This window comes from Chroicocephalus ridibundus, chromosome 3 (genome assembly GCF_963924245.1).
Source record: "Chroicocephalus ridibundus chromosome 3, bChrRid1.1, whole genome shotgun sequence".
Classification (NCBI taxonomy): domain Eukaryota; kingdom Metazoa; phylum Chordata; class Aves; order Charadriiformes; family Laridae; genus Chroicocephalus; species Chroicocephalus ridibundus.
The window spans coordinates 72,452,417-72,588,953 of NC_086286.1; the positions used below are offsets into that span (position 1 = coordinate 72,452,417).

The 136,537-nt window shown below is 42.4% G+C and overlaps 3 protein-coding genes and 1 long non-coding RNA gene across 9 annotated transcripts; all 4 read right to left on the reverse strand.

Moving 5' to 3' along the window:
* Positions 1–19,282: 19,282 nt before the first annotated feature.
* LOC134513263 (uncharacterized) lies at positions 19,283–20,931 on the reverse strand. The gene is made up of 3 exons (XR_010070362.1): positions 20,792–20,931; positions 20,596–20,630; positions 19,283–19,617 (listed from the first exon to the last, which is right to left on the reverse strand). It is a non-coding gene; the product is annotated as an uncharacterized LOC134513263 (long non-coding RNA).
* Positions 20,932–22,137: 1,206 nt separating this feature from the next.
* SMPDL3A (sphingomyelin phosphodiesterase acid like 3A) lies at positions 22,138–37,327 on the reverse strand. Of its 2 annotated transcripts, XM_063329692.1 has the most exons (8): positions 37,042–37,327; positions 35,289–35,502; positions 33,608–33,752; positions 30,496–30,592; positions 29,037–29,215; positions 27,681–27,861; positions 25,620–25,744; positions 22,146–24,432 (listed from the first exon to the last, which is right to left on the reverse strand). In XM_063329692.1, the coding sequence occupies exons 1-8, from the start codon at positions 37,145–37,147 to the stop codon at positions 24,121–24,123; spliced, it is 1,359 nt and encodes a 452-aa protein (XP_063185762.1). In that variant the 5' UTR covers positions 37,148–37,327; the 3' UTR covers positions 22,146–24,120. The 2 variants fall into 2 exon arrangements, with proteins under 2 accessions (XP_063185763.1, XP_063185762.1); XM_063329693.1 differs by lacking the exons at positions 35,289–35,502; positions 37,042–37,327 and adding an exon at positions 34,379–34,482 and having other exon boundaries at positions 22,138–24,432.
* Positions 37,328–39,825: 2,498 nt separating this feature from the next.
* Positions 39,826–43,089, reverse strand: FABP7 (fatty acid binding protein 7). Its single transcript, XM_063329694.1, has 4 exons — positions 42,917–43,089; positions 42,455–42,627; positions 41,703–41,804; positions 39,826–40,189 (listed from the first exon to the last, which is right to left on the reverse strand). Exons 1-4 carry the CDS (start codon positions 43,059–43,061, stop codon positions 40,139–40,141), a joined length of 471 nt encoding a protein of 156 aa, XP_063185764.1. The 5' UTR covers positions 43,062–43,089; the 3' UTR covers positions 39,826–40,138.
* A 13,326-nt stretch (positions 43,090–56,415) lies between these two features.
* PKIB (cAMP-dependent protein kinase inhibitor beta) lies at positions 56,416–115,911 on the reverse strand. Of its 5 annotated transcripts, none has more exons than XM_063331076.1 (3): positions 115,757–115,911; positions 61,546–61,720; positions 56,416–57,289 (listed from the first exon to the last, which is right to left on the reverse strand). In XM_063331076.1, exons 2-3 carry the CDS (start codon positions 61,691–61,693, stop codon positions 57,204–57,206), a joined length of 234 nt encoding a protein of 77 aa, XP_063187146.1. In that variant the 5' UTR covers positions 61,694–61,720; positions 115,757–115,911; the 3' UTR covers positions 56,416–57,203. The 5 variants fall into 5 exon arrangements, with proteins under 5 accessions (XP_063187146.1, XP_063187149.1, XP_063187147.1 ...); XM_063331079.1 differs by lacking the exon at positions 115,757–115,911 and adding an exon at positions 115,573–115,702; XM_063331077.1 differs by lacking the exon at positions 115,757–115,911 and adding an exon at positions 115,174–115,311.
* Between the last annotated feature and the right edge of the window lie 20,626 nt (positions 115,912–136,537).

Below are 136,537 nucleotides of genomic sequence, written 5' to 3' on the forward strand. Positions count from 1 at the left end.
ACCCATGGGCAGGTGAGAGGAAAGCTGGATCTCCCTAGTCACATAGATGTGCTGGGTACAAGGAGGGAAATGCCATAAAATATTTGGCTTTGGCTGTTATATTTACTGCTACTTTATTCATACAGCTATTTCAGTATTCAAATACCTAAGGACTGATTGTATGACTGACTACACCAATTATTCTGCATCTCAAAAATCCGGCAACACGCCCACAAAATAGAAGACTACAAAGACAGCAGTTTGATGAACTTTTAAGCATGTTTTGATCACTAGCATAAGACCATTTCCTCTTTATACTCTAAGAGACTAAATAGACAACACAGTGGCACTTTTACATGCCTTAAAGAATGCTACTATTATGTGAATTATATATTCCTGTTAATAAAAACACCTCCAAATAACAGTTCTTGCCTATTTTATGTAGGGCTGTAAGTTTACTGAAAGGATACAGCACGCAAACTCTCGAAGAAATATCTGGGAGCATCAGTGGAGCATATGTCCTGGCTAAAGAAAGAAAGGTTCAGAGGAGCTTTTGTGCTCTCTCACGAACGGCCAGAAGTCACTCTGTGTCAGTCCAGCATCCTCTCCGAAGCTGATTACTCTAAATTATGTGAGGGGCCAAGCAGCTGATGTTCACCCTTTTTTTAAAGGTCCTTCCTCAGCAAAATGCTGATCCTTCAATATTTCAGACAAAAATATTGTGCAAAAGAAACTACGTACAGCTTAAGTCATTCTTAAGGCCAATTTCCCCACCACACGTCACAACGTGAAAAAAACAGAGGCTAAGTACAGTACAATTCTGGGTAAGAGCCATTGCTGATAATGTAATCCACTTGCATGGTAAGTACCTCCAAGTGCAGTTATGTCAATATATGTCAAAACTATGCTACAAATACATGCATATGCAGACAGCGTATCAGAGAGGCATGGCAGATCGGTGGTAACCTGTCAGCAAAGACAGGTTCAATTGTTTGCTCAACAGAGATTTGCCATGTTCCCATTTGTGCTCTTCAGTTCCTCATCTCTAAAATTAAACTGACTGTATTTTTTTTACATCACAGAGATGTGCGAGGACCTTAGAAACAATATTAATAGTATTGAAATATCTTCAATACTTTGATTTGGGGCGGGGGGGTTAATTGAAATTGTTTTTCCACAAGGAATGCTGCTGTTTAAGTATAAAGATGCACCAATTTTCAACATGCTTACAGTATTTTGATTAGTAGGATTGTGTTTTCTTGCCCTTGATTCCATCAGCATGATTTTTACATGACACAACTGTAATTTTTCTCCATACATTGCATTTCCGTAAGTAATTTTATGAAGTCAGAGACAAATAGTTTGAGAAGGCCGTCTGCTTTCATTTGCATCATTCTCCATGTGCTCTGTGCTCTGAAGTATATATTATGTTTAGCAGCTGCTTAAATACTAATCCCAGGACTGAATTATCTCTGTCACTATAAAGGAGGATAAGAACCCTTTTTATTATGAAACATTCTACCTGTTGCAATACAGGAGAGAGGCAGACATACATAAGGCAGGTGATGACCTTCCATTATTGTTCATTCAAAGGTTTAGGGAGTTATTTTCATATTTAAAGAAAATGCATGTGCAAAGTGACTGTATCAGAGTACTGAAATAAGCAAGATCTCTGAGCGACATTTTAAAGAATGGAGTATTACCTAAGAAAACTCAGACAAAAGCTTCAAAGAGACTATGCAGCACTTATCCATTGTTGAAAACGGGTTTAAGAAAATGCCGAGTGGAGCATTCTCAGCCACGAAACAGTACTTAGGTTGAAAAAGCTAGGAAATAAAGTTAATACATTGAAGAAAATTTATACAATATATTGATTTTCAGATTACAAGAAACTGACTATAACCCCTACATTACAACAATATTGAAAATAAATATAAAGCACTTACTGTTTCTAAAGTCAGTTAAAAGTCGTCTATGGGACTGGCAAAAATACAGTTTATTTCAGTGGGGTTTTATAAGAAAACTTTCTCTGAGAAGGCTATGCCTCTTAATTTTTGATTAAAGACATAGTCACAGCAATCTACATCTTCTTAACATCCAGGGTGGATTAGTACTCCTCATTGTACTGCCTAATGCACATGCTGAGATTAAAAAGAGCTTCAGCTGATTTAAATCCCAGCAATCTCTTTTAATGGTACTAGCCCCCAAGAACATGACCCCCTAGCACTCTGCTCTCTAGCATGACTCCAAAGCGAACAAAGAAGCCAGCTGGCCTTCTGTGGTACAGGGCTGAGCTATCTGGTGAGCTTTCTCATCAGGTGGTCCGAGAGCTCCTTGTTGGAAGAAGTGTTCATCACACTGGCAGAACTAGAGGCTGTATTCGCAAAAGGATTTAAGATCATAAATTCCTCTTCAGGTCCTTAAGTCATTGGACTTAAGCACCACTGGCATTCAGAGCCGTGACTAACGCTAGGCCCAAGCTCCTCACAAACAGGTTTTCCTATAACGCTTTGGGTGGACTCCTTGGGGTGGTCGCTGTAAAACAACCTCACCTCAACTGGTATCTCTAAAAGAAATGCGCCATATTAAGATTGTCCTTAGTATTGACTATGCTTACTACAGGATGGTCCTTACTGTCCTAAATAACTTAACCCTGCTCTTTCCTTTTTAAACAAAGAGGAGGGGGAGGGTTGTAGCACTAGTAAAATGCTCTGGACCTTACAGCAGCAGGCCTGTGAAATGCCAACAGCACGGTACCACCTGTGGCGCACACCCCTGAGCTGTACAGGAGTCCTAGCCCAGCTGTCCCGTCCCCGCAGCGAGTTGCATCCCATGGGCCTGGTGACCAGCTCAGACAGCACCGGCCTCCACACCAGATGGGGTGGAGGGCAGAGTGGGGTTCTCCCTCATGCCTACCACTGCAAGGGCTGCAGTGCTCCTCTGCGATGGGGATCTTCCCACCCACCCAACTAGGGCGTCAGCTCTGGGTGAGGCTCTCATGGACCTTCCCATGGAGGTTGCATCTGCAGGCCTCCAGAGTTTGGGATGTGGAGAGAAGGCAGGATAAGAAACTCAAACCCCAAGTGGAGAAAGAAAGGTGGCGGCTGCTGACAGAAAGCCTGGAGAGGTGGCATGAAGGGAAGGCGATGGCTGGATGGGGAGCGTCTTCTGGAGGCCAGGCCAAAAGAAATGATGTTGTGAGGGAAAAGATAGCAGACACAGGTGCAGGAGGAACAAACCAAGTGCAAGGGAAAACTTGAAAGATCAAAGCTCTAAGGTGAGTACAGGAAACATTTTCACGAAAAACAGCTGAGAGGGAAGCGGATCATGGAGAAGGATACTACAGACTTGAACCATAATCTGCTCAGACACAAGGTTTCATGGGCTTTTGAGAAAATGGAAAAGGAAAAGGAAAAGGAAAAGGAAAAGGTATAAAAAGACCAAGTCCAGTATAAAAAGACAAGATACAGACACCTGAAGTGAGTTAATCAGCAGGTCAGAGTTGATGAGCTTTAGCAAGAGACTTCTTGTGGAAAAACAGCTTCAGAGATCTCAAGAAATCCTTGATCAGCTGATGGATGAAAGAATTAGGGAATCAAAGGAAGAATAATGAAGTTTTATGGCCAAATTTAGAGCAAAAAAGAGAGAGGAAGAGAAAAAGACATAGAAGTATGTTGCTAAATATAGCTGAGAGGAAATTTCAGCAAGCCCCAGAAATGCTGGCCAAAACTATTAAACAGAAAGTAAAACACATCAAGGAAATTAACTGTTTGAAAGAGAGAAACCACCGCTCTCAAAGACAAAACTTGATGATGATGAAAAAGGTCGACTACAGGAAATAAAAGAAGCAATCAGAAGAAGAGATCAGAGAAGCGATTTAGTGTTAAGAGATAAGGAGTCTGTTGCAGAAAAGCCAGGAAAAATACCCAGAGCATCTTATGGCCTGACACAAAAAATGATAGAACTGATGAATAGCTTAGCAAATGACTAGATGGCTTCAGATGCCTCTTACGGTGCAGATATTTTTAAGACTTAAAGGTTTCAGCCATTTTTGCGCCCAAAAGATAGCATGCATTTTATTCTTTTTGTGATTTGGCAAGAGCTCTGGGTTGTATCGCGCTAAAATGGTTTAATTTTAACCTCGCTGTATCCAATGAATGTGCCAATCACCACCTGAGCCACTTCAGTTCTGGCAGCCCACTCTACCTGCCTGTTGTTCTGATGTTCTTCAGTGGCACGACACTTGGGCATGTGAGCATCTACATGCCATACCTTTACACCAATGTTCTCTACCTAGATAGCAACGTCTTGCCGCGGTGCAGCAGCACAGGTGAGTCTACTTCGGCACTGCCAGTTGGTCCATTGCCATTGCTGTAGCCCCCTCCACAGGGCATTTGCCACCATCCAAGAGTCAGTAGAAAGAATAATGGCCACTTTTCTCATTCAGCAAACCCTAGGGCCAGATGGATGGCTTTCACTTCTACAGACTGACTTGATTCGCCTTTCCCTTCAGTGGCATTATTTTTTTCAATATGTTTAATTTTCATTCCGAAAAGTTGAATCACCGTATCATTCACAGCATGCTAGATATAAAATACAGCTTTTAGGTTTTGAGAATAAATAAATTCCTGTGGTATGGGACCTTAAATAATTAAGAATAAATACTTTGGAGATGGGGAATTCTGTGCATTTCACTGAGTAAAATGTACTCCAGTTCCCCAATTCAAAGGCTCCAACATAGATATATTTGCTTGAACTCTTTTTTTAATCTATATTTATGTTGTTGAATATACCATTAGTCAATAGCCTAGGACAAGCAGAAGCGTCATCTGAAAAAGTAAAGAAATTTCTTTCCTGGGAAAGGAAGGGTGAAACGAAGTTAGTGGTATTAGGCTCTACAGGTTTGTAAGGAAGAGCAGCTGAAGATCCCAAAGAGCTGGCAGTTTCAGCTGATGTCAACTACAAAAGTAAAAAGTGATGAATGGGAAATAGACCAAATTTGAGGGCAAGCATGGATCTGAATGTCATCAGAGATCTTTGGGGGCTTCTGCCTCGTGAAACCAAGACTGGCTTTTTCCAAGCACATGGTTCAAAAATAATGTCTCCTTTTTAGGGAAGCAAAAATCTCAGCAAAGCAGAGAAATTTAGCAACTGATAGAGCCTTGCCCTTTCACAGCCACTGCTGGAACATCATTAAATTAGACTTATTTAAGAGCCTGTATGAAATCTCCTAGCTTCAAGCTGCAATTCAACAAGTCAAAAGTACTTCATGCTGGAAAAGAAAGTAAAACTGTATTTTGCCGATATAAATCAACTACGATTTGAAAACTTGTTCCTGACAGATATTCAAAGAGATTGTAGAAGTGAGATAACCTGTCTAAGAACCCTACGGCTGGAAACATGCCTGCTCCCAGCAGAAGTCAGGAATCTAATTTGTAAATCATAACAGCAGGATATTTGCACACTTAGAAATCAACAGTATTTTCTACACTCCTTTAGAATACACTGTAGTCATCTCCTGGGACTTTTTTTAATCTTTCCTTCTTTCAGTTGGAATCAGAAAGGATAATAGTGATCATAGAATAATAGCATGGTTAAAGTTGGAAGGGACCTTAAAGACCAGCTACTTCTAACTCCCCTGCCATGATGATTCTGATTGCTATGTGCCGAGTCTCTAGCGAGGCACGGGCAACGGACTTGTTTGCTGCTTGCCACCCACTTAGCCTGTGATACAGAAACTCTCTCCAGCTCAGTAAGGAACACTCTAATACTATCCAATTCATAGTATTTCATGATAAGTGCAGCATTATTACCAACCTCTCTATTCCAAAGAAAAGATGATGTTACCTCTTTTTGACCTCAGTAGGTAGCCAAGAATATGGGGTCTTGTAAGTTATTTCAAATGGAGGTAAACAGCCAGAGTCCACCATATCTTAGATACAAATTAGCTTATTACAAAGAGTGTTCAAAGTCACCTTTCCTGAATGCAAGAGAAATGAAACAGCAAGGGCAGGTTTCTCAGCACACAGGTCAACTCCCCTTTCTGAACAACACTTAGACCAAAAATTCTCGCTCCATTTTCACCCATGCCTGTTTCTAATTGCCTCTTGTAGACTTTTCTCTCAGCTATTTCAGTCTGAAAACCACCACATAGCAAAACCCATTCGTGCTGTGTCTTTATTTTAGATGGAAGCTGTTTTCATTTCATCTCTCTGAATACCTAGAAGCATAAACATTTCTTACCTTTATCCCTCACAAAGACCTATTGTTAAACCCAGAAGCTTTTTAATGACATTTAGCCAACTAGAACAACACCTTGGTTTTGAATTCTTAGCAACAGCTACAAACTTCTCATTGCTGCGAACAGCAGCCGTATACTGCCCTGTGTCCCAACATTTATCTTCAGCAAAAGGGCAGATAAAGATAAATTATCCTGGTCTTTGGAGATAAAGAAACAGCAGCATAATAGTTCTCATATGTTTGAGTGCTTCAGCTTCACGGTGGTGTGGTGATAAAAAGGAATTGACTCAGAGCGGCCACAGGCAGACAGCACAACCGGACAAGGCGGGTGCAGGAGGAAGGCGAGCTCAGTGGCAGTGCTGTCTTTGGAAACCCTGTCAATGGGTAAATGTCATAAAATATACAACAGTATTGATTCATGCTTGGCCAAACCTTGGAACATGATATTACTTGTCTTTCATGCTGCATCGCTGGAATACTGTTTTCTTTGTTCTGTAATAAAAGCAAACAAACAACTAAAACCACCTTTCCTAATTAGGCTTATCTGAGAAGGGAACCCGCTGTTCCTTCTAGTTTTGAACTACTATGGGCAGACATCTGTCTAGATGTCTGTGAGTATGTCTGCAGGGTGTGTGACTATCTTGAACCCTTGATCTTGAAGTGAACTCTGCACAGATTCACCTGTAGAGATGGTCGTGATATACTCAATGCCAAAACATAAACTAGCTCCTGGTTGTTTTGGATGTTCTGACAAATGCTGCAAATCTTCAGTTCAGGCTTGGCACAGTCAATCCACATACTTGGAAACAGAACGTTTTCAAAATCACCATTTGAAAACATTCACTTCCAATAGCCAACAAACAAGCTATGTATTTTTGTTGTGTTTTTCTTTAACCAAGATATGGAGTATTTACAAAAATATTTTGAAATATAAAATAAAATCCATGAGGGATTTTGAAGCAATGTTTATAATTGATTTGGATAAGCTCAGCTTTTAGGATTACTTTCTGCTTCTTTTTAAAATAACTGGATTATCTGAAGGATGAAGAAATCTTTGACCTATATATTCTAGTTACTGTCTGTCTTTCTTCCATTTACTTGTCTTTAAAGCATATTAAGACAAGCTAACCCATATAAATGTCTTGCGGGATATAAGATCCAATTTTAGTCATGCAAAAAGTACCTGTGTACCAAAGGAAGACAGATGGACAGATTCTTATTTTAGCACACATTGCATGTCAGAAGCAAACTAGTGGAAAGCAGGACTTAAATTTCTCTCTGTCTCAGATACTTACAATCACAGAATTATCCCAGAAAATTATAATGAAATAAGAAAGAGACAAAATAAAATAAACAAACAAACAAACAAAACCCTTCATGCTCCTTATACTGATACTTCTCGTATCAGTGTTGGTTACAATGCTCATTAAAGTTATGAACTTAACGTATTATCAAGGAGAAAGGACAGACCAGAATGTGGCAGCTTAATTTATCAGTGAATTCCACTTCCTGTAGGGAGGATGTGACAGGCAGAGGAGAGAGTAACACATGGGGAAATTGTTCTTTACTAGGAAGGAAATCAGATGGATGTTGTGTAGGTCAATACTATTCAAGTACTGGTCCAAAGATGTGAAGTGATAATCCTTTTGCAACCAAGGACCACAGCTAGCTCGGACGACCTCTCCCAAAAGTCTAAGGAAATCTGAGTCTCTTGACTGTGCATCACACCGTCTTGCCCTTGCATGGGACTGACGCCCAGTGGCATGCAGGCACAGACCCTCAGCAGAGATGGTGCCCTGCCTGTCCACAGTGCTGGTGAAGCCATCTTAAAGTGCTGGTGAGGTAGCCTCCTGCATCTGCAAACACAATAGATCTTTTTCTTCATTCTCCTGCATCTAGCTTCCATCACCTTTATGCTCCTTCTTTCTTTGATTAATGCATTGATTTAGATAGCATACCCATCCTCTCTCGCAGCCACGTGAAATGTCCAGCATGTTCAATGCTAAATGACCCAGATAGATGGAAGAATTTCTGACTGGCCTAGAGAGTGCTGAGCTTTACCATTAACTCGAACTTTTTTTCCACTTGTCATCCTCTGACATATTTCACCAAGAAGCCACTATCGTTATGAGCACCGGAAAAAAAATGTGCAAAATAGAAAGACAGCACGCGCGCACTCCTTTAGTGCTCTTTGATTTCTCTTCCTCCAAATGAATTAAATACCCCTGTTCCCCACTTCTGAAACAAATATATTGAATTTGGAGAGAAAACAGACAACAGTAATATTCATTTTAGGAATAAAGTCTCAATACTATTTTCTTAACCATAGTTTCCTGAAGAGACACAGGCATTTCCAAACTGGGACAGGGGAGGGCACTAAAGAGTTACACATGGATCTGAAAGCTGAAGAAATTCTTTGTCCGACATGTAAATTGGCTCTAAAATTATTTCAGGCTCATCATGTATACTTCTTGGATGAAAAAGAAGCTTTGATACAGCCTATTTTAGCTGATTGAACCGCGTCCTTAATCTTTGGGAAAAGCTGCTGAAGCCAAGCCTTGCTTTTGTGTTTTATCATCTTTCAGCCAAGTAAGGAAAAATACATCCTTGTCAAGCGTTTTCTGAGAGCATCTTAGTCTCTGAGAGAAGTAGAGACATGGTGTGAATCAGACTAGTATGTTTAGGCATTAGTTTTATTTGTCTCTAGTTCAGTCAAACTAAGTTTTAGTGTAAAAAACACGATTCTAAGGTCCATGCTCTAACTGGGCTAATGCCACTAAAGAACTGACACATTTGGGTAATGGATTGCAACCCTCATTGCACTTCTAAGAAATCTGCTGCAAGGTTAGCTGCAAATTTACTACACTTGCTCAGACTTGACTCCTTATGGGAAGCAACGATTCATCTTTAAGTGCAAAGGGAGTGTGTTTTGTCAACAGAAATGAACAACACACATCTCTTTACATAATTAATTACCATCAAGCTCACAGTAGCGTAAGAAGCTGAGACAATTCTTCCCATTTTCTGCCTGTCAGAGTGTACTATCACAACTGAGAAGATGCACTGAGGTCTTTCTTTGTAAAAGCACATTTGAATGAAGACTCTGTTTTAATTATAGCAACTTATTTTTCCTAAGCAGGGGATAATTCTGTAACCAGTGGTAACATTTGTAATGATGCAGGCTATAATCAGATCTCATGCATTAGTAGAAAAATTTATCGCTGCAGAGAACAGGAAGGCTTTATGAATAGATGTTCAATGAATGTACAAAGTTCTGTATTTCTCTGGAGACCTTTTACACTGTCTTTCATACCACAACATGTAATAGAGATGGAGTAAACCTACATGTGTTGGTCAATCACAGGACAGTTATGAGGCAATGGTATGCAGTGCCTATTAGTTCTAGGACACATGAGAAAAAACAATTCTAACGGAGATGGAGAGGTCTGAATGTCCCTTTTTACAGGCCACTGATACAGTTCTGGCCCACCGTCCTGGTCAGCCCTGATCAAAAAGATGAGATGAAAGTGGAGCAGGTCAAAGGAAGGCTATCAAGGAGCCTTGAAACACTTGAGCTGCTGAATGTCTTGTATGCAATGAACACATATATACTCCATCTGTGGGCCTGATCCTGATGTGCATCCAACTCTTCTCCACATTGTAGTTTTCTCTAAAAGGAAACCCATGTGCACAGGCTAGGCAAGAACCACATTAAATGGTGCTTCAGGCAGAGGCTGGCTTTTCGGATGTCTCCAAGAGAAGACCTCCTATAAATACAATAGTGGCTAAATACTAGAAGAGGGAAAGACTAATTTAACTTACGTGACAATGTTCTCACAAAAACATATGATAAAAGATGGATGATAAAGAAAATGGGGCTGCAAATTAGAAGACAGCTTCTGATAATTCTCAGAGGTGTGCAGCACGAGATCTCAATTCCCAAATAACTATTTACATCGTCACTGTCACTAGCGCAACTGCATGAAAGCAACAATGGATACTCAAGGGTAGACAGGGTTCCTCCTAGCCACCCAGATGACATCTTCCTTGTTGATATTTTAGAAGGAACATCACATGAAGCAAAAATGGAGGTAGGGAACAAAGTGAGGCATGGAGGAACATGCCTGCCCGGAGAGTCCTAGAAGACCCCAGCTCGTGCAAAGGTGTGGTGGAACAGAGTCCAGCAGCACAAGCCTTCCAACAGCTCACTGCCCCGTGGCCAAGCTCTGCTCTGGTTTCCAGAGGAGTACAAGGTTGCTCCCTGCCTTCATGATAGAGACAGACAAATCCCCTAATTGCTCACGAAATTTGTTTCTCTCCATGATCGCAGTTTCTCATGACAACCGTGTTTCTCCATAGGGACGCTACGCCTCGCTGACAAGAGATGGATGTTTGTGAGTGCAGAAATTTCACAGGAGCTGGACCTGCCCCCAGCAGATGGGAATGGTCCGGGTGCTCATGGTTGTCCAAAGTATATACAAAGACTTCGCTTTCCCCATTCCATTTTTTCACTTTTGAAAGAAGCAACAACCAAGACCCATTGCAAAGAGAGAAATTAAACTTCTTTTGAACTTCAAAACAGAACAACCAACCTATCACTTTCTCTTGAGATAATATCAGGAGCCTGCAAAAACAAGGACGAGAGCTGTGCGTATGTACCCATCTGTGGGTGGAACACAAAAACTGGAATCACGAACGCAGACCGTGTGTCTTAACAATAATTTCGTTGGAAGGGATGTGGCTGCTGTGTTACTGTCTCGACATAGACTCCCTAAATCTTTTGTCAGGACATCGCCACGAAAAACAGGAAGGAGGGAAGGGCTCTGGATGCTTGGCCATCCCGGGAGCTGCAGCAGGGTGTGGGGAGACAGACACAGGGGCTGTGGGTTATTTCCCCACGGGGCTATGCGGCCCTGGCCCACGCCTTCTGATTAAACACCCCAGCGTTTGTGCTCCCTGGCTTGCTGGGGGGGGGAGGGAGAGATCCGCACACGTGCGGCGGGTTTGCTCCCTTCATTACCATGCAGACAATATTTGGCTGTTCTCAAGAAAAGCCTGGGATCCCGGCTCTTTTTCCCAGGCTTTCTTCTTCTCCATGAAAAGGGGAAAAAAAAAAAAAAAAAACAACGAGGAGCCTGTTCGGCTCCGTCTGGCCGAGCCGTGGGCTGACGGTGATGTCATGTCGAGCCCGGCGGTGACTGGCTGTAGCCAAACTGGTCATGCCCCGTCCAGGCATGGCGCGGCCACCGGCCACCTCACACCTCAGCCCCCGCCGCCGCACAAAGGCTGCGAGGAAAAAAGCAGGCGGGGGGGGGGGCATCCGAGGGTGAACAAAGCGCCAGCCAAGCATGAAGCTGAAGGGGGTCTCCCCCTGGGCGGCAGGGAGATGGCTCCCAGCCCTCCTCGCGCCAGTGCCGCTTCCTGGCTCAGGCAGGGGAGCCCGTCCGGGGCTGTGGAGAGGATGATGCTGATTATTATTAGCTGGTGGAACCAGGTTTTATGAAATTGGGGCTGGCGGGGAAAGTAGGCGCAGAAGAAAGAAAATTACGTTCGTTTTGTTTGGCGGGGTGCAAGGCCAGATCTCGGCTGATGTACATCAGCACAGCCTCATTGCCTCCAGTGATTTATTTATTTATTCAAATAAACATCAGCACAAAAGGTGGTCCACGATGTCAAATAACCAAAGGCAGTTTACCTCTACAGCTGTTGCACCGTTCCTTGTTTGACGATTAGTAAGCTACATGTCTACTAACGTGTATTTAAATGAAATGTTTAGGCAGTGGGTTTAAATCTAGTTTGCCCTTTTTTTGTCATCACACTTCATTTTGCCTATAAAGTATTCATTATTCTCAAAGTAAAAAAAAAAAATACTTAGTCAATCCTTTGGTGATTGCTTATTATCAACTTTTCAGTTTTAATTTTGAAAATGAGTTTCATTCTTATAACCAGAGATAAGTTACCACAGAAACACAGTAATTCTCAGGCTTGCTGTGTGATCTCACCAGACGCCTGACATAGAAAGGTCTTATTAAATATTTGAGGTTCCTTCACAGTACAAGGTAGTAAATACAGGATTTGTGTTTGTTAACTAATTTGTTAACTAGCTTTACATTTTCGGTCTTCCTTCTGCCTTCACTCAGCCCATCAAAGACTGACTCCTGGGGTGACACATCCAAACACTTTGTTGCTCACAAGAGTTACAGCCTCTTGACAGACCCAGGGGGGATGAAAAGCAATGGAAGCTTGCAGCTTGTTTTCAGAGGGGCAAGACACTGAAAGCACATAACCAGATTTTTCCAAGAAAATATTAAACCTTAAGTGAAAGGGGAGGAGGAAGAATGGCAAGGATTAAGCACTCCATGTTATCTGAAATATCTCTCACCTTAAAACTGGATCAGCTTCCGAACTACCAGTCAACTTACCTTTCAGATGCAACTTCCCAAGATGTGGTATCATTTAAACTGGCATAATGGGTGTCTGACAGCATGCAGTTTCATCCTTTTAAACGCCTTCCAGAGTCTTGAGTTTGAAACATGCTGTATTTAAATTCAGCCTAATTAAAGTTTGGAAATTAATTCATTAGTTGTTAATTACAATGGAAATAAGTGCCCAGATACTTGATCTGCATGCCTTTATACTCGTTAAAACATAAAGTCAAAGTACAAATAAACAGTAAAGCCCTACTAAGTAAACCCATGTTTATCACCCAGCAACAGAAATACTCATTAAAAAAGAGACTTCCCCTCAAGTTTTTCATCAGCCTTTTAAAGTGTTTCCAAATACATTTGTAATCGTCTTTCTATTACAGGACACTTCCCAAGAGTATGCAGGTGCTGCCTACTTCTGCAGCTCAATGACACAAAGTGCATGCACATACAGTGTAATGAACATTTTCATTCGGGAGATCAGAAGTTGCCTTCTGGGCAGTTCCGTCTCTCATTTCCAGGTATTGGCACCTGAAGATTGACACATAAAAAAAGAGGAAGCCAAAACTGAGATATTACAGCAAACCCATGCATGCACTAGTACATTCAGGGTCTGCCTCTCTTTACCTTGGTATATCTCATACCTGCACCCACACACGTTTATGACAGCAGGAAATGTATCCAGTAGAGGGACTACAATTGTACTAGTAAAATCAGAAATTGGAAGTGCTTGGAAAATGGAAAGATTTTCCCCAATAAAAGGTAAAACTAAAAATAAAATAGCTGGAGAATTCCATGAGCCTGCCACTGTATGCTTTTACACAAAATGGAGCTGGAGAGAGGAATGTTTGTGGTTGATTTGTTATTGAAAGGAAATTTTAAAATCATAACCTAGAAAACTGGAAAGTCTTCCCCCAAGCCATTTACTTTTCTAATTAATTTGCCTTCATCATTAGACTTTTTTCTTTTCCTGTAACAACAAGCTATGTTACAAGGCCTCTCCCTTTTTGTTCATGGTACTTTTAATTTCAGGGCTTTGCTCTTCATTACTGCTAGCTTGCAAAGACTACAATTAGCACAAGGTGCTGCCTGTAGCCCTGTGCTGTTAGGATTCTCAAGAAGATTTAGCAACTCACAGTTCAACTTGATTTTACCTTACTGCTGGTAATTCTTTGCCAAAACCACCTTCCAGTCATGAAATCTGAAAACCTAACAGCAACTTCTCCAAGGCTTGAATCTCTAGTCCTGTTCTGGGGGTTATCCAAAGCAACGGTATCTCTTGTATTTCTTCTACCACCCACAGTTTTTCACTGGGTCCTCTATTTACAAAGTCAAGAATTGCTTGAGCTATAATTTTTAACATCTAAACACTCAAGCAACATACAGAAAACGTGTCCAGAGAGGAGGAAGATGAGGCCTGTGAGCTGCCACTTTATTACCGTGCTTACAATTGTCTCCTGTATTGTAACAATATTTCCTATGCAAAAACTACCCAGTTTTGATTCTGTTAGTGACTGAAGAGCAGCAGAACAAACAGAAGATCTCAAGAACACATTACGTTCAAAGAAACCGCAAAAAACTTAAATAGGGCACTATGCCACTTGTGAATTCTGGTTTGCTCTGGTAAAATTTGTAAACAATGTTAAAAAAAAAAAAAAAGAGAAAAAAGTAAAACCTTCATAGGCCTCCAGAGGAAAAAGAAGGCATCTATCTGTACTTACACGAATATGTGTTCGGTTGTTTTTGACAACAATGTTTTCTGTTGCCACGAAATAAACATTTCCAGTTCCAGAGAGGAAACCTTCACACTTCAGAAAGGCAGAAGGAAGAAGAGGCTTTTCATTCTGCTGCGAGATGCTGGGTTTTGTACTTGTTTTGTGTGTGGGGACCCAAGCTTTCATGCTGATGGGGAAGTAAAATAGTTCTTTATGGAGTATTTTATAAAGGACTATCAATCATTCCAGTATGAGTCTCAAGCAGAAGGGGAGCAAAGGAGAGGTCATGCACAAAAAAGGTTGTGTTTCACGCCACGCAACGAAAGGAGATTTGACTGTGGGAAAGGAGATTCACATTCACGCAGACCCTGAACTTGGCCTTACAGAGCAGATAAGTGCTGATTGTGCCTGCAGTGTCCTCTCGCTGAGGTCCACCACCTATAAAATAAATCCTGTAATGAAAGCAGATCACCTCATAATGCAGTCCTGGAAGGGGTTGATTCATCTAATATCTCTTGCTTACAAATGTACTGCGGGGTTACCACAGTTCAGGCAGCCTCATTAAAAGCAGTGCAAAACACGCAGAGCCTGAATGGAGATGAAATAAAAGCCCTATAGATGGCTGTTACGCATAATCCATTTGTTACTATGCTTCAGGCAAACAAAGGAGCACATTGTTTATAGAGCTGCTTTCTGCCAGCAGCAGGACAAATTCTTAGATGATTCTAGTGAATATTTTACAACATTCAACATAACGAAGAGTGTGCCTTCTTCATAACGCTAGTAATTCATAACCGGGAGAGGGACTGAAGGCAGAATAGAGCAAGCGAGAGTAAAACAGTGAGATCAGGTAATTAGTAACAGCTGTACAGGGAAACTGAAATTCTTACTGATTCTGAGCACCCGGAGCCCTGCAATGGAAAAGAGAAGGAATTTTTTCATCATTTTACATGCATTGCATATAGTATATATAAAGTTTAGAATCTATTCCCTAACCACTAAATTCAAGTCGTTCATAATTTTGCATACCAGTGGGTGACAAAGTCTCACTAAGTTTGGATAGACAAAAATTAGAGGACATTCTTGAAACAAAAGTTGGCCAGACGCTGAAAACCACAATGACAGGCACTGAATGAAGCAATGAATTTAACAAGTATAGGACCTGTCTAGTTACAGAAAGAAAGTTTAAAATACAATCGCTAGTTCTAGTTCTACATTTGGCATATAAGCGAAGGCTTTTTTTTCACCCTAACAAATGAATGGAAAACATAGTTTGCGGTCTATGTGTCATTTGCTTTCTCACACCCTGGGTTAAATGATGTAGGTGCAGACTTCACAGTGACCTCACTGGAGTTGCACCAAATTCTAAGCATGCCAACCTAGGTGTTAACCTAGCCAATTAGCGCCACTTAATTCACATTTTTCACCACACCTTGCTTTCTTTTCCAGGAACTATGTCTTCAAGAGTACACTCTCATCGCTCATACATGTGAACAAAACAAGATTCCTGAAGCTGGATTTCTAAAAAGACACTAAACAATCCTCATGCTGGCATAAGTGGAGAGGCGGTTTTTATGCCTAAACAAAGACAATGTGTGGAGATTATTCTTCAAGCTGAACATGCAATACACTGCACGGAGATAAACCTTTGGCAATTTAAGGATAGGACACTGATCTGTCACCCTGCTTACAGTCATACAAAGTATTAGAAAAATTTATCACTTGAAAACAAACTTAAGAAGAGGGGGTTCAGAGACATAGCCCAAAAAAACCTATCATGAGGTTTTGTTTAGCAGCGGTATAATAGCAGTCATCTAACTGCAGCTGAAGCAAGAGATTTTCACCTCCCCTGGTGATGATATGACTTACCCCAGCTCAGAGGCGAAGGGGCAGGGTCTCTCTCAAATAGCCTTAGCCCTCCTTTGGGAGGGAAAGGAAGGCAAAGAGACCCTGAATGTGGTGAGGGGCCTCAAAAGGGAATCAACATATCTGCAAAGGAAACGACACACTATGAGGCCCTGGCTGTTAATACCATCTTTGTCCCATGAAGAGAAGTGGCGGCAAAACACAGCCTGGTGTAAAGATGTGAAGACAGCACTGGGGCAGATATGCAAATGGCTGTGGGAAAACATCCCCTCGGAGGCATTGAGAAGCACTGACATGTTTTCACATAAATCATTAGGTAAGACAGGATCCTATTTTCCATCCAAACGGCACTCCAGAAGACAGGGGGAGCTGAGGGCCACCCCTCTTCCATGCACAACCACCCGCTTTTGCCTCTACCCAGCTGATCACACAGCAATTGCTCTTCTGTATAATTATGTGAAAATAGAAAATACAATTAGGGTTTAGAAATACTTTGTGTTCTAAGATGTTTATTGTTTGTGTATCTCGGGTAAATACTGACAATCAGGATACAGGAAGAGCTACATTCGGATTTCCTAAATACTAATTTTTCTGGACTCTTAAGTTCCAAAAATTATTTGAGGCGCTGTTTGTGTCATAGGCAGCTAATAAATTCCAGAATACAGATGCTGGTGGGCTGGATTTCTGCTGCAGCTGGGAGGTCTTGCGGACTAAGTGAGTAAGAAAATGCAGTGAATGGGAACTTTTTGACTGTTTTGATGGGTCAAAGCTTAATTGCTGGCATATTCTGAATGATGGACTCCACTGCAAACTTGATTTGAACTGATGCTACGCAAAACCCACCAAGTAATAGCTGACATTTAGCAAATAAAGAAAAGAGGAAATATGATTTGGTGATGGGAAAAACATTGGGTCTTAGAGGGGTAACTTAAAAATCCTGAGTAGAGAGAAGGGCTGAGGAGAGGGGTGGTGGCCACCCAGCGAGATGCTGAGAGCAGGGACCTTGCGTTACTGCAAAGTGCTGAGGTACCTACTGAGCAACCAGCAGGTCTCCAGCACCAGCGCCCACACCCAATGGAAAACCACCTGGATGCGTGCCCTAATGAGCCCACTAAACCTGATCTGCTCTCCCCTGCTGCTCTGCCAGCCTCCAATCCACTCCACAGGCAAACTCCCAGCTCCCGCTCCTCCTTCCCAGGATGGGACCGAAGAGAAAACTCCCATCTCCTGGTTAATATGAATACCTTCATCCAGCTCTAGAGCCTCACGCAGCCACACACACTACAAATAACACACTCCGCTTCCTTCGTGGGTCACTCTCAGCAGAGTGCTTCACCCATACAAGAGTTTTAGCAAGAGTTTTCAGCAGAAAATTCCCAGAATCGCATTGGATGGGACTGGGGGCTGGGGGCAATATAAGTGATTAATGGGTTCGCTGCAGAACAAAACCTCCTCAGCTCTGTCACGAGATAGTTGCTATGGTTTTTTCATACTGCTTAGCAGAAATTTGCTTTGGGCGCAGGGGGATTGAAGGAGGGGAGAAACACAAAAAATACTATAGAAAAATCCTCCATTGTACACTGGCAATTATTCTGAGCGAAATCCTGTGCCTGTCTAGAATTTCAAGCTCTGTATAAATACTTTCAATTAGATTTAAAAAAAAACAAACCCTAACCAAAAACCAAACGAGGAGACTTTGTTAAGAACGGACAGCTTGAAACATGTCTTGTTAGCTATCAACAAAGTCTGTTAGAAATGTTGGAAGGTTTCAGCTAGGTTGATGTAAAAACAACATCAAATATCCCCTCCTGTGAGACTAAGTTAAACGTTCTTTGCAGTGACTCAATTAAGGCTAGGTAAAATGCACGCTTCATTGCAATCAGCTGCAACAACACCAGAATCTTTTAGCGGGATATTTTACCAAAGTCTCAAGTTTCAACTGGTTTAAAAATGCTTTGTGGCAGATGGCAGTTTTCGTAGGTGTAAAATATTCTAATATATGGGACAAGTTCCGCCTGAAACGTCCAACAAAATAGGAATGAGAAGTTGGCCAGGGAAGGCTTTTCGAAGTGGCTAAAAAGAGATGCTTCCCCATTTTATAAGGCATAAAAAAGCCAGAGCATCATGCAAGAGTTATAAGGTACCCAACCCATCTGGAAGAGTCTTTCTGCATGTTATTTTCAGCGACACAACTACAGGCTTTTATCACCACCCCCACTTGAAGGAGGATCCTGCTAGACTGAACGCTGTAGATCTTGGGTTCTGTGCTTATATAAGAGCCTAGAGAAATCCTTCAGCATCCTTTAGCAGCCTCAGTCATTTTTAAATTGTCTTGTAAACTCCAAAATCCGCAAGATGTAGAGTGCCCCACCTCCCTAGAAACACCGTATAAGGGTTGCCCATCTATAGTCAACAAACATCAAACCAGAAGACCTGTGAGCACAATTCCTTTGGGTTTGTATGCTTAAGTCTGTCAGCATGCATTTTCGTGCCATAAATCAACTCTATACAGGCAAACATCCAGGGTAGCTTGGAAGGGGAAGCAGGATAGCTGCGTTATCACATCACTCTAGGCTGCAGGGGGAACTATTCCAGGAAAAGCAGTATACTGATACAGCTACTCTACTACTGGGACCTCAGTCTGCTTGTTCAGTTCCAGGTGGGACTGCATTTTGTCACGCAGAAATATCCGTTGGGTATTTTTGAAAACCCTTTCCTGAATCTCAAGTAGGATTATTCGTTACTTTATTAATTAATTCATCGCTTCACTAATTTCACTGCTCCAAAGTCAGTTTTTACCAGCTGATCATCTGGCCCACACGAACCGTCAAAAATCATTGATTATATACGACAATAAAAGCTGCTGCAGTGTATCCACTGGCATGTACTGTGCTGGACAGGCAAGGCGTCAAACTTTATAGCATGTGGGAGAGGTTCTTGAGAATTGCTTAACAGTTTTCAGTGGAAAATGCTGTGTCAATACCAGATTTTTTTATATAAATGTAACAGTTCCAATGAAAATTTTAATTTAGAAAGTTGTTCAGTTCCAGGGTAGAAGGAGAAAGCATAGTCAGACAGACGCAGAGCAAGTGCTTGAGGGGGAAGGTGGCAGGCTCAGGTGCAAAGCCCCACTTTGCATATCTCCCTGCCTAAAACCTCAACAAGGTCTTGGTTTTATTCCAGTGGGAAATATCGAAATCTCAGGATGCTTTTCAGGATGGGAAAAAGTTTTTTTGCCCAGCTGCACATTTGAAACTTCTCCAGCTTAGTTATTGCTGATGCCCGAGTGGTTGCTTTAAAATCCAACAAAGAGTTTATACAAGAACAAAGCATCAAATTTTCTTACCCGGTGCAAGCTGGAAGACATGATGGAGGAACATTTCAGTCATCAGCTGTAACACATTTGACAGGTAGATTCAGATCACAACTTGATACAAATGCAGGTAATAGAGGCAATTTTACAGTCTTTCAATATAGCTCTACCACTGACGGCAACATAAGTTGCACTTGAAAAGCTCTAATTTGGCCACATCTGTAAGCACATCTGTGCTCTTTACACTGCTTCACTAAGTGTCCATGGCAGGGGTTTGCCTGGAAGTGTTTCCATTGGTTTTGCTTTCTACATTTTTGATTTTAAGTGATTCCCTTGTTACGATTTCAGTCATCCATGTTCCATCTGCATATTCCATCCTACTTAAGACCATTCTCCTGATACCTTTCACAGGTATGGTGTTCAGAGGCACACTGGCCTTTGCCATTCCCACAACCTTCAGAAACTAATTAAGCGTAACCATTAAGATGGTTAACATTTTGATTATTTTTTATCTCAGTGTTTTCTTTGAATTTCTGCAGCTGTGATATTTCACACACTGTATGAAAACAACATTCATTTTACACTAGGTTCTTTGCAGACCAGCAAATAACAAAACTGGTAGAATTCCTAGGTAGGATGTTCCTCCAGCAGAACAAGAAAGCTGGGGCTGACAGATGACAGTGGTAAGCAGATAAAAGCTAGTCTTCAGCTTTTGGAAAATAAGGAAGGAAAGCAACTGATCTAGTTTAAACAGTTACAGCAGTCCCTTTCTTCATTGGCGTTGTCATAGGCCCTCTTGACTGGGCATGAGAGGGACTTCCAAAAGGTTTTATTGTTAGACCGATGTGACAACTCACCCTCTTGAGATTCCTGTTTCCACAGGGGGAACTTACAAGACAGTGTTAAACTAGATCCTTATCCTTGAAGATGCTATGTGCTCATCATTTGTCCACACAGGAAATGGACCACAAGGGACTACATGTACTTGGTCACTTATTTCTGTCTTTAGACAACTTAAGTTCATCACTTCAATTTTACTAACAATATGTTCACTCACCACCCATCTCCTCCAGTCATTTCAATTTCTTCAGGCTGGCAAGTGAAAAACAATAGAAGTGATGAGATCACATCAAGACACTACTGAATGCCCCAATCTAAAGCAATTAACGGTGGCCTCTGGATGCACATTCGCTTTAGTTCGCATCAGGAGCACACCTTTGAACAAACAGAGTTTAATGATCATCCCCACTTACTGTGCTTCTGTTCATGTCGCAGAGTGCTCTTGAAGAGTGCTCTTTCAGATGCAAGGCAGTTGGGCAGCTGCACTTCAAGGGTACATCTAATGTCCTCCAACTGCTAATGAAATGTGCAGCAGTCTCATCAACTCCTCAGCACCAACTCTCCTGTTAAAGAAGGCACTCCTATTAGGCTGCAATATCTGCACAGTACATAAGCTCAGACAGTTAACTCCAGGAGAGAATTAAAGCACAAAAACTAACTGGAAGGAGACACCAGCCTGCTTAGGGATAGATCTTTGGTGTCGCATCCCTTTCCTGCTGGCTAGCTGAGCTGGATTCTGAGGATCCCTTCCCCTAGGCTCCAGTTCTTCCCTGGACGTGGGCTGAGACCTCACCTACCACAGGGTTCAGGATCCATCAAGTGACATGGCTTCTAGAAGCCAGCAACCATTTAATACCCAAAGAAAATGTGCTACATGGCAGAACTGCTACAAAGAAGTAGCAGTACTTCCTTCAAAAACTACTCACCTTCGAAAACTAGAAGTTAAATCCTACACTATTTTGAGAAATGACACTTCATCTTTACATGCCTCAAGTTTAATTGTAGATAAATGCAAAGCTTTTTACTCCACTAGGTGGTGTAATTTGTCTTTCTGTCCAATGTGGCCTTACTAATATTCCCCCTAATCTTTCATTCAAGATGGGGCCACAAAATACCGTATGAAAAGCAAAACTGAAATCTTGTCTACAGGAGTCAGCAACTTTATCAGGTCATGCCTCTTTGGCTTTATCTATGATTCCTCAAAAAAGCTTCTGTCAGGAAATAATTAACCTTTGTAACATTCCTAGATCCATGAAGGAATAAAGTAGAAATCTGAAAAAAAGTATCATGGTCATCTTCTATTTCCCCTTACACCCAGGTGCCATCTAAGCTGTTCATGTGATTTATCTCATGTTTTTTACAGCGTAACATTCCTAGAAGCTCTCTCCTCAGTTTATGTCTGAGTTACAATATGACGCAGTCAAACATATTCCTGGGTCTTTCTTGGCCAGTTATGCTCACGCTTGCACGAGTACAGTTACACACAGGAGAAGGAGAGAATGCTAACTTATATAACAGGGTGTACCTTGGAGGATATACCCTGGCTAAACGTAACCCTGGTGGATATATCCCTCTGGCTGAGACAAAAACAACCTCCTTGGCTGATGTCATCCAACTCTTGACTTCAACTGAAGACCAGATTACAAAACAGTATGTCTGGATCATAGCTTGCTATTTAGACATTTGGAGGCATTTATTTGTTCATACTCACTAAATAACATCTACAGACACACACACACAAAGGAAATCTAGGAAGCAAGACGCCCAACAGCCCACCACAGCATGCCACTCTTTCTAGAGTTCTGTAGCTATTAATCTGCCACGTGGTTCAGCTCTCCCTGAAGTTCATCAATAAAGAAGTACTTAATGGAAGAATACAACTAGGTAATTTTTATAGTGTTTCCAGCATGTCTTGTAGGTATTAAGCTTCAACAGAAGTCACAGGACTCACAGAAGCCAACCAGTAGGAGAAGAGAGACAGTTGTTCAAAGTACATGACTGAACTGAACAAAACCCATCTGGCAAATTGGAGGAAGCTCAGCTGTCCTATCAGCTGCAGTTGCCCTTATGCTATCCACCCACAGCTTTGCTTGCTTGCCCTTGGAGAACAGATACTGGTAACAGAGGCATTTTTTCATGAACAAACCCACGTGAAATGCAACCAAGAAACACATCCAACACAGAGGGAATCATCAGCTTTCAACATTGAAACTTTCCAGTACTTCCTCACAGTCACAGTCTGTACAGAACCCGCCTTAATTCAGATACATTCGAGATCAGCCTGAGCAGATAGCTCTAAAGAGTTTACATGCCCACCATACCCTCTCCAAGCACAGCATTTAAAATACAGGACTGCCTACTGTGCATTATTAATGGCATTTCTAAACATTAGTGCCACTGGAGGATTTGTTTCTGAATGCAAATTTAACAAACCAACCATTTCCTCCATGGATGATTGATGCATGACAAATCTGAGGTATCTGCGTCAACACTTGTGAATACTACACACTTAGAAAACTTGTCCGGAAATATTCTGCTAAATATTTTAAGCTTGGGTGCAAAAAAACCCAGAAAGTTCCTCAATAGCTACAGTAAAGGCTTTAATCTCATGAAAATAAACAGTTAGCAATTGGATGTGTGTCATAATCACTTCTACAGCTTCAGTTACTCTGGAATAATATTATCTAGAGTAGAGCCTGTATGGTATTATATTGACCAAAGGTTCCAAAAGTATAGCTGTTGATGTGACAGAAAAATGGGTAAAGGTCCTTCTTTGTTATACACACTGGATAAATGGCCTTCTTTATATTATCATCATCGTGTGCACACATTAAATCACAAGAAGTGGTCTGTGCAATTGTAAATTCATACATGTGATAATCTTCGCATTAAGTACTAGACTGCTCTATGAAAAAAGAAACCTGAGAAACACCAAGACAAGTGCACATTTACCTGTGATGCACAGAGAATGCATATGCTATGCCTAATTAGTGACGTTCATCAATTTAAACCTGATTCATAGTCTGCTGCAAAATCTCCTATGGGGAGACTTCTTGACAGCAGTACCAATGCACATAGCTCTATCATAAGAAAAAAGCTCTTTGTGCTGGGCAAACACACACATTCTGAAAAAAATGCATTAAATATTTACAGGATGGAGGTTTGTGTTCCATTAAGTCACTTTGATGCTGTGGTTAGAATATGCCCCTAAACAGAGGTGGATTTAAGGGGTTAAGAAGGAAAATAAAACTTGGCAGAGGGAGATACCCAATACTGGCATTGCATCAACAACATAACTGCACTCCAGCCTCAGCAAATGCCAGTTTTGCAGATTTCAGTTCGCAAATTGTGACAGCAGATGGTTGAAACCTGCCCCCATACAAATCCCATGCCTGAAATGGCATTGCCTACGTTTACACATCCTGAGAAAGGAGACTTGGATTTCCAAAGAACTGAGTGAGTAAATTCTATTCTCACATACTGGATGCCTGTTACAGAGGGTACAGGACACTTGAAACAACACCAAAGTATCTGGCCACTATTACATAGCCAATAAACTTTTATTTAGATGTGGAAGGAAAACATGCTTACAGGAAGAAAGATCTAGGGAGATTTACTGCTCCCCTGAAATTCAGAGAAGTCCCATAGGCTCCCTGTCAGCATGTCAGTGCTTCAGCGAAAGGATGAGCAGGTTCTTTAAATCACACGCTAAAGTCAGTATCAGCATAAATTGCATGGAGACTTATCTCCATGCTGCTTCCCGACTGATACAATCTGTGTATGAGGAGTAATCCAAATATTGGATTGCACATACTTGGCAGGTCTTGCACCCCTCTTCACAGACAATGGTTTTGTCATAACTCACAATGAAGTTACTGTAATACTGCTCAAACAGTGTGCTGTGTGGCACAGACAACTGCTTGGCCATTTCATATAGGCTTTCTGGCTTCAAGTCTTCAATGCCGTAAGCTTTAGTAAAGATGTATTCTAATTTCCAGTTCGATTCATTTTTCATGTTGGCATCTCTGAGGTCCAAGTAAAACTGCCAAAGATCCTACAGTTAAAAAAAAAGAAAAGGAAAGAAAAGAAAAAATAGGCACGGCTGTATTGCTTTCTTTCCTGCTTCATTAAGTCTCTAGAGTGATATATTGATTAGGAAGCTGTCACTCCTCATTATTCACAACTGAACAGAAGGTCACGTCCCACCCCAAGAGCTGGGCTTACACCCAAAGCTGGTACTTGCAGTGCAGTAATGGTGGGGGGATGGGGAGGAGAAGAAAAAGGAGCCACAAAAGGCAGCAGTGGCAGTGTTAAAGGTCTTTCCTGTCCAAATTCTAAACCAAACTCCACTATGCTCATGTCTGCTTTAGAAGTGAGGCTAAAGGGTGGGAATCAGAAGTTTCTTTTCTAAGGGCACTGCTTGAGGGGCAGAATGGACAGAAAAAGAACGGCCCAGGGAGAATTTAAGGGAAAGGGAGAGATGGAGATGCAGGACAATCTGCAGGAAATCTGCACAAGAAAGGACCAGCCTGTATTAGCACAGGGCTCCAGAGAGAAACCCCAGTCCCAGTCAAGCTGCAGGATGCATTGTCACTGAACTCAGCAGGGTCAAGATTTTACCCTGAATTACAGAGAGAATATCTGAGTCATTCGGAGTCAAAATAATTATACAGGATTCACTTTATCTTCAAAAAAATCACATGAGACTACAGAATACAAGTGTTCTACTTTTTTCCTTCTAAATTTATCTATCATTTCATATTAAACATATAAAGTCTATACAGGAGGGTGCATGATTACAAAAGACATCACATGGTTACAAGTGCTTTTCTTTATCTGCTCTTCTACACCCTTTAGAAGCATTTAATGGACTGCATCCCAAAGCTCAGGCTATCACCAGCAAAAAACATTGGTATGTAGACAAGCCCAGGATTTAGGTGAACCTTTTTCACTGTTGCAGAGCTCCCTGCAAACAGTTTTAGTATTCTGCCCAGAAAATTTCTGTCTTTGATTCTACATTGTAAGAATATTCCATAGAGAACAGGAAGTACTGGGTAGTCCTACAGGCACAGAAAGACTGACTAAGTTCTCTTTCAGATTTCCTTTCCTTTGCCCAGGAAGAAAAATAAGAGTAAGCACCAAAGTTCTACCAATAGCCATAATAATACAAAGGCTGACATCTCACCTTTTTAATGACACTACATTTAAAGTCTTAAACAATGCTTTAAAATCTTTACTTACCAGCAAGCTATAATCAAGAAGATCATATTGATACAATCTGACACTGGGGTTATTGGATTCCATTTGCCATACATTCTTCACTGGGGTTACAGCAGGTGCCACAAACAAGGAATTTACTGGGTTTTCTGCAGGAAACAGTGAGGAAAGTTTCCTTTCAATCATTTATTTCTCAAACAAATGTTTTTGTAGAGAACCAACGAAGCAAGAACCAGAGTGACTGGCTTAGGTAGGTTAGTATTGTTTTCCCTGGATTAACCGTAGCACTGTGAACCCTATTTTGGGTAAACCGAAATCTATGTAAAATACCACAGTACGCATCTCAGTGTGTACCGGTTAAATTTGTCTATATCAGAGGCTTCACACCAATTCAACTGCCTGTGCAAAATGGTCTTGCCTATATGTAAGGTCTCTGTATTTTGCCTATTTCTACAGAAATATTTCTAAACTTTTCGTTGCTGTCTCCATGCTGTATTTTACATATTGCTTTATGCATTTTTTTGTTTTATGTATTTATGGTGTTATTCGAAACACTAGGGTATCATCACCTGATCCTGACTTTACTCATCTACACTAGCCCAGCACACAGTATGTGAACACCAATCTTTACAGCAACTGAAACACGAGGACGTACATGGGTTTTAATTATACAGAATATGCAGATAAGTACATTGAGAGGTTTTCTGTGGAACAAAAAAAAAGCCCTAACTATTCCTTTCTCTGACAACATCACAGCAGTGAAATCACAAGGTCAGTCTCCACATATGAGCAGAAGCTTTGAAAGCTTGGAAATCAACAGATTCTTCTGGAGAAGATAAAACTGAGCTCTGTATCTCAGTACACTCATGTTGGCTACAGTATTACATTTATCTTGAATTCTCTGGAATTTTGTCAAGAGCAAAATGGCATAAATAGAAGACAGTCTAAAACTGTACAGAAAAACACAAGCTGTATTTAGCTACATGCAATTTCACTGTTTAAATTTTGTCAAAAGATGCAAAATTATTAAAATAATTTGGAAGCAGTTACTTGCACATGCAAACTGTAATGATAAGGCACCAAGATCAGTCTGTCCTCCATGAAATTTGCAGTAGAGGTGATGATTTCATGCACAAATAGGATAAGGTATAAAACTATGTAGGTATAAGACTGCTTTGAAAACCATTTTAAAAAAATATAAAAAGCCAGGTCTTTCACTAGGGCTGGATTCCTTTTTACTGGAGATTAATTCCATGATAATGCCATGTAAAATGGTAAATGATTTAGAATACTGTTGCCCCAGTCAGCATTTTGGGCATTGCTTTTACGAGTTCATATAGAACATAGATAAAGAGCCAATTAATATTTCAGTATTTTACATAAACCAAAGCAACGAACCTCTCACTGGTCTATGGTACAGACATAAATATTTAACGAGTTACTTGTTAGATATCTTCTGTTAGAGATGATAGAGTTCTCCACACAGCCATGCCCATGCTTAAAACTAAGGGATTTCAAAGCAATAAACAAAATTTTCAAACCTGGGTGCTTTTCTTGAAGGGAAATTAGCTGATCTAAGAGATGCAACAGGCAGAGACTTTCTTTCCCCTGCCTCCTGCTTACCCTTATCTTAATTAACTTTGAAGCAGCAGGGAACTCAGCAGAGAGGCACAGTAATGATGCAGGAAACACAAGAACACAGAGCATGTCTAGCTGGCCTGAGAACATTCCCTTTGACACATTACACAATAGCAACTGGCTAGTATAATTTGCCTGTGTCACTGAGAGAGCGGAGAGGAAAGACTAGAAATTCTTGTCTAGGCATAAGCATTCCTTAAAAAAAAATAGGAAGCTTGGGGAGTCTCTTCTGACTTCAACAACAAAAATACAGTCCGCTTTGCGAGATTCTTTGGAAAAAAATTGGGAGTGCGTGAGGCTTGAACTCTTGTATATAAATAACAGTATTTCCCAATTTCCTTTTTCAATTATTTATTAACAGAGGTTGGCTAGTAAGAACATGCAAGAACGTATTAATTTGCTTTTAATCAAGAAGAAAAAGATGAAGGATTCAACAAGCATCATTACCTTCTTCATCCAGGAGGACCATGATACTATCTCTATGTGTATGTCCAAAAAACTGACCCGCAATAACACTACTGTATTTGCGGAATATCTTTACCAGTCTCTCATTGTAATGCTCCCTGATAGCTGTAGTATTCCTTGCATATGGCAAGTATCCTATTGGAACATGTCCTATTATATATACCTAAGGAATTAGATATAGAAAGCACAATTAGTACCTTCATTTGAAATTTATACTTTGAGCTGTAACTTAGAAATGGTTACCACAATTTCATAATAATGTTGTCTTAGAAATGGCATTCTGAAAGCTATAAATCGTGGCAGTTTGGTTATACAAAATGCTAACAGTAAGAACGTTTAAATTCATAGTGAAAGAAATTGATTTTTTTTTTTTAGTGAATTCAGTATATTCTTGCGAAAAAAGTTCTAATAATTCTGTGTGTAATTTTAGGCCAAAGGAAAATTTGATCAATTATTTAAAATTAAAAAATAAAGTTACTAGGGCAAGACTTATGATTTGGCATCTCAAGGGGATAGTAAGAAAAACTTATGTCAGAATATTGCAGAGCCTGCATGGTCAGAAAGTCAACAAAAACATGGAAGAACAGGTTAAAACCCCTCAGTCTGAGGCTGAGACTCAGTTCCAACTGCACACACCAACTGATATGCTGCAGGGTTTTATGAGGAAGGGAACTCTCTCTTGTCTCCCGACTGTAATATAATATTTTTTAAATTACAATACCATGGCAAAATGTAAACGTTTCAAGTTAAACACTTTTTCTGGTCAAATGATGATCCAATCCCCACACCAATCAATCAAACACGAGACAACAATTTATAACCTCACTTCAAAACCTGAGTATTATAAGACAATTTATTATAACACTCAAATCATACCACTTGCTGCAGCTTAGCTAAGTTTTGTCATTGACAATCTCCTTTCAAATGTCTATTTTTGATACTTGTAATTACATAAAAATGTAAATGAAATATACTAGGTTTTGTCTCAGGCCAAGGGTGAACATTTTAAAATTAAAGGCTATGCGTAAAAAGAGTCATAAACAAAAGTGAAAGCCTTAAGTATTCTCATCCTGGCTTCTACAGTATTTTATATAGTAGGAAAGAGAAGGTATTTTACTGTATAATTTGAGAAACTGCATTCAACTTTTATTAATTGTTGTAGTATAACACGCATATTCAAGGAAGAATTATTTAAAAAAATGAAATTTTGATTTTGCAGTATATTTGGCAGCATTAATATTCTTTTAGAATCATGTTTATATTTTCATTATCTCTACTTCTTACTATTTTATTTTTCTTTTCAAAGTTTAAACAATGGGTTCTGTTCACAGCCCCTACCTTTTCCTTCTTTTGTGAAGAGGCTTCTAGTATTCCCTCCAGCCAGGCAAACTGGTTGGCTGGGTCAGTGATATTCACAGTTACACTGTTGGGGCTGTAATATAAATTTGTGTTCAGACTGATTATCCTGAGTGGTTGAGAGCTATCACTGGATTCAAACAGCTGTGTGTAGAAGCCACCTGTGAAAATAAGACCAACATCATCTGAAAAATGAAAGGCTTAAAAGCACAACTTTAGAATGAAAGTACAGCACTGAAAAAATACCCAGCCTTATTCTTCCTAATAAAATAGAACATGGCATGTTTATTCAAGCCACGCATCACCTTATCACAACAGAACATCTTAAGAATCTGTTTTTAGCAACATTTTAGTAGGAGAAGTTGACACTGAATTTTTTATATATTCTTGCCTGTAATTGTCTTTGTGTTTAGTTGACAGTTTTCAGGTGCAATTATCCAACTGACAAGCAAGAAGTGCCCTGTAACCTTCCTTCCACACTGAGAGATGCAGTAATTGTTAAAAAGTACACATTTCTTGAAATACTGCAAATACTCAGTTCCTCCAGGAAGAACTGTTTGAGTTTAGTAGCCTTGTACTTTGAAAGTCATTTAACTTCAGACTGGAATATGATGAAAAGTAAAGACTACGTTTTTCAATCCAAGCTCCTAAAACTCTCCATGGCCTACATACCTTCTTCAATGGGTGCAATTTCATTGTTCATGGACTTCAACGGAGCCACAGCAATAGAGTTATAAACATATATCTTAACTTAAGGTCTGCCCCTTTGAGTTTTATTTTTCCTGTTAGAGTTTCTACTTCTACTCTTACACAGAGTTCTTTCTCATTCAGGACATGAAAACACAAATTCAAATTAAACTTTCGAATACCTAATGTGTGAGTGAATTGGAAATTGGGTTGAACTTTTTTCTGTTCTTCGCTAAAAGGAAAAAACATAATTAGGATATCAATATTCTCCCAGTTTAGTAAGCTAGACACAAATATGATGCAATTAACAGTATAATCACCAAGACTATGTTTTATTATAACTCAAATATGTGCCTATTCAATATGCTCTTAAATACATATAGTATCAAAACAGAAATAACATTTCACCAATTTTTTTACAACCATATTTAAGTCTTCTTGTGCATCATACGCCTTTATCTAAAAAGTATTATGAGGTCTTGAAGGCAATAAGATATTTCACATGCATTGGTACAAAGCCAATGTACTGTACATTTTACGAGAAGTGATAATTATTGCATCAGAAGTGAATAAATGTACCCTGAAGATAAGCAGTGCTATTCAAAAAGACAAGTAACTTCTTCCAGGAGAAGCATTATAGGTAATCTATTGTGCTGATCCAACCTATGAGACTTAGCTAAACAAACAGGACAAATCTATAAAAACATTAGTTCTCTAAGCCCTAACTTTATAATGCATTACTGGCATATTTTACCTTTTCTGAAGGTATTGATTGCTTCATCCGTTAGCCAGGGTTTCCAGAAATCTGCTACAGCATTGTAAACTTCACTGGTAGTTACAGGAAGCTGATCCTGTGAGAAAGCAGAACCTGCCTAAGTCTTGGCATTCAGACACACACACACACACAAAAAAAAAATCACTAAATTATCCCACCTAACCTCTCGCATAACACCTAAGTGTATCCATTCACTACCAGGAGGAACTCAAGAAAGTTAAAAAAAACCAGCTTCTGAACATCCAGTATTGCTGATCAGGAACAAACATCTGAACTTAGTCAGAACTGACTGCAGGGCCTTGTTAATGCATGGATAAACTAATGCCAGAAATATGTCAAGCCTTAGGAGCACAGCAGAGTGGAAAACCATACATTCTGCAAAATTAATAAATACATAAACTGAAGATTGAAATAAAGTCTCTTGAAGGAAAGAATTGAAAAAAGCTTCTTTTATAGAAGGTGAATTTTTCAAGCAACTTGGGGTTCATAGCAGCTCTCCAAAAGTCCACTAGGGCCCTAAGAAACATTCTGGTGAAATTCACATATATTTCCATGTTATCCTGTAGTTCTAGAAAAACAGAGAAGAAAAATGTTGTCAATGTGTTCTCCCACCGGCTCCAATTAGGACTGTAGCACTCTTCAGCCTGAGACAGGCAATGCCCAAGTGCCACAGCCTGGTAAGAGCCACGCTCTCATCTAACCCTGACAGGAAGATCCCAGCCTGTCCTTGCCTTTCCTAAAATATCTGCTTGGATTCTTGGTGCTAGAAGAAAAAACCAGAGGTCAAAAAATAGGAACAGTATTACAGTGCATGTTTTCTTAAACATAAAATCTGACCTTTCTAAGCTTTTTGAAACTAAACCCATGTTATTAGAGGCTTAGGCACTAAGTCTGTGTCTAGGAGTAGGGCAATCAGAAGTCTGTTCAGACATTTGCTGCTTGCAGTGCACAGATACTAGTTATTAAGAAAGCTTTGAGCCATACCAGTTCAGCCAGAGCTAACAGTCACTAACAGACACAGCAAAATCTGATCTCAGATAAGAGGTCATGTTATGGACTGAAGGTGGTTTGGACTCCGGCAAGTCAGTGCTCTGTGAACTTGTGGATTAGACAGCAGTCCGGGAATTTGTTTTAAGGAAGCGCAAGGATGTGAAACAAATAAGACTATGCAGAAAGACCAAGGTCACAATATACGATCTGAAAGGTACCCCAATGCTTGATTAACCTGAGTAGTATTTTTAATAGGCTCTGCAAGAAAAATCATCCAAGGTCATTAAATTGTTAAGACGAACAAGTCAGAACACAATAAAGAGGAATAAAATTCCTCGGTGCATGGTGAGCGCGCAGCTTTCACACTTGCTCTCAAACAGCCTGCAGTGTGTGGCTTGCTTCACATCGCTTCCAGTCTACAGGATGTTTGCCAAGCATGTCCATACGAAAAACAGAAATGTCATCAACAGCCAAAAAAAAAAAAAAAGTCCAGCAACCTGAAATGACCCCAAAGTAGGGCGTTTCTGATCCCATGGTCTTTTTCAAACACTAACAGGAAAGTATGTCAAGTTCTGCCCATTGGTGAAGCCTGCCATTTCAAAGCAAAGTATCACAGAAACACTCCTGCGTGGTTTTGTGCAGAGAGAACTACAACAGTTATTCCAATCAGCAGCCTGCTTCAAAATACTGTTTGGTGCCCATCTGCCCCTCCTGACCATCTTTTTTCTACCTTCAGATTTAATTCCACAAACAAAACTCATATTTGTTGGAAAAGTCACTACATTCTTTGTCTACAAGATTATTGCACACAGTTTTTTCCTTCTATATCAAAGGAGACTGCTGAATGACAACAATTCTCTGTTAGGACCTTTTAAAAAACAAAACAAAATGAAAGCAAAACATCAAGTGAGACTTCAGTTAAGGTGTTATTTACCAAAGTACTTTACCAGTGGTTTCTGGCAAACCAACCTGGCCCCTGTCGGTGCATAAGACAAGCTGAAGCTATGCTACCAGAGTAAGAATGCAAGAGACTGAAGTCCCAGGTTTGTTTGCGCACTCACATTTCCAAGATGTGTTTAGCTCTTATTTTGCCTCTCACATTTCCCTTTCCCCTCTCTGAGCACCTCTGTTACTCCCTGATTTGGGAATCACTAACTCCAGCAATGATTCAGGCAATGATACAATCACCTGCTACACTAAGATATATCCTGATAGGCCTAATGAATAACACAGAATGCTGAAATAAAATTCTTTGGGGCGGGGTGAAGGGGTGTTACTGAATTCCCATCAGATATTTCAAACAAAATATTTCAGTTGACCTCCTCCACATCCCTTCCGATCCCCTCAGATCCAATGACAGAATTTGCTTCTCAGTGCTGTGTGCTGCCATATCAACCCACAATATGCTTTAAAGGACACATGAAGCAACTGTTTACTTTTGAACTATGCCAAGAACAATATTCGCAGAACGCTGAAAGTAAAAAAGAACTGTCCTCAGCTGCAATGGTGCACACATGCAGTAAATCATCAATGCGGATATTTCTAAGTGTCCAATAAGGAAAGAAAACAAGAAGACATATTTTTAATAATAGTGGCAAAACTGCAGGAACATTACAAAAATTCTGCCGTTAGTCTCACAAAAAAAAAATAATCCAGTGATGTCAGTAGACAGATTTCCTGTAGGCCTTTCAGTAGGCCTTGAATCTTACCACAGGCTCACAGATCCATTAAGGATGTCATTTCTCTTGGATTACGGTATTGTGCACACAAGCATGACTTACACAGCAAGAAAAAAACTAAATGTGTATTAACTATGATGAGATCTGGTGATTCTAAGCCATGAAGAATGATTAGCAGTAAATTTGCATGACCTCAGATTTTACCTGGTATCACCATGTATTTGGGAAACTTAACATAGAGAGATGTACTTTCTGTTCTTGACTGGAAGTATTTATAATTTTAAATGCTAATTGGAGAATTGTAGAATACTGTCTCCAGTATAACAGTTACGCAAATTTAACTCTTATTTTTCACGCCTCCTTTCTAAGGGGTTAGGAACACACTCAATATGATACATCAAGAAATTTCTAACTTGTTTTACCTGTGGCCAGTAGTCATGATTGCCCAAGGCTGGGAAAACCTGAAGATCTGGAAAGAAATTACGAATTGTAGAACTCATATTGCCAATGATGCTAATGACCAACTTTGTGGAGAGTTCTTTTACAGGAACATGAGGAGGGCTATCTCTGAAAAGGGAAAAGGCTTTATTAACAAAGGTTTATTAGCAACGTCAGAAATGGCAAAAAATTCTGCAAACTTATCTACGTTCTAGCATGTAATATTGCTACAGACTCTTTAATTAAAATCACAGAATTGCCTGAAAGGCTCTCTGCAAAGGATTTTTTTTAAAAAAACCAAACAAGTAGACTAATGTTTATGCTATGATTCGCATTTATCATAACTAAGATTTCTTAGAAATTAAATTAATTCAACTCCATCATTTTGAGCTACTGTACAGTTTGGCTTATATATCTTCCATCATATGCACAACTTCATAAGTTTATTTGTGCTCTTTTCACATCCTGCTGGAAATGAAATACAATAAGGTAATGAAATAAATTAATCACTTGTCTTTACATATTTGTATTTATTAACACCCTTCCCCCAGCAAAATTGAGTGACATAACTTCTATAACCTTTCCAGCAAAAAAGACCCCATCGTTGATAAACAAACTAGTTCTCACAAACACTCAAGGATACTAATCTCTTTAATAAATTATCCATTGATGTATAACGTAAAAAATTACGTGATGGTAGAATGGAAAATTTTGCTATGGCAAAATGGTAAATGAATGCTATCTTTTATGAATACCTAGAAAGTAACAGGACATGGTACTATCGGGCTACTCATATGCCTCCCTTTCACACTTCTTTCTCCAGTCACACTGCTAAGGCACACAAAGCCTCTCAGATAACACCTGTGTGAGAGAGAGAGTATTATTATGCCCATTTTCTAATACGGAAGATCGTATTAGATACAGAAAAGGTAAACATTTTACTCAACAGGGGACTACACACATCCAAAATGCTGCAATGAGGGACTGTGAAACAACCACGCCTTCTTCAGAAGCACACGCAGCTATGAGTGATAGTAACGAAGAGAGCAACAGCATCCACGACATTCTCCTCCTCCAGCTAGCCCCTGATCTAGAATTCATACAGGTACTGAACCTCAATGGTAACTTTATACACTTTTAAAAAAAATACATAAACTATAGTATTGCTTGATTGTAGTTACCGCTTACAGAACGAAATCAAATATAATTAAAGGATATCTTCTAAAAAGGGATGCGCTTTAAATTTAATGACCTTAAGACCTACAAAATCCAATACCTCCCATAATAATACATTCCAGTCCGTTATTCCTCTGACCTTTCTTTTTGTTTTTTCCACTTCCCACCCTCCCCGCACCATTTCTATTAACTTACACTAATACAGTCATGTGGTAAATGTCCCAATGAACAGTCCAGAAATTAACAGAGATCAAAATCTCTTCCTGAGACCTTAGATTCAGTCTTCCACTGAAGACCGAATCTTCCACTTCCACTTCTTAGACTCAGTCTTCCACTTATTAGCCATTCAGACAACTAAAGAGACTATTTAAAAGTAGCGTTTGTGATACTAAACTCAGATCTGTTGGTGCAAATATAAATTTGTGAACTACTGCACTATATGGTTATCCAGCTGTTAAAAGCTTTAACTGCAGTGACTTGAACACTTACCCCGTCCAAATCATGAATGAAACCTGCTGTTTTGAATCCTTCATGAATGCAAATGCTGACAAAATAAGCTGATATGGAGAATCACACAAAAAGTCTCCAAAAGGGCCTGGGTTGGAGGCATTAGCTCCTTTGGAAGAAGAGCAAACTTTGGTGCGATCAGGGGTAACATGGTAAGTCGGATCTAAATGTAGGTCAGATACATGCCAGAACTGCCCTGTTTTCAGAAAACAAAGATTAAAGAAAATGGCGTTATTTGCATTTGAACTGGATACACATGGGTAATGCCAGGTTTGCTCCAGTTTGTCTACTGCTGTTCCTCTTTCAAGTTTTGAACAGGAGAATAAATTTAACAAATTGTTGATTAGCCCGTCTGGTAAGTGTGGGTGAGCTCTGCATTCCTGACAAGTCCTTCACATAGTCTGCTTAGAAAAACTGAAAACAGAAGCAGAGTCATAGGTTTAAGCTATTCAACAAGAAAAAAAAAAGTCTGGTAGGGACTGGAAAATCAGCTCCATTTCATTAATAACAATCTGGAAACTGGGGAGTAGAGGAGGTGACAGAAGGACTTCTCCACTCCACCTGAAATGAGAGGGAGCTGCATTTTAATTATTTTTCACGACCTTCCCTGGCTGGAAGCTAGATCACAGACTAGAAAGAAAGGCAAGAAACAGCACGTGCAAAAATTTCAAAGCTCCTCTTCTCCCCAGCAGCCACAGTAGCAAAGAGACTGGGCTTCTCACCAGAGATGTGTGTCAGCCTCACCTACTCGCTACTTTCCAGGCTGACACATTCCCAGCCAGTGCTACTTCGCACCACGTGGAGAAAGGAACTGAGAACTATAGGAATACGGTGAACAAGACAAATTAAGCTTGTATGAGGCCACCAGACTTCAAGTTTCATGTAAAATACCAGTAGTTTATTTTCTGTCGGTTTCAGAGCACTTGGGAAAGGCACTCATGTATCTGGGGCAGTGGTTGTGAAACCGGGACAGATATAAATTGATCTTTCCCAAGGTCACATGCTCACTCTGTGGCAGAGCAGGCACCATGTGACAGGGCTTCGTGGAGATTTATTTCAGGAAGCAAAGATAAACAGTGATCTTCGGAATCTGCAAAACTGTGACCCCTACCACGAGGAGACAGAGAAACGCCGGTATGACGCTGCTTCGTGTTCGGTCTGAGGGACCTGTGACTCGCAGGGACCCAGAATCCTGTGGAAACCATTTTGGGAGCGCTCACCTGCGCGGGGTACCGCACGGCGGATCAGGCCAGGCGGAGTGTGCGTGTGTTTGCTGACAGTGCGGACACCAAATTTCATGTTTGCAGTGCGCGCCTGGGGACACCGCGCCAAGGCAGGGCCGAGCCCACCCCACCGGCCGCCCTCGGGCCGCCAGCCTGCCCTGCCGGGCTACACACAAACCCCATGTAACTCCCCAGCACCGGAGGAGCCGTGTATTTGCTTATCGAAACGTCAGATGAAGTTGAGGCCGGTCGGGGCAGGGAACACCACGGCAGCAGCGACAAGGGGCGGGAACCAGAGCTACCCCCCGCCGTCGGGCCCCGCGCTGGCACCACGGAGGGGCGGCTGTCCCGCTCGGTGTCCCCCCCAGCCCCAGGCCGGGCCTCCCTCTGCCGGGGAGGCACCGCGCGCCGCGGCGGCCGCCCCTCACCCGCCTCCCACGGCCGGGCCCCCGCCCGCCCTCACCCTGCGCGGGGGCGGCCCCGCTCAGCCGCTGCCCTCCGTTCGGACTCACCCACAGCGGCGCGGGGCTGCGGGCCGGCCGGCGCCGCCTCCAGCGCCGAGCAGAGCAGCGCCAGGCCGAGGGCCAAGCGGCCGGCGCCTTCCCCCCGCAGCTCCATGTTGGCCCTACCGGGGAAGCGCCCTGCCGGCTGACCCGGCTGCTCGTGTGACCGCCCCGGCGCGGAGGAAACGGGCAAGCCCGGAGTGGCTTGTGCAAGCCACCGGCCCTTCGTTGCCTGCCCAGGCCTGCCGGAAGCCGCCAGCCCGCCCCGCCCGCACGACCGGGGGCCAAAAGCCGACTCGGGACGGGGCGCCCTGTGAGGGGGGTGGTTGCTGTCGCCTCAGCCGGCCGTGCCGGGGTGACCTTCATGAGGTGCCAGCCCCGGGACGGCACTGAGGACCTCGTCGGAGCCAGCCTGGCCCCGGGCAGGGCTTAAATTCAGGGCACCGGCAGGTTTGTAGGCGGCCTCGAAGGAAGGTGAGGCGGGAAAGCGGGAGTCCCTTCCCGGCTCGGCCGGTGGCCTGTGGCGCCCGGCCCTTGCAGCCCTGTGCCGAGCCGAGCCATGGCGACTGCCCTGGGTACGGCCTGGCTCTGTCGGACGCCTCAGGGGAGCCTCGAGCATCTTTTGGAAGGAAGGTTTCTCACAGTATACATGTAAAAAATGGATCCTGGTTACTTGACACGCTTTAAAATGAAAAAAAAAAAAAACAACCCCAACCTGTGCTGTCAAGCACACCTTTAGCATGGCTTGAGGAAAATGCTGAGGTGTGTTGTAAATACACCACACTCCATTGCTAAGGCTTCACGGTAGGGGAGCTGCTGTTTATTGCTGAAGTCGGAGTAGTTTCTGTTGAGGAAGAGTTCTCGGTGTCTGTTTTACAATCAGACCAGAATAATGATGTCCTGGATCCCATGGCTGCCCCCAGATGCCCTGCTGCTGCCTGTGCTCTTCCATTCACATCTGCTTTCCAGGGCTTTGCAAAGCTGTTTTGACAGCAGCTGGAGGTCCTGCGTGCCGGTATTTCCCTCTAATTTTTCCACTTCTCTGAGCAGTGCCACAGGCACTTCGCACGTACCACTTAATTTTTTCTCTCCCTTATTTAATTTGACATTAATGTTGTTCATCTTTAGAACAGCAAAATATTTCACCAATAAACTTCATGATGGTTTCACGTGACTTACAAAACAATGTGTGCAGGGAATTTTTTTAACTCATGACCCCACAAATCGCTTATCATGAAGATGAATGCCAGTACTGGGGACCCAAGTCTGTTTTCCCCAGCGACAAAAGAAAAGCAGCTGCTCCCACCTTTCTGGGAAGGGCTGGCTGGGAAGGACAGTCATGTGGTGAGTGCAGCCACAGGCAGGCAAACAGGCAGCAAGGGAGGGGAGACAGATGAAAGCTGTATTAGGTACTGAAGCTGATTAAATAAGCTAGTAAAACTGAAGGGCAGAAGATGCTGTTTAAAGATAACTTGCAGTGTAGCAGCTGAAGCAGCCCAAAACAGAGACTGTAGCTCCCCATACCTCTGGAACAAGTTCTATTTTTAATTTCTCTGGAGCAAAGTTAGCTCCTCAATTTTGAAAGCGATCAATCTCCATCAAATAGTGGTTCATAATTAAGACTCCTAGTGTTCCACACAAGAAAACAGACTTGGATGTTCCTTTCAGGCAGCTGCTTTGTGAAAAAGTAAAGCTAACAACATTAAATTTTGTACTTGTGTTGGTTAGGTGCCACAATTGTGTCTGAACTTTTGTCAGATAAGTGAGATGATCTATGCACATTATCCTAGCTACACAGGGAAGCAGAAAGCTGCTTCCCGTGATACCACCTAGCAGATCTGAAGGATGGCAGTTTTAGGCCCCAGGGAGCTGGGCAGGACACCCCCTCCTGCACAGCCCTCTGCATCCACGCACCCCAGAGTACTGACCAGACAAATGCCACAGCTCAGCTCTGCCTTTCGTTAGAAAGCTTTGTTGGTATCTACACCTCCCTGGGGTCCACTAAGTCAGTGTGTCAGAAAACATGGATGTTCCAAACAATCTCCTCCCTGCTGCCAGCAACCTGTTTCGATTTTCCTAATACTCTGAAGTGTAGGGCAGTTTTTCCCACCCTGGTCTTTTAGGGAATATTCTTCAGGAATAAGGTTTTAAGGTTTTAATTTCTCTCTTTTAAGCAGCATTTTATTTTAAATTGCTCACAGTGCAAATTGTTATCTCCTGTGCATATTAGCTGTGAAACTACAGCTCAGGGCTGGGAATCTCAGGAGGTTTGTCTTGTACTGTTTTCCCTTTGTTTTCCTCCCACCCCTGTGCAGACTGATGAAAGATAAACTTTATTCTTTAGGTTCCCCCAGTCCTGCCATTTGTCATGTTGGTCCTTGTGAAACATTTCAATCTTTTGTGTATTAGCAAAAAAGCCCACTGAAACAAATGAAAAACTCCCATAACTATTAAAACCAAAACTACAGGATCCCCCTGACATCAAAGGCTGTCTATCTATGGGCCTTAGCATGCACTGGATAACAAGTTCCCAGTGAAGAGAGGAGCTGAAACTGGCTTGAGCCTCTCACTTCTCTGCCCACATATATAAAGACAGGGGCTTTAGATTTATTTCTCCAGCAAGAAGCAGCGACTGAAGCAGAGTGAGGGCAATGTTTTGTTTCCCATGTAGTCTACATCACAGAGAAAGGCTGCTGTGTACCACATGCTTGTCTGCTGTTTAACTCAGAAAAGGGAACATCTGACCGCTCCCTCCAGAACACTGGAATATTAGCTGATTAAATGCAAAAGGAGCACAGGTTTAAAAAACTTTTTAATTTCTGTTTGATCTGCATTCCAAAACAATTCAAATGTGTTCCATTTACTGTAAAAAAAGAGAGGCAAGTGTTTCAGAAATTTAATGCCAAGTTTAACCTGATTCACTATACAGCACAAGCTTGCCAGTTTTATGGCATAAGTTTTTTTTAAAAAAAAACCACCCTGCCCCCCCCCCCAAACTCTTTATTAACCTTTCATGCCAGAAATGTGCATTTTAGCTATGTTCGATTATGGACGGTACATTAATCCATCCAGCAGAAGTAACATCTGGACAGAGGTCAGGTAAACTCTACGCTTTCTCATAGTGGCGAACAGCAACCACATCACCAAAGGTGAGAGTCTGCAAGTCCAAGGAAAAGACAGACATGTTAGATGCTGGACCATTTTCTGTAATGACTTAACACATATTCAGAAGTCCATGCTAGAGCAAGGTTGTTCTACATTATGTAATTTATAGAAAAAACAAGTTGGTCTCGATTTTTAAATGAACAAGCGGCAAAACCTCGAAGTTATGGATCCCATAATAAACACAACTTTCTCCTTGCTACTTTCAAACCCAAGAAGCACATAATGCACATGTACAAGGCAACTAAAGTGAGACTAGAAATGACTATTTAATTTTTCTAATTTTGTGAGTGCAATTTCTTAAATACAGCATCGTTTTAATACAGATTTAACACTTATTTTCCCAAAGCTGATCACATTGCAAAATGTGCAGTCTAAAAATCCAAGTCCTCTATACACATAATTCTATACTATTATGCATAGGCATGTACTTAAGGAGAACCTTGTATTAAAATAAATGCAATTCTGTGACTTATGTGGCTAGAGCTACCAAGTATTTTCGTTTCTGCAGTCGTGCAGAACACTAACCACAGTATGTGAGCTTTGGAGGTATTTCCTGAAGTGGAACAGGGCATCTTGCCACATTCAAATTTCCAAAGGAAAAGGTTTTCTGTATAGATGTGTAGCTGTTTCCAAAAAGCAAAGCATGTATTTTCCCTCAAATTGCTCATTACATTGTGTTGTTCTGACAGTATGCTTTAAGGCTTTAATTATTTGGAAGTCTCCATCCATACAGATACTCTCCAAAGTATTTAGAAAACTAGCTAACTGGTTTTCTCCAACAGCCAAGTCACATAGATTAGTCAGCTGAAGAGGGTTTTTTTTTTTAAATTTACATCTCTGGGCCAAAATTAAGCACAAGAAGTGCCACCCTGGACATAAGATATAGTAATTTACACCTTTTATTCACCCCATACTTCTGTGCCTGAAAAGTCAGGACAGGAATGTGAATTTAAAGCAAGACTTTTCTTCACACAATTGTTTATCACATTTTTTCAACAAGATAGAAGGAATAAACCATTTATTATTAAATATGAAAATGCTATTACCTCCTGCAATATTGTAATTTTATTTTCCTAGGAAACCACTTGTTCTGTGTAATTAAATATTATTTATGCATGTGTATTTAAAACGAGTTTTTAAAGAAATCTAAATTAGCACTGGCAACAGATCATTGCCGATATAATCAAGAAGTTTGTATCTTTTCCAGTTCACTGGGACCTTTTTTTTTTTTTTTGCTTGGGCATTTCCACAAAGTCTAAAAAGAACATATACACTCTGGAAATCCACAGGTTGGGCCGCCTAAAACCACTAGCAATTTTTCAGTTGTCAGTAAAATAAGACATAAAATAAAACAAAATAAATATTTGAAAAATCTCCACTACCTTTCTCCACCAATTATTTTAAGGGTTTGTGTATAAATAACACTATCTGTTCATAAAGCTCGAGGAGATAAATGTGAGGAGTGTTAGCGGTGTATGTGAATGCTCAGTGAGCTTCATACTTACCATTACCATTTTGCCATCCTTGATTTCTCTCACAAAGTTTGTCTCTTTGCCGTCCCACTTCTGTACGTGCACTAGCTTGTCTCCATCCAGGGTCACAACTGACTGGGAGATACCAAGAAACACAAAGACAGTCATTTATTGGGGCTGTTTGGGATTCTGCTCACACATTCAGCATGCACTATTCTATTGAATTCTCTTCAATAGATGGATGTGGATGTAGAATGATAAAGTAGTCCCAGTCATTTTAAAGCCAAGCCCATGAATCATCCTCATTTTAAGCATGAACTCCATACAATTCTTGTTTGTGTCAAAGGATGAAAAAAGTTGTTTTCTGTGAGTTCCAGGCTCACAAGAACCGCTGTTTCAGATGTGCGCTGGGATAACGTTTATCATAAGCCCCCAAAGTCGCAGGGAAGAAGGCGTTTCCCCATTTCGACTGGAAAAGGTTATGCCAAATGATACTTGGATTGAAAGAAAAACGGGCAAACACAATTCTTGGACACAGGAAGGCAGACAGACAGGGGGCTGGCGACATAACGCACAGCTTCAGACAAGACATGGCGTAAGCGGGGGCAAGTAAGATGCAATCTTGTCTTTTTTTTTTTTTTCCTGTCCCTCACAGTGCTACAACTGGCAGTAGCAGAAGTTACTTTTTTTTTTTTTTTTTCCTTTGACCCCACCAAAGATACAGCGGCGGGGGCGGGCACGAAAAAGGGCAAAAAGTAGCCACTGCAGCCCGAGAGTTCACTTACTTTGCAGTTTCTGTCGTCGGGGGTAGTTTCATCAAATTCCTCTCCAAGTTTAAAGCTGATTTCTGTGTTTTTGAAAGTGCTTTGAGTCCTGATCACGACTTTGTCCCCCTCGCTGCTGATAATCACAGTGGGTTTAGTCACATTCCCCACCTGCCGTGTTGCAAACCCCACTCCTAGACCATCAAGGGGAAAAAACAGAGAAATTCATTAGGGTTTTTTTTACTTTCTTTTTTTTTTTTTTTGGCCACACTTCGAGGTACAGAAATCTCTACAGCTTTAAGATATCACAGAGAAACGCTGCTTTTTGCTTCGCTTGTGCCCTTAGAGCTAAAGGATCCGTAAGTACGCACACATATAAAGATTTTTTTTTTTAATTTGTTTTTTGTTTTTTGAGGACGGTGCTAAATTCCACATCTCCCGAACATACCGCTGCCCCCGACCTCCACCCCGGGCCGTACCTACCCAGCGCCTTCATGTACTCGTCGAAGTTGTGGCTGTCCACCAGCTTCCAGGTGGCGCAAAAAGCCTCGACCATGGCGGCGGCCGCCCCTTTCCCGGGTACCGATTCCCTCTGGACCCGGGCGGGAGAGCCGCTGCCTTCCCTCATTTAAAGCCGGCGCCCGGCGGGGGGTCGGGAGGCGGTGGGGTTGCAGCGGCCCGCCCCCCCCGAGGACAGGGGCCTCCGGCGGCGGGGAGCGACCTCCCCCGAGGGGGAGGTCGCTCCCCGCCGCCCCCGCCGCCGGGGAAGGGACGCGGCGGGGGGATCCCCGGTCCAGGGAAAGGGATCAGCACGGCTCCTCCCTCACCTGAGGCTCGGCAGGGGCTCCCACCGACATCTCGTCTCTTAATTTTTTTATGTTTTTTAAAATTTTTTTCTTTTTTTTCAGAAAGCAGCCTGTCTCCGTGGGACGTGTCGGCTTTTCCACGGCTTGGGGTGGATTCAGGAGTCAGCACCGAGCTCTTCGAGCTCTCCCAGCGAAACGTTGGGGGACTAAGCCAAAGAGGCTTGCCGTGATGTAGGAACAAAACCTCAACAGCAGTCCAGCCATACGAAATAGAAATAATTATGGATATTTTGCTAATAATTTTAAATTTGACTGTCATTTGCATTTCTTTCAGGCTCTTGTAGTATGGCACGTTCTTTGGGTGAAGGGCAAGTGATGCTTCTGATGGGATTTTAATTTAATTTGCCACTTTTTCACTTGTCCTCAGAAAGAATTAACCCCTCTCTGAATTAACCCCAGGAATATAATCCTAATTCCTTTTATCACACAACACAATTTTCATTAGTCTTGATAACCTAAGGGTATGAACTAGCAAATCTGTTTCTCTTTAGCCTTCCGTCCGGTTGCTCTGAAGTACCAAGAGAGACACAAACTGCCCTCCTGTAGCTGCTCAGTTGACAGAATGTCTGAATTCCTCTTCTGATCTGCCCTTCTGAGACATTTCGGCAGTGCTCAGAGCACCAGGGAGAGCAAGAGCATCACTGGAAGTAACAGACCGGCAATTGTTGTTCATGAGGCTGAAAGGAATCAAGTCCCTTTTTTTTTGGTCAAAGCTGAGTAATGCTGTGTCTCCAAAGTTCGCACAGAACACCAGCCGTACTGGTGCATCTCATATGCGTGTCCATAACGTGATGTCTGCAGCTGGCCAAACCCTCTGTAATGAATGAGGAATATGCTTTAACTGGCACTGTCACAGCACGGGGCACACGGGGTTGATACTGTGCACGGGTATGGTCCCTGACTCCAGCTCAGTTTGGGAATTGTGTTTCCTCGATACAGTAACATTATCAAGTATTTAGTGGTGTTCACCACCCCTAGCCGAACTCTGCAGCCATGGCCTCGCAGAACTTCATCACCGCTACCCAGCCAGCTGACATGCAAGGACACGCAAACTGACCTCGCCACTCACCTACTTCATCTGAGATGCATCAAATTAAATCCTAAATTATTTTACCAATATCCTCATGAACTGACAGTGTCTCCTCCCCCAGGAGAGATGGAATTATCTGCTCATATAGATTCTGTTCGCAGAAGTGTTGATCCTTGTTGTGCAGATGTGCGCACAGAGCTCTTTATGCTTGTTGTGTAGAACCAGCCTCACAGATTTGTGTGATATAAAACTCCTGAAAGTGATTCTGTGCCACTGCCCGTAGCTGGACTCTTCAGGGACACTTCTGCCTTGCACTGTCTTCCACACAGCACTGCAACCTGGCCCTTGGGAGGTAGCCACTTCAGGTCAAGCAATCATACCTACACTGATGGCTCAGTTCTACCAGGATTTCTCAACACACTTCACTAACACAAGTACTTAGGGTTAAGAAAAATATATTCTTTAACACTTTGCACCATGCTTCGGATGAAAACAGGGTCTGCTAAGATGTTGATATTCCTTCTGCTGCTTAGATAGATTGCCAAAGTCATCATACCAGGTTTTATGCTGGTGAGATCGCACATTTCTGTGTTGGTGATGATTTGGGAGAAGGAAAAATCAACAGCAGGAAATGTTACGTTGTTGACACCTTGTGGGGTGACCAGCCACAGCCAAAAATGTTTCCCATGGCATCTTATGCCCTTTATTTGCTTGTGGATCCTTATGTGAGAGTTGTCTTAATGCCAACAGCTAGTACAAGTCATCATGACCTATATAAATGCTTTGCTATGGCTGGAAGGGAGATCGCAGTGTGAAATGTGCTGACCTGGTGTGCATTCTAGGTTGCTGCACAAGAGGCCAGCTTGGAGTTTGTTTTACATTGTCAGCAGGGTTTGAAGGTTTTAACAGACTGCGTACTCCCCCGTAAAAAGCCCACATGACGAAAGATGTCTCTGGAGATTCCTCTCTGAACACTCAGGGACATGTTCTCGTTTACACTAAACTCTTCACACCACCGGAGCAGTGTAACGAGGCACATCTGAATTCTCTTTGCAAGGCCTGCTTGAAAGATGAAAATGCTGTGGCAAGACATCCCTGTGTAATAAGTAATCCTTGCTTCCAAAGGCCATCTAGGGTGAATGTGGGATGGCCCTAACCTTCAGCCTTTGAATACAGGACACAAAAACTGCTTTTGGCTACCTTTCCCCCCCTGTTATATCCCTGCTTCGCATGCCCTCAGGCATTGAGAGCATGAGGCTCTCAGCCTCCTTCAGCCTTCTTTCAGTCCTCGGGAAAAAAAAATCACTTTTCCAGAAAAAAAAAAAGAAAGGCACCACAGGATGGCCACCAGCTCCTGTGGTAGAAAAGTCTGACCAAGAGGTTCTCTCATGCGTGGATTCCTCATAATCAATGTCAGGAACTGCTGAGCATCTAATCACTGCAGCCAGTCATTAAGGGCTTAGTACTTTGGTTATGGAAAGGTAGTGAAATTGGTGCAGCTCATGTTTGAAGTCAGGTTTATCTATCCTTCTGCTGCATCCCTCTCTGGATCTAACACAGGATCTACACCAATTCAGTTAAACCTACCCTTTCACCATCCTTGCAGTGCAATAGCCAGGAATAACGTATTACTCTGTAGAGTTTGATCAGTAGTTAAGGGGATACTATGTTATCAGACCTTCAGATAATTTAGTGACAGCTTCATTATTCAAACATTCCTGTGTTCAAGGAGACAAAGGCCCTGGAACTGCAGAGCATTTTGTACCCATGAGTGCAACAAAGGGTAGCAGTGACATCAGGGTCTAACTCCCCCGGTATGAAAGAAGATATAGGTACTCAAAGGCCTTTTAGCTATTGAATCCCGTCGGAAATCCAACATGATTCAGGCTCCTAACTCACTTAGGCACGTTGGTAATCTCTCAGCATCCTGAAACATATAAGGGGTTACTTCTGAATGAAGGAAATTGAAAATAATGTGTAGCTGAAAGTAGAAGAGATTTCCTTCATTTGTGGACAGCAGACTAGGGCATTCTCAGCACATTTTAACCTTGTTTGAAGCCCTGCTGTGAATCTCTGTGCAGCTTTGATCTCAGTGTAGTGCAGAAATGACCAGATTTTAGTAGCTACTGTGTCAGATGGGATGATGTTGCTTCAGGGATGAGTGTGATTTGATTTTTAGTGCTGCAGAAAAACCTAATGTCAAACAGGGCAGTAGAATGTCCTTAACTAAAATTATCTCATGTGTCCTCTAGCTGTCTAAGACATTTGCTGCCCCCCCCCCCCGTAATAAAAATAAACTATCTCAGTGCTGGCGGTGAGTCACAGAAAATCACTAGGTTTACTCTATTGATGGGCAGCTCTATAGAAATCCCAGTTTAAACAAAAGTGGTAAATGCCTTACAGAGAAGACGCCCAATTATGCAGCTGCAAAAGCAAGTGGTAGCAGAATGGCCTCAGGTACAAAGCAGCTGTGTGAATCCAGCCTCACGCTGCGTAAATGCCATGGGAAGGGCTTTGCTAGAACTGCGGATCAGATGATCGGCAGGGTGCAAGGTGATGCAGGCCAGAGCAGGGAAGAGGCGTTTATACCGTATCCCTTCTAAGCACATGGCACACCTTAGGCAAAGCTTAGGAGCACGTTCAGCAGGTTTCCTGCCACCGTAAAAGCTCAACCAAAATAATGCCAGGGCAGGCTAACATTAGAGCACAAGTCATGTTAAGGTCTAATTCTGGTGTCTCTTGCTAATCGGTGGAAACGAAGTGGTCTGTGATCATGCATTTCATTCTTGTGGACTCCCTCTTAGGTTACACATTGGTGTGACATGAGATTAGGAGAGTCCTGGAAAGTAAATACCCGCTAATACCTCATTATGAACTGTTAGACATTTATTCGGATTGGTTTAAGCTGAGAGGACAGCTGGTCTACAATGGTTTAAAGAAGGAAGCAAATACTACTAAATATCTCTAGAGTCTTCTCTGCTTTCTTAAAGGCATTTGGGCGGTTGTTGTCTGTTATCGAATATTACTATATCTACCATTTAGAGGACTCAAGCCAGAGGCCTCAAAGAATTAGCTTGCGCTAAAACCAGACACCTTCCTGTCTCCAGTTCTATTTATTGAAGATGCGGGTTTTTTTAACTTTGTACCATTAGGCCTTTGGTTATTTTAATATTTGTCTTTGCTTTCTTTTGTGTTTAAGAGTAGAAAAACTACTTAAAAGCCTCTAAAATGTAACAGAAATATCTGATACTGGGTGTCACTTACAATAGCTGTCTAGTTATTGTAAAATCAATACATGAAATCAGCTTTCCAGCCTTACAATTTCTGCATGACCAAATGTACGATCATACACTGAGGAAGAAGGAAATACAGTCTTATAAATAAACAACTGACTATTTCGGGGGTAATAATGACTCGCAGAAATTTAGAAGGCATATGAATAAGCAGAACATGCTAAATTAAAATAATCCTTGTGTGCATAAATGGAAAAATACACATGGGTTTAAGGAGATTAGATGACTTGCATTTGACTTGCTGCAACTGATTCTGGAAGACTTGTGTAGATTTGGTGTTCAGAGCAGCCTGGTGAGAACATTAGTGGAGCAGAAACACACTGTATTAAGGTCCAAGGATTCTGTATTATAACAAAGGTAGGGAATGATTTTTATCATGATCAATACAAATGTTACGGTATTAAAGGTACAGGTGATCTCTAAATGTCATTCTCTTTCTGTAGCCCTAGTACACGCCATGGAGGCTGTCTAAAACTTAATAAGTGCAACTATTTGGAATTCAGTATAATCAGTCTCAAGCTAAATCCTTGTAGCATAACAAAAGACAACTTTGCAGTCTGCAGTGCTGGATTTAAGAAACTTTCGGAATAGCTCAATGTACTTTCAACGTCCATACTGAAGCACCTCATTTGCTGTGATATCCTGAAATCACTCCCAATACCATTTGAGATTTAGACAAAAAGTAATATCAGCTTTATTTGACTGAATTACAAATTTAAGAAAATGACTACTAAATTTGGAAAATGGATGCAAAGTTACAACTCAGCTCATTAACTACCTGCATTTGGATATTCCCAGGCTTGTCCTCTGTTCCACTTGGCTATGGACTGACAGGACAGAGTCACAGCCTGCTGGAGCCTGAAGTGATCCTTTAGATGCAGCTGGAGCCACACTCTTGTGGGTTTGTCTCCTCTAACCTGGAATCTCTCACCTGGAGCAAGCTGTTTCCTCTGAAGGTCTAAACTGGCAGTGGGTTACGGGGAGTGTTAATGCACCCCTGAGAAATGTTTGAATTCCAGTGTCTTGATAAATAATTTAATTAGGTTATCAATTTATGGGCGTGTTGTTGATGAAAAAATGCTTGACACAGATCAGGCTAACGTGATTCATTCAAGAATATCCCTCCTTTACATATTGGTTTGTGACCAAGTGTTGAGTCATTTCTGAGTTTTCATGAGTCTAAATATGTAAACTTCCTGGAACACAAAATTCTAGAGCAACTTGAAGATAGCTCATTACTAGCTTTAAATAGGGACTAGTACCAAGACAAACTTGGTGAAAACTTTGGTCATCCCAGCTGTTTGGAGACAATCCCAGAGAAACAGAAATAAGAGTGGTCTCTTCAGTCTGGTACACAAAAATCTAGTCACTGGAAGTTAAGCCTAGAGAAATTTATATTAAAAATGCAGTACATAATAGCTGTGAGGAGGCTTAACCCCTTGACCAACTTTCAAACTGCCTTACTGGACTTTTCATCCCTGCAAGTTTGTAAACTATGCTAACAACCACAGCTATTAGACACAATGCAGGAAGTAATTCAGAGAAGTTCCATATCCTGGATTATGCAAGACATCACATGAGATGGTCACAATGAGCAAGTCTAAACCAGGAAACTTAAAAATATATCCCACTTGCTGAGTGTGGGTTCGTACTTTGCCAAATCCAGAGTCTACTATGGGAAAAGATGCAGAAATGCACAGAAAGGAAAACAGGGATGTAGTCCCTGCATGGATAATCATGGGACTCACGTTCTGTACTGTACTGCAGCAAGTGCCAGTGGGGAAGTACTGATACATCCACGCTTTCTTTAATTCTATATATCCACATGTACATGTTTCAAAAGATTTCCTCCTCAGTGAGGCGGTGGTAAACATAACCCAGACCCTCTATGTATCAAGAAATCCTTAACTAATCTTGTAATAGTTAAACAAGACTTCTAATAGCATCTTCCTTCAGACCTTTGACACTTTCTTGAGTGGCTGATCAGCACTGCAGCCAGAGCTCAGAACATCCAGAGTCCAGAGCCAGCGGAGGGTGCAGGAGCAGGCTGACTCGCTCGCACCATGACTGGCTCAGCTCTTCTGCTAAAAGAAGGGCAACAGAGAGGAAACATGGCACAACTTTCACGCCTTTAACTCCATGTCACTGTCCTTTGTCTCCCCTGCCTTTAAATGTATTCCTTCTTACATGTCAGCATTTCATTTGAACCTATATAAATTTACCTAGAAGTTTCCACTCATAACACCCCACGTTAAAAAAAAAGAAACCAACAAAGATGCAAAATCAAGAGTTCAAAGGCTGTCTGAAAGAACATGCCTGAAAGAAACTTATTTCAGCACTTTCTTACATTGCAACACCATTTCTATTTGCATAATCACATGCTATTTTTTTTCTAGAGAAGCTTTCCCTCTCTTAGTGCTCAAGACAAAGACTATTCAGGCACTGGCTCAAGGCTCTTTAATGACTCTGTCTTGATATATAAGATCTCTGCCCAGTACTTGCTGGGAGGAATAGCAATGAGTTGTCCTTCTACCATCTAATTTTACTGAATATGGAGGCAATTAGAGAGATTAGTTTCTTATGTTGGGTGTTTAAAGCACTAACAGTTGATGTTGGGTATAAGCAAGGGACAAGCACTGAAGAAAGGAAGTGAGTAGATGGATGAGAGCTTTGGATGGAGTTAGATGAAATTCAGAGGGATGGCAGGTGGTGGCCAGGGCGGCTGCTGAGGAAAACGCGTCTCCGTGGGCAGCTGCCTGCAGGTGGCTGCTTGGCCGCGGAGGTGGCCATGAGGGTCATGGGGGCTGTGCAGGAGCGACAGCTATGCTGGAGAGCAAGAAGTAACGTTACTGTCAATAAACTGCGTATTGAGGTGGCCAGACGCTGGTGTGGTCCGTGTGGAGGGCGCCTCCGAGGGGAGGCAGGTGCTGCCCGAGGGGGTTTGCGGGCTGGGGGGAGATGGCACATTTCAAGCCCGCTGCCCCCCACGCTTTTGGAGGCGCGGGGAGCTCTGGCGCCTCCGAGCTCCTCCGCAGGAGGAGCCGCCACGGCCGCTCCACAGGACAGCCTCGGGGCGGGAGCGGTGTGATGCGGCCGCCGAGGCCGACGCCTGCCCAGGGCGGGCGGGGGTGCCCTCTGCCGGCACCGGCCGGCGCCCCGGAGAGCAACGGCCTTCCTCCCGCCGGCGCTGCCGCAGCTCGCCCTCTTTTTTCAGGTTACAGTTCACACCGAAAGAGGCCGAAAATCTGCCATTTGCGAGGCGCTGCGAGCCGCGGGGCGGATGGGGGCCGCGGCTGTGAGGAAGGCCGTGGGTCTGGAGCGGGCTCGGGCGCCACCTTGTGCCCGCCGGGCGGGAAGCGGCAAGGCCCGGGGCGGGCCGGCCTGTCAGCGTGAGGGCCGCGGAGCCCGCGGGCAAAAGGTGCTCCTGTTTCTTTAGGAAACTGGGTACATTATTAGAAAAGTACTTCAGGAATACCGCAGGGCGTTAACGGCAGTTTACGTGCGCCTTCTTTTTTCTTTACTTTGCTGATGTGTCATTTACAAACGTGCCCAAGGGATCTGGAAAACAATAAAATATATAGGGAGGTTAAACCAGTTTCTCACATGTTAGCTTTTCTGTACATTGTGTGATAAACCCTGGGTTTACAGCATCAGTCACTGCACAGCAGATTCCCAGGAATAAAGCACCGGTAAGGATTGTCTAAATCCTCACATCAGGTCCCTTTATATTGGAGATAACTGCTGAATATATGTTTAATCCAGAAAAGCTCGCAGCACCCAGGCTTTGTATCACCAGCCAGAAAGCCATTTTCCATCAAACATAAGTGTTGCATTAAAATACGGAGTTAGGACGTGGCACAGGACGGAGCGGAGGAGCGGCCTTCAGGCCTCCTATTGGTCCCAGACATTGTGGGATATGAACTAGTCCCCACCGGGCTGAATATAGAAACAATGCAAAACGCTGAAACAAAATAACAGATATCAACATTTATTGCTAATCACTATCTGAGGTAGAATCATAGAATCATACAATGATTTGGGTTGGAAGGGACCTTTAAAGGTCATCTAGTCCAACCCCCCTGAAAGGAGCAGGGACATCTTCAACTAGATCAGGTTGCTCAGTGTCCCGTCCAACCTGACCTGGAATGTTTCCAGGGATGGGGCATCTACCACCCCCCTGGGCAACTTGTTCCAGTGTTTCACGACCCTCATTGTTAAAAATTCTTCCGTATAGCTAGTCTAAATCTTCCCTCTTTTAGTTTAAAGCCTTTACCCCTTGTCCTATTGCAACAGGCCCTGTTAAAAGGTTTGTCCCCATCTTTCTGATAAGCACCCTTTAAGTACTGGAAGGCTGCAATAAGGTCTCCCCAGAGCCTTCTCCAGGCTGGACAACTCCATAATACGTAGAACAGCTTCAGGCGGGGAAGGTGAAACTTTTAGGAGTTCTCCCTAGGAAAGGTCACAAGCAGTCATCATGGCAGTATTGGCACCCTAGCCCAATCGCAGGGTGGGGATTTAAACCTGGGTAGGCTGCAAGCCAGGCTTAGACACCTGTTTAAGGACAGAGTTTACAAGTTGAAAATGCTTTTGGCTAGTTCACCCCTCAGTGCCCAAGCCCAGCATCTTTCCTTTGGCCAGGCTGTGTGAGTGAGTTTCCACCGAGGCCTGGGACTCTGCATAGGATATGACACTGGCTCCTGCCGCTGGGCGAGCAAGGAGGCTACAAGGGGCAGCGGGAAGGAGCATCACACATCTCCGAATGGCAGCCCTGCGGACTGGGGAAGCTTCAGCTGGCATTATTTTCCCAAGCCTGTGTAAGCCATTGGAGCAGTGTTCTCAGCGATGCAAGACATTGCCTGTTTGTGATCACCCAACTTTCTGAATACACAGAGACACCAAGGTATTGGACCCTTAGAGAGACCCTTGGAAGTGAAGGTCTGAGCTGGAGACAGCCTTCCTTTCACCAGGCCAGCTCGCACCCTCTTCGCACTTCACTCCCAAGCAGCTACCTCCCAGCTGGTTTTGAGGTCTCTTAAAGCTGTCTCCCTCCACTTGTTTGCACAAAGTACCAGGCAGGCTGAGGATCCCACTAGATGGCAGGACAGTTTAAGCCCTTGCTGTTTCTACCCGAACCACTTCTGAGCATGTGCCCTAGGACCCCAGTGGGCTCAGCTCCACTGATCTGTGCTCTGTGGACCCTGGGGATCCCACACGCACCACCGTGGGTCTGGCGTTTATGCTGGCTGAGCACAGCAAATATGGCCTGTGCCACACTGGTGGAGAAATTACGCAAAAATCTCTGCTCAATTCATTTTCATGGGTTTCATCATACATAGAGCACCAGAAGACAGAAGAGAGGAAGATGAAGCAGTCCCAAGTAATTTCCTAAATCTTGAAACATTTCTTTTTGTACATATGATACATAAAGGATATTTAGAATGCATGATGATAAAGTGTAAACCTCTTCTAGCCACTGCTCTGTTGTAATTTTTAACTAATGCAAGTGCAGTTATATTATTTTGTATGATCACCATCGTGTGAAAGCTACACAACAGAGAAGTGGCCACTGTGGGTCAGATCGCAGGTCCATATAACTAAATATGTTGTGTTGGATAGTGCAAATATATATGATGTTTCCACTGACCAGTCTCCTTGCCTCCAAGCATTTTTGCTCACGTTCCAAGTTGGGAGAAATTTTCTGTATGATTAGTAACTCATGACTTGTAAACTAAAGTTAGATATAATTCACACTGTGGTTAGTATAAAACCAAACGGTGTTTTCAGTGATAACTAGATCTGGCCTGCACATTACTATACTATCAATGATTTGGAAATTTCTTTTAAAATATACCACCTTGCAAACTGCTTTGCCACTCATTTTATCCATCCGAGCTCAGCCTATGCAGTATTATATCAGAATGATGGTATATGGCACAGATGGAGACAGCTGAATGAGGAATCGTACCAAATAAGCTTCATTTTAAAAAATGCTTAATTACTTCTCTTAATCTTTTTAAATGAGAACATTCTAATAATCAGTCCCCTACCTCAAAACCTATTTAGTCCTTTATTGCCTTCCAGATAACAAATTGAACTTTGCTCATTTATAGTAACAAAAGATGCGCCTCAGCATGTTTATCCACCTCTTACTTGGGGCTTCTGATGAAGGGCGCTGACCCAAAGAAAATTACCTTCTTAATGACAACTGGAAAAGCTTGAGGCCAATTTTCTGTATATTCAAAGTACCTAAATTGTTTTATATTTGCACAATGAAGTTACTGAGGGGGGTAGGTGTCCTGCCTTTTCTTGTTTCTTTTTTTAATATGTAGAGTGGCTAAGGATGAATAATTGCTTCATTAAGTTCTAAAATTTGGAGACAATAAAGTTACCATTTTTGCTTTGTACTAAATGAATTTCTTTGCTCTATAAAAGCCCAGGATAGTGCCGTATACTGATGAAAAAGATGCTATTACCTGTGCCACAATTGCAGGAATGGAAATTTGGATTAATGCATTATAATACCAGATTAGCCTTAATAGAAGTTTGCCGCCGTAATTTATCAAGGTAATTAAGTATGTACCTAATTTTAGGCACTAAGTAGTTCTATTGACTTCACTGAGACTAGTCTGCATTTAAAGTTAAGCATGTTTTAAAATACTCTGCTGATTCAGGGCCATAACTTTGTTACCCTGTGGATTAAGAGAATGCACTGTCATCAATATCCATTATTGGAGCTAATGGGAGGGTGGTATAGCCTGGGTAATGGTTGAAACTGGATAAACCGGCTCAGTGAGAAATGTATTCAGAAGCACTTTATTTTCTCTTTACAGGTTCAGCCAAAGTTTAGTAGGACTACTAAGTATCTTCAAGATACCAACAAGAAAATGGACCACAGCTTTCCCAATTTTAGCTGTGTTTAAGATAGTTTCCCTGCCTAAACCCTGGACTACTGGACAGCATGGCATAGAGACCCCCAGACAACTCCAAAGGGGCTCGCTCCTGTCTGGCTGAGTCAAGCGTAATACACAACTAACAAATTCTTCTGGACCAAAGTCTATATGACACAATGTCTCCCACATCAACCAGTGTTTGTGGTTCCATGTATACTGGTCAAAAATACACGGCTCGCTCAGATCTGGAAAGGTTTATTTGACAAAATCCAGGGTATAACTAGATACTCATCTTCTATATCTGAGCTGACTACAGAAGAGCTCTCTTCTTGCAGCCTGGACTAACAATTGTTTAGACACAAACTGTACATGCATGTGGCAAAGATGTGTTTCTGCATCTGCAACTTGGTTAATCTGCAACTAGATAATACACAGGTAAATGAGGATTGTATATTTGACCCACATATTATAGAACAAATATGTTCATCCTGCTTTTAATCAAGTTGCATTTTAAATCTTTGCGTTAGTCTTTACTTCTTATGCAGTTTTTCTAATTCTCTGTTAAAATTCTTCTTTCTATGGAGTGTGTTCTCTGTGACAGGTTCATAGAGCTTAAGGACAAAGTAAGCACCAATTTTCCAGAGTGTTGAGGACTCTGACTAGTTCTAAGCTGTACGTCTGTGAGCAGTTAACTCCATGTATGTCCATAGCTGTGTAATGGTTTCTATACAGAGTTAAGCACATGAATAATTTGCTAAATTCAGCTGATTCATAATTGGTGTTTTAATAGTAAAAAACTTCCAAGCATCTTAGGTAAGCAAAATACTTATTTTAAGTATCTATTCCTGTAACACAAATTTCAGTGTCTGTAATCTGTAAGAGAAGAATCTAAATATATCCAGTGCTGCAACTGTGAAAGAAGAGAATTCAATATAGGCCACGACCCAGAAGAGCACTTTAGCATATGCTTCACTTAGAGCACATAAGGAATTCTGTTTCAGTAATACTCAGCTACTTGGTTTCCATGGGATCATTTTGACTTCTTAAAATTGAACAGTTTTATGTACCACGATGCTATAAAGGAGGCTGGTATATCAGAATGGGATCACAACCTAGAATAAGAGCTTGTTCTACAAATATAGTTAGTTACCCTCAAGTGCCTTTCCACTGCGGTTTTCAACTCTTCTCCTCCAGTGTCAGCTAGTTCAGTCTCTCAGACTTTCTTAAGCCACCTGTTTTGCCCCAGTGGAGTAAGTTATTTGACCTTTAAAAACACGAAAGTAATTCTGGAATGCTGCACTTGTTAAATGAACACAGGTAAGTGGAGGGAACTAAGCGTCAGTTCAGTTGGATGAAACTGAATCCTCTACTGAAGGGTCCCCAAATGACAGCGGGTGAGTAAATGCACACTAGGAATGGTGGGTGTGCAGAGAGGCCTCTTGCAAGCTCTCTGCCAGCTATAAAATACACAAGTATTTTATAGATGGAATACCAGTCAAATGTGGAATGTACCCATTAGAGATGCTTCCTCCATCTGATTACAGCCCAGCAGGGAGATTGTGTGGGCAAAAAAAAAAGCATTCGATTGTCGGTGTTGGTTTGGTTTCAAGAAGTACATAAAAGGCTGCTGCCCCAGGCTGCAGTAAAGGTGCACATCTATACGTGAATCTTAGGTCTCCTACAATAAGGGAATGAATGCGAAGTATTTTCAGGAGCATGACCTCTGTAATAAAACAATGCCTTTCAGTAGAGAAAAACCTTCACTTAAAAATCTTTGTAAAAATCATGATTGGAACATCTTCATTGTCAGCAAACAATATAGCAAAACCCAGACAAAATAAAAGAAATAAGTATTATGTGGTTTTAAGTCTTGTCATAGAGGAAAAGCATTAAGGAATCAACGGAAGGCAGAAAAGATGACAGCTATTTAATTTCCACAGTGAGATTAAACAATTTTAATCACTTACAAACATGGCTACTTTATTTTAGATACATGTGAACAGCTACAATCTTGAGCCTGAAAACAGAAATGACAGAAGTGGCAAGACTGCTAAGAGCGGGAGAACTGAGATGATCTGCCATAATCAAGCAGAGTTTAAAGAGAGTGTGAAAACAAACACTGGAGTTTAAGTAGTATACAAAATCTTTTGGAGACAGGAGAGAAAAAAATTGTTTCTTTTTTCTATTTCTCACACCCATCTACATATGCCTAACGAGAAAAAAATCTCAGAAGATAAATTACAGATAATGGCTGTAATCTTATGTATACTTAATATCATCTTAAATTGGGCAAAGTGAATACACCTCTGTGTCAGAGAGAAAGAAGCTATTTTGGGAAATTAAGAAACAGAATTTTTATTTTGAAGCAATCATTAGTTGGTGGTACATCTGCTAGGTACATTAATTGAAACTGTCAAAGAATATTAGTTAGGATGAATACCATGAGAACCATGAGAAAACCCAAACCAAGAGATACATTCTTTAGTTCTCTTCCCCTTTGGATGTGTAGAACATTGGTTTTGAAGGACAAAAGTAGAAAAAATAGTAGTTCCACGTTAGTGTCATCTAGGTGCAAGCGTGTTGCAAAATCTTGTCTGTGCTGCTAAAGTTGCTACCACACTTCAGAAGGGGAGACACGGGGAAACTGGAAAGTCTGTCGATGGGTTTCATTAATCCAGCAGTCCTTAAGTCTTAGGAATCATTGCTTTTTCCTTCCGCCTCTTGACTTTCCAGCAAGGCTTTGGATGATGGCACTTCTCCACCCTCTGCTCCTTCATCTAAAAAAAGACAGAATTAAGCATTTATATGACACACATTCTTGCAGCTTTTTTAATGTAGCCAAATATTTGGGTTCACTGACCATCTCGGTTTGGGTTGGCTCTTTATTACCACAGTCACGGGTGCTGTAGAAAGAGAGATTAACTTGAAAGATAAAGAACTTGCAGAGGCGTCTTCCAAAAGCAATTGCCTATTGGTGCGGACTTGCCTGCTCCTTGCACATGCTGATCAATGTGCATTTGGTTGTAAGAAACAGATTGGAGATAACTTTTCATTATTGTTATTCTTTTTTTCTGGGTCATTTCCAAAGTCAAGATAGAATATTGCATTCCTCTGAGCATTGCTTGGTTTCAGGTAGATAACATTACAGCTTATGAACATGCCAGTTATCTGGCTGACCTTCTTTGCCAAGAAATACCTAGGAGGATTCACCCTGTCTTCACAATATGAGGGGATTTTTTTGATACTCTGATTTGGAAGTTCACTCTTCCATGGGTTAGTGTTGAATGCTTACATGACTAGTATAAGTAAAAGCTCCCCAGCATGCACGGCCGTAAGATGAACTGTTCCACCCTGTCACTTTTGATGCTCAAATTCTCTCACTGAGAAACAGGAACTCCTCTTGCCTTGATTTCTTTGCAAAGCATAATAATTTTCACACCACCTTCAAGTCCCACATGGCATTACTAGTGCTAATAGAACAGTTTGTATGCCCAAATCTGAGACAGGCCATAACTTTTGGGGGCAAGGAGGGGTCTGCTCAGCATCGTTGGCTGTACCGTCTTCCAGGTCCTACCCACTTTAACGGTCATAATCTAAGGGGCACATTTAACTCATAAGGCAGACAGGGTAGAGGTAAATGGTTTGTTAGAGGAAATCTAATCTTTTAGTTGGTAGCACTTATGTGTGTGACAGGTGCTAAGCTGCTGAGTGTATTAAGATAGTTGAACACAGTCACCTAGAAAAAAAATCAGCAAACAATAAAAGTTATTGTCAGAATAGTGCCCTAAAGCAGATTACCAAATATGAGAGGCCAGTATTGCCTCTTTGCTCTCAAATTTCTTGCAGACTCCTCCTCAACCTTTGGATCACCAGTTACACCAATCAATTGTTTAACATGGTTCCAGTATGGCCTCTCACCAGAACACCTGTGGGAGGTCTCAGCCCTCTAAAACTTACACACCATCAGAGGATGATGAGACAGGATACAGGTGGTCTTCATTTCAGTGTTAGGCTCTGAGATAAACAGCTGGTGCCAAAATCTCTCCTGTGCATCTCGTCAGAACATTAATTTGGTGCGGCTTGCAGAGTACATGGAAATTTATATCACACAGCTGTGACACTTGTATATTCATAAGGAATATATGTGAAGTCTCTTTTCTCTTCTAAGCCAGACAAAAGGTATTAGCGCATCCTGTTCCCAACCACTAAGACAGCAGCTGATGGCATTTTAGAAAGAGGAAATGTATGATCCAGTGAGCATTAGCTACATTTGAATCAAGATGGAGAGAGTCCTCCTCATCATTTCCCATAATCTTCATCGAATCTTTCGGAGTTGAAAAAAAAATGGGGCATGCTTTATATAGCCACATGTTCCATCTTCTCCACTTTTCTCATTTATCCAATCTCTTTGTTCTGAGCTGGAAGTGACTTTCTTGTTTTTTAACAACTTAGTGTTAAAAACAGAAACAGGCAAGAAGAGATGCCCGTTAGAGCCCCGAATGATTCACAAACTGTTTCCCTGTCACAGCATTTGAGCTTCCAAACTTTCTTTCCATTTTGATAAATTCTTCTCGTTTTGCTTGCTGTCATAACTTGCAACACAATGAGGCTGTAATTCCCATCTGATACTTGTGGAATTCCCAACCTCAAAAAGCATCCAAGCAGTCAGAGTGGACCTAACTGTATCCTGTGTTCATTTCCTATTACCACTACTGCAAACTGCTGATAACAGAAACTGCTCCTTCCAGGCACGCTCTGGCACAGCTACGTGCCAGTGACAAAAGCAAAGAATAATTCCATGCTCTTAATTGTTCTTCAAATCCTGGCAGTGCTGGTCCTTGTATTTGTAAGAAAGCATCAGTACATTTTGCTAAAACGAATGTAGCTGTGTTTCATTTCTTGTTCTTAATGCATGGGATGGGCACCAGGAGAGGAGGATTATTCTGTCTGGAGGGCTAAGTACGTATTTTATGCTGTGCTGTAACATTTCTTTTAACAAGACTTTCACTCCTTCATGTTTATTTTTATCCAGGTTAAGAAAAAAAAAATTAAAGACAGAATTTTTGCATGCTTTAAAAACTATATTCTTTCCAACTCTTAAACCTTCCAGAGGCCAAAATGAAACACATGAGGAAGTTATCTACAGCTGTTTTATTCTTTTGTGCTTTGTTTAACCTGGTTTTGTGCATCTCCCTCAAGGTTCACTGCTCTGAACAATACAAAGGTTAGTTACACATAATGTAGCAATGAATATTTCAGTGGGTTGGACTAGTCACTTCACTTCCACAGCTCCTGACACGAATAACAATATAAATTCCCACCTACCTCCCCTTTGATAAGGGAAACAGTTCTCTCCTGCTGGTGCCTGACCCCTGATCATGGCACACGATTCGTGCCAGGTGGAAGAGCTTTTTGGAATAAAAAAACCCATAATATTTGAAAACAAAGCATTAAATGTTAAGTGACTGTCTGTACTTTGGAATGGATTTCCAGTGCTCCAGTTGCACGCACCTGGAGAAGATCTGTAGGGGCATACTTTTCATATTCCCAGGGAAAAATCTCTCCTTGAAACAAAGGAGTTTTAACTGAGGCTTATCTGCCACCATTGCGCCTGGACTCACAGGGCTCCCAGCATTACTTTGAACGTACTCTGACAGTGCCCAGTTGTCCTTCCCACTTTCCCTTCCAGATTCCCCCAGTTCCCCTCACTACTGCCCTGCAGCCTGAGGGTATCTGACCTTGTTGTCTTTCCCTTTTTTTCTTTATGTCCACCCTCCCTCCTTCATAAATCTTTGCCCTTTCCTTTTGCAAAAGTAATACCTCCTTCCAGCACCCATTCAGATTCTCGTTTTCCTCTCTTTCCGATGTTCAAGCCAGGATGTGGTCATTCGGTCCCTTCTCGCTCCTCCTGGAAGCAATGTTTCTACCTGCCCTCTTCTTCATCAGCAGTCCTTTGAGAGGCCCATGTTGGATTTGGATAACAGAACCCCAAATACGTTAATATAAACTAAATCATCAAAGAAAGAACAGCTTGTAATCAAAGGAATCCTTCCCCCCATGTCACTCCTAGCCTTTATGGTGGTTTAGGAGGCTGTGAATCTGTGAATTCTAACATCCTGCAATTCCTTCAGGCAACACAGAAGCAGGACATACATCCTCAGAGCCTGGGAATCCCTCCTATAACCTACTTCAGTTTCATGGGCCCTCCACTCCTCAGCGCAGGTCTGCTTCCCTTGTGCTGCCCCCACACCACCAGTTGCAGTGGCATTTGTCACAGCAGCAACAGTGATGGGCCTGGGAAGAAAGCTACTTCCAAATCAGAACCTAAAAAAGTAGGGGCAACCCATGCTCAGGGCCAACCTATAATTCTCACCTCATAGGCATTAGAAACCAGATTTTCCCACATCCAAAAACCCCCCTGAAATCCCCCTGAAAGTACAAAAAACTCAAATGTGAAGACAGTGTTGATTAAACCTCTACTAATCAACAGAGCAACATATCAAACTAAAGCACAGGGCAAAATACAACACTGGTCTCAGATAGCAAAGTTGAAAGCCTAATAGCAGAAGTAAATCACTGTAAACCCTACTCTTTATGTATATGCCTGAGTTAGGATGATAGCAGTAATCAGATTAACAGTGCAGCTTGCTGTCTAAGCACAGCTTGTGCTAAATTATCTCAGTGCAGGTGCAGACTCTAATTTATGGCTGAGTGCTGGTTTTCCAAGCTCCTCAGCAATACAACTGTGTTTGCTCTTCCTCAGGGGAACTAGAATTCAGTTCCCAGCACCATTCCCCAAGCTGCTGAACACTGAGTCTGTGGGTGGATATGGCAGACTTAGTCTGGGTTAAAATTAATTTGTCTCATCAGGAAATACAAGTGCTAACTGCTTTGGAAGGTTGAACTTAATCATAAATGTAGAAATAAATATTAGTATTGATGTACAAACTGCATGCATGGTGGCAGAAGTCTGAAGGAGAAAGCAAAGGATGACTGTATAAAAACATCCATTTCTTGAACGTGCAGGCTTTACCTTCTGAAACGGAGAGCTCAGCCAGTTTGTGTGGCAGGTCTGAAGTTCCAGCACCAGCAGGAGAGCCCAAAATGTCTGGTAAGGCGTTCCGGCGGCCTGCCCGTCCTGATGCTGCAAAATCTGTGACCACAGGCTCCACATCAGTCATTGCTGACTCCTTTCCTCATAGCAACATCTGCATATAGAACAAACATAAGAAGAAAACAGCTGTAGCCCAGATGGATGCTAATCACCTGTTCAGCAATACAATAGCCATAGGCTTTGCCCAGTGGGTCTTTTGTTATTAAAAGCCATATATTTCAATACTGAGTGCTTAAGCTTTATTTGTGCCCCAGAAGAAGATAAAAGAATCTCTGTGCATTTCCTTATGTTGCCATTTGCACATCAGACTAGCACAGTGAACAGCTCTGTACCTACCAGAAACCTGTGGATAGGTTCAGCAACAGCCCCTTCTGCCAACCACTTGTATGTCTTTTTGTGACCTGATCCCACTTCTTAAGCGGTTTTGCCATACAACCACTTGGAAGGGAACTGAAACTCTATTTTGTCATAGTGTCTCTAAGAATCAAAGCATGTTTTCTTTATTATGAATCTTGTTAGAGCAAACTCTTCTCAGAGGAGCAAATTATACAAAAAGGATCTCTCAAAAAACAGACATAACATTTCTTTATCTTGCAGACATCAAACCATCTGCTTTCCTGTGTTCCTTGTTAGCTTGGTTTAACCTCAGCTTGTACATGTGACTTTTATCTAATAAATAACTGAATCCTGGAAATAGTGCCCTCCATCCCTGTCTCAAAGTCCATTGAATTGAATGGAAAAACTCCTGCTGACCAAAATAGGCTTTGGATGAGGCATAGAGGAGTTCGCAGGATCACACCCCAGGGCACCAGCTTAAGTGAGAACGCCAGCCGCAGAAGGAGGTGATACTTAGCTGCAAGTGGCCCAGAGTGTGAAAACTGACATTAGCAACTGTATTATTAAGAATCACCATCATACCAGAATTGTACACAATCATTTCTGATAATTAACAGACTCATTTCTAATAATTAGACAGGAATTGTTCAATTAAAACCAATATTTTTTGTTCTGTGTGCAATGTGGGAACAGGAATGTTGTGTCTGTGTAAATACGGTCAGTGCTCTGTGTGGGAGGGGATACAGATGGGGCTGGAGACCAATCTGATGGAAGGCTATTGGCTTTCGGTTGACAACTGGCTGTATTTAGCATAAGAATTGGATAAGGAAAGTCTTAATCATTTTAGCGTTGTTCTTATATGAAGCAAGCATCATACTCCCCTTTCGAAAATCCCGGGAAAGATCAGTGCTCTCATTTCATGGACAGAAAAACCGAAGTAGGTAGAGATTAAACATGACTTGCTCTGATGTGCAGGGAGGGAGGGGCAGAAATTTGATTCCTGATGCTGACCTGGCGTTTCCAGCACAAAGAACATTTTCCTTTTCTCCCTCAATGTGCCTTTCAGCTGTGTCACTCCAAGAACAAGAATAAATATTCTTAATCTTCTTTGTGTCTCTAAATCCTTTGTAATAAAAGAAATGAATCCTTCTTGGCAAGAAATGAAGGCATGAGTAAAAACTGCAAGTCTGAAAGATGATTTGAACGTGCAAATAAACCACTGTATTTGACCAGTCAGTAACTGACAGTTCTGACCTGGAGATTTAGCAGAAAGTTCCGGTCTTGCATGAAAACAGTCAGGTCAAGTCCAAATGAATCTTTTCCATAAGTAGCAAAAATATAAATACTATACATGGACATTCAAGAATGCAACTTTGAGAAAATATACAAAGTATGTCTATCAACATGCTCGGTTAGATACAGCATTATACTATGTATTCATTAAAATGGGTGAGGTTAGGGCTTGACGAGAAATATCAAAATAAGGAGAATGAATCCATATTTACAGAGTCTCATGGCTTTTTGTGGGTGTTCATATTTACTTAACTGTAGATATCCTAAATATATTTCTCCACATGCTCACCAGAGCAAGTAAAGAGACTGTAAATTACACATCAGAATAGAAAATACTCAGGATCTCCTTTTGCTTCGTAAAGCTGTTAAAATTTGTTCCCAGTGCCAAAATACTGCAGTTGCTGCAGTTCCTGCCCATTTCAGTTCGGCCATTTAGTTGGTGAGACAATAACACTGCTGTGAGCTGACTGCTGTGCACATAAACATCTACAGAATGACATTAACGTCAAAACACACCACAGACTTTCTCAGACCTGTCTTGTGGATTTATTTGTCTTTTCTCTCCTGCATGGATGTTTTGGTCCCTGAATGGCTTCTTTTTAAATGGAGAAAATCTGCTCTACAACTCATACTCTGTGAAACTACGCTCTTCTACAATGCAATTTCATCTTACCCACCTTCTGCACTTGTTTCAAATCCCTCCCTTTCCTTTCCAGCTCATCTCTTTCTCCCTTGATGTAATCTTCTTTCATTGCATAATACTAGGAAGATGATGAAGGACGTAGGCTAACACGCTTTCATGTATATGAATTTTGATTTATGCCTTTGATTAAAAGAGTGTGCAGAGACAAATCTAGAACATCTGTCAGAGAGAAAATCAGCTCATCATTATCCATCAGGCTGGTGGCCATAACTCAAACGTAGCTATCTGAAAATAATAAAAGTACACATCCTATATATGTAGCAGTTACCATTATGCTTTCACCTTTTTTTTTTCTATACTACACTTAAGGTATTGGAGGCTGAGAAGACTGAGTTCAAAAGTTAAGGGCTACCCACTGCACTAGCACAGGATGACTGCTAAGTGTATCTAAAGACGAGGGACGACCCCAGCAGACTTAGAATTGACATTACAAATAAAAGCTTAAGTCCATTTAGGTCCATATAAATCAAAACTTAAGTCTACCTCAAAACATACGGCAGACCATATTCAAAATCGCTTGCTGCTGAACTTTAGATAACCAGCATTTCGTTCTTTAATGTTCTAAGGAGTTTTTTCATTTTCATTCTGATGTTCTCTTATAATACTAAGGCCTACACCTAAGTAAGGATGTAAAGTTTCTACGTTCCTCATATGTTTCGATCTTTAATTTTTTTAACATATCCATCAGGAAATAACTATCTTTTGGCATCTTCTTGCATCTGTTATGTGTAGTATTTTTTATGCTTCCTCACAGGGTAAATAATAATCACAGTGTGCATAGCATCTATTTTCCCAATTCTGCTCCTCCTCCCGCTGGCAACATCTCCTTCAGCTTCACTGAACTCATTTTGCTGTAGCGTTATCCAAGTTAAAGATACTTACATCATGGCAATGCCTGCATGCAGTAGCTTCTCTCAGCTTCCAAATTACTGTTGTCATTTTTCTCCCATGTCACTGCTCACCAGCGTAATGGTGTGCAGCTCTAAAAGAATAGTGACAGATTTATGGGGCAAAAGGTTCCCAACTTCCCTGGCTCCCTTTTTTCCATAGTAAAAACCAGGCCACCCAAAAGCAGAAGCGGACTGGGTGGGAAACAGAGTTGAGCCAGGAAGCAGGCTGTTTGCAGAGGGTCAACAGTAGGAAGGCAGGTGGACCTCCCAGAAAAGCTCTCCTGCTAAAACTAGAGGCCAAAGGCTTTGACTGGCACGATAAATAATAAAAAAGTATCCCAACTAGTACTCCATCAGTACTCCATGGCACCAGACTAACTTTGCAGCTCATCAGCGGGCCTTGACACAGCACTAAGGGCTTTTCAGGAGTACTAGTTCATCTCCTCATACACACCTCTGAAACCCAGAGGCCACCCGCATTGCACAACAGACCACTCTGGTGTGCAAGGGAGAAGGAAATGCGCTGCTCGGTCAAAACTGGCTACAACCAAAAGTAAAACTCAATTATTGTTGTCTATCAGATATTCAAGTAAGTGTCCTCAGACAAATCAATGGCAAGTAAACTATCAGTGGGTTTTTCTCTAAATGAGACAGCTAGTTTGTTAATCTTTCAATCTTCTTTTGTTGACAGCATAGCCAGCCCCCTGGGGGGAAATGAGTCACAGAAGCTGGTGAGAATTTATTTAAATAAATGACAAAGGAAAAGATCAAATAAGTCTCCTGAAACAACTTGTGTTGAGGATCAAGGGAAAAAATGCTTTACGGTGCTCATTCATAGCAGGTGCCACGGTCCACATTAAATGTCAGCGCTGTCTCTCCCTCACCCCATCTGTTAAGGAAGTAGATAAATCGCCACCATACATATTTGTGAAAGCTCTTTTTTCTTCTGATCTTTTTACACAGAGACAAAATACTGGTTTTGTTCTGCGTGGAAGGACAAACTATTCCTCGGGAAATGTCAAAAGGTTCCTGACGTTGGTATTGTTGCAACTCCACGCAGAAGGCTAAAAGACCAAACACATCAGTCTCTGCCACTCAGGCACTTCTCTCCCCTCAAAAACTTTTCTCTTAGGTCTTAGGAATAGTCTCTGTCCGCACTATCACTGAAGGCTACACTTCCTAAACGCTGTTCCTTTTGAATGCCCCTTAGTAGGAACAAACTGGAAAGCATGAAATCCTCTCACAAACACCTGAAAAATACAATAGCCAAGTAGGACTTTCAGAGCCAGAGTGACTGATTTTGTGTCTTGATGGTCTCTTCCTGTAAGATGCATTTCAGCATCTTACTTTATTCAGAAAGAACTTTATTCCTGTGTGACTGAGACAAAAACCACATCTCTTTGTCATGCAGTTGCCATGCTTTCACATCCTCTTCTGCTGCATCTACAGCCTGATGGCTTTGCCTCCTCTCCCCAAAGATCTCAGAATAGGAACATTCTCATTATACATGCTCATGTAATCCTTATGCTTTATCCTGTACCATTACTGGACCATAAAAAAAGGAAAAAAAGCTAGGAACATTCATGCTTTTAAGGAAGACAGTCCAGAGATTATTATGATGACCAACAGTAGCCTGGGCACTCGCATAACAATTTTGTGAGAAAAATTTCTTTTATGTGTTTTTTCACATCAGTAACATTTGTAACACACTCATAAGCCTAGTGCTGGGAAGCACACAGAAAGATAAGCAAGTGGTCTTTACCATATCTATATCAAACACAAGAGTCTTGATTCTGTTTGGGGCTTAGGACACAAGAGACCACACATTTCTTAATACACAGAAGCAATAGAGCTAGCTATATGAAAGTTAGAGTGAATGGCTCAGGAAAAAAAGTAAATTTATTAGCTTTCAGGATTTTTAATACATCACTAAAGTTGAAACAAGAGTTCCTTTTATTATTTCATGTTAGAAAGATAATTTGGGTTTCCTGTACCAATGGAGATGGCCTCTCTAGTGCATGTTCTCTGAAAAATTCATGAGTTGTTTTCCCATACAGGGAAACCAAATTATATCCCATCTCAGTAGATCTACAGTGCAGAAGCATGTCTGAGTCCTTCTACATCTACTGGCTCAGTCTGGATGTTACAGCCCAATTAACACACGCTATTTTGGGGATGATAGTTTAAAGTTTGGTATATTGTACAGCAGGTTTTCACTTTTGGTTCTTTTCAGTGTACACAGCTGAGCAGACATTTAACACAAATGTGTGTTTCTTCTGCTCTGGATACGTGACCCACTCTACACTCTTGCACCAGGAGCAACATTCTTCCTGATAATGCGCAAAAATGGCTTCCATACATGATTTTTCTAGTCCCGAACTGGTCAGCCTGAGATACCAAGATTACGCCATTCCTCCATTCCCTGCCTCGGTGCTCTCAGAAGCACTGAATGAAGGTCCAAGATCATGATCATGTCGTTCAGATGCTCCTCAGTTTGGGGCACCAAATCTGAAAACCTTGGCTAAAGCTGTAGGATAAAGACAGGAGCTGATGAATTTTCCCCCTTGGTGAGTCCAATTTCTAGATAAATCTTGTCTATGCTTTCAAGGGGAATGGTTGAATATGGGGAATTAATTTTATGAAGTATTAAGAACCACCTTACCAATCTTCAGCTCCAAATGCACCATGTATCTTAACTTTTGCTGTCTCCTGCATACAGTACCTAAAAAGTGCGTGCATGCACTTGTATAGATACTGCAGCTGAAAGGACTGCTGTAAGCCAGTATGCCACCCCAGCATTATAGGTATGTATGGCATGAAACCACTTTCTATGCAAAAGAATGGGATTGACTTTTTTCTTGCTCAGACTGCTAGTTCAAAACTTTCAGTTGACTTTTCTGATCACTTCCATAAAGTCAATATTATACTCATGGAAAAGACAAAAGAAAAAAAGCCACATAACTTATTAGTTATGCTGTTTTTACACTTTTGGATAACGCGCAGATACCATGGTGCGGTTCACCCTCTACAAACCCAAACAGAGCGGAACAGCTTACTGTGAGCTGGGTTTGACCCTGAGTACGCACAGTGCCCTGATGCACGGAAGAACACATTACAAAGCTAAGAGCAGTTCTAAGTAATGGTACCATTTTCCCGTTGTGAAAGAAAATAAGGACAAGAGGGGAAGGGGTCATGATGCTGACAACTGAATCAGAAGTTATCTGCAGCAAGTAATAAACGAAGTGACATTAGCTGAAGGCAGTCAATACCAAGCAAGCCAGCAAGTCACTTTCCAAATGTCTCTGAGTGACCAAAAGCGATGACAGACATAAACTTTAGTTGACTTCACAGGAAACACAATTCAACAGGGAAGAAACTCTAATGTATCAGCTGTGCTGGAAAGAAATCAAACGCGTCCCCTACTATGGAATAAGAAATGAAGCTCAATGGAAACAAACCAACAACCAACCAACCTAATTCTTCCTCTTATATTTTGGCCATTCATCCTCACAGAGTTTTCATTCCTTATTGCAAAATGTATAAATATCGCCTGTCCCACATACCCACGAGTACACTTTCAGCCACAGAGCTCCACCCTTCCAAATCCTTTCTTAAGATTTGCATCTGGCCTGAAATCCAAGATAAGTTTGACCACCCATGGGAACATACCCAAGGAGTAATTTAGGCGTTACTTAGAAATCATTTTTAAGGCTAATTTTGTAGAGGCCCTGCAACTACAACATTGCAGCTAACTTGTATTTATGATTTTTTTGTATTGCCAAAGGCATACAAGGAATTGAGTATTCTTACCGTACTACTTAGTCTTGTTACTAGTCATACACGCATCACACCTTTCCTCCAACCTCTCCCATCTCCTTGTTCCTCAGCCTTTGAACTTGAAATTCTTCAGGGAAGAATCAAGACTTTTTCCCTCTGCTTTGATACCTGCTGACCCAGCATCCCACGAATGCTTCCTACAACACAGACAAGTCGACAGCTACGTAAGCCGGCATATGTGTATGTCTGTACTGTATTCTGTATTAGAAGCAGCAAGAGATTTGATTCTCTGCTTGCCAGCTCTGTGGAAGAAAACTAATCTGACAAAGCCACTGGGAAAGGCTGAGGCAGTAAACAGCTTGTGGCATACTGGAGTACACTTATACAATGCACTCTAGTAAAGCAATTAGCACACTGCAATATAAAATGCAATCGAGAGAAGATGAATTTACAATTTAGCAGATATATGAGAATGGGACAATCCTATGCACATAACCAACACACCTATGTACCCAAATTCTCTTATCAGAGAAGGCCCAGGTCTTCTTGAGATCTTACTGACATGAATGCGGAATGTTTCCATCTAGTTCAGAATGACTCAAAGGGTACTGCTATGGACAGGGAGTCCCCAGGAATGGAGATCCTTGTGGAAGTGCTTGCAGAAGAGAAGGAGTTGCAGAGAAAGAGGAGTTGCCCGGGAGCAACACGTGGGCACAAAGGGCTGCAAGTCCGGAGCACAAGGATGACAGAGAAGTAACAGGCATGGGGAGCCTGTTATGGTGTTTTTGTATAGAGAGAAGGGAAGATTAACTGAGGGTCCATCTGAGATTAAGAAATGACACGGCAAGCTAAAGTAACATAGGAAGAAAGGAGCCTCTGGAACCTTAGTGAGGAAGAGGAATGAAATCAGTAATGAGGAGCTTCTTTGGAGGGCAAGTGGGATGGAGGCAGGGAGGAAGGGAGGCTTGGAAAAGTTTGGGGAGCATTTCAGGAGACCAGCTCTGCTGGAAGATGTGCACAAAGATGGGCCCTGCAGAGAAGTTATCAATTAGCAGCAAACTAGCTAGGCAGCAGTGAAACAGGCTTTTTTTTTTTTTTTTTGCTTAAAGGATTATATGTGTAATTATCCCAGTATGCCCACAGGCAGAAAACCTAAAGAGTCTGCACAAGAAATACAAGGGCAATTTACTACACCAAGGATTCTTTTTTTTTTTTTTTCTGAGGGGATAAATTATTTTGTTAACATGACATGTGCCACAACGTCTAGTTAACTGAACACAGAGTACCTGTGATGACCTTTACAGACTGACGTTGTGCAGACCCCTCAAAAGAACAAGCAGTTGCAATATGAGCTTCAACACAGACATGCCTCTTTTTTGCCCTGCCAGCAGCTCCCTTCCAGGGAGAAAAGTCACTGTTTATTTCATATTCAGACCTCCAGAGGGTCTTCCGGAGGCAGAACTGGATTTGGGGAAAGGACACAACCCAGTGCATCTGTCCATCTGGCCGTTAGGTGGTGACCATCTGGCAGCGAGCGGGACCTGTGTGTGAACAGCAGCAGGCGCCTTGCTTAGCCCCTAAGCCTTCGAAGCATGAGGCTATTTCCCTTAAAAAGCAAGGACAAGCTCTCAGAAGCACTTTAGTGTTTCAGCTATGCAAATGAAAGCTGATTTTTGATTTTATTTTCTTTGTCATAGCCAGATAACATTCCATAATTATATAAAAAAACAGATTAATCATATCTTATTTGTATGAGTCTTCCTCTTTCAAACCTACAAGCTGTACTTTTTATGGCCTGGATCAGACCTGGAGAGCATCCCACCCTATGCATGGACTTCTACCCTGGTCAGCTTCAGTTGCACCTTACTGATGTGGAAATACTTGTGTTTAGCTGGTTTATAGTCACACCCCTTAGTGCTTCTTCACCTGAAGACAGGCAGAAGAGGATACTCTCTGTCTTGTAATAATATGGTTCATGTCTGATAAGCACTTTGGAAGAGCTAAAGTGTAACCAAATCCAAGCACCATTCTTCTCCATAAGTTGTGAGTAAAACTTTCCTATTTTAAATTTTTTGGTTTTGCATTCTGGTCCTACAGTGCCAAACACACAAGGAGAAGTCACGATTTCCAGACCAAGAACTACTCATAGCAGTCTGTTCTAGTTAAAAACAAACAAACAAACAAAACCCCAAAACAAATAACCCCCCCCAAAAAACAACACACAAACCAAATTAAAGTGAAACTTAGTAAATAAATGCTACTTATTCAGAGAGGTCTTGATACAGCATTTAAATCAAAGTCAGCCTAATCCTCAATTCTATTGAGCAATCAAAGTACTAATGTACTAATAAAAGCTAATTTTATTTTCTTTAGGATAGCAAGCTGCAACAAAGCTTGCTTGTTTTTGTCATGAGTGATTTTGTAAATGGAAACACTCCCAAGTTTTTATTACTCAACTAGCTTCCTTAAGCACCAGCCTGAAAGGTAAAGCAGTTGAGAACTTCAGCTATTTCACTAACGTTTCTCATTGATGAGAGAATCTCTTCCACCCTATTAACAAAAAGCAAATACCAGCCCAAGCGCTGCTAAGGTATCTTGTAGACATCACCCCAACACTATACTCAAACATGGTTCTCAGAGTCTTAGCAGTCTTTGCTTTCACCATGAAGCTCTGCATAACTATTTCGCCCCATAATTATTTATTTTGTCTCTCACTTCTACTCCACGAATGATCTGGGTTTCTTGACCTATTCCACAAAAGCTTCTGTAAATCCAATCCAAAATACTTCATTTAGCATTCTTCACTGGATAGGATGTTGGAAATAGAATCATGTTTGCACAACTCAATAAATGTTTAGTTAGTTAATAAAATATTAATATTATTTTATTAACTCAGTTCAAGGGTAGTAAAAGGTCTTTGATTTTCCAAATATAAGTGAACTATTGTAGAATAATTCTATAAAGCCATCTCAGCTTGAGGGAGAGCTGGTCTACCCGCAAGTTTTTCCAACTACAGTTTTCTAAATAATAGAAGATGCTTTCTTTCCCTAAAGACCTCGTCTTGATCATGTCCTTAGGCCACCACAGGTGCTGGAAAGTTCTACAAAATAATTTTGGGTCAGTTTGCCCTCAGGGGAAGATGAACCAACAGAGATCACTGTGCTTTTTACAGTAATTTGATGACTTTGAGTCAGCCCAGGCAGAAAACAGCCATTTGGGATGTGAAATCTAACCTAAACAAAATGGAGCTAACCCTCAACTGCAAGTCACCTTGGTGCACTGAAGCACCCTTTAACGAGTTACGGCAGTTTCCTACTGCTGTGCCCGACATATCAGTTAACATTGACAAAGATGAAAAGTCAATAGGACATATGGCTACATTTTGAGAAGTTATGTTATGCAACTTATCTGCACTGTCTTCTAAAATTGCATTTTAAATCTGGACCTTTAGTTCCCTGCTCTGTATGTTCCATTTATATTTTATTTATGCCTAAGCACATATTTTTTGCTTCAGATACAATATTTCTTCAATATTAAATGAATCATTTTTCATTTTCATTTCATTCTCCAACACACATCATGCCTACTCTAATACAATTCCACTCAGGTCATATCCTCTGGAGTATACCTGTTCAATCTTGGCAGTAGTCCCGTTTACTGACTTTTATGAAATTACAGATAGAAAAATCGGCCCCATACCATGGTGACTCACCAAGACAATAGACTGAGATTCGAGAAATGTGTCTTCCCTTAGCCCTATAATTTAAGTTAAATAATGACCTTGATTCACAAGACTTGCCAATTATATTTACAATGGACTTTAACTTACAAATAAAAAAAATAAATTCATTCAATTACAATTCACTGAAAGATATCCTGATTGTATAGGTTTACATTTTGATCCTGCAGTTATGCATGTACATAACTATATCTAATTGCAAGGCTTCTGTTCCTTCCATTGAAATTTGATAATACAGACAGGAGACAGCACTAGAAATGCGCTCTTTAACGTTCAGGAGCAGATCACTGGCTCAGATTTGTCCCACTTGGATTTGGAGGTAAGAGTTGTCTCCAGCAGATCAGACACCTGCCAATGCAGTCCCTGGTTATTTGTCTGCACCAGAAAGTCTGTGGCTGCACCTTAACGGTCAGAGACCGCAGGGTATTTACATACACACACAGGCACAAACGATCAGAACAAGGCAAGTCTCAGATTTACTCCTTTGCCAGACAATTTTGAGACTGGGGGAAAAACTTACCAAAATTTTCCACAGAATAGGGAGTATGGGGGCACAAATATTTGAGAGCATCTTATCCTTAAATTTTCTGGGAGTGAGCCAGCTACCCCCTGCTCCACTGAATAGTACCAATGAAACAGATTTTCAAATAAATGAAAATAATAACCCCAAACCCACAATCTCTTGAGGAGTAATGGTGGAAACAAATAGGCTATATGATTAGCCACAATACACACTAAGAACTTTTTTCTTGCAACTTATTTTGGATTAATTTTACTCTTCAGGTGAAAGGTTTATCTGTGGTACTACACTTGCTCTGCCTTCCTATTTTTAGATGACTCCATTTGTTTCCTCTGCGTCTCTGCTGAAAGGATACGAGTGCAGAGGAGGGCAACGAAGCTGGTGAAGGGCCTGGAGAATAAATCTTATGAGGAGCGACTGAAGGAGCTGGGACTGTTTAGTTTGAGGAAGAGGAGGCTGAGGGGAGACCTCATCGCTCTCTACAACTACTTGAAAGGCCATTGTAGAGAGGTTGGTGCTGGTCTCTTCTCACAGGTAATTAGCGATAGAACAAGAGGGAATGGCTTCAAGCTGCAGCAGGGTAGGTTTAGTCTGGACATTAGGAAAAAATTCTTCACAGAAAGAGTGGTTAAACACTGGAATAGGCTGCCCAGGGAGGTGGTGGAGTCACCATCCCTGAATGTGTTTAAGACTCATTTAGATGTGGTGTTAGGGGATATGGTGTAGGGGAGAACTTTGACTCGATGATCCCAAGGGTCTTTTTCAACCTAAATGATTCTATGATTCTATGATTGATCACAGCGATTTATAAACCTCCCGACTTTCGTGCTATTTCAGAATGTCTCTTTTTTCCTATGAGAATAGGCCTAATAGGTGAAATTCATACTAGTTATAAGCCTGAACAAGTCAGTGGAATTACACCTGGGATTCATTTGTTTAATTTCTTTAGCCTTTCAATATACTTCTCTTTTATGAAAGTATGAATCATCTCTATTACCCTCCGATGCCCTTAGCCTAGGACATTAAAACAACCTTCCTATCTTAGAGCTTCGTGGTTACAGACTAGTTCTGTAAAATAGGCATATTTCGATCAAAATTCTAGTAAAATATACGAAGGAAATTATTTTATGGTCTCCCTGAGCTTACTTGGCAATTGAGGAAAATTATTGTCTTTCAAAAAAGTAAGCCCTAAAAGCAAATCCCTACCTCTAAATATTATAGCCTATCTGTTGTTCAAGAACAAACATCAAACAGTCATTTCCAAGGAATGCACTGGGCTGGCAGTCAGATAATTGCCACACAGTTGAATTAACGTATTTTAAACTAATTCAATTAAAATGATCTCTCATTAAGGCAGATGGCTTTAAAAGAGTCTTTTCCATTTTGGTAAATGATCCTTCATTAAACATGCCCTGCTATCGAAACACCTGGGAAAAGTGCTTCAAATAAGGACCAAAAAAGTGCATTTATAAACCAAATGATGAGGCTGTGAAAACACCCTGAGATGACAGAGTAGAAAGTTAAAGTGTGCTTTTTATAAATGACTCCAATGAAGTATGGCTGGACCCTTAGGCTATTTTAGCTGGAAAGCCACCAGGCATAGAACTTTTATTTAACTTTCTTAATCTACATGGGCCATTGATGCTTAAGGAAAAGTGGAGGGATGGAAACCAAAATATAAGCAAGCCACGAAGTTTTGTTCCTATTTGTTATACAGACAACATTAGCTGGGAGGTCCGCGCACTGAATCTTTTGGTTTCAGAAGTTTAACAATCAACTTTCTTTTTCCTTGTCTTTATTATCTTTAATATATCATTTAGTCTGGTATATTCTGAGTGAGGGGTGGGTTTAATTGTGACATGTCAGACCAGAGCCGTTCTCCCACAAGGAGTAGCAAAAACAACAAGGAACATCTGTCAGAGCGAATGTTTTTACTTTGCTTTTCCCCTGGAGCAGAAATGGATAGGATTTTCCTACTGAAAACTGTTTTCCATTCCAAAGGAATCTGCACTTCCACTGTCTGTTGGAACCATGCCATTCCTGAATCACAGCAATTTTAACAAAACTTTTCTACTAGGTCCAGGCAAGAGAAGGCCCGCTGACTGCTGCCGCAGAGTTGCCTGACTGTAGTCAGGGGCTGGCACAGGGAAGCAGGACAGTCAGCTCCAGTTACTGCAGATTAGGTGAGTGCTTTAATTACCAGGCTCTTCATTACCTCCTAAATTCTCATTTGCTGGTTTCATCCCTGCAAGCACACAAACACAACCTCACCGGGTTTCCTCGCCCTGGAAAGAGCCTGTGTGCAGCCCCGGTGGTACAGGACACTTCCTAAAATGCTAGGAGGCCGGGAAAGCCCAGACCTTGCTCGGCTTTATCACAGGAGGGTGGTTCCTTTGCATTCACATCTGACAGTGAGGCCAAGATGGTCAAGCCCTGGCAGCCACACAGGCCATGTAGGAGATGGGGCACCCTCAACCTCAACTCTTCCCTCCCTTACCCTGAGAGATGCAGCACCAGCACCGCCTCCCCTCTCCCTACCCTCCCACGGCAGCAAACACCTTCCCTCCTCTTTCTCTGCCCTTCTACAGCAGCAAATTCACCCTCCACCGACATATACCCCCCCAGGACACTCTCACTCCATGCAGAAAGTGCCAGTGCCCCCCTCGCCATCCAGCCCCTCCCACCCTGCCCCACAGGAGGACCACAGCAAGAGCCTACCATGTTCCTGCAGAGGCTCTTCCCTGGGCAGCACGACCCGTGAACCTCCCCGTGGAAAGACTGAAGAATGAGCGATGCAACCCGGAGAGGGGAGATAATCACAGCTGCCATTTCACTCGCTCGCTGAAGGCACTCTGATGCTGAGGAACAAGGCACCCGAGAGAACCCGGTTGCTTAAAGATTACTGTTCAGCACTGACATTTTGTAGCCTTCAGATTTTATGTTTATTTGGAAATACCACCCTTGCAAGGTCCTCTTGGGATTTTGCAGCCTTCACGGCATTTGTCCAGTGTGTATACATACCTGTGTAACACGTTGTCCGAGTTCAGGAACTGATGAATGCTCAGAAACAAATTTTTCCCATCTGCTAAGCTAATGACCTCTTCTAAAATGTCTATGAGCTGTGAACATTTCCTTTTTTAGCTTTGCCAGCATAATGATATTACAGCCTGGCACCCGGCAGTGTAAATTAATCTTTTTTTTTTCCACCCATTTTGTCCTTTTAAGCACAGGAAGGGAAAGAAAGAGAAAAACAGATAGGCATTATCACTGACTGAATCTTTTTGCAACCTGATATTTTTGTTTCTAGACAGATGAAACCAACACCAAGACCATTTTGGAGGACACACTCTACAAGGATGCATCTTTCCCAGAAACACACAGACCTAACTGCCTTGCTTAATGGAAACTCTGCAGGACTTTTGTTTGTGGAAGTACAGAGTTGAGCTTTTCAAAACAAAAACCTGGCAATGATACTGACTGACAAGTGCAGATCTTTGGGGGGTTGTGCTGATGTTGTTGCAGTACTCAAAACATTTACTCCTTCTTTTATGTACTGGCATTTACTTCTGCATTGAGACCTGTATCTTCAAAGGGTCAAAAATAAGAAGGATGCTTGCTGTGCTCTCCTGAAGAGTGCATAGCCTTAGAGACAGATGGTGGATTCCCTTTTCCTAAACTCCACTCAACACTGGAGATGAGTAGAGCCTACACCTCCTCCCTTGAGTCTTGCATGAATTTGGGTGGAGAACTGCAGATGGTGTGATTTCAGGGGACTCTTTTTTGGGTTTTTTTTTTTGCAGATGACCTCTTGTCCTTGAAGAGCTACGAAAGACTACAGGCACCATGGGAAACATTTTTCTCTGGCTTTCTCTGCTACATTTTTATGGCCCACTTTAAAACGAGTTGTTGAAAGTTTTGTTTTATTTTTATCTTGGGTTTTTCTCAAAAAAATGCAGAAATAGTTCTGAATTTTCTTGATTGCAGACAAAAAGACATGACCTTTCACTGAACAGACCCGTATGCTACACTCATTTTGAAACTACGGGTCACATTCTGTTCCTCATAACATCAATCAAATCACTGCAGACTTGTTCAATGAAACAGAGGTTTAGGAGAGAACTGGCAGAAAATATATCTCTGCAGATACCCTCCACAAAAGCCCTGCTCATTTATTATTGGGGTGGGGGGAGAAGAAAAAGCAAGATTTGTTGCTGCCTTACAAGTTTTAGCACTCCTCCCTAAACTGCAAAGAGTTCCTCAAATTTGTGAGGACCATGTGAAGGCCGGGTCCAAGCCCAAGCAGCTATTTATGCTCAGTTCAGAGCTGTTCGTGGCCAGTGCTCCATCTCAGACTCCTCCTGGTCACAGAGAGCTGCAGAAAACTGGCTGTGATAGGGATGTCTCTACAGTACTGAACATGACAATCCATGTTTATAGGGCCAGATGAACGGTGGCTCTCCCTGGTTTCGCCTGATGAATCCCTCTTCCCCTCTGAAGAAGGAAGAGGCGCACCCACAGAGGAACTGAAGCCATTCCTGTACTTCTCATCAGGGAACTCCCTAAGGCACCGACAGTCAGAGCCAAAGAACAACATTTGAACATATGATCTAGAGCATTTTTTTAAAAAAACCTAACCACATTTATTATACCAAACAAGATTCTTACTCTAGTGTTTCAGGAGACAGCCTAGAAAGACAAAGATGACATCTGAGGTGCACAAAGCCCACTGAGCGGGAGAACACTGGCAAAGGTACAAACATTTAAATAATAGGGAACTTTTCTGTTTGCTTAGTTTGTTCAAAGCAGTATGGAGACAAGCACAGCTCTTTAACTAAAGTTCATTAGGAATGCTAGATGCTTATGAAACCTTGTTAAAATAGTTTTTAAAAGCCTCAAAGAGGTAGAGAACACAAATGGTAGAATGTAGCAAACAAAAGCATAAGAAAAAAAACTACTTACAGGACAGCAAAAAGGGGTTGATGAATACCAGAGACACCCAGAGACACTAGAATGTGATCTCAATGTCTGGCTTTCAGATGACTACAGCAAAACACCAGGGGAAACTGAACTGTTGCCAAGAGGGAAATGAAACTTGAATACATTTAAAATAAATAAACAGGCTACAAATTCACATACAGGAGCACATGCCTTACAGGTAAGACTTCTGTACTTCAGCCTTTCCATTCAGGGCATTTCTGGTACAAAAATAAATCCTTAACAACCATGTCATAAAACGAATTCTCCATCCTCCTGTAAAGGAGGGCAAACGTACTGCTGCATTCACCCCAAAGGTGGCAACTGCTGCCTGGACACCATGTAAGAAAGAAAGTTGTGTCTGTTCAATGACATTCCACTATCCAAAGCAGTAACACATAACTATGGCATAAAAACTGCTTTCACACTGTAATGAGATAAATAATACTTTCGCCCTGCACTTTCAGCAAGTATCTACAACAGAGTTAATATTTCATCATCTAGACACGGATAGTTCCACAGCGGACAAGAAAGCTACCTGTAAATAACCATAATACTGTTTAATTTTGCATTAGCTGTCATTCAATTTGCAAGGAGAACCGACCAGCCTGCAGGGAAGAGGGTCATCTGGTATGGTTTCTTGGCAATCTGCCCAATTCTGCCCCCCCTCAAAAAGCTAAGTACCTTCAAGTTTGCGGTTCAAGGATGCCTTCAGCCCCACAGCGTGGTCTTTCTTGAAGAGGGGCTGGGCATGAGCTTCAGAAGAAAGCCACCGCTTGAGCTGGGGGCAATCACAGAGAAGATCCAGGAAGGTGCCAGCAGCTCTGGCTTCCACTGTCTCCTTGAAAACAACTTGCCGTCACACAACTACCAGAGAAGCAAATCAACACTGGAAAAGCTTCCCTGCTTTTAAAAATCAGAAAGGCTGAAACAATTTGAAGCTATACAAATAAAAAAAGCTCTTGTGTGCCGAGTACGTCAGCAGGGGAAAAAAAGGAAAGGAACACTGAAGAAAAATTAACTTCTCAGTTGAGGAAATGACTCAACGTTTTGTACAAAGTCAAGACAGTCTCCACCTGACATTTTTCAAGGGTCAGTCGCCCACAGGTGGGGGACAGGGGGGAAGGTGGGGTTTTATTTACCACTGGATAGGTTTCTTCCAACACAGAGGACCCAAACTGAGTAAAACTCAACTGCTGTAAATCCAGAGCAATCCCACGGGAGTTATGTTCCTCTGGATGTACACCAGGGAAATTAAGATAGGGGTCTTACCACAAACTGTTCACATCAGCCAGTCACTTAGTTACTAAAGTGAAAATGGGACATTTCAGTGGATGTCAGTAGGATCATAAAGTTGGGTAGCGGAAATAGAAATTAATTTGCCTGCATACATATTCCTTTTTTGTACTGTGTCATCTCTATTTCAAATGTTTAACCTAGACATAGAAAGAAGAGGAAAAAAAGGAAACTATTTGTTTAAATGGCTATATTAAGTTAGCCTTCAAATCACTTATGTATATATTTGGGTATAGTATGAAACGACACAAAAGTCTACATCAATCTATTCAACAATTCATCACTTGCCAGGTATAACCTTTTCTTCCCCATATTCTCTCTTGCATGAGCATTCTCTGGTAGAAACCCAGAGGACCCCGCCTGTTCACAGGTACTAGTTATAAAAAATGCCGCTCCAGAAAGTTACAAGAATAGTAATACAAAGATCAGCATTTTGAAGTACATAGGGGTTCGTCATGGAGAGATTACTGGATTTTGGAATAGTGCAAAATAAATTGTACCACTTCCCAACCTCCAGTTCAAATTTCTGCAACAGTAACCGATACAATAAAGACAGCATAAATTTACAGGAAAAACTGCAATCTTCCCTGAATCTGGTACTTGTTGATTATGCCTATTTTATTGGTTTTGCTTAATTAATGCTATCCAGAAGAAACTTCAAGGACTGTCGTTAACCATTGGTTACAAGATATGCTTCATTTATTTTACAGGTATAGTTGGCAAGGCAAAGCAAGAATGGGTTTCTAATTAAGAACTAGGATCTGAAGAGATTAGTGTGAATAAAGGGAGAGAGAAAATGTTATCAGGGTCAAACCTACCTGTGCTGCAGTAGCGGAAAGGAAGTCTGTGGTTGCCACCACGCTGATGCACACACACAACCCAGCTGGGGTAATGCAACGGCTACAGACCCATTACCCTCTTTCCAACCTATCTTCTTTCCTTCTATTCCCCCTCCCTTCGATAAATCATGATTGGTATCAGCAGGGAAGCACAAAACTGTGAAGGTTATCTCAAGTTAAAATGCTCTCTTGTTCCAAATCTGTTGCTCACCTGAAGACCAAAACCCATGCTTTTACTTCAGCTGACATATTACTGGACAAACCGTTGGTACAGTCAGTGCTCTGAACCACATCCTTAGCCCCAAATGCTTTCTTTGCACACAAGCCCTTTCAAACTTGACATTTTCTGTGTTGATTTTAGCTGCTTTATAGTTACCCAAGTGCTGAGGAGAGGAAGAAAACAACATGCACGTACAAAAGGTCTGTTGATGGGCTCTTTTTTATTTTAAAGTTCAAAAGCATATATATTATACATCTTTGCAGCTCTCCAGGGTTTCTACCAGCTGAAGGATAGATTTTTCTGAACTGTTACTGCAGCTTCCAAAGCTGTGACTCAGCAACCGCACTTTCACACTTACAAGTTTGGCAAGTGGCTTGGTGCCAGATAAACTAATGATCTAACAGCTTCCTAATGTGCAGCGGGATGCTTTAATGAAAGTATGCCCATTACATATGTAAGGACAGATTATTGCTGTAAACTCAGATAAACTTTGTTGTTCTTGCAGTGCTGAGAGCATTCAGAATCTCCCAAACAACGTAATGTTTGGGTTGTGGAAAGTCTATTCTGGCATGTCATCATTTATCAAGAAACAACTTTTGCATTTCTTATTTCAAGAAATTTCTTTTCCATAACAATGTTGCTGACAGCTTTACTTGCTGACTTTTTCTACAATAAGTAGTTCTATTTATTCATTTTTTAACAGATGAAGAAAGTCTTTTCAACTTGAGTTCAGTGCACTTGAGAAGCTCAGTTAAATCTGAACCATTCCTTTTATAGACCAACCAACTTATCTTGTATGAAGTTTTAAAAGAAATGAAAATTAGACTATGCGATATATTATTGGCTCGATGTCCAGAATGCACTTAGGTTTATAAATAAAATGCTTACCTATGCACATAAAGGAATTTCAGGTTATTTGTAATTTGCGTTTATTTTGTATTACTAGGTATGGATACCTCCACATCTCCTACACTGAAGTCTAAGGACATTAGGAGCATGGTTGAGAGTGTCCCTTGGAGGACCGTCCTGAAGGGCAAAGGTGCCCAGGAAGGCTGGTCTTACTTCAAGGAGGAACTTCAAGGAGGAACTCTTAAAAGCTCAGGAGAAGGCCATCCCCGAGTCCCAGAAAACAAGCAGACAGGGAAGAAGATGAGCCTGGCTAAATAGAGAGCTTTGGCTGGACCTCAGGAAAAAAAAAGAAAGTTTATGATCTTTGGAAAAGGGGGTTGGCTACTTATGAAAAATACCAAGATGTAGTGAAGCTATGCAGGACAAAAATTAGAAGGGCCAAAGCTCAAGCAGAACTCGTCTTGGCCACCATGGTTAAAGATAACAAAAAGAGGTTCTTTCAGTATATCAATAGAAAAAGGAAGAGTAGGGAAAATGTAGGCCCACTGACGAATGAGATGGGCGCCCTAGTGGTGGAAGACACAGAGAAGGCAGAGCTACTGAATGCCTTCTTTGCTTCAGTCTTCACTGCTAAAGCTGTCCCTCATGAATACCAGGCCCTGGAGGCAAGGGGGAAGGTCTGGAGAGAGGAGGAGTTTTCCCCAGTAGAGGAAGATCAGGTTAAAGACCACTTGGCCAATCTGGACATCCATAAGTCCATGGGCCCTGACGAGATGCACCCGCGAGTGCTGAGAGAGCTGGCAGATGTTGTTGCTTGGCCACTCTCCATCATCTTTGAAAGGTCATGGAGAACAGGAGAGGTGCCTGAGGACTGGAGGAAGGCCAATATCACTCCAGTCTTCAAAAAGGGCAGGAAGGAGGACCCAGGGAACTACAGACCAGTTAGTCTCACCTCCGTCCCTGGGAAGGTAATGGAGCGACTCATTCTGGACGTCATATCCAAGCGCGTTCAAGAGCAGGAAGTTATTGAAAGTGGTCAACATGGATTTACCAAGGGTAAATCATGCTTGACCAATCTCATAGCCTTCTATGATGTTATAACTGGTTGGCTGGATGAGGGCAGAGCAGCAGATGTCATCTACCTTGACTTCAGCAAGGCTTCTGACACCGTCTCTCATAACATCCTCCTTAGGAAACTGAGGAAGTGTGGACTAGATGAGGGGACAGTGAGGTGGATTGAGAGCTGGCTGTGTGACAGGACTCAGAGGGTTGTGATTAATGGAGCAGGGTCGAGTGGGAGGCCTGTAACCAGTGGTGTTCCCCAGGGGTCAATACTTGGTCCAGTATTGTTTAACGTATTCATCAATGACCTAGACGAGGGGACAGAGTGTATGCTCAGCAAGTTCGCTGATGATGCCAAACTGGGTGGGCTGGCTGACACCCCAGAGGGCCGTGCTGCCATCCAGTGTGACCTAGACAGGCTGCAGAGCTGGGTAGAGAAGAACCTAATGAGGTTCAACAAGGACAAGCGTAGGGTCCTGCACCTGGCGAGGAAGAATGTCAAACATCAGTATAGGTTAGGGGTGGACCTGCTGGAAAGCAGCTCTGAAGAAAAGGATCTGGGAGTCTTGGTAGACAGTAAATTATCCATAAGCCAACAATGTGCCCTTGTTGCCAAAAAGGCCAACGGAATCCTGGGCTGCATAGGGAAGAGTGTGGCCAGCAGGTCAAGGGAGGTCATTCTCCCCCTCTACTCTGCACTGGTGAGGCCACAACTGGAATACTGTGTCCAGCTCTGGGCTCCCCAGTTCAAGAGGGACAGGGAACTACTGGAGAGAGTCCAGTGTAGGGCAACAAAGATGATCGAGGGACTGGAGCATCTCCCTTATGAGGAAAGGCTGAGAGAGCTGGGACTCTTTATCCTGCAGAAGAGAAGGCTGAGGGGAGACCTTATTAATGTTTACAAGTATCTAAAGGGAGGGTCGAAGGAGGATGGAGCCAGACTCTTTTAATTGGTTCCCAGTGACAGGACAAGGAGCAACGGGCACAAGCTGGAACATAGGAAGTTCCGATCAAATATGAGAAAAAAACTTCTTTACGGTGAGGGTGACAGAGCACTGGAACAGGCTGCCCAGGGGGGTTGTGGAGTCCCCTTCTCTGGAGATTTTCAAGACTCGCCTGGATGCAGTCCTGAGTAATGTGCTCTAGGCAATCTTGCTTTAGCAGGGGAGTTGGACTAGATGGTCTCTAGAGGTCCCTTCCAACTCTGAAAAATTCCATGATTCCATGACATATGTCATCCAGATTCTTTTTTCTCTAAATGCTGTTGCCACAGTCATTAAGGTGAGATGACTTCACTGGATATGGAACTGTTTAGGTTCACACCACAGCTGATGAAAAAAACCTGTCTCTCAAAAGTGAATAAACGTGGAGTCAAGCCTAACTGCAAGCAGCCATATGCAAAGTCAAGCTTTTTTTGGACTGTCATGATGAAGGCCCACTACTGTCCCTGGACCTCATCTTGCCTCTCTTCTTGTTCCCCACACCACAATTTTTCATAGCATATGGGAGTGGGTTTTTCTTCGTTCTTCAGCCAAGAGCATGCGTATGTACAAGGCAGATGCCAGGACACTTTTGCTCAAGGTACCAGACCAACAAAGTAGAAAGAAGCCAGACGGCAAAACTAGATGCCAAAGTTTCCTCTACCAAGTTGGGTGCTTCAGAAAACTGCTTCAACCTACAAATCTGATACATGACAGGAGAGCCACCTGGAACTAACTGACAGGTAATAGCTGGGAGAAGGGCATGCCTAGGGATCCTACCCATCACAGACTTTGCCTTGCTCTGGGTTGCTGGGAAGCACCTGCATCTACTCACCGCTCGCTTCAGCTGATGAAGAAATCACCACCTCTGCAATGACTCCTTCAAATCACCAGGCAGAGTTTATTCCCCCTTTTGAAAACATGCCCAGAGGAGAATACCTAGTGATGGGAAGAAAAACTGCCTTGAGCTGTCTCCTAGGTGAACGCTTTGATCCCTGGGGAAGAGATTAAGTTGAGCAATAGCACTTTCCACTGTGCAGCAGTACTGTAACTGAAATTCTGCGGTTTTGATGTTAACGTAAGTTTTGCCCTAGCGTTTGCACTGTAACCTCTAATACAATGCTTTCTTTGAGGGGGAAAGAAAAAAGTATGTCACAGAAGTTGGTGTTCAGGACTGTCATTCATCAGGCCACCACTTGAAACACAGACGAAAAATATTATGCTCGAAACCTAAAGACTGCTCCTGTAATTTATGCAGTGACTATTTCTTATACAAGAATAAAGAAGCCTTGGAGTCAGTCCAGCATTCACAACTTCCACATTTCCGGCTGAGTACCGAAATGACTGTGCTCATTTTGTCCCCACAAGCCATGAATTCTTACCTGTCCTCTCCTCTAATTAGCTCCCAATTGGCTGGATAAAAAACGTCCGCAGCACTGAGCTATTAGGAAGGGGTTAAACCAAACACAAGTAAAACCAAAACAAAATTAAACCAAAACACTGTATGTTTATTTAAGTAAGGCTTGACACTGAAAACATTGACCATGCTGCAAGGAACTCCTGAGTATTTCTCTGAAAGAATATTTTCCTTGCATTGCCAGCATTGCATTAGCAAATGACTGATAAAGAAAGCACTAAAGAGAACCCCAACAAGATGCCGTTCTCTTGGAGACAACAGTTGCAAAACATCTTAGGGCATTTACATGCTTCTTGTAACTGAAAGTAAATGAGATCAATCACAACACGGACCTGCTAATCTGACGATAGGACAGTTGTAATTGCCTCTGTTGCCACATGCTATGGCAACTCACTGCAACTAGTCATTTGACTCTTCTTATCTCCCCAGGGGAATGGTTACTAGGATTTGTCCCTGCAAGTGAGGCGTTACCACACCTACAAATAAAGGAACAAGACTAAGAGAAAGTTGAAGAGTCAGTTTTCAATTATATGTATTATTTGCATGTACCAAACACAAACAGTGATTATTTACTCTGGAAAGAGTTTTTAGACAGTTTTAATACAGCTAAACTCAGTAAAAACAAATTTGCCTCTTGCCAGACTTTGATGAAATTTAAATGCACTGCATAGATTAGTTTGTCAGGAATACTGGAGTTAGAGTCCTGAAAAAAGTAAAGGAGCTCAGTGTAAGCTGTTAGACACACACAGCTTGAGAAAAACTGACCACTAACGTGTCCAAAATAAATAGAAGATAATTATGCAATTATTTTGGAAACTCTTAGCATCAATTTCTGTGTTTATCATTTCTACATCACCTGTGTGTCTCCTACTATCACCTCAGTCCCCAAACACTGACAAACATGTACTTCATCATACATTAGAAAATGCCCCTGTTTTGTTCCTCTCACCACAGAGAAAGCCTATTTACCTGAGCTCTGCAACGGCTTGTTCACGTTCCCTTTTTGGAGAGAAGTTCTCAGGCTCATCCCAAGTTAATCACTAAATTTGAAGTTGGTGAACTCTTAACAACTGCTAAGAAAAGAGTGAAGACCCGTTGTCAAGGCAGCATAAATGGATGAAATTAAATGACTTTTGACAGACAAACTAATGATCCTACCTCACTGTCAACTCAACGCCCTGTGTTTTCTGGTTGCTCTCCTTATTGTCAGCCAATCTAGCAAACATTCTGTATGGATTCTGACTGCCGCTGAAGAAAAGCAAGAGCTTTCTGAGTTTTTCTCAAAGTCAGCAGAGGATGGGAAGGGAACAATTAACATAATTAGGAAGAGTACAAACTAGTTCAACTTTATTCTGTTTTGTCTTCTAAAAAAGAGTTCTGCATATGAAAATTAATTAGGGTCATTGCTTCTGGGACAACTCAAAAACCTAATTAAATCAAAGCAAGGAATCCTACTTGACTTTGATGAATACTTTACAAACACATGGGGTGAATGAGACATAGAATCATAGAGTTGTCTAGGTTGGACCTAGATGACCTTTCAGATCATCACATCCAACCATCAACCTAACACTGACAAAAAACATCACTAAACCATGTCGCTAAGCACCACGTCTACCCGTCTTTTAAATACCTCTAGGGACGAGGGAAGCAGACTCTGGTGGCTTCCTGGAGGCCATAGTCCACTGATGCTTCCTTCAGAATATCAAACACAAATAAATTTAGGGATATCCTAAAATGTCAGTATCCTGAAAAAAAAGGAGTGATGACCTCTTTCACAGTGAAAACAAGCTAACAAAACAAAGTTCTTCTGTTCAGATGGGAGTAAATGGCTGAGGCAGCCAGGTGGAAATCAATAATTTACTCTTCCAGCATTGGTCAGAACCGTCTTCCTCACTGAGCAGGTTTACAAGGCCACAGGGACAGACTGGCACAAAGGTTTGAACTCCCGTACAGGATCATTTAAGGTGATGACTAGGTGTGAAACACGTTGTACACCTCCCGGATGCAGGAAGCCGCTAAGCCTCTTGACAGTGACTACTATTTTGCTGTAAGGGGCCTTTCATCTGTCTTTTTGCCTAGATGAACATATATCCGCTGTCTTTGGATTATTTACCATTCCTGCTCCCAGAAATTGCTCCACTTTATTTTGGACCCTGAATACAAGTTCTTTGAACTTATTTGAGGCTAGAACACTAGACAGTATTATTTCTTCATTTGTTGAAGCAGAAATAAAACTTCATTTTTGTTTTATTAAACTACGTCAGCTAGGTGTTTGCTGGAATGCAGTTCAGCTTTCTTGGTAATTATTGCAATGGATTCTTGCCAGCCATCATTTTGAGAAGTTAAATACTAGCTTCTAGATGAGCAGCAAAGCTAAACACAACAGAACATCATTCTAAAGAAAACAGGCGGCAGCATGAAAGGAAAGCAAAGATTTTACTGTTTGGACGGTTGCCTACAAGTCCTGGCTAAGCAACTCCCTTATGAACACAAAGTAGGGCTTTGTCAAAATAGAAGTTTGTCAACATCTCAAAACCAGCGTACTTTTCATCATGTCAAGGCTAACTCGGTGGAGAACAGCAGTGTTATCCTGCATTACTCGTAGGCTTCTGAGGCCATTGCTGCAGGCCTCTGAGAGCAGGACAGAATATGCAGCCAGGAGGAGGTGTCTGGGACAGAGCCAGAAGTAGAGGATAAAGCAAGGCTGAAAACTTGGTGACATAAAATCACAGAATAAATTCAGGTTGGAAGTGACCTCAGGAGGTCATCTACACCAACCTTCTGCTCAAAGCAGTGTCAATGCTTAATTCAGACCACACTGCTCAGGGATTTGTCCAGTCAGCTTTCTAATATCTCCAAGGATGAAGACTCCACAACCTCTCTGGGCAACTTGTGCCAGGGCTTGTCTGTCCTCATGAAGAATAAGCTTTTCCTTACCTCAAGTCTGAATCCGCCCTGTTCTAGTTCGTGACCATAGTCTCTTGTTCTCCTGCTGTGCAACTCTGTAAAGACCCTGGCTCCATCTTTTCAGTAACACCCTATAGGTATGGCAAAGCTGCTCTCAGGTACCCCCGAAGTCTTCTCCAAGCTGAACAAGCCCCAGTCCCTCAGCCTCTCCTCACAGGGCAAACGTTCCTTCCCCAACCAACTTGGTCGCCTCCTGCTCCAGTTTATCAGCATCATTCTGGTAAAGCAGGGGCAAAACTGGGCACAGTCTTGTAGACATGGTCTAACGAGTGCACCTTACTTGGTGAGTAGTGTTTAGTTTGTTGCAGGCAATGCACAAAGCAGGATAAGATGGTCACAGATACCAAGAGTTTTCGAGTTGAGCATCTCACCTCGACAGGTGTGCAAAAGATTGGGAACTGTCAACTGATGCCACAGGATTTTGTTTTCTAAGAGCCTCCATCTTTTGGAAACTGGGCACGGCGACAGATTTCCAGTTCGGCGGTGAGACGCATAGAGCAGAGCATGTGGTACTCCAAATCAGGCATCAAAAATCAGCTTTTTTATTCTGAATGGGGCTGGCACTGAGTCTGTTTTCCAGATGGTTTTCTGTTGTGTGTTTCTGTTGCTCAGAGGAACACAGCAAAATCAGAAGGGAAAGCCCTTCCCCACAGAGAAGCAAGAAATCAGGGCAACAGAAATAAAAATGCAAAGAATAAGGCAATAATTAGTCAGTTAAGTCACTTCCTGTGTCACAGGTTTCTCAAGAAAGGAACCAGCTGTGGAAACTCTCACTTTTATGCCAAACAATTCAGGTTTTGAGTCTCCTGTTTGTAGTAGTTTTGGCTGGCATTTTCCAGTCTTATTTATGCAGTTAGATGCAAAGCAGCCAATTAACATGCTTGTTATTTCTTTATTAACAAACATGGTCTTTGAAAGGACAGATGCTTATGTTTACCATCCCCTCAGATTTCAATCCGTCTCCGTATTGGTGTTTGAGCTCTATGCTATACAAAGTCTGACTTCTTTTGCTCTTTATCTGCTTTTGATATTTAATTTTTCAAACTGCTCGATGCCTGTATTATGGTCTGGTTTCATTTTTTCCATATTTGGAAATGTCCCTTACAGCTCATTGATCTCAAATTCATTCATGAATATCATTAAAAGTCAATGGGAAAATTCAGTTTAAGAACTTGACCCCTGGAGTAACTCTGGCTTCTAAAGACTCCCAGCATAGTTGAAGGGCACATCCTTAATACAGTGGGGACATGACAAAGTTGACTTAAAGGGCTGCTAACTACGCTCACCTTTAACTATTTGACTACGTCCCATTTATTTATTGTATTGGAGCCTAGTAAAGACAACTCAAATACAATAGGGGATAATGTCAAATCAATAAACTGAAGTGCAATATACAATCAAATGCCACTTTAACTCCAATTTGTAGCACTATAGACTATTGTACTGCATAGTTCCAGTACACAGGAGCACTCAATCAAGTGTTTAATTTTCGTAGTTGCTTGCTTAAAAACACATACTTACGCACTCTGCATAACTGGGGCCATAATCATTTATTTTATCCTATTTTTGAATTTCATCTTTCAAAATAGCAGCTGTAGGCTTAAGAGGGACGACCAGGACACAACAGGTCCAAATAGTGAACTTTCTAGTCTTAACTCTGAAGAGTACTGAGTATTGTTGACTTCTACAGGTATTGGGGAGAGCTGAAGTTATTTAGCAACTTAGAGGATCAAGCCCTATTAAAATTGCAGGAATGTGCAAGACTTCATCAGAAAGGTTTCTTTCATCAGGGAAATTTTCTTTTCCAACAGTAAACCTTTCCCTGACATCTGATCTCCCGTAACAGTCTGATACACCAACACGTGTTCTTGTAGGTTTATTCTGCTGCTGTGGCCTTAGGGTCCAGCCCTCTGAGGAGACCAAAAGAGCAAAAATGCAGCAAGTCACGGAAAACGGGATTCCCTTTGCAGCTCGTACCATCCTGTCGAAGGGCAACCACAGGAGCCTGAGCCCACAGCTCCGTGCTGCTGCTGAGAAGCGGTAGCTGGGATGGAGGAATGGGGGCAGGAAGGAATGTTACCCTCTAACTCTACTGCTCCTTCAGCCCTCGCCTCTTGACCTTGAACCCACGTCATAGTTTCCTCACTCCTTACCAACTCTTCCTTTCATCTTACTCATGCAGAATTCAAGCTAGTAGGCTTTGTGAGCTCATTACTTTTCACGTCAACTACAACTTCTTTGGCTTGAAGCAGAAACCCAGGAACCTACAGGCTGTGGTAGCCAAAAGGTCAAACTGCCTTTGTACAGACATAAGCAGTGAATGGACAGAGGGGCCAATTAACCTGTGCCCCTAACCCTGCAGAAGTTAATGAACATGGGTAGCATTACTACTGGCTGCACTGTAAAAGGGCAAATGTGTGGTTGCAGTGTTAGGACACTAATAAGCGAGTGAGCAAGCAGCATTTTGAAGGATAATTTAATTTTAATCACTGGTCAGAGATTTGTGGAAGGCAGAGAAGGCATTTTGGGCTTGCCACCGTCTACAGTACAACCACAGAGGTGCCAGTATGGCAGTAAACCACCTTTTTTCACATGCCCTAGCACAAGGTGGACACAAGCGGAGCGACAGGGACATCAGCAGAGCAACAACCAGGCGTATCTGCTAGTCTGAGATGCAGAAAGAGCCACAGACTCAAAAGGGCTTGGGGAGGGGTGGTGGCTGAAAGGACCCTGTCCTTCCTCTTATATTGTAGAGCTGATCCTGCTTGTGTGTCGCACAGAAAGGGAGAAGGGAGAGAAATCTCCCTCAAATGTCAGCATGCAATCTTTGGTGGCTTGCAGTCACAAATCAGCAAATTCACACGGATAGACCTAGGTCTGAGTGAGTCTACGGCTTATTTCCGTGCAGGTTATCATACTGTGCACAGGATTTTGCAAGTGCAATTATAGTCTCCGACATCTTATCTAAAAAGAGTGGTCACCATAGTAACGTCTGAATCACATGGCACTGCACACCTGATACCAATCAATCTTGAAAACATCTTTTTAAAGAAACAGGCTCCTGGAAAACCGCAGATGGAGGTTTCTTGTTGAGACTAAGATGCTCTCTTATAACAAAAATGGAAATTGTACCTTGTAATCTTCTCATTTGATCCTCCATACAATCCCATTCTCTTATCAGTTTACAAAAGTGATAGAAAATAAAAAAGGGCAACGGTTCTGTGCTGAAAAGAGTGACAAACAGCCAAGTACAGCTGGCATGTAAATGGTATGTTGCATTTTCCCCCCAGAGTATTAACTGCGACTTCTGAGAATACAGCCACGCTCTGGTTGCTGAAACACAACAGAAACATGCCTACCATAGTGCCTCTCCACCTTCCCCGGACACCACATTTCCCCTCAAATTTAAAAAAAAAAAAACACAGAAATTTCATCAGCTGCTTTCTCCCTTTTTGCTTTCCCAGTCTGCAATTTAGTTTAGTTGATTACAGTTGTGTTCTTCTGTGTCAGTAAAAGAAAAGGAGCATGTTTAAGGAAACAATGTTTGTATTTAGATTTGAACTATGGCTTTCTGAAGTGCATTCTGCCACCAGCCCTCCAGACGCATCAAGCAGCCAAAGAGCGGATGAAGTTGATGATGTCTCTGGGGTTTTTGGTGAGTTGCTTTTTTTTATACAGCTTCACCCCAGCAGCCTTTGGGCTATCTGTGCTGTGCTGGCTCCTCTACCCATTTCAACATCTGGTGCCTCTCATCATCCTAGCAAGGACATGGCTACCTGTTGATGAAAATAATCCCAGCAAATAATAAAGTTCAATCTACTTCATCAGTGTTTCCAAGATAGTCTTGATATTTCCTATTTGATTCTATCCCAAATTATCGCTACTTTCATTATTTGAAAGTCTACTACTACTTAAATTTCCTTTTAAAAGGACTGGTTTTGTTCAGATGCCTTCCATCTCTGTCATCTTCTGTTCCATCTATATTTTATTTTTCAAATAAGTCACAGCTATCATCATTTATTCTGGCAATGCCTCGTCTTTATTCAATGTGTTTTCAGAATAGGAGAGCCACTGCATTTGCAAATGCCATTGACTGACAAAAGTTGGGATATCCAACTGCCAGAGTGCTAGTAACAAATTTGCTTAGAAATTCTTCTAGCATCCTGGAGATGAGTGTGAAAACGACAGGAGTAGACACTGCATGAGTCTAAGGAGGTAAGGAGATGCCCTTTACTAAGCTTGCTGAAGTCACGAGAACCTGCTCACCCCCTCTTGCCATTCCGTCGCTGCTGACCCACCAGAACAGATTAGGTGCACACGAACTGCTACCACAAGTCGTGCTGTCTGTAACACTAGTGATCATGGTGTCCTGTTATCCGTAAGGAAGTCGGGCTTTAAATCTGCTTTCATAGAGCGTGGAAGTTAAATTTATTCAGCTGCACTTCGGATGTGTGTCTCACAGTAAATGGAATTACTGTGCGACAGGGCAAGAGACCCCCCACAACGGAAAGGTAAAGGTCCAAAATCGAAATTAAGATGTCACGAACAGCTGACATCATTGAGTTTTAAGCTATGCCAGGGCCCAGACACGGTTTTCAAACTGCATAGGAATCGATAGCAAAAGAGATCCATTGATTCTGGCGAGAATCAGAGACTATACTTCGATTACATCCAGTATCTTTTGCAAAAGTAAGTGGCAAGGGAATATCAGGAAAGTGCAAGTGTGTTGTTACAACAATTGAGAAAGCTGCTGGTGGCCTCCTGGGCTTTATCCGCCTCAGACTATACCCTTCCCAAATCCTTAGTTTAAAGACAATAACATAATCCGTGCAGTGAAACACACAAAACCAGTCCACCCTCGCCCTTAAAGAGCTTTGTCGTAAATAACTAATTAACTATGCAGTTCAGCCTGGAAGGCATTCGGACACAGGCACCCAGGAAAAACCCAGTTAAGGAACAGAATATCACGTTATAATTGCCACTGCAAAACGATGATTCATTTGTTTTCCATGTCCATTTATAAATTAAGGGTCATCATCATAAAAAAAAAAGCGGCGAGGGTCAAAAATGTCAACAGTATTTTCATTACCTTCTCTAGCAGGTCTTCATACGCTTTTGCTGACAGCAAGATCACAAATCTTTCACCCTTACGCAGCTGACTCAGCAATGCTGTACAAGCTGCCAGTCCTGCAAGTTCTGAAATGTGTGCTAAAGTGAAGCTTTCTGTTAAGCTTGCCTTCCTTTGAGATTGTCCTTACGTGTATGAGCTTCAAATACCAAATACTGGACTGTGGACGTGGCATGTTCCTTTCAGGCTGTGTTTGGGTTTTTTTAGTGCTCCGTTAGGAATACAATCTCTATATATACACATCTACACTGTGACTCTCTTTTATCCCCTGATGCCATACATACAGTAGAAATAACTAATAAATAGCTTGCTAAACAGCTATTTGTACAAGTACAAACACAAAACCACTAGATTTGATAATATATTTTCCTTTTATACGAGTGTAAAATTGTAGTGAAATAAAATCAGCATGCTTAAAGTTCGGGCCATAAAAAGCAAACACAATCAGAACAGCAGAACAAAGAAACAAAACAAGTCAAAAAGTCTGTCTTCTGAGTTCCCCTTTCAGACCCAGACTTCCATCCCTGGCACCTATGGTAAAGACTTTTTTTTCCCTAGTCCAGTTTTCATTTCTGTGTGTCAGTACTATTGCCTAGAAACGCTTGATAGCTTTTTTACCCTTCTCTTTCTGTGTCTCAAAGAAGAGCAAAAAGCAAAGATAAAGCCTGGATTCTCTGACTGGGTTTGTCTTCGTACTGTGATTGATGAGGCTGATGCTGTACTAAATTTAAACTTGAAAATGTCAAAAACAACATCTCTCCGAAGCACAGGAAGAAGGGCACCCACTCAGCCCATTGCTGTACGTGGCGTAGCCTGAAGTTGCTCGAATAGGCGCAAAAACATTTGAAGACAGAGGCCTGTCTCCTAAGAGAGGATTTATGGTATTCATTTACCTGGAATTTAGACTGAACAACCGCTACTTTCTAGCTGTGAAATGTAAAAGGAATTACTACCTGCTGCAGCCCAGCGCTCCCTTTCTCCAACTACACCAGGGAAGGGTTTCAGCCGCACGTCCCCGGCGAGAGCCACCTCCCCCAGCGAGCAGGAGAGGGACAAGCCACCGGAGAGGTCGCTGCTCCCTGCCAGCCCACACACAAAGCTCCCTTTGTCCCCCGAGACTCCAGCTAAGAGGATGTGTGCGCCTTACCCTCTCCCGTGGCTGTTCCCCACCCGTGAAACGCATGAACAGGAGCATTGTGCAGAAGCCTCTACTCCAGCTAGCCGGATGGTCAAACAAGGGGGATGCCCAGCGCACCTTGGGGTGGGGGTGTCCTCTCTTATACCCCATCCTCACTTCTGTTTGTGATCAAATAATTTGACCTATTCAGAGTAAAAGGACACTTCTGGGGGATTTCAATGTGATTTTTACTGAGAGCTATTAAATGACAAATACTTTTGAGCACAGCCTTAAGGTCCCTGATATTTGATTTATGCATCATAGAAAGTCACGGCAAATACCAGTGCATCCTCCAGACACTCACTTGCCACTGTTTTCCCAAGGTACCCATGCCTTTCCCAATCATTCTCAAGATAAAAACGTAAAAGGCAACTGGCATGTCAACAGATTAGAAAGAAATGGCATCTTACAGCTGCAGTCTTTCAATTTTTGTTCACTTTCTGTTTCCAGTGAAGGCATAACCACTCCTAGCTCCCACTTGTTTTGGAATGAGGGGTGAGGGCACCGCTAAACACCTATCATCCAAGTGCACCTGCTCCTCGTCTGTCCCATGGACTGCAGAAAGGTAACCTACAGGAGACACCTCTGTCCCATCACACACAGAAACAGGGGGCCTGTAGACACTGGAGGCCCCCACAATTAGGCTCCTGATGTACTTACCAGTTGCGTCATTCTGCCTTCAGGCAAGTTTGCATCTTTCTTAGGAGCAGCCTCCAAAGTGCTGACCTCTGCTGAAAGGCATTTTATGTCAACTATTGAAAAGCACAAGCTTACCAGCCGAGTACAGCTGTACTGCAGGGGAAGGACCAGAACTTCATCCTACGGACAAACCATTCTCCTTAGGCTTCCTGCAAGTACAGCATCGCTTTGGCTGTAAGAGGCCAACTTGCTCTTTCTTCTGAAATACATAAATATGGCATCGGTTTGGACCGTGCAGTGCTTTTATAGCACATATTTAACGTGCATGCAGAGCAGCTTTAGAGATTCCTCTGTCCTTTTTATGAGAGGTTTAGACATGGTCCCTCCAATGAAAAAATCCTTCATCACGATTCCTCCTGGGTCTAGTATAATTATATTGACCTCGGTGACAGTTCCCCACTCAGTGTGGTGCCTATACAGTCCTTGGAAGCTTTGAAGGAAAAAAAAAGTGTCTATATTAAAGAAACAAAGATGTGAACTTAACATGGACTGAATATTTGGTCTGACTCATGCTGAAGTCAGGGGGAGCATTTCTAGGATCTCAGATGCAGAACAGGGCTCGAAGAGGAGGATTTTGTACAGGCTTGAACTAGCAGCGAGGAATTCTGCCTTCTGTGAAGCATCTTTGAACCCTGAGAGGATGCACAATGACTTAATCCTCCTCAAACAGCCGATGCTGAACATGAAGGATATTGGCAGGCATGATTTCCACATTGTAAACTCATATTTGAGGAGATTATCTTTCAAAAATGGATGGAGCTTATAAATTTGCACATTTTTACCATTCCCAGACACATAGAGATGTGGGCTCTACATCTGAACAGATAAAGGAGGTCAATTTAATTTCTGGTCCCATGTTGTAAACTATTAAGCTACACAACTTGTGTCATAAGCATTATCTGCAGTGAAATACGTAAAAAAATTACATTTCATTAGTTCTTTTATCAAGGTTTAAAAAATGTCTATAGTTGATTAGTCTTATGCTTAAGCCACATCTATTTACAGTTGTAGTTCTTTGCTCTACCAGTAACTTGAGTAAGCAAGGGCATTCTACTACTTTCAAAAGAAATTTCACAGATGCAGAGAGTAAAAATCCTTTCCCATACCCAGTGTTATTAATACTTATTGATAAGCATTTCAAACTCAAAATCTGTTCTAAACATTCAGGAATGAGCACCACAAAGAAGCTTTTTTTCAGCAACAGAAAAACAATTTTTCAAAAACAAAAAAAACCCCAAATCCATCTATATTAATGAGGCCGAATTAAGCGTCTTTCCCTTGACAGTCCCGGCTGTAAGTACCTGCTGAATTACTTACGGACTTGCGGAACTGCTGGTATCTGCACTTCTCATGTGGGACCTCGAGGAACTTAAGTTAAATGATACAGTGTAAAAATCATCTCATTAGGCGTTAGTTTTAATTATGTAAGTTTAGATGTTTTGCTAACATATATTTTCTTCATACGTTCAAACACAACATGAAGGAGTTCTGCTCTCCTTCTCAACAGGATCTTAAAAATCACCAGGACTGTTTCTGTTTCTTCCAGAGCTGTGACTAGTTCCTGCTTCATTCTCTTCTGGGACATCTCAGTGTACGCCTTCTGAAAGCAAGCGAGTAGGTAGATGATCTGATGGGTGTTCACGGCACATAACACCCTTTCTCACCTCAGTATTTCTTTGTGTGCTGAGAGGCACATGGGCAATACTTCTGCCTTCGAAACCGCCTACCCTGCCACTGGCAACATCCCTACGTACCTGAAGTGGACAAGAAAGCGATGGCTACAGCTGGGGTAAGGACAAGGAGACGACTACATCAACTGGCAGAGGGTAATGAGGAGGTAGCAGTGACATCCAAAACATTTATGTTTTGGCATGCAGTGAGGCTTGGTTTTGAGAAGACTGGGCCTATCATTGTGGATGTCTTGTCCCTCGGTCAGGATCTGTGTCAGAAACCAACACTCTGCAAATTCACGCACCTCCACAGTTTTATGGTTTGCTTTCCATTACACACGATCTTAGCATTTCAAATGTCCACAGAATCAATAAGCAACAAATCTCAATTGTTTCCAAGACAGAACTTGATGTCATGCAGGTGGCTTCAGGGAGCAATTTCTGGATGTCTGTGGCAAATCTATCCTGGGTCTAAAAACTGGGTTCAATCTAAAGAGGTGATTGAGAGGTTCAGAAGGTAATTAATAATGTTGAGAAGGTAATTTAAAAAACTGAAGAAAGCAAAATCTATCAACAGCTATTAAACACAAAGACACTGCATCTGGCTCAAGTAACCCGTGAGCTGCTGAGCGCTGGACACATGGAGAATATAGAGGTGATAGTACTTTCATGTGTTCACAGTGTTTTTCCAGGCACTTATTTTTTATGTCTCTCAGCCAGTTCAACCGTTTTTATGATCTGGAAGAACATCTAAAAATAAAAATAAACCCCCCAACAAATGAAATGCCCATTCTGTCAGTTCAAAGCAAATGGAAAACTTCCCTCCCCTTCCATACCAAAGGGCAGTCCAGGTCATTTAGTCAACATCAATTTAAGAAAACCCATTCCTTTCTGGACACCCAAGCAGCGGAACAACACAGCACACCAAGGTTTCTACTCCGGTGTTTGCTGCCTGGTGCTGCGGTGAGGCAGAACATCAACTTTCTCACAGTGAAGACCACAAAAAAAAAACATTTTCTGTTTTGATTTCCATCCCCAGAGGCTGGTGTATGTGACCACCTCCAAGTAGGCCCACAGCAATCCCCTGCAGAGGTGAAGGACTAGTTCCTCCTGTGGCAAGAAGTCAAATGTGGCTGCTGATTTTGGAGGCGTAGAAAGCAAAAATCTGAAAGTAGAAAATTACAAGGGTGTTTTGGGCTAATAAGACATTACAGCTTTCCAATGAAAATGGGAAAGGATCCTATTAACTGTTCATTCAGTTCAGTTTTTTTATTTCAAAGAAGCATTAAAGAATGAAAAAGTACTCTAAAGATTGAAAGAGCACAATCAGAAAAGAACATAAGATTATCAATTTTATCTTCCTATTGAAACTGTATGACCCATCCACTTCTGCTGAACTCTTGCTTGAATGGTAAAATGGGAAGTTTCACAGTGGACAAAGAGGTGAACACATAGGTTTTTCCATATTGATCATCTCCGAAGCCCAGCAACTCTCCGCTGGTGGCTGCAGAGGCAGCCCTGCAGTGCTGCAGGTTGCCCTTCTGAAAGGGCAGCAACAGGAGCAATCAATTCCTAAAGCGGTGCTCTTCAAAGCAAGGTGATGCTGAGGTGATGCTTGACTGATAAAAGTCAAATGCCCCAAAGAAACACCACCTGCTCTCCTGCCTGCAGGGACATCCCTTACATTGGGCAGTCAGGACACGACAATTTATGTGCTGTATCTGCCATAAATAAAGCTATCAGCATAGATGTGAGAGCTGAAGTCAGCAGTTCCAAAACTAAATCCCTCTTTAAAAAAACCTGTGATTAGAAAGAAAAGGATGTCAGAAACCCAGACCCACCCTAGCAGCAGCTTGTGGTAACTTGCCAATGTTCAGCTGAAGCAATCTGCTGGCACACCAGGGCATGCTAAAGGTTAAATGGCATTTGGAGGTGAGGGGAAGGTGGTCCCAGGGAAGTTAATAAATCATATCTGATCCCTAAAGAGGTGGAAAGGGATGGCAGAGGCAGAAAAAGGTTTTCCTCAGCCTTAGTTCTTGCACAATACAGGCCAGACACAGCTACAGCCCAAGGCGTTCCCTGAGGGTTAGGACTGCACCTCTTGGCTCTCAGTGGAACAACAGCATCTCTGCAAAGAGCAGGAGAGGGAAAGCAGGAATCATTAAAGGCCAGCTCTAATGTCTGTGTACTCCGTTACAGCTTCATCCATCAAATGGGATTTTTACAAGTGCTTTGCAATCCCTCCCTGCAAGACTCCTTGGTGCTATCAGTAGGGGAATGCAATTTTACACATCATGAAACCACAGCATTTATATTTGCATGTAGCAAATAACAAAAACCAAAAAAAAGCATAACTGATGTCAACGGCTGAAGCCTGGATGATAGGCTGGAAGAGAAGCAAGTATGTTTGAAAACTACTGTCCTATGTCCAGAGTCACTCTCAAGTTCACCATTCATTTTCCCCTCCCCAATTTCATGTCACTTTATCATCACACTTTCTCCTTCCTTCCCTCCACCCAAACTGTTCTGCGCAAGAACCTGTCGCATTTGTTAGCACAAGGGTCTCCATCATGCAGCCTCTATAATCGCATTTGCTAACATTTCTTTTAACCTAACAGGCTGTGACTGACCGCATGTTTTTCCACATCTGATATCACTGAGATCAAACCTGATACAAAACAGCGGAAGGAAGCGGTGGCACACAGCGTGTCCAAGGATGTCACATTGACGATAACTGAAGGTAACCTCCAGACTCAGTGTGCTGTGAAACCAAACCTCAGGCAATCTGGTGGTGTTCTTGCTCTTTTTTGCTACATACACCACTTAAATGATAGGGGAGTACTTATGCAGCTTTCAGCAGCCTCTAAGTGAACACAATTCTGATGTAAATTCACCAGGTATTATTCCTGGTCCATCTCTCTCTCAGGAATGCACAGCAACAGCATTCCCTCTGTTCATTCCAGGAAGGAAATCTTCCCTTTACCCATGTTCAGAAAAAGGACGGATGCGCTGGCTTGTTCTGACCACAGTTCATATGTCAATGCTCAACACAAGGATATGTTCAGGCCACACATCAATCAAACACGCAGCTTTACAGCCACGAGCAGGCAGACCTCCAGAATTTTTGATTGCCCTTGGTATGGAGGACACCACCAAAGAAAAAGCAGAGCCAGTGTACCACTGTGCTGCAGACATCCATCTGAGAGGCTAATGTAGCCGGGCACAGTTTATAACAAATATTCTGAATTATGTCAGAAGCCAAATTCACCCTCATTTACCCTCAAGCTCAACAAGGCAGACAGGCACCAATACAACACACTGCCCTTCAAGTCCTGCGTGGTCCATTCCTTAAGGCCTTGATGAGTTGTGGGTCTAAGCTGCCTAAAAGTACCTCTTGAGGCAGGAAACTCTTCCTGAAAGAGCTGTTAAAAAGTTCTTCTAAAGATGCTTTGCTTCCAAAAAAATGCATTAAAAGCCCAGTAGAAATAGTGCTGCATAGGGTAGGATACATCTCATGGAAACGAAGGAGCACATGGCACAGTCCTCAAGATTTCATGTTTTCAGCCAAGTTCCTTTCACGGTTTTGTTCAACATCAGAAAAAATATTCATGCACAGCAATTCAAGCATGCCCATTCCCACTAAAGGACGTCCAAGCTCTACAGCCAAATTCTCCTTCAGCGTGCTGAGTTTTCTCTCACTGTTTGTCCTTAGTGATTTTTTGCTTCTCTGAAGAATTCTGAGGGCAGCATGAAGGAAAAGAGGCAACAGGTATTTAGCAGTAGTATCATGTCTGTTAAAACCACAAAAGCTACCCTGCCACAAATACCATTGCTCAGGGGGTTGTGCCCAACGCTCAGGCTCTTCCCACCACACATTCTTCTTAGGATGCATCGGTCAGCCAGTCCTACACTGTCCTCTCAGTTTTTGTCCTCACTTTCACAAGCTAATATTTGGTTCTTCAGAGACATACGTTTTGAACACATCTGCAAGCTAACTGTCAAAATACTCAATAGATATATGAAAATTACATCTGGATGAAGAAAAAGGGATGAATACCTACAAATCAACTACTCTCTTGGAATTGTGGTCTTTCAACTACAGAATTGGAGGTTGAAAAATGGGTACCAGCTATCAAAAACTGACACAGACAAAATAACTTAGTCAAAGGAGAATGAGCTGCAAGTTCACGCTACATCCTTTACCAGTGCAAGTGGCAATTTCATCTGAAACTGTAAATGACTATAAAAAGAAAAATCCAAGTCAGGATATACCAGTAACCTTCCTGAGATTTCACGTGGCAAGAAAATAAGCAGAACCTACGTATCCAGGAAAGCTGTATTTAGTAGAGTGTGGTTTCAAGTCGCTTACTAAGTGACCCCAAATGGTTCAATGGACCTGGAGTAGTTCAGTGGCGGTAGAGAAAAACAAATCAAGTAAAACAACAGTGCCCAGTCAGTGCGATGGCAGAACACTTGCGTTGTGCCGCATGTTTTACATACCTGCCAATAAATGTTTCCGGGATCATAAACTTTTTCACAAACAATGAATTTCCATTATCATCCGCTTGGCACAACTGAATCCAGAGTACATCACTCATTTGCCTCATTAGAAGAACATAAACTCCTCAGTCTTTCACTAAACTTTCCCGGTGACACGGTTGTCTGTTCTGTGTTTTGAAAGCTTCATCTCACAACTCAGAAGATAACTTTTTCCCATTTTAGCAAGAACAAGCTGGAGATCCATGAGAAAACCTGCCCCTGCCTCACAGATGACCAGCTGAAGGATGGCCTCCAGCCACAGGGCAACAATTCCAATGCAGGGTGCCCCATAACCAACTGGGAGGAGCATCACCACCAAACTACAGCATGGAGGGATCTGTGGGGTGCCACAACCTAGACCCTGGCACAGATCAGCTCTGACAGCCAGATGTGGCTCATCAGCAGGCTGGAGAAAAGGCTGAAGAACAGTGCAGTGACTGGGACCACAAATGGCTGTGAAACCACCAAGCTGACGTGGGGGTGTGAGGCTGAAGCCAAAGGTGTGATGCTCAATAGATGCGATACCACAAGCAGCAGACAAATAGCTACAAGTCTTTCTCCCCTTCCTCATGTCCCACGCTCTTGGATGTGGAGAAGGAGGTACTTGCTACACCGCTGGGAGGTACTGCTATGCGGCGCACCAACATCTGGGATTTGTTGAAGCCCATTCTGGATTGATTGGATAGCTGCACTCATTACTCCATGCCAGAGAAACAAACACAAATAAAAAAATCAGGGTTACATAGTAAAAATGCCTTTCCAAAATCAAGTTGTGAAAGATAAAAATAAAAGTTTAAATGAATTTCTGAACCAGAAGTAATCAATTTGGTGGAGTAGTAGAAAAGCTCTTTTGATCTGTTTGGGTTTTTTTGTTTGGTTGTTCGCTTGCTTTAATCTGAACTATCCATCAATCTAAAGCTCTGTACAATTCCTACATTATCTGAGGAGGCACTGCTGATTCAAAGCAAGGATTAGTTACAAATCTGTGCCACCCCAGATCCATTAAAACTGTGAGTTAGTGGATGGGAAAAGGGCAGACGCATCTGATCACTAAAATGAGCTTTCTTACAGATTTCCATGTTTGATTAGAAGTATCTTTCCTGGTTATTGTCGTGGTTTAGCCTCAGATGGCAACAAAGAACCACGTGCCGCTCGCACGTGCCTTCCTAATACAGGAAGGATCGTAAGAAAAGGCAAGACTCTTGGGTTGGGACAAAGGCAGTTTAACAGAACAGCAAAGGGAACAGGCAAACAACACCACCGCCACCGCCACCGCCACCGCCACCACCGATAGGGGAATATACAAACGTGATTACGGAACCGCCGCTCCCCGCCGCTCGCCGACCGGCCGGACCCGGGATGCCCCAGCCCGCTTTTAAGCAGCAACGTCCTGCCCCCTCCCCCGGCAGCTCAGGGTGGGCGTGGCTCACATGGCATGGAATACCAGGAAAAGTTAACCCTATCCCCACCGGAACCAGGACAGTTATACAGATCCACTGGTACACTGGAACACCAGAGCTCTTCCTGAATTGTGGAGATGAGAATAAGATAAGTCTTTACCACCAAAACAGAAGCAGCCTCACACAGTGCAATTCAGTACTGCATACACAGTGCAAAATAGCGCAAAACCACCAGTACAATTTCATTCTTCTGAATAGTAAAGATATTTTAATAAACTCTATTAAACCCAAGCGCCAGTACCAGTCCCAGCATTAAATCGTTGAATACGGAGCAGTCTTTCTACAGGAAATTTATGACCAGAGGAAATGTTCTAGCCTTGGTATTTTTATAGCATCCATTAATTTTCAAATGGAGGAGGGGGAGATCCAAGATTTCAAAGGCTATTCAAAGTGTCCTCTACCTTGAAGAAGGAAAGCAACCTGAATCGGGACACCTGCCACAGCTCCCGAAACATGAGATGACAACCGGGTACAACTGCTGTCGCCAAGGCACATTCATTTAGTCAGCCACCATTCTCCTCAACAAACCAGAAGTATCCACAAGGTCTCATTAGATCCATTCTGCCCATTTTGGTTATAAAACCAAACCACTCCGACCTTTTATCTCACTCCTCTGCCCCCTACCATCAAAGCCCATTGTCAAAGCCACCGTGCACAGCACCAAGGCCAAATGTCACACAGCAAAGGGTCCTCAATCCCCTTCCATGTGCCACAGACCTTATTCCTCCTTGACACGCTTGTTTCAGGCTTGACAGACCTTGTTCAGCCTTGACAGGCTGAGAGAGTAGGGGTTTTGTTCAGCCTGGATAAGAGAAGGCTCTGGGGAGACCTTATGCAGCCTTCCAGTACCTGAAGGGGGCCTACAAGAAAGCTGGGGAGGGGCTGTTTGCAAGGGCACGTAGCGATAGGACGAGGGGCAATGGTTTTAAACTAGAGCAGGGTAGGTTCAGATTAGACATTAGGAAGAAGTTCTTTACTCTGAGGGTGGTGAGACACGGGAACAGGTTGCCCAGAGAGGTGGTGGAGGCCCCATCCCTGGAGACATTCAAGGCCAGGCTTGATGAGGCTCTGAGCAGCCTGATCTAGTTAAAGATGTCCCTGCTTACTGCAGGGGGGTTGGACTAGATGACCTTTAAAGGTCCCTTCCAACCCAGCGCATTCTATGGTTCTATGATTCCATAATTCCTCGAGCCACCTGTGGGTCTGTCACCCCAGCTCTGCCCCTTCCCACAGGCGGCTGCCTTTCCCACGGCGTTCAAGTGAACATCCCGCAAACTCAGCACCCCAGATGAGAAATACAGACAGTTTATGAGCTATTTTCTGGCGATTTATTACGAAAAGCAGCATGATCTGAGGGGGAAAAAAATTAAATATATAATTAACTGTTATTTTTGTTCCTCTAATTTAGAAAATGAGGGTGCAATTTCCTCCAGAAAGCAGATGCCACAGAATTAGTGGTGGGTTTTTCCTGGTATTTTGTTCACAGTTTAAACATTCAAATTGGAGTCTCAATAAGTGTTTGTTGAATGTTTAGCACAGTTAAGCTCTATTTTTATCTAGAGAAGTATTGTTTCAGATGTCACAGCTCACCAACAAAATGCTGAGCGCGACGTTCGTGCAGGGTGGCATTCCTCCTGGGAACTACAACTCCAGAGCTGTTACTGGAAACGCTGCCTTCTCTGGAGCAGCAGCTTTTCCCCCGAAACATAATTAACAATATAACACATCACTGCAGCTCTGCTGCAGCTTCCATTTGCAAACAAACTGGTGCTAATCTCTGTCAGATCCCAACGTCGCTCGCTCCTCGGCTTTCCGTCCTCCTCACCCTCTCTCCCTAAATTCAGAGTTACAAATATACAGGAAAACATGTGAAGACACTTTCTGAAGAGATGTAAAATGCAGAACAGAGTGTCTGCTGTGTTCCTCACTCAAAATAAGCCTATGTGCCTTTTCTACAGTCCATATGCTTTTTTTCTTAACAATTTTTGAAACTCCCATACTGATACCAGACATGACCATGCCGCAATATTCCTTCTTCAGCTTCAGGGTGGTTTTTCTTCCCCCGAGGATTCTCTCCTCTGAACAAACCCCGCACAGCTCCAGCCGCTCCCGAGGCCGGTACTGGCTGTGCTGGCACTTGTGCAAGCGCAGCTCCAACACCACCGAGCTGTTTTTAGCTCCCGTGCTGCCTGAGGCTGAGCATCTTCCCCCTCCCTCGTCACATCCCGATGTGCTGAGCCATCCACCCTCGTGCTTTTGGACGCAACACTCCCTCTTAGGAGATCGAGCCTTAAAAAGGTCTCCATCAAAAGGGCATGTCTGTATGTGTGCTCCTATCAAGGTCTTTGCCCCCAAACATAGGAGAGGTCAACACGGACACCAGAAAATCAGAACTAGATCTTATCCTGCACATATTTTGTTCAGCTCTCTAGATCAGCTCGTTGCCTGAGGAAGCAGTTCAGGCTGGCACGGGAGGAGTGGAGCCAAATCCCCCTGCCAGCTCCTGGTAAGACATCTGAACAGACATCCCTATTTTGGGAGAAGTTGAATTTCATATGGTAATCACATCCCACCTTCGACGGGCTCCTGCTTTTCTAAGCCTAAACTGCTGGTCCACCTCACTCACTCGTCACAGACACAACTAACCCATCCGCTGCCATCTATACATCAAATGTGACTCCCGTCAGATGGCAGCTCGGGCTGTCAGCCCCGCTTTTCTTCCTCTATGAAATACTGACATTGGAAAGTCTTAACAAGGAAACCGAGATTATAAGAAACATCCGTCGCTCCAGAGATGGCAGTGCCGGCTGTTATCTCTGCTCTCCAGTTCTCAACCAGGAATAGAGCAGGAACAAATGCACTCAATCCTACCCCGAACGGCAGCCCTTACAGAAAGGTCTGAGCTGGAAATCCCAGCTTTTTGGTGGCTTTAATCAAACGGAACAGCATCGGGAGGAGGCGGGGAGTGGCAGTGGGGAGAGGCTGCGCCATCCAAAATTTAAACTGACCTTTTTTTAATCTGCTTTGATTCACCTCTGATCTTACACACTTTTTCCTGAAAAGGTAAAGAAATGAGGCCAAGATAAATAAATAAATTACCATTTCCTTTCAAAATGTATGCTTAGAAAACGTACATAGTTAAAATATTTATAGTAAGAGCTGATCAAGCAATTAAGTATATTCAAAAAGTTCCCTTTTGAAAAAAAGTGTATCTCTGAATCTCATCTTTCAGTTCTTCCAGAGCATAAATCTGTATTTAATTTTAAGCAACAGAACTTCAGGTTTTAGGTTTTACACAAATCTAAGGAACAAGCAACTTTTAAGATCATTATGGTGTGAAGTTTTGATTTTTTTGGTAGCTATCACTCCACGTGGACTTGTAAAATAGGTCAGCTGTCTAAATTTGTTCAGCTTTCTTCTGTGCTCTTTAGATGCCTCACCAATTACTACTTCTTTCTAAAGTGGCGACCAAACTTGTTTGTTCTCTCTTTATATGACATAATTTAACTCTCTACAAAGGACAGCTTGTTAGCCAGTCACTTAATTAACACAGTGAATATACAGTTGAATGTCTGATTATATCCACTCAAGATAGCTAAGTTTCTGTAGTAACATTCAGTTTCCATGGTAAGATGCACGAATTGCTATAGTTCACCCAAAACAAGACATTGTCTCTACTTAAACGTGATTATTGCAAGTGGGTTTCCATTTGGAATGATTTTAATAAGCAGTAAAGGTAAATCAGTGAGTATCACGAATTAATATTTATTTCTTTTACTTTCAAAACTTGTTAGAACAGAAACAATACACTGATTCTACTGGGAAATATGTCTGAGAAACACATCATCCCATTTATTCTGTTTTACTTTGAAGTGCTACTTCCAGCTACCTGTAAGTAATGAGAATCTGGGAGGCAAGAAGGAACATAAAAATGCATTAGCCCGTTAACAAAAGGAACTGCGTGGACAGCATGTACACTCTCTTCCAACTGTAAGTGATAAAACTGCAAATTCTGAACAGAAAAAGCTAGCGTTGCCTTTTCAGTAAGTCTTCTTCCTAAAGGCATCGTGCTCTGGCTGTACGCTACATGCCTTCCACGTTCAAGTGGAGAGCTTCCAACCACATCAGTAACAGGATGTTTCCATTAGTAATTGGATGAGATTTATTTTTATTCAGTTCCTTCCACAATTCTAGCTTTTCCAACAAACGAATGCAAGTTCAAGGGGAAAGAAAACAAATATTCCTCCAGCCCTCACACGCTCACCTTCTTAAGCTTTTTTAAGCACTCCGAGGTAAACAGCAAGCACTTCCAGCGACAGTTTCTGAGTAACGATGGGGAAGAGTGAGGAGGTGGCTGAAAGCACCACTGGCTTCTTAATGCAAACTCTCTTTTATACTACTCAGGGAACACATGTTCAATCACTGCTTATGAAACAGCTTTGACAACATGAGAGGAGTTTTTGCTTGATGTTTGTTTAAGTGAGATTATTACTTTGGAGGCAATTGCTTTTATTTTACCTCCCCCCCCTTTTTTTGTTAAACAAAAGCAACCCAGAATCTTAATAACAGGTAAGTGAGTGGCTGTCTTCTCTGGAGACTTCATTATCATGAGGTTTCACTGCACTCCAGCTCCTCTGAGAAGACATTTAAAGAGAACCTAAGAAGGTAGTGTAGAATTTCTAATACCTGAGCCATCCAAGAAGAAAAACAAGCCAGACATATTAGAAGAATCCCATCCCCACTGAGGGACTTTTCTTTAAAGTCTCAAAATCACGCCATTGCACGTGATGCCTACTGTCAAGAAAGCGATAGGATTAGTGTTTCATTTTTGAACACAGAACATAAACATCACGTTAACACTTAAGCAAAACATGTTTACAGAAATCCCTGCATATTTATGGTACTATATTGTGCCTTGGAGAAAGCTTTTCTTAGGTGAACAAAAGCAGCAGTAAACTGAATTCTTTACTGTGAGGGTGGTGAGGCACTGGAACAGGTTGCCCAGAGAAGTTGTGGATGCCCCATCCCTGGAAGTGTTCAAGGCCAGGCTGGATGGGGCTTTGAGCAGCCTGGTCTAGTGGGAGGTGTCCCTGTCCAGGGCAGGGGATTGGAACTAGATGATCTTTAAGGTCTCTTCCAACCCAAACCATTCTGTGATTCTATGAATTAGACTAGGAGCCTGATTACAAATGATTTTACATCACTGAATTTAACCATATTTAAGACAAATTATATTATCACGATATTTAAGGCAGGGACTGCAAACAGTTTTGCTGTTGTAAGCATCTGTTTGTTACTTCTTATTAAAGGTAGTGTCACTGGCCTTCTTTTACTCTGGAAAATAAGGGTCCCTCTTCCCTGTTATATTTTTTCATGCACAGATGGTAACAAGAACTTCACACCAACTTTTCAGAGGCTCAGCTTTGAAGTTGGGATGACAGGGTCGCAGGATGGCTCAGGCAGGACTGGAGCTCGGGAGGTCCCTGGTCGGTCCCTGCCGCAGCAGGCTCCGCGCCGGGGTCAGCTGGGGCTGCTCAGGGCTGTGTCCCCTGCGGGCTGGAACCCGCCGATGGAGCTGGCACAGCCTCCCTGGGCAGCCTGTGCCTCGGCTGTGCTGGCCCCGGGGAAAAGCCTTTTCCTCGGGTCCCATCTCAGCCTCTCCTGCTTGGTCCAGCCGATGCCCCTTGCCTCTCTGGCTCCCTCATCTCCACCACCTCCCCGCAGGAACCCCGGAGCCGTCTCTGCCCAGGCTGAGACGGCCCCATCCCTCAGGCGCTCCTCACAGGGCAACTGCCTCAGCTGTGATTGTTGTGCTCCTGGTACTCTAGAAAACGGCTTCTTCACCAGAGGAAAGCGCACCCTATTTTATATGGAAACAAATCAAGGTGAATCACATCGACAGCCCTTGTCAGCTCCACAGCATCAGCTGCGTCAGGGCTGGAGCTGTGCTCCTGTGTCCAAGCCCGGCGACAGGCAGGATTACAGCTAAACCAGTGTCTCACCTTCCAACTACAACTTGTCTCTGTAAGAACACCCCGTTCACGCTCTGGAAGAAGCGGCAACAGAAACAGGGCAGTCCCAGGGTGGCTTCCCTTTTTTGCAGGACAGTTTATAAAGCAAATCCTCCGCATTTTTATTCATACAGCAGCAGAAAAAATGCAGCACTCACACTACACCCTGGATTTAAATTAAGACGAAGGGCCACATGGTTGCTTAACACCTTGTCATATCACCTGTCAAAGCTAACAATGCTATTCACAATTGGCTAAGGCCTGAGAAAAGTGTAGACTTCAGGTATTAGGCATTCTACTTGGTACCGGGGGGAAATTCTGGTTCTATTTCAAATACTATTTTCCGAACTGCTTGTCCACTCAGAGACAGGATTTCTAGACATCATCTTCTGGCCTTCTGATTACTTTAGTCCTCCTATCTAACCAAACCCTGTCCACAACAGATGGAACAGAGCTTCCAAGTTCTCTGTATAAACACTTACAGGACAAATCTTACCAACAGTATTTAATGGAAACTCTCTTAATTAAGGACTATAAGATCCAACTGTGTAGATACAAATTGCTTATGAACAAAGCATACCACATATTGCCCAAGAGTTAAAGTTATTTTTGATGAGGCAGAGGACGAGTGTAGACTCACCTTAATGATAATCTCTTTGGCATCACACATTGATACGTTGTGGAGCACTTTTATTAGTTAGTATGAAATACATAACAGCTGCCAACGCTTCTGCTTCTGTCTGAGCAAAAGCAAGATACCCTGTCACGAAGAAATTATAAATATCGATGGGTGAGGTGCTCGGCTACAGGATACAAATGACACAAGATTCAAAACTAGGGAAAACAAGACTTAAAGCAAGTGTCAAGCCTGAGCAAAAGGAAATACTTTATCCAGACAGAACACATAGTCGTGTGAATTTTATTAATGCCTCGCTGGTATCTCAGCCTCAGTCAATAGACATCATACAGAGATCATGAAACCCCCGTCCAGGTGTTTTCTGTAGTGTACATGAATATACAAATAGACACAGAGCTTCCACATAAACATTCCCTAGGATACAGGATAACTCCAAGATGTTTCCTCATCAGAATATGTTATGTCATGGGGAAAATGTACGCACTTTAATGCAATATTGTCCTGAAAGTATGAAGAAGTAGCACTATTAAAAGCTCTGGGCTCACAAACTGAAAATTCCTTCCTTCCTGGTCCTCCTCATTTTCATTTTTGTTGGTTCTTTTTCTTTTAAGGCCTATCACACAGGTACTACTAACTGTTTTGTATTCGCAACTAACTCAAAATACTGTGAAGAGTGTCGTAGTGCCATTCCCCTTCAACAAGTCAGCCTGCTCCACCAGGAATAATAATCACAAAGACCAAACCCAGAGATCTGAAGGCATGTGGGTTTGTCTTGTAAAAACGGCTTGCGTACTCCACTGATGTTCATTTTAATACTTGTTTTTATTGACCTGCTGTCTATTCTTTAGGCAAAGAGAGCTGCAGGATGTTGATCCGATCCAAGGCTGATTCCAAAGGCGGAATTTTCATTGCGGAGCAGGAAGCTGTCTCTGCCCAAGAGGTGTTGAATGCAGCACGTCTTCCAAGGGTATTTCAACAGCTCTGCAGCTGCGTTACTCATCACAGTTACAGGATACTCAGGAGCCTATGGACAAACTTGTGGGTTCCCCACAGAATTTTGTAAACCGGTTTCAAAGGTAATTGAAAAAGGCTAAAATAAAAGGTTGCCCATTTGCCCGTGAAGGCTGGAAAGCGGCATAAATTGTTCCCCTGTTGCGCATCAGCAGGTGTTTAGATCTGCAAACACAAACAGTACTGCGTACTACAAACCCATTGCACCTTCCGTCTGTTGGACCGAGTATGTGGACAGGATGGGGAAAGCCAACAAAGAGGAAAATAATGCATTGCTATCATTATGTATGCAGCAAATACAGCTTAAGCTGGATTAAAGAAGAAAAAAGCAAGAAGCGCTCCCTCATCTGCACTTGCATCTCTGGGATCTTCCTAAGGACACCACAGCAAAACGGAAGGGTTTTCATGAAGAGCTGCGTCCTTGCAGCCCGACCTCGGGGGTCACCACGGGAAGATGTGTGCTACCTACCAAAGCAGGGACACGCGGAGAAGCTTCTGCCACAGATATTCAGCGCTTGCCGTGCTCCGGTAAGCCAGCCCCCCAACACCCCCTGTCCCAAAGCCTCAGCCTGGTTGCACACCCCTGACACCGCTTAAAGGCTGCTCAAGGTCTGCCTCGTACTGCTAAGTATTTTATTTAAAAATTCAATTTAGTTATTTGTCCTTCTTAAGCAAGTGCCTACTTTTGGATATTAAAACACACTTGACCAATGAAATGGTTGTATTTTTCAGCGGAGAAGTATCTCCCCTTGTGCAGTGCGAACCTGACCCAGCTGGTAAAATCATCATCTCCCTGTCGCAGAGGTTCAAGTTCAACGCTTCTACTGGCAGGGTTTTAACATCCCTTGGATGCACCTTAACCGAAACAGACTGGGTAGCACCTCCGTACGTTGCTACATCCCGCATATGGGAGCAACGCAACTGCTGGCGAGGGGCTGAGGGTGAGGAACCGCCGTGGGAGCTGCCTCTGGAACCATCTGGGAGGGAGGCAGCCGGCCCGGCGTGACCGGTGGCGGCTCCCCGGGGTGCGGGGGGAGCCCTGCCAGGAGGGGCTGGATCCCTGCAGCGGGGAAGGAAGGATGTTTTGGCACCGTCGAAGTGCAAGAAGATGAGGCAGGGCAAGATGTTATGTGAGCATATGTGCCTATTCCCAGAGAAAAAGAGGTTCTTGTGCGCCTCATTCCTCCTCTAAAGTCAAATGTAATCACTATACAACACTATCCTGTCTCTTTAGTGCAGAATTCAGGCTTTAATAATCTATAAACAATTTCTAAAAGGTGTGAAAAACCTAGTGCAACTTGAATGCGAATGTATATTTAAAAAGAAATTAGCATTACCCACTAAGCCACTTTACTAAATTGGTTTCATTTATTTATGTACGTTCATGGCCAGGCAGCAAGTCCAGTTGATACGATTTCTACAGTAGGAAAAAACCTAGAAAATCAACTTACTATACTATTAAAGCATTCTAAAAAACAAACAAAAGAAAACAAAACATACCCCCAAAGCAATTTTTTTTCACGGAAGTAATGAAAGAGAGAAGAAAGGAAGTTTTGTGATGGTATTAATGTTGGAAAGAGAAGGAAGGAGCAGATGGGTAATTACCCGTAAATACAGCTCTTAACTTTAGTTATGTAAGAGGACAAATAATCAGAACAATAACTACCCCTTAAAAGTCAGTAAAAGCATCATGTATTTATAAAGGTCTTGCTAGATAAACTCACAGTACCTTTCCACATTTCTCCTCCATTATCCTTCTCCTGTCATGACACGGGGAGTGTGCTAGAGCATCCCGCTACGCAGAGGGAGCAGGCAAGGACGTTAGGATGCAGCCGAACAGTTCAATGCAGAAGAAACAGCAGTGGCAGCAGGAAGCAAATTATAGTCTAATCAAAAACTTGTAAGCAATTCAGAGAAACTGATTGTGGAAGAAAGTAGGGTTTATCGTGACCACAGTAAGCAAGTGTTTACACTGAGTCAAGATAACAAAAGAAAATTACTGCACCATTGGCTATCAACCCTGTATCTAGAAGTAGTAAATTACGGGCTAGGAAAGCAACAAGTCGGTTTATGAAGTTAAGGAACAACAGCATTTATCTATACCTCATTACCAGAAATATCTCAGACAAATAGAGCTTATTTTGAGCTGACTATGGAGGGGAAAAGGCATGATCAAAACTTCCAAGACTGTGCACTCCCAAGGAGCAGAGAAATTGAAAAATATAATCACTAACCCTTGAGAAGCAGAAGCTATGAAGCTCAGCATCCTATGGAGCACCCATACAAATTTTCTGATGTCTAATAAGCTGAACACTTGCTACAGCTCTTCCCTCAGTGGGGGCATCAGCCTCATCTCTCTCATCTCCCCGGTCACCGTCAGTCTTGAGGTTTGTAAGAATTTCATCACTTTGAAATCTCTATTCTTCCACTTACATTGGTTGAAATTGATCCCCAGGGATAAAAAATTACTCTGGGGCAATGAGGGGAGCTATCAGTCAGACAGCAGCATTATTATTTTAGCTTCATCTCCTTCGGAAACCAAGTTGCAAAGAATATAGTCAGGACAGAAGGGAGGAAATAACAAACTGAAATCCCAAATGGAAAAACTTCTAAAGCCAGAGTTATTAAGTCAAGTACAGAAGACGTTATTTCATGTGAGGAAAGCCAGATTTGGGAGCTTTTCACAAACAGATCGCCATTCCTGACTTTCTAGGATTTCTGCTAAGCCATACTCTCAGGCTGCAACGAAAATCTGGATGATCCCCTTGTAAAAATGTAAATGCCAGAATCTTAATCCATCCTAACACAGCTGTTTGACTGTCCAAATACTTCTACCAGACCAGATCGCTTGGATTTACTTTTGTAATTCTCCCCTGCCAGTGCTGGTGGCAATCCCATGGGTCTGGGTGGCCAGTCTGGATCCCACAGAGTGGAACGAATCAAGCCATCAATCCTAAATCCTGCATTGTTTCACTCCCTGCAAAACTGTTTGAGAGAACAAGGAGCACTCTAGGGAGACGAAGACTTTTTGGCCATCAGGATATGGAGAGAGACCAGAAATTTCCCTCACTCTTCCCCCAAAGCCAGTCAAGAGGGAGCCGTGCCCAGAGAAGTGAGTAAGGTCCTGGAGCATCTTCACCAGCAAGAGAAATCAATGAAGTCCAGCAGAAAGCCTGGCAGGAGTTCAGGGAACGTACAATCTCCCACCAGAGTGATCTTTAGCTGATGGAGAAAACTACACATATGATTCCTCAAATTTTCATCCCAGGCTTTAGAAATCAAATGAAACAGGTACGCTCTGAATAAGTCATTAAAAACACTCATTGTTACACTAACAGAAAATATTATTTGAACAGGATAGATCAATAAATGGACACAAGGGAACAATTCTGCACTTCCAGACAGATTAACAACATGACCTGACTGAGTTTCTCTCTCTCTGCATTTCATTATTTGCATCAGTATTTTTTAAATTTGTCATGATTTTGAAGCTCATGTATATTTTCATAGCATACGGATGTCTGTTATGCTGTTTGGCTTAAATGTGTCATGACAAGTCTAAGACAAAATAAACCAGACTGGTCTCTATTCCAACAGGGTGCATTTGAAAACCTATCTGCAGAACTACACCTTCAGTTCTAATGGTACAGTGAGGTGACTGATTGCTTTTAGAAGTTATTTGGGTATTTCTAGTGAAGTTTCAGTTCATCTTACTTCCATGTTAGCAGTTTCTATCAACCACAATGTAACATTTCACAAACATGGTAACAGAAACATTCAAGTTCATAATTTCAAAGGGAATATTAACAATTCGAGGAAAAAACAACAAAACAAAACCCAGACCATTCTCATCCCCATGACTTCTTCAGTGAGGAAAGGCAGTGTCATGGTCTTGCCTTCAGCTGTTTTCAAGTTCTCTATTATGATCAAATATTTAATTCAAACTGGCTTTTGCTAGCTACCAGAGGTGATGAAGTTATACTGGGTAAGTCGATATGCCCTATGTATTTTCACATTCATAATACCTAACCACAATGCCCCCAAAGGCGGATTGAATTTTCTTGGAATGACCAAAGTCTCATTACTCTTCAAAATTCACAGCTTTAAGAATTGTGTGTATCGGTACCAACCAGACAAACAGCATGCTGTATATCATTTTATCTATTGCTTCAGGAATATTTTGAATACCCTTTTACTTTTTCCTTCGCTAAAAGCACTTGCCAGCTCTTCAGAGTCCACAAATAACTTTTAACAAATGGAGAGGAGCATCATTCATAACTGAATTAAGAAAAAAATCTCTTACTGCCAACATTTTGTTGCAATCAGAAAGAAAAATTCCTGCCTTGTGAGTGATCAAAGTACAAGGACACTTCTTGCAATCACGGAAAGATGAAAGTCAATGATGTATTTTAACTGATTTTCTAGGAACATCTTTTGCATCAACAAACTGCATCTTACTTGTTCATTATCCTGTCCGTGCAACTTTTAATTACGGAGTTCATGCACAAAGGTTATTTTTCAGAAATGTATTTTAATACAACTAAGAAGTGTTATTATGTAAATAAAGCTGGTGGATTTACTCTCTACTTTTCCATGTTCTTACGACGGGCCGTACAAACATAATTTCAGAAAGGTGACGTAGGTAAAAATTGCACCTGGAGCACTTCTGATTGCTTTTCAGCCGGAGCAAAGTCGTTTTACTTTTCCTCCTAATGAGAGGCAGTCTATTTCCGACACTTATTACCAGTTTCCCAGAGCACTTCCTAAAGGTTAATGCCTAACGCTGAACAAACCTAAAGCTGCTCGGTCGAATCGTAGGGAAGCATCTAGGGCAGGGAGGCACGGACAGATTATCCGTGATTTATCCACGGACACGCAGATCGCCGTGGGGGGACACACACACGGCGGGACGCTGGACCTCACGTCCCCGGGAGCACCCTGAGCATCCCCTCCATCGCTCCCCGGCTCCAACTTCTCCCCATGCCTCTCGTCCCACGCCGGTCAGAGCGGTGCCCGCCGCCAAGGGCGGCTGCGGGGACGAGGTGGCCGATGCTCCGGAGCCGGCAGGGACGCGCACCCTGCCTGGACACCCCGCCCAGCCGGGGCTGGGCTCCGCCGGCACCGCTCCGCTCCCCTTCGCGGCCGCAGGGTCCCTCGCGCGCCCCCGCGGGGGTGTCCCCTACCGGCACCGGGCGACCGAGCCACCACCCCAGCTGGCCACGGCCGGGACGGGGAGCGGGTCGCCGCCCTGCGCCGCTCTCCCTCCGACCGACCCCCGGCTTGCCCCGCCACCGCCCCCTCCACCCCCCTCCCGCCGCCGCCGCCGCCGCCGCCGCCGCCGCGCACTCACCCGGCGCCGGAGGAGCCGCTCCCGCGGCCGGCGGGTCTCTGCCCTCGGCCGCCGCCGCGCCGGGAGCCGCCGCCGCGCCGGAGGAGGCGGCGGGTTGCCGTGCCCGCCCTGCGGCCGCGCCGCCTCCCTCCACCACCTCCGCCGCCGCCGGCCCGGGGCCGGGGCCTCCCCCCGGCCGGAGCGCAGGAGGTGGCCGCAGCGGGGCAGCCCCGAGGGGATGGAGGGGACGGACCGTCGGCGTAACCCGGCCCTCGGCCCCTCGGTGGGGCATCACTCCCCAAAATAAAGTTTGCCCCCCAAACCCCTCCCCCCCCGGCAAGATTTCCTCTGCGGCCGGGAGAGGCGACGTGGCCGGGACACCCCCCCACCCCCCCCCATACACACCTCCCCCATACACACCTCCAACAAGGACGGCGACATCCTTTGGCATGTCCCTTGTTGGGACATGCCTCCCGAGGGTCCCTGTCCCCACCGTGGCCCTCCCGGAGGCACAGAGCTGTCCCGCTGCAAACCGATGGTGGCAAGGACGGCAGGTCCGGGTGCCTGGTCACCCCAAAATAGCGGTGAAAAATACAGCTCTTACCTGGAGCCTTGCTCGTTTTGGTCTCAGTTCTTCATGTTACACTTTTTTTTTTTTGGCTGCAATCCCTCAAACTGCACCAGCAAAATGACACAGGACATCCTCCCGCTCCTGCCCGATGCAAGCAGCCAGCATCTGACAAATTCTGCTGTGAAAACAACGCAAAAAGTTGGCACCTGGATGAAGCCATATGTGACCCTTTTTGGCTACAAGCTTTATTATACCACACGGGGAGAGGCCGAGGTGCAGCTGCACGCATCTGTTTTAAGACTTCTGCCCTCTGGGACATGGATTTACGCAGGAGCTTCAAAAAAAAATCCAACCTGGGCCTGAAATCAACAGTCCTTGCATTTTTTCCTCTTGAAATGTTGCCTTGTGAATGATATTGCAAGTTCTGTGTCTTAATCACTGCATTTTCATGGGAACACAAAAGCTAACATCTGGCATCTTCGAGTACATCAAGGCACAATCACATTCCCTACAGCTGGATGCGCAGGACTGTATTATACCAAACTGATTTTGAAAGCTTTTTAAAAGATCTAGAAATTTCAGGCATTGATTTTCAATGTAGTTGGGTTGTTTTTTACATTGTACCAAAAGGACTCTAGACTATCTATTTTGAAATCCCTTTAAACTGTTTTGAAAATCTCACTACAGGCAATCCATATTTATCTGAGCCTTTAACCAGCCATTTCCCTAGATCCAGTCACAGCCACGTGACAAGGGAACTCGCGCAGAGGTTTTCCATTAGTAACTGATATTCTGAGAACCCGACAGACTCAGCTAAAGGTGGGTAGCATCATACCTGGGTTTTTCAGTGCTTACACTACAAGTTATGTCAAGCTTTTTATCACACTTATTTATGATAACAAATAAAGGGAGTCAGAAGGCTAAAATTTTATTCTATTTTGAATCTCAAATTGGAATATTCCTGAATCTAAAATCCCTTGGTTTTACTTTTTATATTTTTCTGGTGTGACCTAAAATACTTAGGATCTATCGTTAAGTCTATTTAAGCCATATTACTACAGTAATCCAATTTACAATGGGAGCTTTAAATACCTAATAACTCAGGTGATGGCTTGAAATTGGTTGATTATCTTGCATTTTTATTGGACCTTTCCAAATGTCCTCTTAAAGTATAACAGCTGTATTTTGGAGCATGCCACTACTCCCTCCAAAATCTTTTTCTTAGAATATCGTTCACTATATCTCTATATTGGGTTTGTGTGGCAAGGTTTGGATAGCAGGGGTGGCTACAGGGATGGCTTCTGTGAGAAGCTGCCAAAAGCTTCCTCCATGTCTGACAGAGCCAATGCCAGCCGGCTCCAAGATGGACCCACCGCTGGCCAAGGCCAAGCCCATCAGCAACGGTGGTAGCACCTCTGGGATAACATAGTTAAGAAGGGGGAAGAAAACCTGCATAGTTGCAGCAGGAGAAAGGAGCGAGACTCTGAGAGCAACTGGTCTGCAGACACCAAGGTCGGTGAAGGAGCGGGAGGAGGTGCTCCAGGCGCTGGAGCAGATTCCCCTGCAGCCCCTGGTGAAGACCCTGGTGAGGCAGGCTGTCCCCCTGCAGCCCATGGAGGTTAATGGTGGAGCAGATATCCACCTGCAGCCCATGGAGGAACCCATGCTAGAGAAAGTCGATGCACCTGAAGGAGGCTGTGACCCCGTGGGAAGCCTGTGCTGGAGCAGGCTCCTGGCAGGACCTGTGGAGAGAGGAGCCCACGCTGGAGCAAGTTTGCTGGCGGGACTTGTGACCCCGTGGGGGACCCACACTGGAGCAGCCTGTTCCTGAAGGGCTGCACCCCATGGAAGGGACACGCACTGGAGCAGTTTGTGAAGAACTGCAGCCTGTTCTTCTCACAGGGGAGACTCACAATTGGGGAAGTTCGTGGAGGATTTTCTGCTGTGGGAGGGACCCCATGTTGGAGCAGGGGAAGAGTGTGTGAAGTTCTCCCCCAGGAAGGAGTGGCAGAGACAATGTGTGATGAACTGATCACTACCCCCAGTCCCATCCCCCTGTGCCACTAGAGGGGAGGAGGCAGAGAATGCAGGAGTAAAAAGTTGAGCCCAGGAAGAAGGGAGATGTGAGGGGAAAGTGTTTTAAGATTTGGTTTTTACTTCTCATTACCCTACTCTGATTGGCTTTGTAATAAATTAAATTAATTTTCCCTAAATTGAGTCTGTTTTGCCCATGACAATAATTGCTGAGTGACCTCCCTGTCCTTATCTTGACCCATGAGCCTTTTGTTACATTTTCTCTCTCCTGTCCAGTTGAGGAAGGGGCTGACCGAGTAGCTTTGGTGGGCACCTGGCTTCCAGTTGGGGTCAAACCACCACAATCTCCTTCTTTAATGATTTGTCTCTTTGTCATTTATTTTATTATTCAGGCAGATGGTTTGATTTCTCAAAAAAACCCCCTTAGGACTACTCTTTTTAGCTTAATGACAAAAATAAATGGCAGATATCTTTCATTTTCTGGGTTATAAGGGTCTACTCAGAAGAATGAACCTGCAGTTATTCTCCCATTAAGCTAGTATTTATGCTATAGATTTACATTCAGCAGCTCATTTTTCCTGCAGAAACTGGAATTCAGCATGCTGATCGCCTACAGTGCTTCATTTGTGTAAGGACACACGAGGAAAGAAGATGACACCCAACCACCTTATATATAACCATTACAGATATTCGTGCCAAAAAGCAGTCCTGGACTTCGCTTGATAACGTTGTGCGAAGGCCTTGACATCTTTCTAGCCCGTCTGGATGTCTTCTGAGGGAAAACCCAACCTGCGTATTGCTTCAGATTGATGTAGCAGTAGTACTTCTTCTGAGGCAGTAGATGTTGCTCACCCTTCCTCAGGCAGCCAGTGTCTGCCATGTGCAGGTGGGATTTCACGTGTGGTGTTTGGCGAGGAGAACTTCAGACACCGGTTCTGAATTAGACCCAACACGAATGTCTGGAAGAACCGCAGATGGCAATAAGTGAGACGGTTACTATATGGCAAGAAGCTCTTCAGGGATGTGCATGTTTCCACTGTGGCACTGAGAGAAAAATCCTTTCTGCAAAGGAGCAAATCAGTTACCTCAGTGATGTTCAGTAGTGGAAACCTGTTTTGAAGTAGCTGGGATCAACTTATTTTCTGCTGTGGGCATGCCTTGACAGAAATATGGAGCATCAAGAGGATTTCTCTTCTCTTTCTTTATCATAAACTGCTGCTTCTTTGATTTATCTTCATTTTTCCCTCCTTATAGCAGAATCAATGTCACTTGAAAAACAGATATTATATCAATAAGGCTTGCTGAGAAACTTTTCATGCTGTAGCTCTGTGCAGTTTCCACATTTTTATACATCTGGAGGATTAGGAAAAAATCCAACTGTACTTTAATAATATTCATGCCAAGCCTTTCTTTCTTTATATTATATTGTACACGTTGTTGGATGTATCTGATAGAAACCAATGTAAGATTAAATCCCAAAGAAGCTTCTAATGAAATTGTTACCACAGGAAACAACCCAGTGAGGAAAATATTGTAGATGATTATTTTTGAATTCCGGTTGAGAAATCTATGAAGAAGATTGTGGTTTACTGTGCCTAGAAACTGGTGAATGAATTCCGTGGCCCTTGCTAGTCCTGTGACCATGTTCCATGTTCCACCTGGCATCTAAAATTTTTAAGATAAACAGGATGTAAACAAAATAAAAAAACAAAATGCGGATTTTTGCGATTATTTTGCTCCATGTGCGGTGCCTGGGTGATACCAGCCAGGAGAGGAAGGGGACTGCACCTGGGGAGCAGCGGGGAGATGCAGGACCACCACCTTTCTCTGTTGGCCATCTCACTGGAGGGGTCACGTAGCCAAAGTCCTGCCAAAGGCCCTTCCCCGAGTTGGGGGTACAGACAGGTTTTCATAGGATCTGAGCAGCCACGGAACTGGATGTAGCAATGTGTCAGAGGCTCAGGCTGCACTTGAAGCTGGAGGAAGAGTCTTACCTCAGTAAAGGCTTCTGAACTCTCTCCTTTCTTCTAGAACGCTGACATTTTCCCCTCCTTAAAAGCATCATCTTAAGAGATGTAGAATAAATGAATATTCCCTGTAAAAAAAAACCAAACATATATTCTTAGAGGGCTATAAATAAGATGGCAGACCTAAATAGAAGAAAAGACATCTGAAGGTAAAAGGCATTTTTCAAATAGTGGAACTCTGTGTGCAAACAAGGGAGCTTACATAGATCATAACCCCAGACAAAGTAAGCTTAAAACTATAAACAAAGAATTTGAAGAACAACTTGCTAAAATGCAGTTATAAAATTTACTAATAAAACTTTAAACCATAAGAACTAGGAAGGTTTGCAGAGCTGAGAGATAACCAGAGTAGATGGATCACACAAAAAGGCCACAGAAGAGGTATGAATTCTACTCTTTGTTGCAGTGTTCACTACCAAAGAGCTTGGAGATGTTCGTAGCCATACACTTTCTTTACAAAAATCAGGTCTGAAGAGTTATCTCGCATTGAATGGTTGGAAGAAAAAAGATAGCTCAAATAAGTTAAATGGATAATAGAATGAACTGGCTGAGTCCTATTCACCAGAAGTTCCCGGGGAGGTCAGATATTGAATCAACTAACTGAAGTGTAAGCGTACCAGTCAAACAGTTTTTGAAGTCAGCCAAACAGAAGGTACCAAATCTTGAAAAGGGCTCCAAGGGGTTTTTGTATTTGAGGCTATCCACTTAAAAATATCCTAAAAAATAGTATCAGTTGGCACCTGAATAACTCTGAACTAATGGGGAAGCATCAACCTACCTTTTGTGGAGGGAAGCCATGCCTCCTCCTTATCTGCTGAAGGCTTCATCAAGCTCCATCATACGTAAATGATCCAGTCCATATGGTGGCTTTTAAATACCATTAATGCTTCTGACAAGGTCTTTTAGGAAACTCCTATGAAGACCTTTATAAAGAAACTCAGCTACCTTGAGATGAAAAGGATTGGTAACTACTTGAAGGTCCATCACAGGATATTAAAGAAAATGGTCCAGACGCAAATTCTGTCTCACAACACAAGAAAAGAGGCACTGAATGACATCCTCAGACAGTGGGTTTGAAACAAATAAAAGGAAGTACTGGTTCCACTCCAGACATTATTAAATGACACTTTGCCCATGTAATCAGAGCATGATGTAGAGATAAAAATCACAAATGGGTCAAAAAGTGCAAGTTATGGAAGAAATACCCATCAGGTGCAATTAAACACAAAAATTCAGATTTCCAGTTCTTTATGTGTGTGAGGTCTCTGATAAATGACCAAAAGCACCAAGGCTTATAATAGGCTACAGAAACAGAAAAGCAAGTGCATCATCTGCGTCTCAGCTCCCTGCAGCTTTAATGCCTGCGGTCTTCATGCTTACTGGGGCAAAGCTCAGACTCTGGAGACATTCAGAAATCTTCTGGGGGAGAATGTTAGTCAGAAAAGATATTTCAGTAGGACAATTAGATTATTTATTTATTTATTTACCATTATTTTCATTAAAATACTGACAGCATGAGCACTGCACGGAGCCCTTCCTAGTTTGCGAAGCACAATTACTCTAAATGGTAGCATCCTTTTCCTCTTACCACTGTACCTTCATATTGATCAAAGCCAGGAGAGGGCCTCCAACATATTGGCCTCCAGCAACTGTCCTCTAACGAGGACGAAGCAAGAGTTAACTCCACGTAAAAGCAGGTGTGAAGGGAAAACCAAGCTTCTGATTCATGAGGTTACACGTATGCATCCAAATACATGCAAACTTCCAATGCAAGTGTTCTGTCATCTGTGGTACGGCATCAGGCTTCACATCTCGCTGCGACCTAGAGCAGAACTGACAGCTATATATGTGCTTTGAATTAAAGCGCTCTAAGGAGAAGGGAGGAGACTACATTGCCTAGATTCAGAAATGTCTGCCCAGAGGATCCGCAGCTGAAATGTGAGTTCGTATCGGAATGACAAAGCCAGGGTTTGAACAGAGATGCTGCTTTTTCAGCCCGGAGTTGGCCCTGACAGGTTGCATGTGAGATGTGCCCTGCAGATATCCAGCTCCTGCCTCCTACCCTTCCTCATCTCCAGGCTCCCACACACATTCATAAAAGGATTAGAGCATTTAAATAGCCCGGTTACAAAGTTGTATTGAAACATAGATACTGATGCAAATTCTACAGCCTGTTGGCATTGTATGAATCATGCCAGGCCTAGAATGAGTCTATATTAATTCCAAGTGTGCCGTATTTCCATTTCCAAACTAGTTCTCTTTTGATATTCCTATTGGGAGTTGCCTTCTTTTTGATTATTTTCTTTCTTTTTGCAATTTTCCTTTGCATCTATTAATGCTCTTGCCAAGTTACTGTATACATAGTTAATTTCCAAAGCTTCCCTCATCCTGTGTTTGATCTCCAGTTCTTCCCAAGAAATGTGAACAATGGCAATCAGAAATTGAGATAAAGAAAGAGGCATCTCTTGAGCTTTAAGAAACAAATCCTTATTAGAAACAGAACCAAAAAAATCAGGAAAGGGTCCATTCCCACTGTAAAGTTGCTTTTTTGCCTGCCAGATACACATACAGTTGACTTGTGTCCCACCATTGTGGTCACCCTCACTTCTTTCATATGAAAAGCATGTGCTGCCCTCTGAAGCCTGTTCCCGCTTTCTAAGGGAAAGGGAGCTGTTCCCATGTCACCTCCACGGAGAACACAGGCACACGCGCAGCCTCACCGACTGCACATACACCATGCCATCAACAGCAGTCTTTTCTCCAAGGAATGGAGCAGAAGGAAGACACGTCAAGCTGGTGATACTGCCACTGAGGAGGCTACTCGCTGTGATGGCTGGTGTGATGAATGGCCCTACTCAGAAGACACATTTGAGAGCGGCTATAAAACACCTGTCATTAGGAGTTTGCATTTATCAAGTCAGACGTAACCTTTGGTGAATCTGGCACCTGTGGGGATTAACAGGCAAAATATGTGCAACCCTACCACAAAGTGACTCCATTGTTGCTTGATCCTTGCTACCAAAAATTACAAAAACCCTTGTAACAAATACAGTTTTCATAAATCCCTGGCACAGCCTGCTGGGTGAAAAGTTCATTAAAAGTCACATTCAATTAACAAATGACTGTCATCGCCAGATGTGTATACCCTGAGGTACAGTTTAATACATGTCAGACACAGCCAAAATGACAGGCTAAATGGTGATTAATGCTTAGCTGACTATTTCTCAAAGCATCACACTAAGTAAAAGAATACCTCTGAAATAAACAGCCTAACCCACATAACTTAAGCTAACTGGGGTGAAAATATGAAATAAAGGAAAAAAGATGATGTCCAAAAAATACAGAGGATTACCACACGTTTGCAGTCGTTCCCCAGGCTATGTTTCCATGTTTGACCCAGCTGGGGAGGAAACGTCTCCTTTTCAGATCAATAAATAGACAAACATTTTGTTACGAAGCGGTAAACCACAGCAAGAGAGCTGTAAATCCATTCCCAAAAAGGGATAATGAAGGCAAGGTAGAGTCTCAAACATGACTTGCTGAACTTCTGAAGAGGAGCAGCATTGCGTAGAGGCTCAGAAGACCCAAAGTGGTGGTGTTCATGAGCTTTTTGGAACGTCATCCAAGCCTAATGCTTGGATGCAATGTTACAACTGAAATACAGGCAGCTAGCTGAGACTGTGTTTTCATCAAATGAGTGCGCTGGCAGCAACATTGAGTTAAGGAGTTCTTCTGCATCCCACACCTGCTTTGCAGACAGTCAATTTTAGCTCCATGAAATGGCGCATCATCTCCTCAGCTGTCCTGTACAACCGTCAGCGGGGTCACGCTGTAAACTGGCGCAGCAGATGGGGCACAGGGTGGGCCATAGGCACTAATATTGCCAGAGTGATATCATGAAAGCATGGTTTTCACTCCAGCTCTGCTACGCTGCAACCATCTACCTGTGCCTAACTTAATTGTCGGGTGGGTCCTCGAGAACTGGGTTGGCTGTGCAGAGCTATGCATTACCAGAAGTGTGCTCAGACATGGGGTGAAATACCCAGTTTACGCATTAGCATTTAAAGAGAAGACACGGATTGCTTTCATCCTACAGCTCAAAGTTCCTAGTGCAACTGAAGCAGTGCAGAAGAGTTGCCAGACCATCACCTGTCTCCTAATAGTTGAGTTTTGCAGGAGGAGGCACAGGAAAGGTACAACACGGGCACCAGAAAATTGCCGCCTGCTTGCTTTAGAGCAGCAAGAAAAACAACGCAAATTGCTTTTGTGTTGTGAAATAGTTTCTTGACACTCTTTGGCGTGCATGATTTCAACTTGTCTACTCAGTCACCCCAGGCCCTCTGTTGATAGAAATTATTTAGCAAGGTAGCTCAGTTGGAAGATTTACATAGGTCCTGATTTCTGGGATATGAGATTTTGGTCCAAGTACACCTTTAATGCACCAGTTCCTTTTAAATTTATCTTTTTATTCATTTTTCTTCATTCTGTTGGAAAGGTACAAGGAGGTTGGATGATATTTACTTGTATGGCTGTCTGCGAGGTGTTTCTTTATGACTGAAGTCGATTCAGCCTTCCAGAGCTGCTAGCACTGGCTGCTGCAGTAATGTCACATCCTGCATGAATTCCTGGGATGAACATTTTGACTTTTTCTTAGCTGGCTGTCCGCCGTACACCATAGCAGTTAGACAAAATGATCATATGGGATGAGGATCCAGTCCCAGCTGGAAATGTTGGGAAATTGTCCTACCAGGAGCAATCTTGTCACGTGTTCAGAATAAGCTGTAATTACTGAGGGAAGGTGCTAAAAAGGTAGAGAACTGAGAAAAAACAAAAAAGTTGAACACAAAGAATAATTTCCAGTTTTCTCACTCCAAAAGGGACAGGTTCACAGCATCCCTCTTGTCCCCTTCCACGTTTCTCTCTTCCAAGGGTAGCTGACCTGTCCCTCAAACCTGTCCACAAAGCACGTGCCTGTCAGAAGCACAGGTTGCTCAAACCACAGCAAGGCCAGCAGCAGCGGGACATCCCTTCTGCCTGCAGGGGAAGCACAGACGTGATGCAGCACGTGATGCCGCATATGCAGTCTAACAGCAACCACAGCCAGACACTGCTCCTGGCATCAGATTGACTCCACCAGCAGTAAGGACCGCTCGTATAGCATCACGCGGCCAGTCAGTTGCAAGAAATAAGGCTAGAAGAGTTACAGCGCCTGATTCTCCCCTATAGTTCCAAAATAACACAATTCTTCATTTCCTCATCAAACAACTGGACACTGTGTGTTGTTGTTCATTTATGTCACAACTCCACAGATGATGGTGACATCTCTGTCAGGTCTTACTTCTCATGCAATTTATAATGTATTTGATACTTCCGTAACTGCATCACAACATTATTCTGTTATCTTTTATTTTTTTTCCTTTTTTTTTTTTTTTTAAAGCAAAGCAAGTAATAACTTCTCTTTCAGCTATGAATTCCCAGGGCTTTGGAGCAGTGCTCCTTTCAGAGTGCCAGTCCCAGCTAAACCAACACCACGTTAAGGTACCCCAGCTTACCTTTGTCGTCTCCAAAAAGCCAGGTTCTTCCTCAGACTTCTGTGAACTAGGGAGCACTGCATAAAGGAGCTGGAGCTTATAAAAGGATATAAACTGGTCTGTCAGCGGATGCAACAGGCAGAAGGGCAAACAAGCCCTGAGATGCATTAATGAGGAATGGAGCACAAATCACTAGAGAGACAAAAGACAAGAGAAACAGCATTGTGGAGAATTATCTGCATGTCGTCGCAAGGTGATCAGCGAACTAAAATTATTACAGGCATCCAAGCACATGACTATCTATTAATTTGGCATTAGTTGTCATTTTAATTTGAGATCTGAGTAATCTGGACTAAAACGTTCCAAATAAAGAAGACACAAGGCAAGTAATTTGGAATTAAAAAAAAAACCCAGGGAACAGAATGGACTTGAATCTGAGTTCCCACTTCAGATGTAGAGGTCATTAAGTCAGGGATGATGTCAGCAGTAATAAACTTGCACTGTATCTTTCTGGGGGGGCACTCATTTCATGGCTGGCTCAGAGAAGTCTCCGGGGAGAGAGCACATGGATACTGAAAAGCAGCAAAAACCACTTCTGAAGAAGGGTGAAAGGACATTTTGTCTTAAAAAAAAAAAAAAAAGCCGAGAAAAGATGCTTCATAAAAGAACCTCTCAGAATGAATCAGCTTTTTGGAGTATGTCAAGTTAGCTTTACAAAACAGACTGTTTCTATGTATCCACCGTTCAGAAACCTTCAGTGAATCAGTGAATTAATTTCTTTCGGGAAGTTTCTCAAAAGTGCCTCACCAACATTCCTGGAGAATTAATCTTTATAATTCAGCTGTCACACAGTGTGACTGATCACCTGTAGTCTTACTCTTGCTCCCTCATTAAATGGGCTCTGCTTTAAAAAGACTTTTTCCCCTGAAAAAAAATCCTCACCTAGTCACAAAATTAATCTCAAATTTAAGCAGCCTTGAAGATCAAAGTTCTTAACTTTGTGTTTATTAGCCTCAGTCAGAATTATAATTATCTGAAAATAGTAGGAAAGCAAAAGTTTTGTTCCTTAGAAAGCTCAGGGGGAGAACATAACTAGGGCATAGAGGATGGATTTGAAGATACAGGCTGACGCTCTTAAATAACCTTGTACAAGACTCTCTGTAAAATGGGAATATTAATAATTCAGAAAATCATTAAGAGAATGTTCACTGTGGATTTGAAGGTCCAAAACAATTATACAAGGTAATGAGACCGTAGGAGGAAAGATTAAAGATGGACATATCTGAGATTTGATCAATTCTGAGGCAGGCAGTTTTGACCAAGAATCTGGTCAACAGAAAGACCCTCAGTGAAGGGCTGAGAGAGAGATGAGCTTTTAGGAAGCAGGGCTGAAATATTTTCCCCCTGACAATAATTAAAATGTGGAATGTCCAACCGAAACTACCAAAACAGATGCAACAAAAATCACATTCCAGTAAAAGTTGGATGTAATCAGATGGTACCAATTAGAAATCACATCTTCATGCAGAACCAATGAATGGGTGTATCTCCCATTTATTCAAACGCTAATAGGATGCCACAGCAGCAACTGTGTTTGCAGACTTTCCGTGGTTGTGAGAACAGCTGTAATGATTCCCACAAAAGTTCGATGACTGCAGAAGTGGTGCATGCGGTCTTTCCATAATTCAAACCTACTATGAAGTTCCTGCCCCGACAATTTAGTAACAGTGAAGAGGTCGGTTACTGTAGAATACAAAATTTTCAAATCATCACTATGTAGAAGCCTGAGGTTTTCCCGCTCTCATGATCCCTGAAGGATGTTTGCTGTAATTGTCCACTAGAAAACATTATTTCCTCTTCTAGACATACCATGGGACAGTTCACAATATTCAGAGATGGCTGGTCTTCTAAATTCATAAACCAGATGATTTGGGGGGTTGTCATTGGAAAGTTTGTTTGCTGTGTTGTTTCGAGTTTATGCAGCGTTTACTCACGTGAATGTGCTTCTAAATGTAATAGAGCTGCTCCTACAAGTAGGTCTTCACCTAGAACACAGACAAAGTGGTCCTTGCTGTATGGGAAGTGTCAAATATCGACTTACATTGATCCTGTTTTCGTTTCATGCAACACAACAGAATGTGTTTCCTCTACTACATTACAGATGTGAAATATGGAAATATATAGCAAAAAGATGTTTGCCAATCAGAAAATCTGATTTTTTTCAGTTATTATTTTACTTTATTTAAGTCAATTCAACTTGATCATGAGGCAGTAATATTTGGAACCAGTAGTTGAGAACAGCAAAAACCATGAGCCTGGTACTGTAATGCTGAAATATGGTTTTGGGTGTAAAGTAATGGTACTGCTTCATTCATAGAATTGCAGAACAGCCCAGGTTGGAAGGGACCTCAAAAGATGATCTGGTCCAACCTTTTGTAGGAAAGGGAATTCATCAATTACAACCAGTTACGTGATGAATCCTTCTCTAATTTTCTATGAATGTTGATTTAATGAGTCCCATGGAGTGTAAAAGTTAATGCTGGCAATAATAAATAAACAAACAAAGCATACAAAAGCAAAGATTTCAATCATTGCATGTTATGCTGTTGCCTTTCAGTTTTTATAAGATAAATTATATGACATCCTTAGCCTATATTTCACTGAAAATTTTCTAATTTTGTTGAAAAATTGTAAATGATGCAAAAAATGTAAGTTTTGGAATATTTTGTTTGGTTGGTTGATTGGTTGGTTGGGTTTTTGTTTTTTGGTTTGCTTATTTTTTTTTTTAGTAGAAGCCTAAAGGGAAAGAAAGTCTGGTAGAAAATAAAAATAACTTTCATTGAAGCACTGAAACATAGGGACAAAATATTTTCAAAACCTTTTATTTTTAGTTAGCACCTATTAGAGTACAGCCCATATCGAAAGCAAAAGTATGACAATATCTTATTCAGAAAAAAAAAATAATGCTGATGGCAAGAAATAACTTCCATGGGGTTTTCCTCCATTTTAAGGAACTTCTAAGGATGTTTAAGTGTGTATGAACCTTTTAATTATTTTGCTCTTAAGCATTAACTGGATAACAAGGTAATGCTACAAGTATCAGGAGCTGAAAATAAAATATATAGTACCAAACATAAACAGTAAAAACTAGGTGAACCTAGCTTGGGCTCGGTTGTTTCGATACATGCTCTTATTGTAGGTGGTTCTCCTCCATATTCATTATATATTCTTATTTCGTCTAGGTTTTCTTTCCCTCCTATATGACACAGTGCAAATTAAGGAGGCAGTGGTGCCCTAAGACTCCCTTCCACAAAATCCCCATGAGGTGGTCATTGATGTGCCAGCGTAGGAGTACAAAGGATCTATAGTTTGCTCCCTTCTTTTGATTCATCAGGGCATGAAAGTTTCTGGGACTGACCTTTTTCCTTTCCTGCTGTCAGCTTTAAAAATTCTTTTTCTGCTAATGGTGTATCAAGGGATGCCAGAATGGTCTATAAAATGGTTGCTAGTCTCCTAAGCTTGACCATCTGTGGCCCTTTTTTTATGCCCATCTATGGCATAAACACTTATATAAACATGAGCTTCAGCAAGAATCAGCGTTTAAAGTGCCTGTATATGAAAACATCTCCTATTAAATGAAATGCTGAAGATGTTACCTGGGGTCCGGAATGGCATCTGTCACTAGCTAAGCCAATAAGGATAGAAACATAGCACTGTAAATTCAATTTATACGCATGGTATAAAAGTATTCATCATGGGCTTAACATATTTCTTTTGCACTAATTCTATGTTTTATATATAAAGATACGCTGCATATTTATATGCCCAAACCATGTCACGCATGCTGGTAGACCAGACTGCGCCTGCTTGGATGTGCAAGTCTGGATTCACCCTGCCTGACTGCACTCTGCAGCCTGCTCTCCACTTTCATTCTCCTTCATCTGGGTTAGGATATACATGCAGGAAGGAGATTGTCTACCTCCTGAAGCGTATCTCCAGACCTGAGGAGAGAGTCCACAAATGAGTCCATTTTATTCTTCTCCTTGGAGCATCAAAACTGAAATCTGTCTCTGTTGTTGAGTAGCCTGGAGCTGGCTCTTCTTACCTGGGTAGCAGGGGGGTAGGCAACAACAACATCTTTATCTCCAAGCTCTGATTCACTGCTCAGGACTGGCAGAAAATCTCATTGCCTTTTTTACGAGATCTTGCGTGCCCACCTGAAATAGGTTTGCTACATGGAGACAGGCAAATGCCATCCGCAACTTGGTCAGCTTTCGCCAAAATACTTTGCCCAGAAACCAAGCTGGTCTGGGGGCATTCCAGCAATGGCGGGAGGCTGCTGAAAACCCTAGTGCCGATCCCCACCAAGAGATAGCACAACCCAGGCAATACTGTCCCAGCTTTAGACCTAGAGTCAAAATAGGAGATCATCTAGGTCAGCACTGAAAGGTTAATGTCAGGGTAGGTGTGAAACAGTCCAGGTGCTCAGCACAAGCTGTGGTAAAATGTAAATTGAGAGGGCAAAAAGGGTTCTGCTCTAGTCCCTCGACAGCATTTAAACACTTTGAAAGAAGTTGTGGCTCTGTTGATAGAAAGTGCCAAATAGAGAAAGAAAATTACTGAGATTCTTGTGGTTTTTGGGATAACAAACTTCCATATGCAGTGCACTGAACCAGATGTATGCAACAAAACCTTGCTGTGCTTGGGCAATTTCATACGCATAAAGACGAAATCAGTGTTGAACATATTCCAAAGTCGTCATAGAAATACCAATGCTTCTGAATGCTTCCTCTAGCCCATTCCACTCTTCTGTCAGTATTACAAAGCAACTGCTCCAATACCATTACTCCAGTGCAGAATACTATGAATGATGAAACTCAGATTTAGCAGTGAAAAAAACACTGTTCAAACCAAATTTTCAAGCCAGTGGACAAAAAATGGCAGAAGGATGTTTTTGTTGTTCGGTGTGTTTTTTTCTTTTATGGTGTTAAATCAGTTTAGCTTTGGTTTCTGCAAAACAAGTTGCCCATCATCGCAAACAAGCAATTGTTAAAAATTAATTCTGGCTCTAAATTGTTTTTTTCTGTAAATGGGGACCAAAAATTAGGCATGATTTCTGGGTGGCCTGAATGGTCTGCTAGCTGAAGGTCCAGAGAATCAGCAAGTTCAGCTGAAGTTAATGAGACTGCAGAGGACTTATTTACATATTAATTTAGGCATTCATCTCTGGAAACATTGATTCTTTTTCTCTCCGTTTAAAAACTGGTTCCATATGAAGTCAAAGGATTCTGAACATAAACACTGGTTTACTTCCTTGAATGCATTGACCAGTATATCTATGGTGTCTTTTACTATTAGGCTATACTTGCACACAAGCAACTTGCTCCACTCCAAAAAACAGCAGCGAGCTGTTCTAGCTTGCCAAGAGATCATACCGACAGCTTAACAGACTGAGAGAGCAATTTGTCCGTTTAGTACCCAGCCACAAATCATTTCTCCTAACAGCTTTGCTGAAGAGACAGGACTGTTTGCTTCTAGACCTGAACAGGCCACTAACATCTACGTGGTCGCACTGGGAAAGAAGCTGTAGTAAGGAAGAATGTTTACATTTACAAACATTGAATAGTGTTGCTCTCTCTCATGTGAGTTTATACAGATGCAGAGCTCATGTTGTAGTCCGAACTTTCCTCGTGTTTAGTACTTCAGTGCTTGTGGCCGTGCGAGTTAGGAAAGCACGGCCATGTCAAGCCCACCTGTACATATTCCACCCTTGCTTTCCCTGCACCAGGGCAGCTCTTGGGTTCAAGAATTACGGCCAACATGTATCCCTGGCTGGTCTCCCAGGGCTCTGCTGAGGAGGTCTCTCGTCAGAGAATCACTGAATGGCAGGGGTTGGAAGGGACCTCTGGAGATCATCCAGTCCAACCCCCCTGCCAGAGCAGGGTCACCTAGAGCAGGTTGCACAGGAACGCGTCCAGGTGGGTTTTGAATGTCTCCAGAGACGGAGACTCCACCACCTCTCTGGGCAGCCTGTTCCAGTGCTCTGCCACCCTCAAAGCAAAGAAGTTCCTCCTCATGTTTAGGTGGAACTTCCTATGCTCAAGTTTGTGCCCATTACCTCTTGTCCTGTTGCCGGGCACCACTGAAAAGATCCTGGCCCCATCCTCCTGACACCCACCCTTTAAGTATTTATAAGCATTGATAAGGTGCCCCCTCAGCCGTCTTTTTTCCAGACTGAAGAGACCCAAATCCCTCAGCCTTTCTTCATAAGAGAGGTATTCCAGTCCCCTAATCATCTTGGTAGCCCTTTGCTGCACCCTCTCCAGCAGTTCCCTGTCCTTCTTGAACCGGGGAGCCCAGAACTGGACACAGTACTCCAGGTGCGGCCTCACCAAGGCAGAGTAGAAGGGGAGGATGACCTCCCTCGACCTGCTGGCCACACTCTTCTTGATGCACCCCAGGATGCCATTGGCCTTCTTGGCCACAAGGGCACATTGCTGGCTCATGGTCATCCTGTTGTCCACCAGGACTCCCAGGTCTCTTTCAGCTGAGCTGCGCTCCAGCAGGTCAGCCCCCAACCTGTACTGGTGCATGGGGTTATTCCTCCCCAGGTGCAGCACCCTACACTTGCCCTTGTTGAATTTCATAAGGTTTCTCTTTGTCCAACTCTCCAGCCTGTCCAGGTCTCTCTATATGGTGGCACAGCATTCTGCTGTGTCAGCCACCCCCCCCAGCTTTGTGTCATCAGCAAACTCATCAAACTGCAGGAACCACATTCCTTTCTCCAAAATCTTCTAAAAACAATAGGGATGATAGAATTCTGCACTGCCCAATGGCTCAAGTTTTCTAAGTTTAGTATCTTCCATAAAAGAAGCCATTGATGTGGAAATTGTTGGTCTATTTTTAAACAAAATTATTAAGTTACATAAGGAAGAGCCCTTTTATCATTAAAAAGAGGAAAACCTAGATACTTTTCATTACTCAGTGTATAATTTTACTTAGCTAAGAATATCAGAAAGGCTGCACTAGGTCAGGGCAAAAGTCTTCTTGCCCAGCATTATGTCCCTGATGGAGGCCAATAGCAAGTGTTTCAGGAAAGAGCATAAGTGAAGGACAAGCAGGTGGTGATCGCTTTGCCATCCTGGTTCCAGCAATTACCATTTTAAGGATTTCCTGAATAGAGGTTGCAACTGGACAATTATGTTTAATAGCCCTTGATGGATCTTGCTAGTAGCTATTAATCGAAAAGGGAGCCTCTTTTGTCATTTCATGACTGATTAGTTGCTTCGAAAGCTCTTAGCGAGGAGGACCTTGTGTGAGGCTTTTTAGAAACCCAGGTACACTGTAGAAGCCAAATCACCCTTATTCATATGCTCACTAACTTTCTGAAAGAATGCTATTAGGTCTGCGAAGCGTGTGTGTTCCTGGGAGGCTGAGCTGTGCAGGTGCCCTCCGAGCCTTGGGAAAAATTGGCATCGCGTTTGTCGTGCCCTGTCTTCTGGGACAACTGCCAGAGCCTGTCAAATAACAGCTAGGGGGTACAGCGATTTCATATTTTAGTTTGTTTAAAATAGCCGGTGAACAGCATCTGATCCCACCAATGTTGTTAATTTGTTTTTAATTTGAAATTAGCCACAATGCCTGAAAAATCAGTCCTAAAGGCAAAATAATCCCTAGCTGTTGCTTGCTTCTGGCTGCAACAGGTTATGGAGCAAATACTAAAGCCTTACAGCTTTGCCTCCTCATGATTACATTTTAAGCAGATTAGAACCTCTGTATTGCCACTCCTGACTGGCAAACTTTATACTTAGCCGACACTCATAATTGAATTGCCTTTGAAAATGAAAGGAAGGTGATTAATATTACAGACCAGTAACAGCTGATGTGTATGAGCATAGCTCCAGTAACATGCCTGCAGATACAAAAAAAAAATCATCAAAAATAAAAATTAAATTATCTTCCCTAAAACTATATCAACTTTCTGTAACAGTTTTGCTTTTTATATATGTATATATTTTAAGGGTTATTTAAAAAAACTTATTTCAATAATCAGCTGGCTCCAGATGCTGCTATCCAGAAAAGAGATTAAGCAGACACTGTCCAGACCATTATCTTCTTCCAATCTGGGCCTTAACTGTGAGGTACAAAACTCTGAGGCCATTTAGAATTAAACTGTCTCATTTAAAAACTTGCCTATTAATCCTGAGCTAAAAATATCTACATTTCTTGGCCTATTTTTAGATGAGACAGTAGTTACGTGTAGTTGTCAAAAGAGACGCAATTAACAAAAATGTTAGGCTCATATAATTATATGTGCTGCCTACTATATATATATAAATATTATCATCTTTTTAGTTAATGTTGGGGCACATACAACTCCACCAAATTCAGTGGAGACAGGTGACGCTGTTAGGGTTCTGGCCTGAGGCAGATTTCACATAGAAGTGGAAGCATTTATAAAAACTCAGGAAAATTATTTGGCTCCAAATTAGCCATTACTAATAAACAGAAATAAGTAAAAACCAAATGGCTGTGTATCTACAGTGTTGAAATGAAGAGCGAAGTGCCAACAAATTCATTGGAAGTGCTGGTGCAGCGTAAAGATCCACGGCAGTTCATTTCAAGTAACATATTAATGCATACAGGTACGTATGTGGACGTGTTTGTGTACACGTATACATACATCAGTGTGCAACATGTAGGTATTTAACGACACATACATTTTTATCTATATGCACACATCTACATGAAAAATGAGAAAACCCCAAATACTCTGTGTGCCTGTACCTATGAGGATAACTTGCACATATATAATGAGATGGTGATAGCATGACTTACAGTTCTGAACTAGTTTTTGATAAAACTGCTCAGAGGAAAAGCCAAGGAAAGCCTGCCTGCCCACAAAAGAAAAGACGATAATCCAGTGAAGAGGTGCAGGTTACCATTTAACACTGAACATGCATGAAAGATGGGCAGGGGCAGCTTTCAAAGCACTTTTTCTCTCTGTTCTTAGAATCATAGAATTGTCTAGGTTGGAAGGGATCATCGAGTCCAACCATCAACCTAACACTGACAAAAACTATCACTAAACCACGTCGCTAAGCTCCATGTCTACCTGTCTTTTAAATACCTCCAGGGATGGTGAATCCACCACTTCCCTGGGCAGCCTGATCAGTGTTTATTTATGGGTAGGGGAATAGGGCAACAGAGCAGCCACAGCTGCCAGCGTGCACCCCGGGAACCCTGAGCACAAGCCCCCCTCCAAGCATGTGCTGAGAGATGCCTTCAAGAAAGCCACTGCAACCAGGTCTCCGGTCACTGAGGCTTGAGACTGGAGGCAGCCTAATGCAATGCCAGTTACGTGTCCTCAGGTTCTCTCAGACACACAAGAGCTCTCCGATACACAAGATAGGATGATTTTGAAGAAAATAAATTGAGCCAGGTCTTCTAAAATCTCACTGGCTGACGAAAAATAAGGGGGGAAAAATAATCCCTTGATGAATTCCACAGGCTTCTTTAGACTTATCCCCAGGATGAATGATACAAACACAAAGTTACTCATCGTTGGACTACTAGGCAAGATGGGAATAGACTGAAAGTTGTCAGTATTGGGTTTTAAAAGCATCCATCACACACTGGTACCATGCTAGCAAGCAGTCTACAAAATGCCAATTATTTAGACACACTGAACCATACTACGCTACACAAATTGAAGGGGTTTGATTTTATTACAAATATTTCTGTATTTTCCTGTTAAGAACACAGAGCATTATGTAGTGATGTGGAACTGTCTTGTTAATTTACCCTTGGAGAGCATTTTTTTCCAAGCAAACAATAACAGTAACAGAGACAGAAATGAGTTTTCATCTCTTGCTTGCAATGACTGTGATGGGGCTTAATAGGAACGTTAATAACAATCTTGACCCAATCTGCATTTAATCTTCTGTTGCCACGAATGGAGTGACAGCAATTTGCACAATCTGATGATTTTTTGTTCTTTGCCTCATGACAGAAGCTGTATAAAACAGTTTCAGATTATTCACTCTTTTCTAAAGGAGGATTAAATCCATACTTGTTTACAAAAATTATGTATGTTGTTAATAAATTTCTACTCGGTAATGTATTTTTTTGAGATGACAAAACATAATTTGTCATAAAATACAATAATGCTTTACCACTTAAATCCATTGCATCATTTGATGTTGATCTCCATAAACGGGTATTGTTAGAACAAAAAAAAAACCAAAAACTTGTCAGAGGAAGATAAAAAGAAACGTTTATTCTATAGTCCTATTTATTTGAATCGGTATCAGATTTACCTATACGTCAGTCCTTAAAAAATTTGGCCTCTGAATTCCATTTAACTTCTGGTACCTTTATTATCAGTCTTTGTACAGTCCATCAGAAAAAAGAATTTTATTCTTTTGTGCTCCACTTCTCTCTCACAATAGAGACATAACCCTAGATATCATAATCTGTTATCACAGACATTATTTCAATATTACTTTTCATTTAGAGCATCAAAGGAAAAAAAAAGAGATTTTTGTAGATTTCACTTAAATACGGCTTAAAATGAGTGAAATGTAGAGTCGTCCTGTGTACAGAGATTTATTCCAGAAAATACATCCCTGTAGACTATTTTTTGTTAACATTGTTGAGATAAAAAACACATCTTCAAATTGCCGATTTCCATTTAAACACCGCCAGGGAGACTCTTCCATTCTTTAAGTTGCACTGCCCTCTGGGGGAGATGATCTTCAAATGTCTCTCCATATCCAAGTCGAGAGAATAAAAGCCATCCTCGGTCTTCTCCTTCAGTTTTGAAGGCTGAACATTTTGCCTCCTCCAAATTTTTATGCCGTGCTTGGTATGATTTTGGCATCGTAGCACAAAGATGGGAGAGGCCCCATTACAGCAACCTTTTGTTTGCTTTTTATTCCCTTACACGTGTTCTCTTTTATGTGCGCGTGCTTGGAAATCTTGTCTTGAGAAGGCCTGGAAGTACTTTTTCTGAGATTTGTGGATGTAAGGTAGTCTATCCACGGTGAAAGGTCTGATGCTGCTGTACCGTAGTGCTGGATGCTTCACGAAGCAATGCCCTAGGTCCAGGAGAAACATGCTCACAGCTTCTATACAACCAAAGGTGGACAGAAAACGTCAGGTTCAGCACTTCTCACAAAATGTTTTAACTTTTGCTTACACAGTGCATATTCCTAACACAT

Bases quoted from the DNA above. Each gene is read 5' to 3' on its own strand.
- SMPDL3A (XM_063329692.1), bottom strand. From the start codon at position 37,147: ATGGAGCTGCGGGGGGAAGGCGCCGGCCGCTTGGCCCTCGGCCTGGCG. The intron at 35,503-37,041 runs GTGAGTCCGAAC...TTCTGAAAACAG, and splicing joins GCAGCCCCGCGCCGCTGTGG to GGCAGTTCTGGCATGTATCT. The intron at 27,862-29,036 runs GTAGGGGCTGTG...CTAATTCCTTAG, and splicing joins CTTCACAAAAGAAGGAAAAG to GTATATATAATAGGACATGT.
- FABP7 (XM_063329694.1), bottom strand. From the start codon at position 43,061: ATGAGGGAAGGCAGCGGCTCTCCCGCCCGGGTCCAGAGGGAATCGGTA. The intron at 42,628-42,916 runs GTAGGTACGGCC...TTGATGGTCTAG, and splicing joins CGAGTACATGAAGGCGCTGG to GAGTGGGGTTTGCAACACGG. The intron at 41,805-42,454 runs GTAAGTGAACTC...GGTATCTCCCAG, and splicing joins CCGACGACAGAAACTGCAAA to TCAGTTGTGACCCTGGATGG.
- PKIB (XM_063331076.1), bottom strand. From the start codon at position 61,693: ATGACTGATGTGGAGCCTGTGGTCACAGATTTTGCAGCATCAGGACGG. The intron at 57,290-61,545 runs GTAAAGCCTGCA...GTCTTTTTTTAG, and splicing joins TGAGCTCTCCGTTTCAGAAG to ATGAAGGAGCAGAGGGTGGA.